This window comes from Euleptes europaea, chromosome 2 (genome assembly GCF_029931775.1).
Source record: "Euleptes europaea isolate rEulEur1 chromosome 2, rEulEur1.hap1, whole genome shotgun sequence".
NCBI classification, from domain to species: Eukaryota; Metazoa; Chordata; class Lepidosauria; order Squamata; family Sphaerodactylidae; genus Euleptes; species Euleptes europaea.
Genome location: NC_079313.1, coordinates 89,298,589 through 89,442,767, shown reverse-complemented (window position 1 = coordinate 89,442,767; position 144,179 = coordinate 89,298,589). Strand labels below are relative to the sequence as shown.

General features: G+C 43.5%; 2 protein-coding genes and 2 non-coding genes across 4 annotated transcripts; 2 read left to right on the top strand and 2 right to left on the bottom strand.

The window, feature by feature from the left end:
• Positions 1 to 9,868: 9,868 nt before the first annotated feature.
• On the top strand, positions 9,869 to 12,481 carry LRRN2 (leucine rich repeat neuronal 2). Its single transcript, XM_056844125.1, has one exon. The coding sequence runs from the start codon at positions 9,906 to 9,908 to the stop codon at positions 12,054 to 12,056; it is 2,151 nt and encodes a 716-aa protein (XP_056700103.1). The 5' UTR covers positions 9,869 to 9,905; the 3' UTR covers positions 12,057 to 12,481.
• Positions 12,482 to 84,977: 72,496 nt separating this feature from the next.
• MDM4 (MDM4 regulator of p53) lies at positions 84,978 to 116,768 on the bottom strand. The gene is made up of 11 exons (XM_056844126.1): positions 116,731 to 116,768; positions 107,979 to 108,086; positions 107,279 to 107,353; positions 102,970 to 103,103; positions 100,348 to 100,397; positions 93,994 to 94,061; positions 93,200 to 93,290; positions 92,915 to 93,057; positions 90,677 to 90,823; positions 89,535 to 89,615; positions 84,978 to 85,568 (listed from the first exon to the last, which is right to left on the bottom strand). Exons 2-11 carry the CDS (start codon positions 108,051 to 108,053, stop codon positions 85,008 to 85,010), a joined length of 1,425 nt encoding a protein of 474 aa, XP_056700104.1. The 5' UTR covers positions 108,054 to 108,086; positions 116,731 to 116,768; the 3' UTR covers positions 84,978 to 85,007.
• A 4,816-nt stretch (positions 116,769 to 121,584) lies between these two features.
• Positions 121,585 to 121,657, top strand: TRNAK-UUU (transfer RNA lysine (anticodon UUU)). Its single transcript has one exon. It is a non-coding gene; the product is annotated as a tRNA-Lys (tRNA).
• A 254-nt stretch (positions 121,658 to 121,911) lies between these two features.
• Positions 121,912 to 121,984, bottom strand: TRNAK-UUU (transfer RNA lysine (anticodon UUU)). Its single transcript has one exon. It is a non-coding gene; the product is annotated as a tRNA-Lys (tRNA).
• Between the last annotated feature and the right edge of the window lie 22,195 nt (positions 121,985 to 144,179).

The following is a 144,179-nucleotide window of genomic DNA, read 5'->3' as shown; positions in this document are numbered from 1 at the left end:
AAAAAAGTTCAACAGCAACAGCCATGTGATACTTTTCATTAGAACCTACTAAAGTACCACAATGTACTGAACAAATTTCCAAATTCCCCAAAAGTTTTAAAAAGTAAGAGTTTCAGTAAAACGAGCAAAAAGTGAGGAAGAAAGATGCAGAAATTTCAGGGGTCAATGAAAAAGCCCATCAGTTTACGGTTTACAGCTGTCTTAAGATGGAGCACAAAAGGCATTAGGAAGATTTAATTAGGTTAGACTGTGCAAGGTGCAAAACGGATTTTAGATTCTACCAAGGGATACCAGAAAGCAATGACGATTCTCCTTTTGAAAATGCAAATGCTGGTAGTAAATCTAAGCTCTCAGGCTGTCTTCTGAGGCTCTCTTTGTGAGTCATCTAGTCACACATGTAGTACAGATCACACTGTGCTCAAATAACAGGGGAACAACCCCTCCTTTGTGATGGCCCTCTTAGTGACAGGGATATGGTTCCCCCTCCATCGCCAGTTCTCTTGAAAGACCTGCCCTAAAGTCACTGCTTCTCTCTGTGGCTCTGAGCCTGTCAGAGGAAGACAGTCTAGTCCCCACTGAACTCTGTTCCGTTTGCTCCAGCTGTCCATTCAACTACACCCACATTACGTTATATCCCCAGAGAGAGGCTGTCTTTGGTAGCTGGATGTCAGACTGCTGTGATCAGACAGGCTCTGGGACAGCCATATTCTGTCATTGTAACCTACCTCACAGGATAGGTGTGAGGATTAAGAACCATGTTTCCCTGAGCTCTTTAGAGGAAGGATGGAATAAACATCTAACAGATAGAATGTATTTAAAAGTACCCCAGTGTACCACAATGGCTTTCCAGGATGATAAATCACATTCAGTTTTCAGGCTTTTCTAATCAGGGCATTTTAGAGTATGCGTGTATCAGGTTTTAGCTTTCTTTGAGTTGTGGGAGGAGTTTAACAATTTTGGTACCCACACTGGTAAGCTTCCTGCAAAGTGTAATGGACTAGCATGGGATTCGGTCTCACAGAAGTGGCTCCCGCATTGCTCGGTGTTAGGGAATTTCTGGGAAATGTGGCTATAAAACAGCCTGTATTCCTCCCTGTGAGGTTCGTGCTTGGGTGGAGTGAATGGCACTGTATCCAGATTCACCAGGACAGAGACATATAGTGCTTAAACACTTAATAACTATTTATTATACCATAAAGCAAAACACTTAATAACTATTTATTATTATACCATAAAGCAAACTAGAAAGAAACAGTCATAGTAAATAAAAACAAATAAATACATTAATGCAAAATATAATAAGGAATATATTCCATCTGCATACCAAGCATGAGCAAAGCACTTGTGACTTTGGCGTGCAGCTCTGAACAAAGGCAAGCAGTCAAGTTATTTGCCTTTTGCCATCCATAAAAGAGATGTCAATCGAAAACGTACAGCATCCAGGCATTCCGAGAGCAGGGGCAGGACACACGTCACATCAGAATTTGTAAAGCCTGTGTGTGCTTTATAACTAGGGTTGCCAACCTCCAGGTACTAGCTGGAGATCTGCTATTACAACTGATCTCCAGCCAATACAGACCAATTCACCTGGAGAAAATTGGCTGCTTTGGCAACTGGACTCTATGGCATTGAAGTCCCTTCCCAAACCCCGCTCTCCTCAGGCTCCGCCCCAAAAATCTCCAGGTATTTCCCAACCCAGAGCTGGCAACACTATCACTGGGTTGCAGCCCCTCCCCCAAGGAATGGTTTATGGGGTGCCAGCTGAACAATAGCACAGCACACGACCTGCTGACCCTTTGCTATACCTTGACGGCCCACCATGTGGCCACTCCCTGCTGCTTTCACTCTGCAGGTTTCAATATGCAGCTATCTCCACAATTTACCATGGCCTTATGCTGTGATTTTGTGTGGCGTGTTATGTGCATGCAAGATAGATCCTTGGTAGTAAATATAATTTGGAAAAGTGTGTATTCTTACAATGAACCTTCCTTAAATAGGCCTTGTTGACTTGGATCTTGCAACTCTAGCTTTTACTTGCCAGGTCCCTCTTCACCACCAGCGAGAGGTTTTGGGGCAGAGCCTGAGGAAGGCGGGGTTTGGAGAGGGGGGACTTCAATGCCATAGAGTCCAATTGCCAAAGTGGCCATTTTCTCCACGTGAACTGATCTCTATCAGCTGGAGGTCAGTTGTAATAGCAGGAGATTACCAGCTAGTACCTGGAGGTTGGCAACTCTATATTTCCAGTATACCATATTTAGGTAATGGGTTTCAAACTCTTTGCTTTCCACAGAGTTGCTCATTTTGGAGGGACAGGGTTTCCCCTGTGCTTTATCAGCTACACGATATGCAGAAATTCAGCAGGTACAGCAGCAGTGGGGAGAGCTTTATCTGTTGAATTTCTGTCTGACATGCATGCAGCAACATGAAGCAGAAATCCAGTTGAAAGGAGTTTGCCAGGGCAAGGACAAGCCTTGGGCCCTCAGCTAATTCCCTCCGCAGTTCCTCTATTAGGTAAAACTGCTAAATCCATAGGAAGAATTGACTAGTCCATGTGCTGTACGGTTGTTAACAATGAATGGCAGACAAGCAATCACTAGTAATGAGTGATAAGCACAAAATGATTAACTGGAAGTGACAGGCAACTATCATTCTGCACCCTTGATGGCTAGAAGGCAGTTCCCCCTCCCTCCCCTGCCTGGACTCCAATCTGGCTCCACCCTGTCTTTGCAACAAAACTATTAATAGAATAAAAGAGGATTCCAGATGCTCATCACCCCCAAATCACCACGCTGGGGTACAAAAGCGAGAGGAGCCATTTAACAGATTGGCAAAACAAAAGGCATTGTGGCTTAGACACGCAGCCCATTTCCAACAACGAGTGTTCACATCGTCAATGAGCAGGACCTGGCCACCCTGGAGGATTTCTTTCCCTGACAAATATTGTTTGATAGAAAGCAAAGGCAGCCTTTCGTCGCTCATTTAATGGTTAGACTCTTGTATCTCTTGTGCACCCAATTAAAGGAAGCACACAGCCCTTCTCCATCCATAGGATGATCCTCCTCTCTAGAAGAACGATTCCTGCAACGTTGTAAAGATTAACAAATTTATTGTGGCATAAGCTGCACGCATCTGACAAAGTGGACTCTGGCTTAGGAAAGCCTATGCCACAATAAATTTGTTAGCCTTTAAGATATCACAGAATTGTTTTGACTGTGGCAGACAGCTACCTCGCTGGATTCTGCCTTCAAATGAGATCTTCAATGGCTCTGCCATTTGCCTTGAGGGTCAACTATATATTTCAAGAATAATGCCTTGGGCACTTTTGTGTGTGTGAGCGTTTGTGTGCCTCATTTTACACTCCCTGCCCAAATGAAAAAGAAAACTGGCATTTTCAGATCCATTTGAATACCTCTTTCCCTGACAGCTACCCTTAATAATTTTATGTGTTGCAAGGGCAAGACCCAAACTCAGAAGCGACCTGTGATTTGCAAAGCAAAAACTACTAACGAAATCCTAAAGGTCATAAATGAAATGTAAAGTGAGCATGTGTCTCTTTCCTAGGGTTGCCAACTCCAGGTAAAGAAATTCCTGGAAATTTGGGGGTGGAGCCTGGAGTGGGCAAGGTTTGGGTAGGGGAGGGGGTCTTAGCAGAGTATAATGCCATCCAGTCCACCCTCCAAAGCATCCATTTTATCCAAGGGAACTGATCTCTGTAGTCTGGAGAAAATTTATAATTCTGGAAGATCCCGAGGTACCATCTGGAGGTTCAGATCAGATTCATTAACACGGCATATGCCAATAAAACAACAATACATAGATTTGAGATAAAAGCAATAAACACTTAGCTGTATCAAAAATAGAACCGTTCTTATCTTAATACGAAACATTAATTGTGACACTAAGGTTTGGAACTACTAACTATACTCAACCTTGCAAGGAAGACTTTGATCGCCATTGAACAGAATTTAGGTACCTGCTTTAACCTCTGAGAGTTCTCTTCCCATAATAGATTCTTAATTCTTTCTTCTTTGGATCTGATTGAAGTTTTACTAAGGAGGGGATCTGGAGGTTGGCAACTAGGGTTGCCAGGTCCCTCTTCGCCACCAGCAAGAGGTTTTTGGGGTGGAGCCCAAGGAAGGTGGGGTTTGGGGAGGGGAGGGATTTCAATGCCATAGAGTCCAATTGCCAAAATATTTTCTCCAGGTGAATTGATCTCTATCGGCTGATGATCAGTTGTAATAGCAGAAGATCTCCAGCTAGTGCCTGGAGGTTGGCAACCCTATTAGCAACCCTACAGTCTTCATCTTTCAGGCACTCCATAAAAATTGGATGCCACAGTCTTCTAAGGCCAATGTGGTTTATAGCCCCTCTGCTCACTCTAGAAAAGGAACCACTGTCTTGCGGTGGGGCTTGCACCAAAATCGATCCTTTGCATTTATGACTAAACATTAAAGGATGGGTGGTCTATACTGATTTTTATATCCTGCTGGTGGGCTTTCATCATTTTTTCTACTCTGTGCATGGCTTCCTCTGCCTTAAATCGATCAGGCTACTACAAAACAATATTTTCCTATAGCAAGGAAAACTAATAAGCATCCTTCAGTTTTGTTAAGATTGGAAAAACGACTTGGAAGCATTGGATCTGGTTTGACCCTAAACTATAGCTGGCAGCTCTACATTATACCCTGCTGAGGTCCCTCCCCTCCCCACACCTGGCCCTCCTTGGCTCCATCCCTAAATATCCAGGTTTTTGCCAACATGGAGTTGGCAACCCTGCTTGTAAAAGTGAAACCAATAGAGGCAAGAGATTGCAATAATGAGTGATATCAGAACAAAACGAAATATAATTTGTTTTGTCGAAGGGTTTCACAGTCAGAGTTCATTGGTTCTTGCAGGTTATCCGGGCTGTGTGACCGTGGTCTTGGTATTTTCTTTCCTGGCGTTTCGCCAGCAGCTGTGGCAGGCATCTTCAGAGGAGTAACACTGAAGAGAGACACTGTCCTTCAGTGTTACTCCTCTGAAGATGCCTGCCACAGCTGCTGGCGAAACGTCAGGAAAGAAAATACCAAGACCACGGTCACACAGCCCGGATAACCTACAAGAACCAATAATTTGTTTTGTTTTCATATTGATTACAATAATTACGAAACACCCCATTTTGATAATTATCTTATATTCTAATAGCAAAGTCGGCCAAACATTTGGATACTTAAATCTAGTGACAGGAGCTGTGAACAGGCAAGACAGCTCTTTCTACAAACCAGAAAAGGGCCCCAGGTTTGCAGAAAAACGTGAAATCTAAAAATGTTGGTGGATGCTAGAATCTTATGGGGGACCGGACGCAGTGGCAGCAGACCACTAAGAACATAAGAAAAGCCCTGCTGGATCAGACCAATGCCCATCAAGTCCAGTAGTCTGTTCACACAGTGGCCAACCAGATGCCTCTAGGAAGCCCAAAAACTAGACAACTGCAGCAGCATTATCCCGCCTGTGTTCCTCAGCACCTAAGATAACAGGCATGCTCCTCTGATCCTAGAGAGAATGGGTATGCATCATGACTAGTATCCATTTTGACTAGTAGCCATGGATAGCCCTCTCCTCCATGAACATGTCCACTCCCCTCTTAAAGCCTTCCAAGTTGGCAGCCATCACCACATCCTGGGGCAGGGGGTTCCACAGTTTAACTATGCTCTGGGCTTGGGGCACCTCCCAGACACCACCACTACAGCCGGGCTCTAAGGTGACTCATACCAGCCCAGCAATTGCGGGGGGGGGGGGGATAGAATTCCTCCCCGCAAGATTCATGCCCCCTTGTTATATTTAATAATGAAAAATGTAGAAGTCTAATAGAGTGTTATGTGCTGACAACCCGGCACCATTTCCAGTGTTATGTGCTGACAACCCGGCACCATTTCTAGTTTTTGTTTGACATTGTTCTGTTCTGGTTCAAATGGATCACTTTGTGAGTGAGAGAAAAAGTTTTGCTACTGTGCAAATGCATGTTCTTTTGCCCAAAAAAACAAAACAAAACATGAGGTTGGTAAATTCGAGTTGGATTGGAGAAAATCTGCCTATGAAGACACATTGAGTAGTCCTGTGATGACACAACTTCCTCTCTCGCAGCTCCCTCATGCTCCATGGCAGTTTTGCAACTCTAGCTTTTACTTGCCAGGTCCCTCTTCACCACCAGCGAGAGGTTTTGGGGGCGGAGCCTGAGGAGGGCGGGGTTTGGGGAGGGGAGGGACTTCAATGCCATAGAGTCCAATTGCCAAAGCGGCCATTTTCTCCAGGTGAACTGATCTCTATCGGCTGGAGATCAGTGGTAATAGCAGGAGATCTCCAGCTAGTAACTGGTGGTTGGCAACCCTAGCGCACACACGCCTTTGCACATCATCCTCAATAGAAGAGGCAAGTGCTGGGTATGCATATACGTTCTCTCTTCCATTTCTGCTGGGATACACTGAGTGAGGAAATCTCTTCATTAGCATCCAGTCCTTTTAATTTTGCATTACCGTCCTTAAGATTTTGTTATGATGACGGCTCAGTTCAGACATCATACCAAGCCATGGTTAAGGAACCTTTATTATGATATAATGTGATATCTGAATTGACAGAGCATATGAAAACACGATTTGAAGTAGTTTTGCAAAGGCTGGTTTTTGATAACTGTGGTTTGATGTGATATTAGAACTGGCAAACCTCTGGAGGCCATTGTGCCCAGAGACTGAACAGAACAAGATCATAGCAGGGATTTCTAGTACATTCCCAGCCCCCACTGCAAAGTGACTCCAGAGTATGGGGATGTTCACAATTGGTGAGCGCAATTTCTGTTAATTCCTCTTTCTAGTCCCCTGACTCTAAGGCTTAATCTGGGGGCAGGTGGCTATGGTGGGAAGTGGAAGGCAGCAAAAATCTTTTCCGTTAATTTGCTCCGCTTGCATTTCTTTGGGACCTAACCCAGTATTTGATTTCCTGCTGTTTTGCAAGTCTATGATCTGGTACTTAGATGCATGTTGTTACCTCTATTTTATTTATTTATTCACGCATCTAAAATATTTATATCTTACCTTTCCCCTCAAAGGGTTCTGCCCTCTCTGTTTACTTGTAATATGACATGTGGTGATTTTCCTCAGTTTTTGTGCAGCGTATACTGAGCTACCCTGGAAGGGTAAGCCGTTATTAGTTTGCATTTACAAGAGGACATAAAGTACAAAGATGTTTGCGCTGGTTTCTAACAAATGCTCCATAACACATTTTTATACACAATTCTGATATGTTTTATGGTTCTATTTCAGAGTGGCAATAATGATTTCTATTAATTTTGAATAATCTTTATGGATTGCTCCTATTTGAAACACTGGTATAGAAACTGACTGTGTATCAGCTATAGCCTGCTGTGACCCTGGTAATTCCTGTTCCGGGTGCTAGTCCCCAGTTCTTTCTATTGCACATCATCATGCCTAATGTTTTAATGCATTGTGTTATTTTTAATGTATGGCTTAGTTGCAGACTGGAGTGTAGTACAGAAATAGAAAAGAACAGAATGGAAAAGTAATTCCATCAGAGGAGCTGCTGCTACTCCAACAGAACAGCACCACAGGATCCAAGCCGATGTCCATTACAGAATGTACCAGAAGGCTAAAATCATTCCTCACTAATTTGCTAGTTTTACTCTGTTTCTACCCAATGTGTCCATTTATTCTCTTGCGTAGAGACAGACCTGTTCAGCCTGCAGCTTGTTAATGAACCACCGAAGAGCTGTTGGCATCAGCTGGCAGCATTTGGTTTATTTTGCTGTGAGGCATGCCCCACGACTCATTGGTACCCACCTGGCCAATGTCTGGTTGTTGTTGTTTTCATTTTCCCAGATAGCTGTTTTTTTTAAAAAAAAAATCATTTTGATTCATTTTATTGAGACCTACCAATAAATGAGGGGAGGTGGCATGGTACGCCCAATCTTGTCAGATCTCGGAAGCTAAGCCGGGTCAGTACTTGGAAGGGGGGACCACCAAGGAAGACTGCAGAGGAAGGCAATGGCAAACCATCTCTGCTTCTCATTGGCACTTTACACACACATACCAATAAATGAATACTTGGAACTTCTATCTACTGAGTACTAGATACCGTAGTTTTAGGAAATACTAATGCACAGTTGGTTTCCAGTGTAAGGTAGTGTTTATATACTGCTCACATAGTTTCACTGTGGTATAGTCTGAGAAAGTAGACCTGCTGCATTGAGTGTTCCAGGATTAGGTTAATCACTGCAGGGCCTGGTGCAGTTTCTCAAGTGGCCTCCTTCTATTAATCAAGCTGAGGATGGTGTCATGAGTATCTCAGGTAGAAGAGAGATACCAGAGGAATAGGAGCTGAGGAAACCAGCCAAAAATACACTGGCGTACTATGGATCTGTGTTGGTACTCAAGCTACACTAGTGATCTAAATACACAATCTGTCCTCCAGTCTGTGTGTAAGGAAAAATTGGCCATTGGTTTACCCTGTTTTCTTCATAGCATCATCTGAGATTTGGCCTATGGCCTATGCCATTTATGCTAACTGAATGCTAAAGGCCAAACTATTTGTTACATTGGGAATTAGGGTTGCCAACCTCCAGGTAGTAGCAGGAGACCTCCTGCTGTTACAACTGATCTCCAGCCGATAGAGTTCAGTTCACCTGGAGAAAATGGCCACTTTGACAATTGAACTCTATGGCACTGAAGTACCTCCCCTCCCCAAATATCACCCTCTTCAGGCTCCACCCCAAAAATCTTGCGCCGGTGGCAAATAGGAACTTGACAACCCTATTGGGAATCCATGACCAGATCTCTTGATGTGTACTCTGTCAAAAATGACCTGGTGAGGGGCGGAAGTATCCTGGTTTTGATTTGGGCCATGGGGCTGGATGTCATTATTTCTTCTGAACTATTTTTGGATAGAAACATTTGTCATCAAACTGGTATTAACCTCCATTGGGGTTGGTATTCTCTTGCTGATGCCCCCCACTGGACTGACATAAGAAACCGTGGGGGGCAGGAATAACGTTATGCTACATATTGACATCATGTCCCTGCAAAAACCCAGACATGATGTCAGCTAAAGTTCTAGAAACTCTGTGGTAATATCATAGAGTTTTTAGAGTGTCAGTTGATGCATTGACATCACATCCAGGTTTCTTGCCAGGACAAGTATTGTTGATGTCATTTCGGCTCCTTGCCCTGCCTCACCACCACAGCTCCTCAAGCCAAATCAGGATACATACAAACAGGCCTGTGCACACCCAGAAGCTATTTAAGGTTAAGGTGAATGCTGGGTGGTCTAATTTCAGATTACCACCCTAATATGTAGTTCATCACAGAACTTCCATGATTAGGGTTGCCATCTCTGGGTTGGGAAATACCTGGAGATTTTTGGGGTGAAGCCTGAGGAGGGCGGGGTTTGGGGAGGGGAGGGACTTCAATGCCATAGAGCCCAGGGGAACTGATCTATATTGGCTGGAGATCAGTTGTAAGAGCAGGAGATCTCCAGCTAGTACCTGGAGGTTGGTAACCCTATCCATGATGCTTTGCAAAAAAAAAATTACTTTAATGTGTTGCTACTTGTAAATTTCTTTTCTCACACAAAATACCTTGTTTTATCTATTTCAGGTGCAACTTTAAGAAGAAGCCTCAACAATGCAAGCAAAGGAAAAAACGAATCACTTCTGGAGGAGGAAAAAGAGAAGTTCTGATTAGACAGTCAGATGCCATTTGGCACATTATGACCTCTTCAGCCAGGGGAGCCTCCCACCCCTAGCACAGTATTCTCACTCAGGAACAACAACATCTGGGGGAACCATCCAGAAGTGGTAGAGCAGTAGCTGTTTGTTGTCTGCTCTAACTCCATTCCATTTTGTCTGTGTCGAGGCCCAAATGTGTCCTGTAAAAGCTTTCACCTTACACGGAAGTTGGACTTGCCCATTGAAAATGAGACACTTCCAACTGAACTTGCTTCTCATCTGTGTGGCAACTACCACTGCAATTCCTGTCGTGCCCTGGAAAGTCAAATGCCCACTGCAGTGTGTCTGCCAGATCAGGCCATGGTACACCCCCAGGTCTGTATACAGGGAGGCAGCCACCATTGACTGTAATGATTTGTTCATCTCCACAGTGCCTGAAAGCTTGCCAGAAGGGACACAGATCCTTCTCTTGCAAAGCAACAATATTGTCAAGGTTGAGCAGAGTGAGCTGGAGTATGTGAAAAACCTGACTGAGTTGGATCTGTCACAGAACAGCTTCTCTGACATTTTGGATTTTGGCCTGCAGAACATGCCCCAGTTGCTGAGCCTTCACCTGGAAGAAAACCAGCTGACTGAACTGCCTGATAATAGCTTCTTGGGCCTGGCCACTCTCCAGGAGCTTTATCTTAACCACAATCAAATACGCAGGATCTCTCCCAAAGCCTTTTCAGGCCTTGGAAACCTCCTTCGGCTCCACCTCAACTCCAACCACTTGAGGACAATCGACAGCCGCTGGTTTCAAGTACTGCCCAGTCTGGAGATCCTCATGATTGGAGGCAACAAAGTAGATGCCATTTTGGATATGAACTTCAGGGCCCTATCAAATCTGAGGAGTTTGGTTCTAGCAGGAATGAACCTGAGGGAGATTTCAGACTATGCACTAGAAGGCCTGAGAAGTCTAGAGAGTCTGTCTTTCTATGACAACAAGCTAGTCAATGTCCCTAAGAAGGCACTACAACAAGTCCCTGGTCTTAAATTCTTGGATCTGAACAAAAACCCTCTTCAGAGGGTTAAGCAGAGTGACTTCACAAATATGCTGCACCTCAAGGAATTGGGACTCAACAACATGGAGGAGCTGGTTTCTATCGACAAGTTTGCCTTGATCAACCTGCCTGAGCTGACCAAACTGGATGTGACCAACAACCCTAAACTGTCCTACATCCACCCCAGTGCTTTCCACCACCTCCCCCAAATGGAGACCCTCATGCTGAACAACAATGCCCTAAGTGCCTTGCATAAGCAGACACTGGAGTCCCTCCCCAATCTGCAGGAGATCAGCATCCATAGCAACCCCATCCGCTGCGACTGTGTCATCCGGTGGGTCAACAGTACTGAGAACCGCATACGTTTCATTGAGCCTCAGTCCACATTATGTGCAGAGCCTCCAGACCTAAAGAAAAAGCACATCCGAGATGTCCCTTTTAGGGAAATGACTGATAGGTGCTTGCCCCTCATCTCTGACAAAAGCTTTCCTTCCCATTTAGAAGTGGCAAATGGAGAGAGCATCTCTCTGCACTGCAGAGCTCTGGCAGAACCAGAGCCAGAGATATACTGGGTCACACCAGCAGGTCTTAAGCTGATGCCATACTCAGATGATGGGAAGTATAAAGTGTACCCTGAAGGGACAATGGAAATCCGCAAGGTCACAGCACAAGAGGCTGGGCTCTACACGTGTATGGCTCAAAACCTCATTGGTGCAGATACCAAAAGCATAAGTCTGATGGTCAACAGTTCTTTCCCCTTCAGTGAAGATGCTCTGGAACTGCTGGTGAAGGAAGTCCAGGCCTACCACATCCTGGTCGCCTGGAAACCTCAACTCAACACGGTTTCTTCTAACCTCACATGGTCCAGCTTCAGTCCCAGCTTAGATATGACCAACGTGGCCCGTATCCCAACAGGCACTCATATGTACAATATCACACGACTGCACCACAACACGGAATACTGGGCTTGTCTTCATGTCGCCTTCATAGACTTGCAGAGCAAGGTAGCTTGCGTCAATGCCAGGACTAAAGAGGCTCAATACCAATACCTCGAAAGCAGGCAGAGCCTCCTGATTGTGTTGTCCCTCTGCATGTTGTTGCTGTGTATTAGCCTTTTAGGCAACTATGGTTTGAGCTTTCTCAAACCACAGGCCGGAAGCCATGGGACCTGCATGTTGTGGAAAACAGGCACATCTTCAGTGCGTGTAGTCTATCCACCCTTCATCAAACATTGGGATCGAGGGAGAAAGAGCGAGAAGCTTCTAGCCGTGGAGGTACAAGCAACACTACTGGACTCTTGAAAGGTTTTGTTTTGGGTTTTTTCCAGGGAGGGTGGGCAAGAAGATCTGGTGGATTTTTTTAAATTACCAAATATAAATGAAAAAAAATATGGTCAGCCATGAAAACAATAAGCATGGAGGACGGAGGGGACAAAGGCCTGGTGAGCCCCGTACTACCCCTGCATCACCAGTGTTATCGAATGGATTGTCCTTCATGCCAAGACAATCTATTTTTATAAAGGAAACATGTCCAGAGAAGGTCGCATGAGCTGAAAGCACCAAGCTTGGCATCTGAACATCCCTCTACTCCTGACAGGCAGCCGGTGGATCCTCTGGCAGCCTGTTACCAATGTACTTGTTTGCCCAGCAAATTGCTGGTCCTTTGGAAATACAAAAAGGCCTTTCCCTTTGGGGCTTTCTTTGTGTGTGTGTGCGTGTGTGTGGGTGTGTATGTACTGCCATCGAGAATCCTGAACCAAATCCACCAAGCCTCTTCTCACGGCTACCTGATTTGCCTGCTGAGGAACACCTTGCAGAAAGTGATTTGGAAGGAAAGGCAGCCTTTTCAGGCTACAGAAGCCACGATGATCCTCAAAACAATGAATGCATCTTTGAATCCATTAGCAACGTCAAGGGGGGGAGAGTGGATTGGATCTCAACCCAAGAGCTTAATTTCAAGGCTATTTTGTAAACTTTTGTGAATAATGTTTAAAAAAAAGGGAGGGTAAGGAAATTTCTGCTTTTCTGTTTTGTTTGGTTTTTTTGTAAAAAGAAAAAAAAAGGAAAAAAAGCCTTTGTATACCAATCTACCATAGCTAGAAGGCTTCGTGCTAGGTCAGCATTGCTTCAGCTACCAGGGGCGGGGGAGGGGGGAGTTGGGGGAGGATATGGGGGGATAATCTTCAGTGCGAGAGAGGATTCAAAGAATAAAGATCTCTTTGTTATGAAGTGGCTGATCTCCATGCTACAGAACTCAAACATCCAGGAGGCTAAAACAAGGGAAGGAGGAAGAGAATAATATTCCATTTTCTAACTCTGTTATCACCTCTTTGTCTCTGATAAAGCCAATTAAAATTGCAAATGAAATATACCAGTGGACAGTGTGCATTTCCCCAGCCTCTTCCTTATTACAACACAATCAAAAAAGTAGTGACAGTTTTCAGGCACGGTATGGCACCGAGAGCCAATGTGATGTAGTGGTTAGATGGCTGGGCTAGGACTTGAAAGAACCAGATTCGAATCCCCACTGTGCCATAGGACTGCCAGCCCTCAGGTAGAGCCTGGTTCTGTTTTTGGAATCTCAAGTCACCATATCTTAAGCAGTGCTCCAAAGTACACATGCTTGGGCCAAGATGTTTGGTTGTAATTTTTTTTAGTATGTCTCCTGAGCTATAATCGTAGAACCATTTAAGGTGTGGAAGTGTGATTGGACTCCATCATTTCTTTATTTATTTATTAGATTTGTATCCTGCCCTCTATCCCGGCCAAGGCTGGGCTCAGGGCAGGTATCAACAGCAATATATCGTAAAATACAATAAAACATTCCATCTATAGAATATTGACTAAAACAACAATTCTCCATTCAACAGCACTTCTCAATTACGGAGTCTGCATGTCACCCAAGCTAATTATATCCAGCAAAAGTTACTCCCACCCCAAACCAACTGCAGAATGTGGAAGCTGCTAAACTGTTATAATTCTCCTCCCTGCCTGGGTACAGACTAGAATGGTGAGGCTAGTGTATTCTCCAAACTTCTCTTTATTATGTTTCAGTTCTCTAAACAAGGGTTATGGGATAGCTGTGAGCTTGTTTTCAGATTGGAAACAAAGGAGCAAAACTATGCAAGGAGTGATGCATTTAAAGAAACAGTAAAGTATGGGCAAAATGGGGGGGGAGCAATCTGGCGATGCAATTCTATAAGAATGTGCCGTTGAGTCACAACTGACTTCTTGTGACCCAGCAAGGGGCTTTCAAGGCAAATGAGAAGCTGAAGTGGTTGGCCATCGCCTTCCTCTGCAGAGCCATCCTTTGTGGCCTCCCATCCAAGTACCAACCCTGCTTAGCTTCCAGGATCTGACAAGATTGGGCTATCCTATGCGTCCTTCCTTCCCCCAGCAATGCAATGCATTTACTCCTCGAAAAATGGTAAAACTGGCACACATATAAAACATACCTATATGGATATGCTGTTCTATGTACTCTTGGCCCTTGGAGATCAGTATTACATTCTCAGCCCAGTCATTTCTTAGAAGCAACACATACAGACTCAGAAACAATTCAGATACAGCATTTACATAGCGGGTACACAGGCTGGTATCAATATGGAACGGATTATAGGACCCTACAAAAACACTTCCAAGTTGCAGCTGCTTGTTTCCCACAGAACTGTAAGAAGGTACCAGTCCCTTAGCATATCCTGGCAGCCATAATAGGAGGGAAGACTAGTCTTATCTTTGTAACTGCTGGAAGTGAACATGTTGACATGGTCATCCCTTTCCAACTTCTCTCTGCATTGTGTTGGCCTCAAGGGGCAGGGAAGTGCCTCAAGATGAGCATGGAAATTGTACAGGACCTTCCCTGAGCAGTTGCTCTAGGCTGGCCACAACTTTTCCTCCTCAGAACCATCTTCACTGTTGCTACAAGATATGGTGAGGTTGGGGCCCAAAAACAATTTAGGGTTTTTTTGAGGGGGGGTTATTCAAAGCTTGCCATCCATATAGCCTGTGGCCCAAACTCTGCTCAAGCCTTATGATCTTGCTGGTACCTAGTGGGAAGCCATAAAGTAGACAGGCTAGTCCTGCACAAGACCTTGTCAATAATGTGGATTCATAGCCCACTTAGCACAGTGGTCTTCAGCCTTTCCAGACATGGAGCTGCAAGCACATAAAAGAATACCATATGGCATCAAAGTCAAATACCAGAAAGAGGAGGAGCCAACATGAGGGCCATGGGCAGCAGACCAAGAGAGCTGGAAATAGGAAACATAAGCCATGCATCAGGAGTGGTACTGTAGTAAGGAATAAGCCATGGGTGAGAGCCATGTATGGAACCTCTCCATCACTGTGACCTTCTGTTGCCATCCTGCTACTCTCCTTCTCATGTATATGTGTGTGTATAATTGCAAACGTCCATTTAATTGCAAACCTCTAGCCACATTCTTTAGCAAGAACCATTGCTTACAGACATTCCAACCTCTTTGGGAAGAATTTGAATACAACTTATGTGTTCTACAGACATGTCCCAAGTGGCCCCTTACTTAAATTCAAGACCCAAGTGTGAATGAACCTGAATCTCCTTTATGAGATGTCTGTATAATTTATCAAAACTTCCACCTCTCTTAATGGAAGACTGTCAGGAGTTATGAAGAATAATGTACTTCAGGACAATGTGAAAATGCCATTGGAAGAGCTAACGTGTCAGGAAAATGCAAAACTGGAAGGAGCAATCCCTGTGTGTTGGGAGCCCTAATTCTGGTCCAGTATGAGGGATACAGGAGCCCCGTGGCGCAGAGTGTTAAGCTGCAGTACTGCAGTCAAAAGCTCTGCTCACGACCTGAGTTCGATCCCGACGGAAGTCGGTTTCAGGTAGCCGACTCAAGGTTGACTCAGCCTTCCATCCTTCCGAGGTCAGTGAAATGAGTACCCAGATTGCTGGGGGTAAAGAGAAGATGACTGGGGAAGGCACTGGCAAACCACCCTGCAAACAAAGTCTGCCTTGGAAACGTCGGGATGTGACGTCACCCCATGGGTCAGGAATGACCCGGTGCTTGCACAGGGGACCTTTACCTTTTATCTTTATGAGGGATACAGGACAGCATAGATAGCAGAGAGAGTTCTGCCATAGGGCTGAGGCCCCTAGCATAGCAGTGAAGAAGAAAGTTGCCCAGAGCTTTCCTGCATTGAAATCAATTTCTCCAAGGATTTTAAATCTCACTCTTTAGTTACAAAAACAAGTTGGTTTTATCAATTAAAAACTGGAGTGCCAATAGGGAAATTCCAGCCAGTTTTTAGCAGTAATCATCTAATGCAAAATGTGCAGCATTAGCAAGTTAAAACAGCACAGAGACCAATGTGTAAGGTATGCCAGAGCATTGTAAACATAAGGCTATCAACTCCCTCTAGAAGGAAGGGCCTTGGCTCCTCAAGTAGATCAGAGAGAGAGGAAAAAACCAACAAGAGTGAATTTTCCTCCTGGTTTCGAAAGCCCAATACAGGTGATACCAGCAAAACACTAAATATTGTTCAAAGGGTACGTTAGAAGCCTTATCATTAAAAATTTAAATGGCACAGGATGTACACAATTTCCCAACCCAGACAGTGCGAGCAAAAGGAGTAGATTTAGATTTTGTGTGCTGTAGTGGCAACTATAAACTCAGTATGAGGTACCTGTAATTTTACAAAGAATTAATCAACTTTACAGTTCTAAGTTTATCACCCTTTACCCACTTATTCATCAGCCAACTGAAAATAAGGGGTTATAAAGCCATGATATAATCTGCCTCAGACAAGAAGCTTGAAATGGGCAAGGAGCCAGTGTGTGCACCAGCTTAAATGTTTTTCTGGTGAGCTATGCAGTATGCACATGCACATAGATTATAGACAGATTCATGGAGGATAGAACTATTGGTGACTACTAGCTATGGGTAACTAAAGGGAACCTCCACATTCAGAAGTAGTAAACCTCTGAATACCAGTGTCAGAGACAACATCAGGGGAAGGTATGCCCTGTTTTGGACCTCCAGAGGAACTGGTTGGCCACTGTGTGAGACAGGATGCTGGACTAGATGGACCACTGGCCTGATCCAGCAGGTGTCTTGTTAAGGCTTTGAAACTTCTAGACACAGAAAAAAAAACTCCACAATTTTTCCTTTCTGTAATTTTCTGCCCATACTGGACGTCTCCTTACAGCTATTTGCAGCGCTGTTGCTAATTTGCTTTGAAAGAGGCCATATAGAACGTACAAGTTCTACTTTGATTTCTTATGTCTGGATCATAGATTCTGCTTCATGGAGTGGGAACTATCCACAGCCTATTTTGTGCCACTTCTGGGGTTTTTTTGGGGGGTTGAGTGCTAAAGCAGCTAAGGCGATGTGGAGCTACTGGGGGTAAACCCAGAAGTGATATAATCACATGCATGTGGCTGCATACACACGTGATTGCCACTCCGGAGCAGCCAGGTGGATTAAAGGGCAATTGCCTTCCAAAACCACCCACCTGGCAACCCTACCTGGAGAAAATGGCTGCTTTGTGGACTCTATGGCATTGAAGCCCCTCCCCTCTCCAAACCCCACCCTCCTCAGGCTCCACCCCCAAAATCTCCAGGTATTTCCCAACCTGGAGTTGCAACCCTAGGCCACCGGCACCACTGTAGAGGAGAATTAAGCCATTTAAAAACTACTGTGAGGGCCTGATTCTGATCGGGCCCACAGGACCGTGACAATAGTCGATCTTATTTTCCTCCTCCACTCCTTTTAAAGTGCTGAAACAGCCCCCCACAAGGACCAAACAAAAATCAGCTCAACTGCTCGTCCACTTCCCCTAATTGATACTTCCTACAAAATAAAGATAATGAAGGTAAAATTGAACAGAACAAAGACAAAGTCTAGAATTAACTTTTCAAAGCAGGAAAGGGCTTAACCTTAAAATCATGTGCTTGCTGCCAGACTGCCTCCTGTCACAGATAGCAAACCTCTTCTTCATAAGCAACCCTTCTTCCCATCCATAAATGCAGCTACATTTACCTGGGCATCTCCCAAGTGATATTGTCTCAGCACCCAAAGTATGGATACACTTTAATCCTCCTGGTTTAAGACCCTTCCTGGTGGCTTTGGCACACTTGTTCTTGGCAGCCATTGTGTCAGTGAGCAAAGCATTTAATCTTTTGTTTAAATTTAATCATGTGAGCTCCACTGAGTAAATGGGGCTTAATTCCCATGTTTAAATTAAATACATGCTTAAGTAACTTCCTAAATGAGGACTGCCGCCATGGAGTGCATTTTCTTTGATCTATGATACCCTTTCAAAAGAGTTACATGAGCATAAGTGGAGGATCAGCTTTGTATTTTCACTTTGATGCCATTTAATTCTGTATTCTTAAACCCCATAATTTTGAAATCTTGTGCCAGTTCTTTGCGAATACATGGCATTTTTTTTAGCATCAAAGCATACTGTTCTTTGCGTTGAAAGGTTTATGCAGATTTGCAGAGCTAGATTTGAGTCCAGTAGCCCCTTTGAGGTCAACAAGATTTTCAGGGTATGAGCTTTCAAGAGTCAAAGCTCACTTCATCAGATACCAGATTTCCAGAACACTATACATTTTCTAACATGTTCTGAATGGAAATCAGTGGACCGGGATCAACTAAAGGCAGGAGAGGAAAGCCTATGGTATCAACTTCCCATGAAAGAAGGAGCCAGGAGCCAGGATGTGATCTTCAGCCACTACTGCTGAAGCTCTTTCTCCTCTTCCTGGTTGTCTCAGTTTCCTGACTGGTAAATGGAAATGACAGAGACAGGATGAGGTGTGCATAACAGAGATCCTGAACAAAAATATACATGAAAATCACTGTTTTGGGTTGTTACTTTGGTTTTCTGGAATGGTATTAGGAATCCAGGATCCTTAGTGAGATGAAACTACCCTCCCTGAAAAATCATGTTGTTTCAAGTTTGAGTGCTTACCAAGCCAGCAGGAGCATGTGCATGCATTTGCCATGTTGTTCTTTTATTCTACTCATTTTCCCAGGCAACGGCATCCTTCCTTCCAAACAGGGGTGGGAGCCCAGGGGCAGACTGTGATGAGAAAGCAGTCCTTGAACATGCTGAGCCAGGTGGCTCGTGCGGTACTCTCAGCAATTCAGGGTCCTCTTGGCTTGGACTTGCATCGCAGTGATGAAGCCATTACCATAACTTCTAATATTTAATTTAATTTAATTTAATTTTACAATATGTTATTTTTTTAAAAAAAAATAGCCCCCATTAATGCCTGAAATGTGGTAGTTAGGGTTGCCAGGTCCCTCTTCACCACCGGAGGGAGATTTTTGGGGCGGAGCCTGAGGAGAGCGGGATTTGGGGAGGGAAGGGACTTCAATGAAATAGAGTTCAATTGCCAAAGCGGCCATTTTTCTCCAGGTGAACTGATCTTTATCAGCTGGAGATCAGTTGTATTAGCAGGAGATCTCCTGCCACTACCTGGCAGTTGGCAACCCTACCCATTAAGCCCAAAATGGTCCTCACAAGGGAATGAGTTGTGCTTTCCTGGATTAAGGTAGATGTGTGAAATGCTAGGAAGGATGAGCGGTGATTTTCACACTGGATTTCAGGGAATTTTGAAGCTCCTTGGAAATTTATCAGGGGCTCTCAATGAGTCAAGCCGGCCTGGATGCAACTTGCCCATGTGCAAGTTTCCCCCTGCAAAGTGTAAGTAAGGAGGACCCATCCTCAAATCATGTCAGATAATGTTGAGCTCCAAGAGACTCAGCTAGTGGCTCAACTGAACTTAGTCCTGGTCTACACATACAACAGTAATAGAATGCACTGTACAACTTCAGACTGCAAGCAGGGGGATCATTTTGGAATGCCCTCCAAATAAAAAGTACAAAGCCAGAACATTAAGGAGAAAGGTTGTGATCAGGGCTGCTCCCTACTTTTCTAGTTACCAGTTTCAGAGAGCTTTTTGCATCATAGGTCACTAGAACGAGATCTTCCAGTGGCAGTCTGTACTAGGGTTCCCAACCTCAGGTCAGACCCTGGAGTTCTCCCAGAATTGCAATTGATCACCAGAGTCCAGAGATCAGTTCCCCTGGAGAAAATAGCACATTTATAGGACAGGCTCTGTGGTATATCATAGATTCTAGGTAAAATGTCTCCCCAAATCACCTGCACAGGCACTGTCCCCAAATCTCCAGGAATTTCCTAGACTGGAGTTGGCAACCCTAGTCTGTATGGTGTCTAGTACTTCAAAAGCCTACCCTAGGGTTGCCAACTGCCAGGTACTAGCTGGAGATCTCTTGCTATTACAACTGATCTCCAGCCGATAGAGATCAGTTCACCTGGAGAAAATATCCGCTTTGGCAATTGGACTCTATGACATTGACATCCCTCCCCTCCCCAACCCCGCCCCCCTCAGGCTCCACCCCAAAAACCTCCCGCCGGTGGCAAAGAGGGACCTGGCAACCCTACTCTACCCTCACACACATACATTTTCCCCTTATTTTGTTTCATATGTAGATCAAGGCTTACTGGAATTTATTTAACATATTTATAAACTGTGTCTCCACTGACATGTGCCCAAGACAGTTCACAATAATATATAATTTAATTCATAAAGCCACATACATACACAATGAACAGTAAAATATAAAACAAAAGGCAAAACTAATCCAGTGAAATGAAATAAAAAAACCCTAAATCACAGTAACAGCTACTGAAGCAACAGAAACCAGTTCAAATCACAGTGCAATTGGCAAGCAAGAACTCAGGAGGGAAAACAAAAATTTGCATCCATCAGTTAAATGCCTGATGTAATGTTTAAAAGTCTTACCCTGGCCAGGGAATGGCATTCTGTAGCCAGGAGGCAGCAACTGAAAAGGCCTGTCCCCCATGACCACTCACCACACCTCTGAGGGCAAGAAACATAAAGGAGAGTCTGAGGTGACAACCCCAGAATCCAGGTAGGACTCTCTGGAGGTAGGCGGTCCTTTAAGTACCCACCTAGAATACTCTGTAAAGCACAGGAGGGACTAATGGCAAACACTCAGTGATTCCTTGGCAGGCAAGTTGATGGTGAAAGGTATTCCCTGAACAGAGAAGGAAGGTTTGAAACAGAAAGACAGGTTTACAATTCAAGCTATCAGGAATTGGACTTATTTTCAAGTTCACCAGGATATGCACAGCGTTATATACGTTTTTCAACATAAGTTAATATTAAGCAGCGAACAAATGCCGTTCAGTCTTCCACTTTCTCCTCAGCCTTCTGACACAAGCATGTTTCTATTCTGAGAAGTCCACCCAACCCAAGGGAGAAAAAAAATGAACACAAATATGCCTGAAAGTCCCCAACTTTTGCAAACAGTCAGAAAGTCATGTTCATCTTTTCAGTTAATGTGGACTATCCATTAGTGACTTGGTTGGTAGGTTGGTTTTAATCAAAAGCTGGTTCCTCCACAACTGGACACTGTAACATTTCCCTCCATTGCACACACAGGTGCTGTTAACCTGCTGCGAGGCTCCATGATATTTAGAGAGCTTCAGAATATCAACAGAGAATGTAGCATTCAATATTTGACAAGAATGACATTCACTTGGCATTGAGCTCCCCTTTTTCATCAATATGTTTTGAGATTTTAAATGTCCCAGCCATACCCTGGCTGTGCACATGAGTAAAGGACTGAAGAGAGCTCTGAATGCCAGTTCTGAGGAAAGTTTGCTCACCGTGGTCATGTTGGAATGCAAGGCAATGGGAACACATTGTCCACAGAACTTCCTCATGGACACCAGAAGCTGCCTTCTACCGAGCCAAGCCATTGGTCTTCCAAAGCCATGGCTCTCCAGGGTCTCAGGTCTTTCACATGATCTTCTACCTGATTCCTTTTTTTTAACTGGAGATGCTGAGGATTGAACCTGAGCCCTTGTTCAAATCAAGCAGGTGCTCTATCACTGAGCCATGGCCTGTCATGAAATTGTTGTTGTCACACCTTGTTTAAGCCAATTGGTATGAACTGAACTGAAAGAGAACAGAATCACAACTAATCACAATCCAAAGCAAATATATCCCATTCTTTGAAAGCATGATTACAACTAATCCAGGCTAAGAAATTAATGACAGCTGGTAATAGTCTGAAAAGGACCTGACTATTATTCTGTCACCGGTCAGAGACAGAAAGGGGACTAAGGAGAGAGTGACTCAGCAAGTGTATAATTGACAGAGATGTTTCCCAATCAGTACAATTCTTGCTAGCTCACTGCTTGTGGGTGGGAGGCAGGGATTGTAGGCTATTTAAGGGTAGGGTCTCCTTCGGCTTGCTGTTCTCTGTTGGGCTGTGCCTGCCATATTTTGGCTGCAATTCTAAAGACACTTTTCTGGGAGTCAGCCTCACTGGATAATATGGGATTAGACCTGATTAGGTGTTCCCATAGGGACATAAATTTTCCAGCGCAGATGCAGACATTTAGACAGGCAGTACCGCACACTGGGTGGACAGAGGCATATGCCAGCTTTCTTCCCCTCCAGTGGAAAGCCGTGCCTACCGATAGTCAGACACAGCAAACATTTTGTTTGCATATGCTGCAACACTGCAGACTTGGAGGGGGCATGTCTGGCAATTGCCACTCCCCTACCCCTCCTGGCAGTCAGCACCTGCCCTGATGTCTTGATTTGGCAACACTGCAAGGAGTGCCAGAGGGAGACTGGCTGGGGGCAAACTAGACCAGAGACACAGCAATGAAAATGGACTTGAAGTTTCATGACCTCTTTAATGTTCCATAAATTCAGGCAGGGAGAGGGCAAGGAGGGGTGGTGAACCTTTTTTCAGAGCTTTCCCAGAGATTCAGATTGTTCCTTCTAGCTATTAATGTCCCCTGGAGGGAAAAATACAGGCTCCTGTTTGTGTGTAAATAAAATAGAGGTAGTCTAGGGTCCCTAATTTTAAATGAAAGAAAGTGCTCACGTGAGAAGAAGAAGAAGAGTTGGTTTTTATATGCCGACTTTCTCTACCACTTAAGGGAGAATCAAACCGGCTTACAATCACCTTCCCTTCCCCACAACAGACACCTTGTGAGGTAGGTGGGCTGAGAGAGCTCTAAGAGCTGTGACTAGCCCAAGGTCACACAGCTGGCTTCATGTGTAGGAGTGGGGAAACAAATCCTGTTCTCCAGATTAGCCTCCGCCACTCATGTAGAGGAGTTGGGAATCAAACCCTGTTCTCCAGATCAGAGTTCACCACTCCAAACCACCACTCTTAACCACTACACCACGCTGGCTCTCTCCCATGCCTTACCAATAGGGTTACCAGGTTCCTCTTCACCACTGGTGGGAGGTTTTTGGGGTGGAGCCTGAGGAGGGAAGGGTTTGGGGAGGGGAGGAACTTCAATGCTATAGAATCCAATTACCAAAGCGGATATTTTCTCCAGGGGAACTGATCTTTATTGGCTGGAGATCAGTTGTAATAGCAGAAGATCTCCAGCTAGTACCTGGAGGTTGGTAACCCTAGTTACCAAACTGCATTCTACTTCTTTCAGTATTTTTTCCACCCTGGTTCACCTCTAGAAGGTTTCAGACCTGGAGCACAGAAAAATGAGTAATGGGAGAAGGCAGGGATTAGTTCCTCTTTCCTGCACACCCTGGCTTGGATCCTATGACTATCCCCATTGCAGCCATTATATATACTAAACGATCTGTCATTTTAATCAGAAACAAAACTAGCTACTATTAGTTGCAAACTGAATATTCATTCTAGGAGGCAAATAACAGTGGCTTTTATCTTGCCACCCCAACCAAAGTTGTTGAAGCCTAAGATGCCTTCTTCCATCGTCAGAGGACAACTTTGGACTTTGTGGAACAGAGCGGTAGGTTACAAGCCAGTTTTTTTAGTCATACATTCTCTTCTTGTGACACTGGAACCATCAGCATTCCTCATAGTTCAGCATGAGAGTCAATCACTAGAAAGCGGTGTGGGGTTTTGTTTCTGCACTTGGTTGCTGTCTCCTCTCCACATAACTTACAGTTCATGTAGCAGCAGCAGGCCAAAAATGGAATTCCTCCTTGAATTGAAATATAGTGCCTGCCCCATTGTATTTGGGGAGTGAAATTGGCTGTTGTGGCCCCTTGGATAAAGATTAGCTGTACTCTTAAGAGCAGGACTTCAAAACAGCAGACCTTCATTTACTAAGTGGATGTTCTGTGTGAGTACTGTGCTCAGTGAATAGGGTTGCCAACTTTGGGTTGGGAAATTACAGGAGATTTGGAGATGGAGTCTGTGAAGCGCTGGGTTTGGGGAGGAGACACACTTCAGCGGGTACATTGCCATAGAGTTCATCTTCTAGAGCAGCTGTTTTCCCGTGGGAAACTGATCTCTGTTGCCTGGAGATCAGTTGTAATTGTGGGAGATCTCCAGGCCCAACCAGGAAGTTAGCAACTCAAAAACTAACTCGGTAACACAGAGTGAAATTATACCAAGATGAATTCTTGTGCTAAGGTCCCTGTGACCCTGGATTATCTCAACATACCCAGCACAGGGCAAAGCACAGGCAAGTAGGTGGCTACAGCATCCATCGTGTTTTGGAGTCTTTCAGACATCTCAGTTCTCTGGTAAGAGAAAATGTTCTTCAAACTCCATCTTCTCCAGAAATGTAATTTTAGGAGCACTTAGCACATTAGGTGTGATGCTGAATGTTCAACACCAATGAAACCCTGGCAGGGAACTGTATTACTTGACATTTTGTTTTGCCCTTTCAACATGTTGCCTTTTAATCTGACAGAGCTAATTGTTGATCTTGCACTAGATTGTGAAGCAAATAGCAATGGCGCACATAGCTTGCTCTCGGGTTCTTTTCATTTTTTAATATAGTCTTTTGGCATTATCTCTTCTCCTTCCCAAGAATATGATGCTAATTTTTTTCTGAACAGCTCAGGCAAGAGAGATAGTAAAAGACAAGCATCTGGTTAAACGCAACGATAATAAGCTATTGTAGGAAAGTAAACAAAACAAATTAGAAAAGATGCCCAGCTGGGCCATCGAGCCAGAGCAAAGCACTGTAGCCTTGGAAACACTTTCAGAATAGGAGACAGGAGGAGAGTGTCTCTGGAACAAGGGTAATGAACACAGTGAACCGACCTGAGCATTACCGTTTAATACAGGGGTGTCGAACTCATTTGTTATGAGGGCCGGATATGACATAAATGTCAATAGGTTGGGCCAGGCCATGTGTACCAAATAAATAAATAAATAAATAAATATCATAAAATGTAGTGCCAGATACCAGAGACACGAACTTCATAGAAGACACAGGCAAAGTCAGTTAATGATATTATTTTTGTTATTGTTTTAAACTTGTTTGTATTTTAAGTAAAAAATAATGTCATTAATTGGCTTTGCCCTTGTCTTCTGTACAGTTTATATCTCTGATTCCTGGCACTAAATTTGATCTAGACTGGGGGGTGGCTGCCTGGGAGCAGAATTTGTCTGAGACTGGAATGACATGTTGCAGAGTGGAATGACAGCCCCTGGGAGTAGCGGAAGCATTCTGGGACTGTCATTCCAGTCCCAAAACACTTCTGCTACTCCCAGGGGCTGTCATTCCAACAGTATTTTTTATAACATTTTCAAACTCTTAATACATCGCTGGGAATACAAGTGCGGTAACCCCCTTGCTCAGGTCTTGCAAACTGAGGGCCCCCCCTGGCTTGCTTTGTAGAATCAATCCTTCTCTTGTTGGGTCTTCCTCTTTTCCTGCTGCCTTCAACTTTTCCTAGCATGATTGTCTTTTCCAGGGACTCCGGATGGGCCCTGAAGCAACCTTTGTTGGTGCACTGCTTAATAATTCTATAGTTCATCCCTTAGGCTAAAGCCAATCGGAACCTTAAAAAGACATCTTAATTCTCAATTCAGGCTGCACTCATCTCACTTGTGCATTTTAACACCAAAAATCAGATGTTCACCTCTTTATCCTAAGGAGCCCCCCTCTGACGACCTTCTACCTCTCTACTAGAAAATAAGCCAATACATCTGCCATAGAACAACCCCACTGAAGAAGATACCCAGACCTCTTTGCTGGTGGGGAGATACCCAGACCTCTTTGCTGTATGGCCCATTTTCAAGGACTCCACCCCACCACCATGTTCTCTGCCATTTGGGCAGCAAGGCCCTTTGGACCTTGTTGGATGTTGCCCTATTGTTGCTGGTTGCGAGTGGGGGCCATAACAGTTCAAGTTTCAGGGTCCCAAAAATGTAGGTCCGCCACTGCTTATCAACACAATTTTCTGAGTCATAAAGGTGCTCTCTGGCTATTCCACAAAGCCCAAGAAGGAACTTTGGTAATGCTTCAGACTATGCTCCTTTACACATGCTCTTTGACCGGGATATGCATGCCTGTGTTTAAAGGCCCCAAGTGCCAGGAATTGGGCTCACTCTCCAGCTACAGAGCAATGCAAAGAGCTTCATCAGTATTAGTACTTGGAGCCCCCTTCCCAATGCTAGCTCCCATGCATAAATAACAGCATAAATAAGGGGAAGTAGATGTGTTTGCAGCTCACCCAGAGTGGGAGGCCCAGGGAAACACACACCACAATGTGAAAAAAGTGAGCAATAAAGGGAGCCGAAAAAGTGGATCCCGAATAATGCCGAATTTTTTAGGCATTATTCAGGCTGCTTTGGCCCTGCCACCATTTTCCCCCCTCCCTCCCCTCTTCACTCTCCCTTTCATCTGAATGAATTCCACGCTGCCCCAATTCTCTGGAGCCCAGAGAATCATGGTGATGTGGATTTCTCTCAGTCCATTTTTTTCAGGACGGGTTCAGGTTTATTAGCCCAAAGATTTTCACAAAAATCCAGGTATTCCAGATTTTTTGAAAATTTCCATGTTTGATACTAAGATAATATCAGAAGTTGGGGATTGGTAAGGGAAACCCAGAACCAACATTGCTTCTTATCCTAGATAGATCCTAGAACACATGTTGCACTGCAGTGATGCTCCCATTCCATATCCAGCATTCAACCAAACCTCACTATCGACCCACACTGGTCATTGGTATATCGGAGAGTAGCTAATGTTCAGCCAGCCAGCATAAATGTCTAAGTTGTCTTCAGGTGACCTAACCTAATGTGAATTTACACTAACAAAAAGGATCTGTTGCTGGGCAAATCATCGTGTGATACAACACGCGAAACCAGCTCTGTCCCATCTTTGCAATGCAGTCTTGGCAACATCCTGTATATTACCAGTTCTGAACCATGTCAATGACTCTGCTGTAACTACAGCCCTGCTCCCCTGATCCATCCCCACTTTGTCTGCTGCAGCCAAAATACCATTCACTTGCATGATTTTCATTAGATCTTTATTGCCTTTCTCTGCAATAATTTATAAGCACTCGTTTCATTTGGTTTAGTGCTATGCTCAGAATGACACTGATCCAAAGCCTGTAGCCCAATATCCTGTTCCCTTATAGTGGGGAAAGGGTAGCCTTTCCGCAAAGGTTAGCTGCCACACTTTCTGCTTCGAAAACCAGAGACAGGAGACTTGTGGGCTCTAGAACTGGAGAGAAGGAGTGCATAGCATTCACAGAACGTTTTTTTTCTTTTAAGAAAAGGCCAACAAAATTGTACACCACTGTTGTGGGAAAGATGACGGGAGCGGCCTTGCTGGCTTTTCCCAGGTATGACCACACCTATGCCTGAGTGCTGAAGCATGAGGGTGGGTAACCCCTAAAGAACATAAAATAAAGCTTTTAAAATGCTCAGCAAGTGTCACAGACATGATGGGGAAGAGAGATGCTGCATCAGTGGTCGCCAGTAGGCTTGCTACCTCCAGGCTGGGAAATTCCTGGAGATTTAGAGGTGGAGCCTGTGATGGACAGAGCTTGGAAAGGGGAGGGAGCTCAGCTGGGATGTGTTGCAATAAAGTCCACCCTACAAAGCTGACATTTTCTTCACCGGAAATGAGTCTGGAGATATCATTGTTAATTCCAGGAGAACTCCAGAATCCACCTGGAGGTGGCCAACCCTATCAGTGATAGACTAACCACTGTCCAGTCGGTTCCTGTAACATTTGTGCAAATACATTCCACACAGTACTCAAAACACCAATGGATGTGCTAAACTAGTTGGAACAATGGAATTTTCCCACTTCCCAAGCACAAAATATTGGAATCTGAGTGCTGAGAAAATGCAGTATACTTACAAGGGAAGTAAGGATGTCTAAATTCACTTTCAACAATTGCTTAATAACTGTCCATTTATTGCACTGCAAAGCAATTTGCTTGATGGGCCCACAGACTGTTTGCCTAGCCCACCTTACTCTTGACCTGCAGGGCCCATGAGCACTATCAGTTTTTGTTTGCTTTAGATCTCACCTGTAATTTTGAATGATTTGATTAAGGCAGTCCTATTGTACCAAATCTATTACAGGTCTCTTAAGAAGTCTGATTCACAGCCAGAAAAAGCAAGTGCAGACAAGGGGGGTGGGGAGGGCCTTATGTTGGGATGAGACCAGTTTCAAAATCTATATGTTTTGAACACATAAGGCTACCTTATACTAAGTCAGACCATTGGTCTTTCAAGGTCAGTATATGCTAACTGGCATCAGTTCTCCAGGATCTCAGGAAGAGCTCTTCCGTCTCACCTACTACTTGATCCTCTTTGTCTGGAGATACCAGGAGTTGAAAGTGGGTCTTTCTGCATGCCAAGCAGATGTTCTGCCACTGAGCTACAGTCTCTTAATTCACACATCCCCATTTTAATATTGTTTCTCCCTCATGAGAGGTTGTCCTAGGGATTTTTATTTGTGCATGTTATTTTTGCAGCAAAATGGCATAAGAGAAACAATAGACTTGTCAATGGCAGAAATGAAAATGGGGCAAACCAAAACCAACAATAACATACCAAGGCAAAAATTAAAAAAAAGGCCTGTAGCAGCTCATTCGTAGGCACGTGTAAGCACAAGGGATCCCGACAAGTGTCGTTCAAGTTCATCTGTGCACCAGAAAAAAACGAAAACACACAAATCAGCAGAGCTGTGAAGCTCCCATTAAGGTCAGCCTAGCCTTTCCTCCATGAATCACTACGCTGAAAGTGGCACAGTGATAACATCACTAATCAGGAGGGAATAGTCCGACAATGGAGTGTGCTCTCTGTGAATTATAATGGCTGCAAAACTTTATAGGGCCTGCTTATTGGGACTTATGGGCTGCTGAGCCGGTTGTGGCAGAATCCCTGTGAATGAAACAGTTGTGTAGATATACAAGGGTCATATTTTTGACTGCCAGGCATAAGTCAGTTGCGGATGTCCATCTAATGAGAATGAGACAAAATGACTTTCCGTAACCTAGTTCGGTTCTTTTTCCTTTATGTTCCTTTCAGAAGAAGGCTTACCAGGTCTCTCCTTTCCTCTGGCAGGAGGTTTTCAGGGTGGAGGTGAGTTTGGGTGGTAAAAGCCCCGTTGCGATGCAGCACTTCCAGTAGGGCCATCTTAACGCATGGACCTGATGGGCACTTGCCCGGGGGGCCCACGAGCATAGGGGCCCAGTGACTTGCCATAAATAAATACTACTACACAGTAGTATAGACTATACTAAACTTTTTATTCCTGTGAGTGGTTGTCGTAGGGGCCCCAGCACGCTGGTTTGCCCAGGGGCCCATGATGCTGTTAAGACGGCCCTGACTTCCAGGTGTAAAATGCATCCCAAGGGGCCATTTTGAGTGGGAGTTTGAGTGGTAAAAGGCCCCTTGCAATGCAGTTACCCCTTGCGATGCGGCACTTCCGGGTATAAACCGGAAGTGACGTGGCACCTCATGCAGGTATGCATGCACACGTTGCCCGCCAACCCTCAGTTGGTCGGCCAGCAGCCAGGTGGATTGGCAGGGGTTTGCCTGCCACCACCTGGCACTTGGCAACCCTATCAGAAGCCCATTGCTAGCTGGGAAGAAACAGAGAATGTTGCTACTGAAAGAGATTAACATGGTTGGCACCCTGATTCATAGGGTAGCCAGGTCCCTCTTCACCACCAGTGGGAGGTTTTTGGGGTGGAGCCAGAGGAGGGCGGGGGAGGGCGGGGTTTGGGGAGGGACTTCAATGCCACAGAGTCCAATTGCCAATTCTCCTGAAAGCTCATACCCCGAAAATCTTATTGATCTCTAAGGTGCTACTGGACTCAAATATGGGCAAATGAGTTTCCTATTTGAAGCAATGGGAACGAATGCATTGATCAACAATGCTAAACACACAAGCCAGCATGGCATAGTGGTTAAGAGCAGTGGACTCTAATCTAGCGGGTTGGGTTTGATTCCCCACTCCTCCACATGAAGCCTGCTGGGTGACCTTGGGCTAGTCACAGTTCTCTCAAAACTCAGCCCCACCCAACTCACAAGGTGCCTGTTGTGTGTGTGTGGCGGGGGGGAGGAGGCAATTGTAAGCCACTTTGAGACTCCTTACAGGTAGAGAAAAGTGGGTATAAAAGCCAACTCTTCACTCTTCTTTTCTTATAATGATATGAAAGAATTAAAACAATTTACTTACTGAACAAAATCAGCTCGAACGCAAAATGGAAAAAAATTATGGGAGAAAGGCAATTAATATGGGTTATCAGGAGGGTTTTTTTATAAACACAGTGAGCATGCATGTTCCTTACTTCACTGAACTTCATGTCAGCATCTTTTGCCCAGCCTGTGACTTCCAAAACATGCTGCAAACAGCAGAGCAGAGCATTTTAACACATAAGAAGATGCAGGGTCTACTTCCCTTCACCCATATGCTCTATTTTTGTAAATAAGAGGCCCAAATCAACCCTTGCTTTACCAGGCCAATTTGTGCACACAAAGATCACCCAGTGTCACCATAAACCAAAAAGGATGTCTGTATCCCCCATCCCCTCCTGGTTACTTTAAAATAAAATAAAAGATGTCAAAAGATCCTAGAACTGTACTCAGCAGTTCTCTCTTATATAGACAGAACTGATCCTTCCTCATCACTGAACTCTCATGTTTCACCTGGTTTGGCATGTAACATGCACTGATTGCAGGGAGGTACAAAGCCTTTTCCTCACTTCCTCCCCACCTACCCCCCGGCAGTCTATGCAACAGGCACACCAAAGCCTGGGAACAGCTGTCTGTCCATGTTCCCTTCACTCCATGCACTCAGTTCAAAAGGAGGCAAATTCAGTGTACACTCTGTTTGCTTTAAAAATGCCGCTGCTGAACCGTAACCATATTACTTCATCATATTAACATGAAAGGGCATTGTTGCATAAAAGTCACTGGTCCAAATCATAAGAGGCTGCAATTCTAAGAACACTTTCCTGCGAGTAAGCCCCACTGAATACAATGGGACTTACTCCTGAGTAGATCTACCTAGGTTTGGCTGACAGGTCTGAGCACAAGGCATCCAGGGCCAGACTCAAGCCACGCTGATCTGTAGTTGTGTCAAAAAGGAGCTCCAATGACAAAAGAAAATGAGACTCGACACGCAACAATATTCAAAATGTTACCAGTCGAGGTAATGAATGACTGCTACTTTTTATTACTCCCAGAGAAAATCACACCAATTTTTTTTTCAAGATTATGGGCTTGACCGTATGATTACAATGGTCCAGCGGAGCTCTAACATGCAATCAGAGTGATCACATGGAGTTACAATCAGGGATCCATGAGTGCATTGTGGGCAGCTTCTGCCCAGGAAACGGTGAGAATGTAATACTTGACATGTCACTCGGCGGTAAAGTCCTAGAGCCTCTTATCAGGACAACCCAGAGGATGATGGCTATGGGGGGAAAGAAATTCCAGCCACATCAGCCCATGGCAAGGTATCGTGCAATCTGCAGTATTCAGTTTGGGTGAGCTTTTGACCTATCCCACAAATGTGGATACAGCATTATTTACAGTGGCGTGCTAAAAGCCAGTTCTAAATCAGATTCGGCATGGGGCAGTAGCATGCCCACCACCACCTTGCTGATACAGCTGGAGTTCATCATGATTTGAGCTATTTTTCCACAAGGACCACAAAGTAAGGTGCCCATCAAGTAAGGAGGTAGGTCTCTTGGGGTGTGCAGCCCAGAGGCATCTTGGGTATATTGCACCATATTCTAGGTCACCAGGCACAATGCTCTATTCTACCAATAAATGACATAAATCCTATCTTCTAGCAGCCACCAGGCCCAGTAATTTTCAAACCCTTTAAAAAGAGTTCAGGTTAGGGTTGCCAGCACTGCCTCAGCAAACACCCAGAGATTCTGAGAATGGTGCCTGAGGAAGGTGGACTATGGGAAGGATATGAGATCACCTGGGTGACACACAAGGAATTTCTCCATGTCTCTAGGAATTTCCCCTAATAGAGACATGGGGAAATTCCTAGAGCATTGCTATGGAGGCCATTTTTTCTCTCACTCAGTAATTTCTTGAGGGTGGAATTGGGGTCCTGAACAGGTTTAGCCATTCAGATGGCCAAATGGCAAGCCTAATTCAGCCATCTAATAGTCCCCAAAAGTATGCAGATAGTATTTTCTCCCATAAAAGAGGTCAGTCTCAATTATGCATCTCTGGCAAATGGGTATGTAGGAAGATTTGGCAAGCAGATGAAGGATGTAGATATCCATGGTGGACAGTCAAAAGAATGCTGCAAGTTGGACCAACTAGCAGGACCTCTCCCTTTAGCAGGTACTGATGAGCAAGGACTTCCCATCGAAGTAACCATGAGCATAGTTCTGTAATATTGTTGATCCAAGGGCTGGACTACATGTTACTCACAGCTACACCCCATATATTTTCTCCGTTACCTTTTGCTTAAACAAAAGCAACTTCCAGAAGCTACAGCTTTCATTGAAGTAATGTCAGAGGAAGGGGGTACATAGCCTTATCCCATTCAGCTGTTCATCTGCTCAACATAATACACACACAGCAGTTTTTATCCAATGAGAGCAAAGATGCATGTATCTATATCTGCCCCATAGGGCACAAAGTAATTTTGATTTTGAACAGGAAAAGAGATGGAGGGGAAAGGATTAAGTAGCTCCCTCCCCAGTTCCTCCATTGAAACTCAATTTTAAAAAATGGGGGAAAGATATGTGCAGTTGTATGTAATATGTACTTTGGCCCCAAGAAACAGTGAGAACATGGGTAGTGAAAGCTCCCTACATACACAACAGTAGTAAGTAATGTTGAATGGGCAATCCTGTCCTTAGCTTGCCAACAGACTGTCACTTGCAGGAGGCTTTTCAAAAATATTCTGTAGTTCAGTCAAAGGTTAAAGCCCTGATGCAAGAATTATGGGTGAATTTCTCCACCTTGTGCTACAGAGAAGATTGGAAACCTCATGTGCACAATGGTTTCTTCTGATCTTAAAATCTATTAATGTGTGATAGGGGGAAAGTTTAATGTTTCAGTTGTGCCTACCTTAGTGAATAACAGGCACGTTTTTAGGAAAAAATATAGCCTGAGGGATGACTTGTTTGAAGGAGCAAAGAATGATTGCTTAACTTACGTTTTTATTGGCAGTATGAAAGGGTGGTTGATTGTGTGTGCCTCTGTCCCACTTTGAGGTATCATTTCTATCCTGTGACTAACTGCTGTTACTGTTGAAATATGTGTGCTTGCTTTGGGAGTGATGGTCTGCCAACTCTGGCCCCTCCATTGCGCCTTCTGCTCTTTACCTCCCCTCCCCTTCTTTCTTAGCGTAAACAGTATTGCGAATTTCACACACCACTTATTAGCTTCTTGAAAATCTAGTCGAGGACATTGTGTGCCAGATTCTATTTTAAGCACCTAATAAACCCTTTTTGGAATGAACTCCCCGCTGAACCTTTCTTTTGCAAGAAAATAGTTAGCATTTGTATTAAAGGTAGCTTTCAGAAGCAGCAATCAACTGAAGGCTGGCCAGGCATTGCATGATGTTCAGACTCAGCAGTGAAAAGGAAATTACTGGCTGTGCTAAGGCCTGAAGCTGAGCTCCAGGAGCCTGATCTAGCGCAAGTCAGTCATGATTAACTTTACATGAACAAACATGAAGGTACCTGATATTAAGTCAGACCATGCATCTACAAAGGTCGTGAAGCTGCCTTAGACTGAGACCATCAGTCCATCACGGCCAATATCGTCTACTCAGACTGGCAGTGTCTCTCCAGGGTCTCAGGCAGGGGTCTTTCACATCACCAGCTATCTGGTCCTTTTAACTGGAGATGCCAGGGATTGAAACTGGGATCATGCCAAGCAGATGCTCTGCCACTGAGCCACAATCCCTCCTTAATTTTAGCTGAATTGGAGGCCAGGTATTCTGCTTACCATCACAGTGACCTCTGCTGTGGACCTTTCATAAACAGCTGGACAGAAGCAGCATATACTTTTCAATAATCACGAAGACTCAGTTTATTTAAATCTGAGTTACCCATCTTAACTAATATATGAATGCAGGCAGGAATGTCTGGCTGTGACCCTCCAAGTTCACCATGCCAATATAAGCCATGTTCACTCAAATGGGCTTTGGACCAGCAGTTCATTTAAAGAGACTGAGATGTCTGTGTCACTGAACATTCAAAAATCACATGGATTTTTTAAAGAATTGGGACATTATTCAGGGTTTCCCATTCAGGGGAAGCAGTGGCACCTGGTATAATAGACAGGTAGTCTGGAATGCAAGCTTTGTGATGCCTCGGTAAATCAGCCCAAACACGACACGCTCTGAAACTATTACACATCTTCACTATACCATGAAATGGACTCCAAGCTGGACAGGTGTGATTTCATGTTGTCTAAGGGGTCTCAACCTGGGCTGAAAACCATGGGGCCATTACGTCTCCAGTATGCAACCAACCCGGAATATCTGTGTACTACTGGGTGTGAACAGTGTATAAATTGCATGCTGGTGTGTAGCCAAACTGCAAGATTTGGGCAACAGATTGCAGCTTGTAATTTCTCCCCCCAAGTCTGCAGGGGATTCAGATAACCAGTGATGCTTTCATCCCATGACACATTTTTGCAACTTTAAGATATACATTGTACCTCAGAATCCCTCCATGCTCTGGTTCCTGCCCTGCCAGAACAGTAGGAGGCACAGTTTCCAGATGGTACAAGTCATCTCTAAATAGGTGAGGACGTTCAAGCATGATATGGAAAAGGGGAACCCCAGGACTGAAAAAGCTTCATGGATTGCCATGCCCATGGTCATATTTGAAGCAATTTTATAAGCATGCTGATATCTGGGCCTGTCTGTGTTGGTGGCCTTTGCCTTTTTGAAAATGGCTTCCTTTCTTTCTCTCAATAGCAATTTCTGTGGTTTTCCTGATGTGAACTTTTTATCATGGTTTCAGACTGTGCTTTTATTTTTTCCTTCATTAGTTTTCAGAATTTATCATTAAAATAGTCTCTTCTCCCCCTGGAACAAAAGACCATCAAGCAGCTTGTTCTACTTAAAAGGATACTAGTGCATTCAAGTGGCCACTTTCCTTTTAAACCAGGCTTCACAGGGAGGAACAGGGAATCGAACCCAGTTCTCCAGATTAGAGTCTGCTTCTGTTAACCACTATACCATGCCTGCTCCCCATTGTAACCATAGGTATAGCAAATGCTCTGAATTCCCAGCTTTCATTTTTAAAAGTCTCTAGCCTCTTCCCTTGCGAAGATAAGGACTAGAGAGACCTTTTTTATGAAAGCTAATTCAGAGAAGCTGCTACACCTACTCTTACAATGGTATGTTGATTTTTTTCTTTCTTTTTTTTAATATATTTTTTATTGCATTGGAGGTCATTTTACATCTCCATACCTTTATAATTACAATTTACACTTTCCTTTTTCCAATACAAATTTCCCCCTTTCCCCCCCCCTTTTCCTCATCCCACGGACCAATCCATAATATCATATTTTCATATTTTCAGCCATGAGCATAGCCTTTTTAGTTTTACTAAAGTCTCTTTGTTGGCTTCTCCTTTTTTCATCCAATTAATGTATGGGTTCCACTTAGTCTTCAATTCCATTTCTTCTGTTTCTCCCATCGTCTGTTGTTTTAAGTATCCCAATACAGCTGTTTGTACATTGGTATGTTGATATGACAATATGCTAGTGCTGGTTTAAATAAAACATAAACAGCTCGCAGGTGGGGGGGGAGGAATGGCTGTTGTGGGGAGAGGATCAAGGAAAATTTGTACCAGAAAATCCAAGTTTTCCCACCCACCCAGCAGCCATCCAGGCTTCATTGAGATTTCCCCCCAAAACATCAGAGCAAAACAGGTATGAGAAAGATAAGAGAAAAGCTGGAGAACCCCCATGAGTGCACAAATGCACCACGATGCAGGAAAAAAAAACCCTGCTTCCCTAAAGCATTGAACTTGGGGCAGATCACCTATGTGGGAATGGCAACGGGTATCACATGTTTCTCATCCAGACATCCTATACAAAGGCACAAAAGGCAAAGGAAAGTCAAACTGAAGCACTCAAGGCAAAAACCTAAAATCATGGTCTGAGTTTTCATTGTGAAATGCCAACACACACACACACCCCAATTTCATCAATTATTTAATCATTTTTGAGATGTTTTGTGGTTCTGGGTTATTTTTGTTCAGTGACCAAGTTTCACTGGCATAAGGAGTCCATTCTCCTGTAAGTGTATGTCATGAGCCCAATTAACAGGCCAAAAGACAAGAAGAAAGTAATAGCTGACTGTGGGCAATTGAATTTATTCATTCAATCAGCCTGTGGCATTTGTCTTTATCCATAACAAATTTAGAGACCGACATCCATGGAAATAATTCTATAGCAAAGCAGAGTCAACAATGAGAGAGGAATGCTCAAGGATGAGGAAGTGGAGCAAACAGAGAATTCCTGGATTTGCTGGTCTTACATCTCTGACTTAGTGCTAAAACAGACGTGACAGGGTTCACGGATCTTTGTCAGCCTGCAAAAGTAAATTACCTATAATGCCACAATCTGGATCAGAGACACACAAGAAGGAGAATTCAATTCTTCAGCCTCCACTTGGTTTCTGAGATCCCTGTGCTGTTACTAACATTTTAAAGGGAGGGGGTTACCCTGTCTTGCACATTTCTGTGGCAGTAGAAGCTCTCCCCCAAAAAAACATCTCCCATGCACACAACAATGGGTGCTCAGGCTTCAGCAATTTCATCTTTGCCTCCATTTGTTATGAAACATATCACCATTGTTTTCTTATGAACTTGCTTCTGAATATATTCATATAGAGTGATCTGAGTATACTGGAGATCTATCAAAAGCTGAACTTCTATGGATATATTCCTCATTTGGAAGCCATTTCATGGTGGAACTACATGTCATATCAAAAAATATGTGTTTCCTAAAGATTTTTTTTTTACTGATTAATGCTAATACAGTGTTACCACATGTGCTCCCTTTTGTGTCTATCCTTAGACATGTATGGACACTTTGGTCGTTTATGCATAGGAGTTCTACCTGATGTTTGTTCCTCGCTGGACCCACACTTTCGTGTTGGGAATCTATGCACCAGCAGTCTCCAAGCTCAAATCAAGAAGCATTTGAGTCCCCGCCCCTTGAAATGCTGCTTTGTAATTGGCTGTAGTGCTTACTGTGAGAAAAAAGTTGCCCTCTCCCCAAAACCCAGTTGCCGCATAAAAAAGCATTTTTTAAAACAGAGCTCTCTAAAAGGAATGTGGGGGTGGACCTAAGGCTCATATCTAAAATCCTTTCTTCTGATCAGAAAGAACTCCCAGGAAGCAGGAAGCATTTTAGAGCTTGCTCCTTGACATGCTGCTTTGTAATTGGCTGTAGTGCTGTCTGTGAGAGAAACATCACTCCCCCAAGCTTCCGTGTCCTGCACTTGTCTTATGCATGGGGATTTCACCCAGGCTGAGCTCAGGGGAGATGGAAGAATCGGGTTAATAGAGGAACGGGAAGTCCTGGGATCTGTGAGAGCTGTCAGTGAGGTCATCTCTAATGGACGGAAAACTCATTCATAACTCCAAGGAAAAACCAAGACAGACTGGGGGCAGTGTGTGAAAATATCCATCGACCTTTAACTTGGGTTCAGATCAGTCACCTGAAAATGCAACGAATTTGGGGGAATTTAAGCTCAGTGGGGGAGGACCCATGTTCCCGCTTCTGCAGCTTGGCTAGCTTGGAAACCTAATACACTCACCAATCAGGTGGAGCAAGATACATAGGTTAGGAATCTTTCAAGTTCAAAGTGCCTCAACTAGGCTATGGTAACCACAAAACAACCAGATCTTTTCCAGAAAAAGGTTTAGATTTTATTTAGGGAAATCTGGGGTACCAGAATTGAAATGCACGTAGGTGTAAGAACAGTGAAATGGTTATGTCCAGAAATATGTGATCATAAAGATTAGAGAGGAGAAACAAAATGGAAAGTCAGACCGTTGACTGGTGAAGACTGGTGTGTCAGGAAATGGCTACAATGAGGAGGAGAGAAACAAGGGATGTAAAGGCTGGGAAAGGAGAGTTTTGAGAGAGAGAGAAAGTGAAAATTCCAAGTACAGAGAAAGAGAAGGGGTTTTCCTATCCTCAGTCTGCTTCGCTGGGTCCATTTAACCAAAGAGCAATGATCCAGAAACTCATAGGGCAGTGTTTATGCTCAGGGAAAAAATGGTAGAATAGTAAGAGATTTAGGCAAAACTCCCCAAAGTCCTGAGAAAATAATAAAAGATAATGCAGCGGAGGGATGCTCCTTTGCGGCAAGGAAACATCCTGAAGTTCCAGAGAAAAAGAAAAACGGAGCTGGCAGCCTCTGAGCAAGCAGAAGGGATGAGACTTCCACCACACTTTGTCTGGTGGGGCAGCAACAGTTACAATTAGGGTTGCCAGGTCCCACTTCGTCACTGGTGGGAGATTTTGGGGATGGAGCTTCAGGAGGGGGGTTTAGAGAGGGAGGGACCATTGCCATAGAGTCCAATTGCCAAAGCAGCCATTTTCTCCAGGTGAACTGATCTCTGTTGGCTGAAGATCAGTTGTAATAGCAGGAAATCTCCAGCTATTACCTAGAGGTTACTGGAAATCACAAGCACTTATGGCAAAAAATATATTCCAGACAAGAATATGCTGTTAAATATATTCAAAATCAAATGCACATACATTAATTAGTACAAATAATTGATGCAATATCATGTTGTACATGTGTAGAATCCATTTGGAAATACATCAACTCGTTCGTGAGACTCTAGGTCCTTAAAGATGCATAAGACTCTGAGTCCTGTAAGCTGCGTGGTTGCCATTACCTAGAGGTTGGCAACCTTAGTTATAGGAGTGAGATCAAAGGAATACCAAAGACATTATTGTAACATACAGTTATTTGGGATGAGTCCAGGAGGGGCATCTGTGGATTTCCTGGCACGGACTGGATTAAGCAAGGGTGGGGGAGGGGGTCTTCCCAGGAGGCCAAGAAAAGATTATTGCATCCAGGCAGGGGATATCCAGTGTGGACAAAAGTGCCTGGCAGGGTGGAGGCTTCACCTATTCCTGAGGCAGGCTGATAGGAGACATTCAGGCAAGGTCAATAAAAGTTATTAAGCTCGCCTGGTGGCTTTTGCATTCAGACTTGAATTTGGTAACTAAATTACTCTGATAGACCAAGGTGGGCACTCGTCTTTGTAAGCCAATGCAGCAATGAGTAGACATGCAGATGCCCCATCAGTGGTTCAGTCTCCTCCCAAGCTGCTGACCCTGACCTCACCTTCTCCAAAGTGAGGCTCTGCTATCTAGCTCATAGAATGGCTGCCAAGGTGTGAGTTTAGAGTCAGGGCAGACAGCACACATCTAAGAAAAGGGTCTTTGGTAACAACAGGGCTCATACAGGTCTTTACATTGTAGGATCAACTGGAAATACCCCCCTGCAAATGTCTGCCACCATACGTCATATTCATGAAAATAAGGTGGAATTAGGAGCCTTTTGCTTCCCTTATACTTATAACCTACAGTTTCACCTTCCGAAGCCACATCTGTTGTCCAAACAAGGCCAGTGAGAGTCCAAGATGGACTCTGGAAACGCTCGCTTAGCCTCTGCAGATGCATCTTCAGCATCCCAGTTTTCTTCATCTGTGCCAACGTATTTGCCATGAGCAAAAGGCCTTGGCCATACTGTTGCAACATTATATGAACTCAGCAGTCAGCGAGTATACGCCATTCTAAGCATTCATTTGCTGTCACAGCAAGTCATAAGATCAGGCTGTGAATCACTGAAAAATAAAAAAGAAAGATTAATGAGAAGAGCAGAGAATTTGAAGAAAGGGATTTTAAAAATTAATCAGCGCCAATTCTTAAGTATGCCTTTCCATGAACACACAAACCCACTGTTTTCTAAGCGCAGCAGCTTTTGCCCCATTCAGGTAAGGTGCGAGGTAACTCAAACTTACCACAGTGCAGAGACGTAAACCTTCACAGGCTCCAGCACATTACAGTGGAATGGGAGGTTATTTCTGTGGCACTCACACGCTTTCCCAGAAGCTAATGTTTCATCAGTTCATGAATAATGGTGCCTGGCCCATGCTGTTATCCTTGGAAATTATAGCCAGTAGAGACATTACTGCAATGCAATGTCATCTAGAAAAGTACAAACCAGAGATTACAGCCCTCCTGGATTATAGGTCTGACTAAAGGGATGCCCAAAATAGACAGGCCCCAGCGATCTGATTCTAAAGACAGGTGCCGCTGCAACAATACAGAGTTAAAGAGAGACAATTGAGTGGAAGGCAGGAGCCTTTGCTGCAGGGCGGGTCCATTTTGCTGTGCCATGGATCAGTTCTAACGTTGCATAGAGTTACTACCACTAGGGTTGCCAACCTCCAGGTACTAGCTGGAGATCTCCTGCTATTCCAACTAATATCCAGTTGATAAAGATCAATTTGCCTGGAGAAAATGGCCACTTTGGCCATTGGACTCTATGGCATTGAAGTCCCTCCCCTCTCCAAACCCCGCCCACTTCAGGCTCCGCCCCCAAAACCTCCCACCGGTGGTGAAGAGGGACCTGGCAACCCTAACTACCACATTTCAGGCAGGCCGATTTGTACCAACATGGATGGTTCTAAAATGGCGTTGAGGATAGTCCTTTTTATGCTCATGACGTCCATTTCCACTTATCTCATTTGACTAGTCTGCTTCCAGTTTAGAGCTGCTGATGACCCATCCTGATGGACAAACAACAGGAAGTGCTTCTTAGCATAATGCACAGTGAGGTTATAGGTTTCATTGCCACAAGATGCAGCCCATAGCTTCAGTGGAAGGAATTAAAAAGAACACATTCATGGAGTTTAGGCCTTTCAGTAGCTACTGATGAAACCGGCATGTTAAGAGCAGCTTACCTTTGATTGCCAGATGCAAACGGTGGCCAGCTTTGGGTTGGGAAATACCTGGAGATTTGGGGTGGAGCCTAAGGGCGGGGTTTGGAGAGGGAAGGGACTTCAATGCCATAGAGTCCTTTTACAGAAGAAGAAGAAGAAGAAGAAGAAGAAGAAGAAGAAGAAGAAGAGGAGGAGGAGGAGGAGGAGGAGGAGGAGCTGGGTTTTAAGTGCTGACTTTCTCTACCACTTAAGGGAGATTCAAACCAGATTACAATCACCTTCCCTTCCCCCTCCCCACAACAGACACCCTGTGAGGTAGGTGAGGCTGAGAAAGGAAGACTAGCCCAAGGTCACCCAGCTGGCTCCGTGTGGAGGAGTGGGGAAACAAATCCAGTTCATAAGATTAGCATCCACCGCTCATGTGGAGGAGTAGGGAATCAAACCTGGTTCTCCAGATCAAAGTCCACCGCTCCAAACCACCACTCTTAACCACTACACCACAATGGCTCTCCAGGGAAACTGAACTCTGCCACCTGGAGATCAGTTATAATAGCGGGAGATCTCCAGCCACTACTTGGAGGTTGGCAACTCTACAGATGTGAGAGACAAGCAGTACAGGATGGTTCTTCCTTCATGTCTGTTTTGTTGCTTTCCCAGGAGGACATCTGGATAACCATTCTTAGAACCATAATGCTGGAACAGATGGACCTTTAATCTAATCCATCAAAGAAATATCCTTATGTTTTCATCCTACACATATTGGCCAATATGAGGGAGGTGTCATATGTGTGTTACAAGATCGGGCATTTAATCATTTCTGCTTGAAAGGCAGAGGTGTAACCTGATTAGTGCCACCCAAAAGCCAAAGGGAGGAATACAAATTGGCTGACAAGGGGCAGCATCCATAATCAACCGTATTCAACGAGAACATATTGTCACTCAGTCTGTCTAAGAGTTGCTTTGCACATGACATGGTGGCAAACAACTGGCCACCACTGTGTGTTCATGCTATAGGAACAGTGGCCTACCCAGCCCATATACCTGAACATGGCATGTAGCTTGCACACATTCTATTTATTGCATGCATGTATATTTTTATGTATACTCGTTTTTTAAAAAATTGAGTATGAAAAAGTTCTCATCCTGAAATTGGGTTGATAAGAATAAAAACTCTTAAATATAGAACAGGTTAAGTCCTAAAGGATTTTTCTTACATTTGCTTGAAACCATGCTGAAAGGTATGATTGGGAACACTACTTGAAAGAATTATACAGCTTTTGGAGATGGGGTATAGAAGCTTCTACTACACAATTCCTACAAATGTCTGACTTTTATATAGCACCATGGGATCTGTAATGTTTGCAATAAACAGGATGGAAAACTGAGTTTAAAAACACACACACACACACACACACACACATAAAATGGTCTCCCAGGCACTGTACCACCTTGAAAAGATGTGATTCCCCAACCAGGAGTGAGAACATGTGCAAGATGAACACCTGTGAGTATCAGCTACCACATTCTTTCTTCCATCTGTTGGCAATGACCTTCACACCTTACTGAGATGGATAATGAAACCTCTGTGGCTCTGAGCTAAGATCCTGTCAGATTACATCTAGGTGACTCCAACTCACATGTCACTGAATTTTTCTTCTGTCTGAAACTGCTCCTTTCTGGGGAGCTAAGCTTGCGTGTAGCTGGGCTAAAAACCAGACAAGTTTACTAGCTTTTTATGGGATGTTTTTCTTCCCTGCCTGTACCGACCAGTGCTGCATCGTAACCAGACTGCAGTCTCAACAAACATTGGGTGGGTAGGCAGGCAGTGGAGATTTTGCAGCTTCTGTGCATCCTGGAGCACATCCAAAGTAACACTGGATCCCTAGTGCAGACAAGAATGGGTGGAACAACCAGAAACAGAATTATGCCTGATTTTTTTTTAAACAGTGTTTCTAAACATTTAAATGATTTTGACTGCTTCTCCAGAATTCCTTTTCTTTGCTTATCTGGCCTATTGTCTACCTAGGGTTGCCAGGTCCCTCTTTGCCACTGGTGGGAGGTTTTTGGGGCGGAGCCTGAGGAGGGTGGGGTTTGTGGAAGGGAGGGACTTCAGTGCCATAGAATCCAATTGCCAAAGCGGCCATTTTATCCAGGAAAACTGATCTCTATCTGCTGGAGATCAGTTTTAATAGCAGGAGATCTCCAGCTAGTACCTGGAAGTTGGCAACCCTATGTCTACCTCAGTTTCACACTACTCCCTTGAAATAATTCCCTGGCTTGTTCTCTTTCATATGCCAGAGCTACTGTAACTGGCCAACATGCTGTCCACATTCATATTTTAAAACACACAATGACAAGAAGCCTGTCATGTTCTATGTTGGCTCTTAATTCTGGGGTAGCCTTTACCACTTGAGGCTCAAGCATGTTCAGGTAGTTGATAATGCATAGGACCACTTGGATAATACCCGGCAACATATATATGTTTACTTATGTACACCTTGTCTATACATCAATGCAACTTGCTTCTTATGAGAGCTTTCCAGGGTGCTTATGTTATGTGTTCATTATCAGTAAAAGGCTAGCGTTTGTTTAGGCAAAAGGACTGAATCCTCAATGCAAAAATACTAAATTTAAACAAAGGAAGGCTTATTAGGAAGGCAACATAAAAAATAAAATAAACTCATCCATACAAGAAAATAAATGCTGAACTTCATGCTAGCATAATTGGTATCATTGATTGATATAGTTACCAAGAGTATTTCATCAATTTTCAGTTTGATCTTTGGCAATCTAGCATATGGATATGCTAGGTCACAGAACAAACTATTCATACTGCAGAGAAAACCCCAGAGAGGAGAGTTTATTGGCTGCTACAGGCACGTAATCTTATAGCAAAGATGTTAAACTTTTTGTAATATCATTAACTATGGTTCTTCGAGCCAACTGCAGAGCCCTTGGTCACATGTCATTAGCAGAAGATCTCCTGCTATTTATTCCAACTGATCTCCAGCCGATAGAGATCAGTTTACCTGGAGAAAATGGCTGCTTTGGCAATTGGACTCTGTGGCATTGAAGACCCTCCCCTCCCCAAACCCCGCCCACCTCAGGTTCCGTCCCAAAAGCCTCCTGCCGATGGCAAGGAGGGACCTGGCAAACCTACATGTCAAATTGGATACATAATTAATTTGCCATGCAGATTAGGGCCAAGAAAGAGTGTGGGGAAATCGCAGGAGGGGCCTTGATATCAGGAAACACTGTCTGTCCCATTTATTCTTTGCGAGGGAAAAATTACCAAACAGTAAAGTAAATGAAGATATCCTTATTGAAAGCTTTCGGTGGCATCGACTTGATTGGAGCATCAGTTTTCTGTTGATGGACTGAGCTGTGGTTTAATTATTCATGTATTGTCCTTATGTCCACAAGCCTCTGCCAGCTTGTTCATCGAAACAGCCTAGTGTAATAGCATAGATTTTTCTATAATTCAGGCTCCTTTTTTGCATTCAGGCCAGCCTTAGTATTATCCAAAATACTATTCCCTACTGAACACATGAGGCTGTCTTATATTTAATCATACCATTTGTCCGTCAAGGTCAGTGTTGTCTACTCAGACTGGCAGTGGCTCTAAGACGTTTTAGGTAAAGGTCACCTACTTCCTGACCCTTTTAACTGGAGACACTGGAGACTGAAACTGGGGCCTTTCTGCATGCCAAGCAGATGCTCTGCCTCTAAGCCACAGCCCCATCTTCTTGAAAGGTGATATCCAAAAGTAGGATGCAAACTGAAATAGTGCCACTGCAGTTAAGTTGACATACCCCAGCACAGAAGCATCACTGTTATGTGAAGCAGTCTTTCTTATTGAAGGGGGCAAACAATAAGTAGGCCAGACTGAAAGGTTAGGAGTTTTTTGTCCTGCTAATGTGGTTATGAGTACCCAGCTTGCTGAGGGTAAAGGGAAGATGACTGGGGAAGGCACTGGCAAACCACCCTGTCTGCCTAGTAAATGTCATGATGTGACATCACCCCATGGGTCAGGAATGACCGGGTGCTTGCACAGGGACCTTACCTTTTTTTAAAAATGTGGTTATGAATGAAGCACATCACCATTTTAGCTCTCAGAATATCTCATGGTTAGCCACCTGGCTAAATCAATGGGTATTTCTTGTATGTTTTCAAGCACAAGGCATCATTGTATACATTATATGCACGAGATATTCAGAGCAGGCAAATATGTTTTCCTCAAGATCAGGCAGCCCTTTGGTGTTGGTTTTGTGATGTTCATATTTAAATCAGTCCCTAAAATTAAAGGGAAAAGCCAGTGGCAATGCCCAGGCGTTCAGGACTTGTAGCTAAAAAAATGTCCCACATTTCAAACTTGTTTAAAATGCTTACATGCATATATAAAGAAGGATTCCCCAGGGGGAAAAGCTTCAGAAAATAATTTTTCAGCATAAGGATGGGCAGAGAAACACTGCTTTCAAAATGTAAGCTCGCTGCCAGAAGCAAGTCCGCATCTCTTACAAAGGTACAGCCAGGTAAAATAATTCACGACCACAAGTTCAGCATTTCACCTCTCGGGCAAACAAGGAGTTGTTCTTGCAGTGCTGCCAATTCCAATCATGAGAAGCAGCGGCAGCAGTAATAGCAGCCTGCATCCCTCATTTGCCAAGGACAACCAAGAAATCGGGAGCCAGCAAAAGTTCTCTTGCTGAAATGCCTTCCAGGCACAACAGCCCAGAGTCTCGGATTTCCCCCCTCCAAGTCTCCTGCCAGTCTGTTCAGTGTTGTCTGAAGAATGCAGGACTTCTATTAATGTCACGGCTCCTGTGTCATTCCAGAGCGACATTAAATCTTAATTAGGAGGAAATCTATTCCTGATTTGCATGCAAAGGGAGTGAGGGAGGGAGAGAAGGGCACTATTTGGGTTGATGAGAAATTAATATTAATATGCACTAACAATCTTCTTCCCAGCTAGGAGGGTGATGGAAATCAACACAATGCAGCAATAAGAGATGGGTGGGGAGGCAGAGCAAGCAACCCATCTCCTTCCAAAGCCCCTCATAATCACTGGGCAAGGGGTTGAGAGAGAGCAGGATGGAAGTGCTGTGGAAAGAAAAGCATGTAGCTGGAGCTCATGATCACACACAGCCTGTGTGGAGAACCTTTCAGAGCTAATGGGTATGAGGGCAAGGGTGAATCTGATATGGAGATGATTTCCACTTAGAAGGGACAAACATTTAATTAAGGCATGTCAGCCTGTCTTTTGCTCAGTACAGGCATTCACTACCTCCTCCCTCTTGCCGCCACCCACACTTCTTTGTAAAGGTTTCTCTCCTTCCACCCACTGCTGCCTTTACAAAACCTCACAAGATCCTTTACTAACAGGGACAGATGTAATCACTCAGAATTACCAAGCACTCCAAGCATGGGGCTCATTCCAGACAGCTGTGGTGCACACTCCAGGGTCAGTGATAACAAAAAGAATGGGAACAGTGGCTGTCTTCAAAATGAAGATGTCTCAGCACCATTCCTGCCTTGTGGATTGCACCAACCATGCTGGCCTCACACTTGCTGGGGAGGGGGATGGGCAGGCATGAGACCAGTGCAGGATGGTGTCTGGGCATGCAGATTCTGAGAGATTCATCTGTATGTTTTCAGAACTACTGCCTGAATCTACTCAGTGTAGATTTTACAAAGATCTGCAGTTAGGTACTCTATTTTTAGGGTTGCCATCCTCCAGGTACTAGCTGGAGAACTGCTATTACAACTGATCTCCAGCTGATAGAGATCAGTTCACCTGGAGAAAATGGCAGCTTCGGCCATTGGACTCTATGGCATTGAAGTCCCTCCCCTCCCCAATCCCCACCCTCCTCAGGTTCCACCCCCAAAACCTCCCGTCAGTGGTGAAGAGGGCCCTGGCAACCTTATTTTTTTATTTATGTATACATTTGCAGTCAAGTCACAGCCAACTTATGGCGACCCCATAGAGTTTTTTGAGGCAACAAACGTTCAGAGGTGGTTTGCCATTACCTGCCTCTGTGTAATGACTCCAGCATTCCTTGGTGGTCTCCCATCCAAATACTAACCAGGGCCGATGCTGCTTAGCTTCCAATATCTGACGAGATCAGGCTACCCTGAGCTATCCCAGTCAGGGCAGGTACTCAGTACAAAGTTCTTTTCAGAATCTGGTTCTGACAACTTTAGCTGACAGTAAAGGCAAAGTGTGAAGGTTGTGCAAAGGGTCCCAAAACTGGAAGATAAATATTGGGGAAGTGGTCCAGAAAGTACAGAAGAGCAGTCCAGAAGCTCTGGGCATTCTATAATAGTGAATGGAGCATCAGTAGTCTCCCATGGTAATCTGATGCCCTGCCTCAAGAGGCTTCTTCTGCCTAAGATATTTTAGCTGAAGGACTAGAAGATCCTGCAGCTTCCACCTCTGGCCAGGTGTTATGGTGATGTAGTAAGTATAAAATCAGCATTGGGATGCTTGTTGAATCCCTGACATCCGTGGGTGCATGCACACATTATTGCAGTCAATTTGGCCATGCAAATGAGTGCTTGAACAACTGGTCTGTGTGCAAGACTGTGCAAGAAGCACAATCTTCCAGTTTCCTCCAATGCTCTTTCACAACCCTTCATTTGTCAACAGCATCTGGCTTTCTATCAAACAATGCAGAAGGAAAAATCCATAAAGAAACCAGAGCTTTTAAGTTTTGGGGGTCTTCTGCAATAGGAAAAGCTGGATTCCCACTATGTTAGGAAAGAACAGGCTGGAACATTTAGTACATGCTTTGTTAAGCAAAAAACCTACAATGCTGCCTCTCATTGTGCTAAGGGGAGATTTAGTTGACTTCAGTCTCTGTGACTCATGGTTAAAGCTCTTGCACTAAGTTCAGACTTCAGTTCTACATTAATTAATTATTTATCTATAAAACTAGAAGCATGCTCTAACCTGATTTTGTGCAGCAGGCACTGAAAATCCGTGTTGTGGAAATTTCATCATATTAGATACCTGGTACCCCAATTGAGGTTCTAGATGTCCTACATCTCCTGGCTGACATGCAGATGCAAGTTTAAAGTAAGTCCCTTTGAACTCAGTAAGCTGTGCTTATACCTTAGTAACTGTGCTTAAGGCTACAGCCCTAGAGGACCAAACCTAACAGCAATCTTCTCCTGAGGAATGCTCAAAACTTGAATAACATTTTAACCTTCCAGGACATTCAGTTGCTTATTGAAGAGTAGCAGTTCTCTTGCAAAGGGATTTCAAAGGGAGATTAGAAAGAGAAACTGCTGAATTATAACTAATAATGAAGCTCAAGACAATGCATTCTTCTGGATTGAATAGAGAACTGGGATTCCTGTCTCATTACCAGTGCTAATTTCTCCACACCTACTACTCCTTTACATATCACACCTAATCCAATCACACCTGCTATTGTCATTTACTTGCTTTTGACATTTACATTGCCATTGTGTGTCTAATTCACTTTTCTCTACTTAGGAATAGATGGACTCACATTCTAGTTGTTATCTGAAGTAGTGAGCTGTGGCTCACAAAAGCTCATACCCTGCCAGAAATTTTGTTAGCCTTTAAGGTGCTACTGGACTCTTGCTCTTTTCTACTGCTTTTGACAGACTAACACTGCTACCCATCTTGAATAACAAGAACACTCTGGGGATCTGAGATCTTGGAAACAGAACTTGTGGCTTATGTACAAAACTGCAATTTTCATATGCGTGGAACAAGCTAAGAAAGAAAGAGTCACAACAGAAAAATGGAGAGTAAAAGGAGTGCAACAGGGCTTGTAGACACATCTGTTACACGTTCCTGTTCAATTATGCATTATTCTTTGTCCTGCATTAATTTGTTAGGTGAATTATCCTGTGAATATTTCAGCGGATAGATTTGAAGGACAAGGCAGATGATTAATAAAACATAGTGGCACATCCCCTGAGCTCTTAGGAACAACAGATGCAGTGTGTGACCAGTCCCTCCAGTCCTTGGCCTGACCTGATGCTTAGCCCAGAACTGGTTTTTAATCATTTATGATCTGCTAACACCAGCAAGACTACGGGGCTGACCCTGTCTCCGGAGGAAGGGGCTGTGTCGCAAATGACCTTTCCGGGCATCATATATCCTCACAGAATGCTGAGTTCAGTAATGCAACAAAAGCTAGGTCAGGAGACATGAAGGCTATAGAGAGGTGTTGTCATAATAGGATGAAATGCAGCCAGCAGAGTTTCTATGGCTCCAGAACAGAGCTGGGCAGCTCTCAGAATGTGATGCTTCTTACAGAAAAAAATGAACCGATAGGGAGGAGCTTTGCAGCTTGTTTTTTGCAGGGTGTGGAGATAAGGGTTCCAGACTGTTATGGGTCCTTAATTACACCCCCCCCCCTTTAACTCACACTCACATACCATATATATGTGAACCTCTTCCTCATGGTGCTATTCCATGTGTGTGAATACTGGAATATGTGGTATCCCAACTGGGTGCAATCATGTAATATTCTGTGAAGCCAAAGTGGCATACAAAGGGTCCCCAAAAGGTCTCTCTTCCAGGCACTGACCAGGCCCAGACAAGCTCAGCTTCAGCAAGGGTCCTCTGGCTACAATCTTAGGAACACTTTCCTGGGAGCAAGCCCAATGGACTGTACTGGGACTTCTGAGTTGACCTGCTTAGGGTTAGTACCTGCACTTTATGCTTCTAGACCATACTTGGTGAGGCTGTAGTAGTCACATGCATACTGCAACATATGGGATAGCACCATGGACAAGCATTGCTTACATGGTCACATGAGAACCAGGGAACATAGCATGTATGGGTGAAGCCTAGTGGATCAAGCTGTAGTGGTTAAGAGCAGTGGTTTGGAGCAGTGGATTCTGATCCAGAGAATCGGGTTTGATTCCCCACTCCTCCACATGAGTGGCGGAGGCTAATCTGGTAAACTGGATTTGTTTCCCCACTTCTACACATGAAGCCAGCTGGTGACCTTGGGTAAGTCACGCTCTCTCAGCCCCACCTACTTTACAGGGAGGGGAAGGGAAGGTGATTGTAAGCCAGTTTGATTCTTCCTCAAGTGGTAGTGAAAGTCGGCATATAAAAACCAACTCTTCTTCTTCTGTTTGATCCTTATGTCCAGCTGTGCTTATACATGCCAGTATCAAGAGCAACTGGGATATCCATATTAGACTCAAGCAGGACCTTTACCTTACATCTCAAGATACCACCAAGAATCATTCCCAATTACGGAATGGCTCCCCATGTATTTAAAGGAACTAAGCCCAACAATTTACACAGCTTTCTGAACACGAATAGATATAGGTTGAACCAATTCTTATTTAAGCTGACTGGGCAATGAAGAAATTGATTACTCTGCTACTTTGTCCGCTCAGCCACCAGACCACAGTAGAGAGTCAGTGGAACTAGAATTGACTTCTGCCACAACAACTCTCTTGAGACATTTGGGAGGCTGCACATGCAGCACGCATCTCAGAGGACCAATGCCTTTACGTGCCAGACCCTTTTTTCTCAACCCAGGCCAATCAGACTAGATTATACTAGGCTAGATGGATCAGTGGCCTGAGTCATTATACAGTAGCGTCTTCTCCCATTCTGTTGTCACGCTCTGTTGATACTTTTTTCTCTGTAAGGGAATGGAATATGAGGGTATGAATGGAAGGGGGAAAAGGATGGCAGGATGCTGCTAAATGTGTGCCACCGCCTGAACAGGGAAATGACTGTGGCCCCACATAAACACTGGTGAATTCCAGTCTTAATGCAGAACAGCTTTGATCTTTACCAATCCTTTCTAAATCTTGAGCAGTGTCTTGTAAATCTTTAATTACAAGAAAATTGCAACCCTAACAGTGAACACACAAACCGTGTTGCTAAATATTTAAAACTTCTTCAGCGACAGATCTGAAGGGATTAGGAAAAGATATATTGGAGTGACAGTTATTAAACACTAAATCCCAGTAAATGTTACAGAGCAGATAAATAATGCAGGTCCCTGACAGCCATTCCGATGCTGACAAACCAAGAGAGACATCTGCTCTGGGGGCCACGGGAGGGGGGGGGGGCTGGAGGTTTGCTTGATGACTGACACCTCCCGAATCACAGATGTGTGTTTGCTGAAAGGGAGGGATGTGCTTCGGTGGAGTAAAAGGAAAGAGACACGACAGGCTTGGCAACAGAAACAATGCTTGGGTAAGCAGCAACATTTTGTAGGTTCAAATGAATACCCAAAGACTGGAATGATAAGACTCCAAATCCATGTGAATGCCGATCGAAAAGAAAGGAGAATTAGACATTCTAATTATGAAACCACACTTTATTCAGTATTTTGTGTTCAGAAACTAATGCAAGTTTCAATATATGCATTAAAACTATCACAAAACAATATTCTCTCTTAAGACCTCTCAATAGCTACTAACACATTTCCCACCACCATGAAAAGATTTTAAGCATTCTTAAGACACATCAAAATCTACAGGAATTCCTTTGGACCTATCTAATGTGTAACCATCATTGTCTCTCCCAGAGAATCCTTTGGTATGTTTCTTCTCTTCCATGTGGCTTTGATTGTTGGCTCTAGATGAGGACATCTGCAATACTTCTTAGGACAGATTATGCATTGTAGTCCAATGCATGTTTACTTGGAAAATATAAAAAGGAGTGCAACTTTACCTGACTTCGGTCTTCTGAATATCCAACTTGTATGTTCAGATCCTAGTAGAACTAAAAAAAAAAAGAGAGAGAGTTGCTATTCAATTAGGCAACTGCTTTATAGAGTTCATGATGAAGGAGAGACTAATCAGGGTTGCCAATTATCCCATTTCTTTTTTCCCTCTCATTGCATTGCATTATAGATTAGGAAGCAGACTTCATTCCAAATTCCCCAGAGTACTGCAGCAGCAGCTTTATTTATTTTTTTTAAGGGCAGAGACCAGTGTTGTAGCCAGAGGAACAAAATTAAATGTGAACCTGGGGTAAAACATTTTTTTCAGTGCTGAAAAGCATACTACCCAAACTATGTTTTAAGAAACGGCCGTCTCCGCCTTTCTTACATTAAACAACTTGGCACCAGAGTCTACTTCAGAACCTGGAATGCTATTGATTTTCCTATTTCCTAACTTTGAAGACAGACCTGGTAAAGGCAGAGTTTAAATCAAGAGTTTGACATTTCCATCAGGTGACAAGGCTATAGTAGTGTTACAATTGCCCCATAGAGTGCAATATTTAAATATCAACAAGAATTTGAATGTTACTTTGATGAACTCAGTTACTGCTCTCTAGGAAGAGCCCTTTCTCTGATAAGATTTAACTTTGTATCCATTGTAGTTTGGACGGCAGATTTATGCCCTTATTTACCCATTATTTATTTACCCCTTATGCTGCCCAATTTTGTTTCTGTGGGAAGGGAGAAATTGAGGATCTCTTTCACTGTTTCTTTAAAGGTCCCATTCATGTTTATTTATTTGCTTCAGTTATAAGTCCACTTTTCTCCCTGAGGCTCAAATAATCTCAGCTGGAAATAATCCCCCCCCCAGTTGTTACTGGGTGAAGATCTTATCAGTTTCCTTTAAAAGGTTGCGTTTCAAACGGCAAATAAGCATCAGAACATAGCTGGTGCCCTGTTCTTCAACACTGTCAAAATCCTGTGCTGCTTTTCTTAAATCACTGTTTTTATTATCACAATAAAAGCTAGTAATTTTTTTCCTCGGCTTTGCTTGTTGCATCTATGGTTCCTGTTTGTTCCTGGATTCTGCAATGGTCAATGGTTGGTAGAAATAAACTTAAGACTTGGATACTGTGGTAAATTTATGTCAACAGCAATTCCCTATCCCACTGTACACACACCCCATGCTGACCCTGAGGGTTCTCTGGTCTCTAGGAGCATCATTTGGATAAAAATTTATTTATTATTATTATTTATTATTTACTTCATTTATACCCCATTGGGGACCCAAAGCGACTTACATCATTCTCCTCTCCTCCATTTTATCCTCACAACAAGCCTGTGAGTTAGGGTGGGCAGAGAGTGTGTGACTGGCCCAAACTCACCCAGCAAGCTTCCATGGCATGAGTGGGGATTTGAACCTGTGGCTGAAACAGGAGAGAGGACGAGAAGTCCCATTCCAGTAATGGAAATTAGAAATGTCTTTCATTAGGGGATTTTTTTGAACCAAAGTTGAATAATATTGCACAGAAGATTAAGAAGCAGCTTTCAATCCAAATACTAATGCTAGGAAAGCCCCGCCCCCATTATGACCAGTCGCAAGAAATATCTGAAATCCAGAGCGTTGACTCCCTTCTTAGTTTTAAATCACATTCACAATTTAAAAAATGTTGCATGCTGCCTGTTGCCGGCCTTTAAACGGCAAGGTATCTGGGGAGTCCTTGTCAAGTAGCTGTGCAGCTGTTACTCTGCTTCCGTCAAGGTTAGCTTTGAAGGACAACAAAACGTGTCAAGTTTGAAAGATTTTCCTTGTTGAATCTTAAAATTAATCAAATCCTCAGGAGCCCCCACCAAGAATCTTAGCATCTTAGGGCTCGTAGAATCATAGAGTTGGAAGGGGCCATCTAGTCCAACCCCCTGCTTCATGCAGAATCAGCCTAGAGCATCCCTGACAAGTGCTTGTCCAGCCTCTGCTTGAAGACTGCCAGTGAGGGGGAGCTCACCACCTCCCTAGGTAGCTGATTCCACAGTTGAACAACTCTTACTGTAAAAAACAAAATCCTTAATATCCAGCTGGTACCTTTCTGACAACAATTTAAATCAATTTTTGCGACACCTATCCTCTGCTGCCAACAGGAACAGCTCCCTGCCCTCCTCTAAGTGACAGCCCTTCAAATACTTAGAGAGCAATCAGGCCTCTGCTCAACCTCCTCTTCTCCAGACTAAACATTCCCAACTCCCTCAGCCTTTCCTCATAGGGCTTGGTCTCCAGGCCCCTGATCATCCCTGTTGCTCTCTTCTGCACCTGCTCCATTCTGCCCACTTCCTTTTTGAAGTGACTCTTGTTTTAAACAGTATGCAGTTCAACTGAATGTTGGCAAGCACAGCAAATATATATATATATATATATATATATATATATATATATATATAATTTTAAAATTCAGATTTCATGGATTGTTAGCCTTGTAGTTAGGTATGGTTGTTGATTTAGGACAAAGCGGACAGACAGTATAATCTGAGGAGGACAACAGTATTTGGCTTTAGAAATGTTTGGGTTTCATTCACATCAAAACTCAGTCAGAAATCTTTACTTAAAGACAGAACGTACATTTATGACAAGTGATTGTTCAAGAAATATTTAAACAGTCAAAACCAAGTTTCAGAGATTGGAGACTTCCATTCTTAAGAGCTTTCCGTGGTGATGAGGTTCACAAGCAACAGTGTTGTGATATAAATGTCCGCTGCTTATAGTACTTGTTTTATTATGAATCGGTCATCCTTGCCCTAAAACTCCAACCATATTTGTCACTGGTAACAAAACCTGGTTTCAGACTGATGTCCTGCTTTTGCACTTGCACGGTCAACATTCACCAGACCAGGGGGAACCTATTGCTGGTGCATGTTCAGCAACTACTCTGGGCCAAACCAGTTGCTATGCAGGAGATCTCTGACTGGATTTCCTGATGTGTTCTTTAACATTACAGAAAAGTTGGGGCAACTTGGATCAGAGCCACACCACTGGGGGAAGAGGTGTTAATCTGTTGCTCTCCACTGATATTTCCCCAACAGAAATCACCCTTTGGATCTACTATGAGCTGTGGCAGGGGGAAGAAAGAATGAAAGGTTGTTTATGCAACAACTTAGAAGAAGAGGAGGAGGAAGAGAGGAAGAGGAAGAAGAAGAGTTGGATTTTATATGCCGACTTTCTCTACCACTTAAGGGAGACTTACACTTAAGGGCTTACAATCACCTTCCCTTCCCCTCCCCACAAAAGACACCCTGTGAGGCCAGTGGGGCTGAGAGAGCTCTAAGAGAGCTGTGACTAGCCCAAGGTCACCTAGATGGCTTTGTGTGTAGGAGTGGGGAAACAAATCCAGTTCACCAGATTAGCCTCCGCCGCTCATGTGGAGGAGCTGGGAATAAAACCCGGCTCCCCAGATCTGAGTCCACCGCTCCAAGCCACCACTTTTAACCACTACACCATGCTGGCTCTCAGATAAAACATAGAATCTTTTTGCACTGCTGCAACTCATACAAGCTCAGAAGCCAACTTCTCTTAGGAAACCGACATGGGTGGAAATATTATACCTTTAAATTCCCTTTATCTCCCCCCCCCCATCCCATGGTTGCTGTACTAAGAGAGCAATCCTAAGCAAGCCTACTCAGAAGTTCCACTTTATTCAATAGGGTTTACTCCCAGGACAGTATTCTGGGGATTGCAAACTGATTGACTTATCATTTTTTTTAGCTGTCAGTCTCACTGAGGAACTATCTTTTCCTTCCTGAGTGCTCAAATTGATCTGAGACTTTTTTTTAAAAAAGGCACTGTAGCTTACAAAACAATGCCCCAACTTTACTTGCAGTTCAGCAATCTAATCATCCTTACATGGCCGCTTCAGTGATGTGCAGCCACGGGCTCTCCCCCAACGCTACAGTTCTCAAACGGCACTGCAAAAATGCACATGCATCAAAATATTACAAGCTCATTTAGAACACTTTGAAAATAAAAACAATCTTTTACGTGACCGCTCATGGGGAAAACATGTGATTAGCAACCCAAATACCGTGTGAGCTGGCAAGGAGGCTTGGCCATGACTAAAAAATAATGAAGACCTGTGAACAAAGGCAAGTACAAAGAAACCTTATACAACCTGATGTAGGATGAGGCTACAGTTAGTGGTGGTACTGGTACACGTTGTTTTTCCAAGTTCTTTTTCTGCAACATGGAATAACTTTGGGCATGATCAAGTACTGGAAACACCACTGATTTATAATTAAAGTGTCTTTGAAGCTAAGTACCACATAATAAGGAGCCCCGTGGCGCAGAGTGGTAAGCTGCAGTACTGCAGTCAAAAGCTCTGCTCATGACCTGAGTTCGAGCCCGATGGAAGTTGGTTTCAGGTAGCTGGCTCGAGGTTGACTCAGCCTTCCATCCTTCTGAGGTCGGTAAAATGAGGACCCAGCTTGCTGGGGGTAAAGGAAAGATGACTGGGGAAGGCACTGGCAAACCACCCCGTAAACAAAGTCTGCTTCGTAAACATCGGGATGTGACGTCACCCCGTGGGTCAGGAATGACCCGGTGGCAGTGCTTGCACAGGGGACCTTTATCTTTTACTTACTACACAATAAAGTTTAAAAGGTATGCTCCTGTACACAGATGAACACATGAAGAAGCCTTATACTGTGTCATACCACTGGTCAATCAAGATCAGCACTGCTATTCTTCTAATGGGCAGCTACTCTCCAGGATCTCAGGTAGAGATCTTTCACATCACTTGGCCTGCCTCAGGCCATCAGGAAGGCCCCCACACTTGTCATTCCACAGAATGTGTAAAACAGAAATGTTCAGGAGGACATTCTTATAAAGGGATCAGAACTATAGTATAATGGATCATCTCTGTAAGGTTGCTTCTATAAAGGCAAAACTGGACATGACAGGGTCCTTGTGTCCACCACAAGGATGCCACTGCCATTTTAAAGGCTAAAATGAGCTATTTAAAAATGCTGTAAGAGTTTGATCCTGATAGGACCCGCAATGCGGTGCTCTTGTTTGCTCCCCTATGACTTTTCAAATGCAGCACTTCAAAAGGCATGGAGAGGACCAAGAGGTCCTCATCCCACTCTGCTGAGGGCTGATCAGGACTGGGTCTTCACAGCATTTCTAATTGCCAATTTTAGGCTTTAAAATGGTTGCACAGGGGACCTTTACCTTTACTAATGGCATTCCTGTGGCAAACATGAGCATGCTGTCATGTCTAGTTTGGCCCTAAGTGATAGGGTACCCAACCTCCAGGTACTAGCTGGAGATCTACTGCTATTACAACTGATCTCCACCTGATACAGATCGGTTCACCTGGAGAAAATGGCCGCTTTGGCAATTGGACTCTATGGCATTGAAGTCATTCCTCTCCCCAAACCATGCCCTCCTCAGGCTCCACTCCAAAAACCTCCCACTGGTGGTGAAGAGGTACTTGGCAACCCTACTAAGAGATAGTGTTATAGAATATTGCAATAGTATTTTATGATATTTTTTGTGTAAGCTGGTCTTTGACCGTAATAAATAAATGATGATGCAATAGTATATTGCACTGCTTATTGTAAGTATCACCCCCCTTTTTTTACTTCAGTTCAATGCCTTCTATCTTTGTAACCTTCTCTTCATACTTTAGACAGCTTTGTGGCCTTGACAGTTTTTTGCCTAAGCTGACTGATAGTTGTTTTGACACTTTTTTATTGCATTGTTTCCAGTCCTTCATTCTAGAATCACTGCATTCTTTTGTTCATTAGAAATCTTTGCTGTTTTCCTGAATTGCTTTCATCATATTTTTAATCCACCTCGAGTCTCCATGGGAAAGGTGTGCTATAATAAAGACAATTAACAACAACGTACTACCTAGCCCTTGTAGCTGGAGATGCCAGGGACTGAACCTGGGACTTTTGGCATGCAAAGCAAATGTTCTACCTCTGCCCCACAACTATAGCCCCACCCTGAGGGTAGTACTGACACTGGAACAGAAAATGGGATGGACGGGACAGTGATACAAGATTGAGTCCCGATAAAGTACCCCCATAGTATACAGCTTCTAGGGCTGATTCCAAATAAAGCAAAAAGGATGTCTTATAACACCCAGATGTAGCTTGTTTCTGATCAGATCTGGGCAACTCAGCCCATGTGAAATCGCTGTATTTGCCAGTATGTAATTGCTGCATGTACTTTCCCCCTTGGCTATCAGCAAGTTTCCTTTTCATCCCCCTTCTGCCACTTTTCTCCTTCCTAACCCCCACTTCCCACCCCCTTTTCTCAACCACCTCTCTTTTAAATTTTGAGCAAGTTAACGAGAGTTTCTTGACGGAATCCCCAGTTAACATTAAAGATTAATTCATTCACTAAAGGTAAGTAGCAAAAAAAAGAAGTTAATTATTCCTAACAGTGTGGGCTGTGGCCATGCGCATGAAGATGCCATAAGCAAAAATTACTCCATCTCCTTCCCTAATAAAATATTGATTTTCCCCACAAAAATTGCCAATTATAAATATGAGGATATAGAAAAGAACAAGCTGGAGGGTTTGCGTAAGCATTTATAACAGCCTCAAGCCTGTCTCCTTCATTAAAGGATAAGTGCTTTTTGCCACTATAACTTATGGCTGATTCACACATCACTCAAAGTTTCAGCACTGGACAAGCTGAATTCGAATGCGAGATTCACCTCCATTGTGAAGCACGGGGTTTGTGTAAATCATTGCCCAAGAGGCTCTTGTTGGTAGCTGCTTATATTTTATTCACTTAGCTATTTATACCTCGCATGAAGCCACCTTGTACTGAATCAGACCCTTGGTCCATCAAGGTCAGTACTGTTTACTCAGACTGGCAGCAGCTCTCCAGAGTTTTGGCTGAAGGTCTTTCACATCACCTACCACCTGAACCCTTTAATTGGAGGAGCCACAAGTTGAACCTGGGACCTTCTGCATACCAAGCAGATTGTGCCACAGCTCTTCCCCTCCCTCACTTTTCTTCCCAGTCAGGACCCAAAGCAGCTTACAACATCATTCTCCCCTCTTCCACTTCATCTTCACAACTGGTACCCTCTGAGGTAAGTTAGGCTGGGATGGCAGGGATGGGGCAGCACAGGTCCCTGGCTCCACCAGTATCAAGAAGCTGCTGCTTTCTCCTCCTGCTCCACGGAGCAAGAGGAGGGAGATATGTGCTATACAGGTGTATACGTGGACCACGGTCTGTGAGGGTGGCATTATGTGCCTCCTCCCTTTCCTGCGCCAGGGAGCAAAAAGGGACAAAGTCAGTACAGCAGCAACATTCCTGCTCAGCCACGAAACTCACTGAGTGACCTCAGGCCAAGCCTGCCCTAAAACTCACTGGATTTTTGTGAGAATAAAATGAAGGGGGAAATCACGCACACCACCCTGAGCAACTTAGATGGGATACAAGTGTGATAGGCAGTTACATGCTGGCTGTGGAGCCAAGCACTTGTGCTGTCTAAGCCCCCACCCTCACATTTGAATTTAATTATCTCCCACTTTTCTCCCCACAGTTGGGACTCAGTGGCTTAGGACATTGTTCTTCCCGCCTCCATTTTCTCACAACAGCCCTGTGAGGTAGGCCAGGTAGAGAGTTGGTGACACTCCCAAGGTAGGATTGCTAACCTCCAGGTGGTGGCTGGAGATCTCCTGCTATGACAACTGATCTCAGCCGATAGAGATCTGCTCACCTGGAGAAAATGGCCGCTTTGGCAATTGGATTCTATGGCATTGAAGTCCCTCCCCTCTCCAAACCCTCTCCTCAGGCTCCACCCCAAAAACCTCCCACTGGTAATTAAGAGTGACCTGGCAACCCTAGCCCAAGGTCACCCAGTGAGCTTCCATGGTAGAAGTGGGGATTTGAGCCTGGGTTTCCCTGGGGTCCTAGCCCACCATTCTATCCATGGCACCATACTGGCTTCCTGGGGAAGGAGAGCCGGCAAACAACCGAGTAGCAGGTCAGAGGTCAGCAGCAATGAATATCATTTGACCCTCAGGTCCCAGCAATGCCCCTGATGTGACCAAACCCACATTGGCCAAGTGGCTGTTTCTGAGAAGCACAAATGCAGGTCATGAAGGCAGCAATTCCCCCCTGTCCCCGCTGCCTTCCAACAGCAGGTATACTGCTTCTGCGGGTCTTAAACGGGTGATGCAAGTAACATAGGTGGGAATTCTACCTATATATCTCCTCCTAAGTCTCTGATATAGGAAAAAAAACTTGCATGGTCATAACATTGGCAAGGCTGGCTCATTTTTTTCTGCCCTGTGCAGCAGTTCTCAGGACACTCGGAGAGGCAGTAAACATGATGAAATTAAGATACTCAAAAACAAAGGCAATCTGTTCATATGAGGGATTGCTTTTCATTTTTATTTAAAATAATAGTTATACACAACATTTCCAAATGACAAATGACAAACAATTATAGTACTTTCGGTATCAGTCTTATCTTTTTTTGTAGTACGAATTGTTAAGACATCTGTTTAGCCAATTTAGGCTGCAATCTGATACCCACTAACCTGGGTGTAAACTCCATTAAACGCAATTGCATTTTCTTCCAAGTGAGCTTGCATAGGATCAAGCTGCATGTTAACTGAATTATGTTGGAAATCTTTACACATTTAATGATTAGCATTTTATGCTGGCCAATGGCCATAACAATAAATTACTACTAATGATTAGCATTTAATAATTAATTTATCATGAATTTTTAAATGTGACTACTTCATTCAAATGAGGTTTATGGCATAGTAATCTGGCTGCAGTGAAGACTGAAATCATGTACGCCTTTTAAAGCGCAGGAAGGTTGAGTTGTGACTGTAAAAAACAACCTTCTTCTTGGCCAATAATAGGTTTTTTTAAACCAAAGGTACCACCTTGTTCAAAGCTGCCACTCAGTTTTGCACACAACAGAAACCTGATACTCAAACAGTTAAATATGCACATCAACTTCAAAAGAAGGGCCAAAAACCACTAAGGGGATAATTCCTTGTGTGTGTGTGTAAAGTGCCTTCAAGTCGCAGCCAACTTATGGTGAACCCTTTTGGGGTTTTCATGGCAAGATATTAACAGAGGTGGTCTGCCAGTGCCTTCCTCTGCACAGCAACCCTGGTATTCCTGGGTGGTCTCCCATCCAAATCCTAACCAGGGCTGACCCTGCTTAGCTTCTGAGATCTGACGAGATCAGGCTAGCCTGGGCCATCCAGGTCAGGGCTTAATTCGTTACTCAGCAAGTTTCATTCAATTGGGCTTACTCCCACAAAAGCGTTCTTTGGATTGTTGTCTAAGGAGCAAACACAAATTTGGTCTAAGCTGGCATGGCTCTGATCCTTTCCTCATGGGAAACCACCTGAGATTTCTTTTATGTACCTTTAGGTTCATGGAGGACAAGTAGGATCTCTCTAGGGTTTCAAGGTTCTCCCTGGCCCCCAGCAGGGGGTTAGGGTTGCCGGATGCAGGTTGGGAAACTGTCATGGGCCCTGCATTGGGAGCTGAGGACTCGGAGGACGCTGAAGTGGAGGAACAGGTTGACTCTGGGCCCTTAGTACCTCCATTGCAGTCAGTAGCACAGGAGCCTGAAACAACGCAGCAGGAATCACAGCTAGGCAGAGAGATGGAACAAGGGCAGACAGAAGCTACTCTTCCCCCAACCCCTGCAGTGGAAGCTGAGAATGGCAGCCCTCCAAGCTCACCTGAACCTGGTAGGCGTATCAGGACTCGGCAGTGTGTGGTTCTGCAAGGTAGAAGGAGAAGTCAAGTGAAGATAAAGTGGAAGAGGGGAGAATGATGTTGTAAGCTTCTGGGTCCCTTGCTTCTGGGACTGGCACAAGAGCTTCTTGGTGCAAGTGGGTAGTTCTAGGTAAAGTCTGAGCCACAGTCCCTCTCTTTCCATTCAACAGCCACTGGCCCCTCCCCACTAATGTCCATCCTCCCAAATAGCCCTTTCCTCCAGCTACTACAAACATGTTATTTCATCAACATTCCAGGTTTTATTTTGAAAATATGGAGCTCTTTCAACCTCACTTGAGAATCAACCTTTTCAGCATTAAATGATTGCTGAAGAAATTCTGCCCAGCATGTAAGATGTTTTGGTGAACCTCATACATAGGAGTACAAGGCACCAACCCAGTGAGGAACTACGTAAGCCCATTTGGTTCATTTCCAGAGACTCTGCTGAGGTACGTAAGAGCAGGAAGTTCTTAGCACCTTTCGAGCAAACGCTCAGCTCTTTGCAGAACTGGCCCCTTGCCCCATTCATATCTGAATTATTGCTATGCCCTTTCAATTTGCTGCCTAAGGATTTCAGGGGATAATGACCCTCATTCAAGCTCTGACTACATTTTCATTTACAGTGGATGGAGGAGACTCCAGTGAGCCTAAATGGACTCTCGGCTTTGTGAAAGGAGTAGGCAGCTGCAGCAATGGAAACAAGCTGTGATTGCCCCCTGAAGCTTATCCCTGGCAACAGGGTCTCAGCTAATGATGTCAAGACATGCCTTTTGTCTGGCTTGATCATTGTCTTTCTTGGCTTATTTGGGTCAGAGGGATCTGTTGTATGAGTGACTTGATAGAAGGCAAATACTGAGCGCAAATACTGAGCGCATAAGGGAAGAGAAGTAGAGCATTTTCCATGCAATGAAAATTCTGGTATGGAATATCACTTCCTGAAAATGCAGGCTCGTTCACACATGGTCCAAGTGGTAACTTGCACATGTGAATGAGCCATCACAAATCAGACAACATGGCTAGAACATTCACCATCCCATACAAAGGGCTTTCCGAAGAAGACACCTCAGATATTCAGCTGTACACACACACACACAAGAAGGGGATCCAGAAGGACTTGAGAGCATCCCCTTGCATCCTGCTCGCCTACTATTTCCCTTCCCTTGCATCCCTCACAGCCTCTCTCCTTTTCCTGCTTCCTTCTCTCCTTCCCACTCACTGGCCAATCTACCTTTATTTGCCCATCTTCAGACCTCCTTCTTCCTTCAGGAAAAATCTGGTCCAGTTACCTTGTGGCTGCTGCTGGGCCAGTCCCAGTTGCCCAATGGCCACTACAAGGCTGAGTTTTGTGGGTACTGAGTCTCCACTGAGTCCTTCTCTATCAGGGAACTTGACAGGGGAGGGAGTCGGGACCTTTTCCAGGACTGTTTTGGCCTCCAAGTCACTCCTGCTCCTTCCAAGGTTGACCCTTACTCAGCAATATTGTTGTGGTTGCCTATCCACCTTCAAAATGGCTAGGGAGAGTTTAGCGGTATTCTTCCCTTAAAGACACAGCATTTATTATTTTGGGGAATTTTAATCCCATAAGGTTGTTGTTGTTTTTTCATTTCAGATTTTTCTGCAGACCTAGGACTCTCTCATTTCAGCAGATAATTTGCAAGTCCCCCAAAGGCATCTTATTGAATTGGCCCTTCCTACAGCAAGAACCTGGCAAACCACAAAGTCTGCCTAGTAAACGTTGGGATGTGATGTCACCCCATGGGTCAGGAATGACCCGGTGCTTGCACAGGGGACCTTTACCTTTACCACAAGAACAAATGGAGGCTGATCATCCCATGCAGAAATGTTTTCCTCTTTAGCCAAGCCAGTGCATTCAACCCTTCCTGAATCCACACCTGAGCAGCACAGTTCCCTTAAACCAGGAGAGACAAGCATGGAACACAAACCTCTCTTTCCCAACAGAGATTAATAATATTTAAATAGAGAGACAGCTCATGTTTGCTTAGAGAGGGGCTGCTCCCCTGTGAGACTGAAGCAGGACTCTCCGTGAGCATGTTGTTACAAGCAGATTGTGAGAAGCTGCAGAAAGGAAAACATCTGCAGTTTGTGTACTCTGTAAGCAAAAGCAGCAGCTCCCTCTTGCCTTAGTTTGGCAAAAGAGGAGCAACGGGATGCAGTAGAGGGCAGAGTGTAAAGGGAGGAGGCAACAAATGATTGAATTGGGGAGGAGAAGCTAGGTCCAGTCTCCATCCCTATTGAACGGGTGGGGGAAGAGAAGAAACTAGTGAGCAAATCGTTGCCACTACTCCTTCCACTCCTCCTCCTCATCACCATCACTCCAGGAAGGAAGCAATAAATGGATAGTGATGGCAAGGAAGAAGAGCAGTAGCTGCCAGCCTTGGGAGCCAGAGAGGGGCCAAGAGTGTACTACTCCCTCCTTGCTTTCCCTGAACAAGTGGGAATGAGGACCTTGGCACAATGTGGGAGAGGGGCCCCGTACAGGGCCACTTCTTGCATAAAAACCCCTCCCCACAAACCTAAAATCAGCACTGCTCAAGGGAAAGGCATACACTCAGTCCCTGTGGAGTGCAAGGCAGCCCAATATGCGGCACCAGCATTCTGTGCAAACCAAATATATGCCTGAGAACACTTCCTGGAATCCTCAGCAAAACCCAGAGGCTCCTTGGCAGATGTCAATGCAGAAAAAGTGCCCTGCAGCAAGGAGGATTGAAAAACACAGGCATAGATAAATACATCAACCAGTGTTTGTAATGCCAGAGACAATATCATTCTATTTAACCTGGAGAAGCAAGGGGCAGGATTCTCAGAAGCTGAGAGACTGGCAGAATGCTGCTTAGCACAGACTTTTGCAACCTAGGGGAACTAACATGCAGGCTCCTGAGAAACTCTGTTTTCATCTTTAAAAGGACCTGGCTTCATAGTTAAAGAAAACATCCCTCAGACAAAATGGCAGTACGGATTGAGCTTTGATGAAGTCCCCATGGCCATGACATTAATGCAAAATTTTTACGCATTTATGCAAGTATGACCCCCAGAACCTAAATGAGACTGACTTCTCAGTAAGCATGCCTCTGCTCAGGCTGTATACCTCTGAGTATGGCTGCCTATAGCCACTGTGATGGAGAATTGAACTAGTACTTATTTTCCTGCTCACCTCAGCACTGTGTGACAGAGTTTTCAGTGAATGCCACAAAATACAGAGAATCTCTGGTGGCTGGTTCAGCTGCACTTGACTATCAGCTCACTACATTTGAATTGTTAATTTGCAGTTGCTTAGAACTCATCTCTGGAGACATATCTCATGTCCCAAAAAAAAAACTAGAAAGCAGATATGTTTGCAAACATGAGAAGGACAAAGAAAATGAGGTCACAAGCACTCAGTTTCTGGGGTCTTTTATGCATGGGCACTTTGACTTACTTTCTCCGCTGGTCCAACTCGGTTTTTTGTTGGGGTTATGCATGCGTTTTCCATCCCTTAGAGATGACCTCGCGCCCAGCCTGCACAATGTCCAGGTCTTTCCAATCCTGCTGTAACGTGATTCTTCGATCTTCCCTGAGATCAGCCTGGATCAAATCATCCCCATTTCCATGCATAAGCCAAAGCACAGGAGAGGGGAGCTGGGGGGTGGGTGACATTTTTCGCACAGTAAGCACTACAGCCACTTACAAAGCAGCATTTTCAAGGGGCGGGGACTCAGACAATTCTGGATTTCTGCTGGTGATTCTGCAGTACTCCAGAAACCCCAGGACTTTCTCCAGGGCAAACAACAAAATGCATAGCATTTTTAGGATTCAGAACAGAAAAGTGTGGGTCAGGAGAGCCTCAAACCCCAGGTAAAACTCCAATGCATAAAAGACCTAGGTCCAGCTACAGAACTGGAATGCACATAGAGTGTGCAGATACAGAGTGACCTCCAGGATTCAATCCTATCCCCAGCTATCAGCTATCTCCCCCACCAGTACTACCTCCATTTTGTCAGGGTTCAGTTTCACTTTGATAGCCCTAATCCATTCCAAAATGGTCCTCAAACACCTGTTCAGTTCCCACAGCCTCCCTAGGGCCTGCTGGAGGTGCAAGATAGAGCATAGTGTCACCTTTCTATTGGTGGTAACTCAGCCCAGATCTCCAGATGCCCTTTCCCTGTAGTTTTGTGTAGATGTTAAAAAGCATGGGGGACAAGACAGAACCTTGCAGAACCCTGTAGGCCAGAGGTAGCCCTTCAGCATTCACCCAGGAACCTACCTTTGAAGTATGATTAAAACCAGCTCTGAACAGTGCCTCCCAGACACAATCCTGAAAGGCAAACCAGAAGTTTACTGTGATCAATGATAACAAAAGCCACTGAGAGGTCCAGGAGAATTAACAAGGTTGCCCTCCCTCTGTCCATCTCCCAATGCAGGTCATCCACTAGAGTGATCAAGGCTATTTCAGTCCCATAACAAAGTCTGAAATCAAGTTGGAACAGATCCAAACAATATGCCTCATTGAAGAATCCCTAAAATTGTCCTGCCACCATTCTTTCAATTGCCTTGCTCAAGAATGGTACATTTGAGACTGGACAGTAGTTCCTTAATTCTCCTTAATTCTCCTTGGTCCAGAGCAGGTTTTTTTGGGAATGGAATTACCACAGCACACTCCAAAGCATGGGCAACCACTCCCTCTCTCAGAGAGGCATTTACTGTCTCCTGGACCCAGTCCAGCGGCCCCCTCCCTGGCAGATTTAAGCAGCTAGGAGGGGCAAGCATCATACAAGCTAGTGGTAGGTCTCAGACTTCCAAGAATCCTATCCTGAGACTAGACAAGATGAAAGGTATTTCACACAACTGGACAAGTCAGCACCCTGGGACCATTAGTGGTAGAAGCCTTGTGTCTGCTATTTATAATGTTATGAGCTGGCATGGAAATCTGCAACCCAACCCAGAATTTGGAACTGCAGAAACAGAGCAACACAATGAAGCAGAGAAAGAAGCTTGGTTCTTACCGAAATTGAAGGTAAACATTTCAGGGTGAGATTGTCTCCATCCAAATCTGTTTACTCCTGCCACCATGATCAAGTGCTGCAGGGAGCCATTCGTAACAGAGCAGGAGAGACAGACAAGCAAGGGGCTGCCAAGGTAGAACACTGCAGTCCTGAAAGGTGACTGGTCCCCTCCAGCTCTGGCCAGGACAACTGTAACCACTGTATTACTCGTAAACAGACCCCCAGAGCCACGAGGGGGTACGGTGGTTTGGTGTATAGGTTCTACCACCATGTGCCATGAAGATTATCTCATTGTAGCAAAGGGCACAATAGTGAAACTAAGGTTGAGAAGCCCATGGTTCAATTTTACCACATACTTTATTTCTTAAATTTGTATCCCGTGTTCTCAGCCCAACAGGAATATGAAAACTGCTCTTAAACAAACAATTAACACTTTTAGTACTAAGTAACTAAAACAATAAAGCAACCCTGTTCATAAAAAGAACTCCTCTGTAAAATCAGTTTCTTTCTGCCTTTAACAGTCTAAAGATAAACAACATAAGCAAGTTCACCTTGTCCGATGATTAAGTATCTCACCACAGCATTCTGAACCAGCTGCAGTTCCCAAATAATCTTCAAAGGCAGCCCTACATACAGCATGCTGCTGCCATCCAATCTAGATGGGTGCATGGATAACTGTGGCCCAATGCTGCCTCTTTCAGAAGGAGCAGAGCTGACTTATCAGCTGGAACTGGTTAAAGATGCAGAGATTTGCACCTCCATCTGTGAACCTGCTTCCTTTAAGAAGCATGACCCTATCCAGAACAGGCTGACACTTCAATCCTTGATCAGCACTGTTATTGACCAACAGCATCTCCATATTATCTGGATTGAGCTTCAGTTTATTGGTTCTCATCTAGTCCTTTGCCAAGCTCCAGGCACCAGTTCAGAACATCCATTGTCTTACCTGACCAAAGTGAAAATGAGAAACAGAGTTGGTTTGCCTCCCCCATCAGTTTTATGTAGACATTGAAAAGGCATGGAAGTCAGGATCATTCCCAGAGGCATCCCACAGCATAAACACCATGCACTTGAACAACAAAGCTTCAGCACCACCTCCTAACCTCATCAGCCAGAAAGGAGTAGAACCACTAGAATGCAGCACCCCCAATCCCCGTCTCAGCCATCTGGTCCCAAAGGATACCATGTCTGATGGCATCAAAAGCTGTGAGGATCCACAGGATTACGCTTAGCCGCTCTGCTTGTATCCATCAAGGCAACCAAAGCAGACCTGAGGGTAGACTGAAATCAGTCTAGAAAAGTCACTCATCCAAAAATGTCTGGAGATGTCTGGCCACCATTTTCTTGAGCAGCTTTCTCCAAAAGGAAATATTTGCCACAAATGACACATCTACAGAGCAATGGGCACCAAGAGTATGGGATAAGCAAGAGGTCTGAAATCAGTGGTTAAAATCTTGTTTTACTGAGGTCAACTGCAAATTCAATACTCCTTCCATTGGACTCCAACTCCACACAACCAATATAGTCTAAATATTTCTCATAAAATATTAAGAGTTCAGGATGTACTTGGCTAGGAAAACTGAGGCAGGAATGCTGGTAACCTAGAATAAACCTGGTTCCAGGTCACCGATAGAGAGGGTCAATCACACACCAGTTTAGCTCACCATCTCCTTGCCTGTTACAACAAGGGAGCCAACTCTTCAGTGAGCCATTCGGATTTGTCCAAATGGATTTGTGTTCATCACACTGTCTTCTTGCATGTGTTGGAACGCATAGAGCTAGTTGTCAATCTCCATGCAAACTGCTTGTCATGGTCATAATGTGTTAAAAATCTGAAACACCCTTGAACTATTTGTAGCATTAGGCAATATTACTGGTGCCATGGTGTGATCGCACCAATTCACTCAAAACAAAACAAAAATTTTCGAGTATTCTTCTGTTGCAGTTGGGCATTATCATATTTAGAACTGCTTAAATGCCTCTAGACGGCTCTGTTAGCAACTGACCAAGGCCCCCTTGTTTGCCCTCACATATCAGTTGACTGCGCCTAGATTGAGGCATTGTTCCTGTGAACTAGTTTGAGGGGGGGAAGCCTGTCCTTGTACTGTGTTTTCACTTCAACCATTTAATTTATTTCTTCCAGCTCATACTACTTCAACAGCTAAGTGATTCATTTTCTGTGTTTGTAAGTCACTGTTAAAGTTATAAAAGCGTAAGTCTAGTTTAAAAGAAACTGTGAAACTAGATGTGAATTTAGATGTCTGAGGTCAACCATAATTACAACGCTTTTCCGCAGCAGCCCCTCTCCCACACACACACGCCTGCCAAAGGGCACATACTTTAAAAAAACAATCAATTTGAAGTGAGAGTTACTATTTGGGTGTTCCCCCCATTTCTTGAAGGTTGTGGGGGTATCTCGGTTTTGAGCAGATTAGTGCTATTAAACCTTCAACAATATTGCCTAACAGTAGAAATAATGTCATGGTAGAATAGCAACAATTTCTTCTTTAAAAATTGGCAATGGTAGCCAGCAACTGAGAGGTTAATAACTGCAAGAATTGAAGGGCAACACCTTGAGCTTGTAGATTAGGCAGTCCTGCATAAGCTCAAAGCTGCTCAAGCCAGAACTTTGGAACTGCTTGATGGCTGCTGGTCAAACAGGAGCTTGCTTTGCATTCGATTGTGGGAGTTCATTCAAATAGGTTTGCCTGGTGATCACATTCTTGTCGAAGTTCACAACCTGCCTAGTTACAAACCAGAGAATATTTCAGAGGGTAGCTATATTGATTAGAGCAAGGGAGAAATGCCTGGGGGAAGAATATTTTCTGCCACTGGGCATTTCTCCCTCGCTCTATTCAATCTGATTTAATTCTGAATTGTACCTCTGCATTTTGACTCTTTTCTCTGCAACGCCCCCTCCCACCTTTAGACGGGTATAACAAGGGACTCAGGGATCCATATTCCTACTTTTATCTGGTGAAGGAAGCTTTGACTCTCGAAAGCTTACACCCCCAAAGCCTTATTAGTCTCCAAGGTGCCACTGGACTCGAATCAAACCAGAGAAGCACCCTTTTAACAGCACAAATGCAGCAAAAGAAGTTGCCACTACTGTATATCTTGCCCTGTTCCTTTGTAGGTCCAATAACTCACTCTCCTTACCCACCTATTGAAGCAGACATCAACTGCCAAGAAAAGCAGAGGAGGGTCACTGGAGCGGCAGGGGGAAATGCTTTCACTGCAAGACGCACAACCACAGCGATCGACACAGGTAGGACTGAGCCAACGACTCAAGGATAATGTAAATGTAACATAGAATTTGGCATTTCCAGAGGAACTGTGCAAGAAAACAGGATATTGACTGGAAAGTAAGCCCACTGAAATCTATACAGAATTCCTTGAATGAGGCAGTAATACCCCTATAGTATCTCTGTGTTATGTGCCCAGAATTCAAAATGTCCTGATCGTGTTCAGCTGCATCCCTCCCAGCCTGTGCTATTGATTCAGCTGAGTGGCTCTGGGAGAAGTGTTTTCAGTTGCCATGGCAATAGCTCCAGTTCCGAATCTAGAGTGGCACTGCCATCTACTGGATATTTAATAGACAGCACTGTACTGGTACATCATAATCTATCCAAAACCGTGGATTCCCCCCCCCCCCCCGGTTTCATATTTTCCCGATTTCTGGCATTTTAAAAAAGTGTTTCACTTGTAAACATGGTTACTGATGGGTGGCGGAAGGCAGGAAACACAGTAGGATTGAGTGGTTTTCACAACGGAAGGGGGCTGATGTTTGGGTAACCCCACCAAGCATCTGCAGGAAGCAGAACTATTTCTTAAATTGAGAGTCAACAAATTTAAAATTCCTAGCAAACTTTAAGAAGTTCCAAAGGGATTTTTCCAAAACTGGGGGAGGAACAGCGATCATTCAACCTAAATATCCGAGAAGTGAAGAGTATAAGGGTAAAACACTGACTGCCTGACTGTCCTGGAAATGTGCTTGGCTATTATAGAAACAAAACAGCAAACTTTTTTTTTTTAAAGGAAAATTCAGTTTGTGAATTATTACTGAAGGGACTGAAAATGAGTGAGTTTTGTAATTCTGTTATAGACTTGGTAATCCAAACCGAGAATAGCATGCCATTCTGGTTATTAGAACTCAAGAAAGCATACTTGTGACATCTAATCCGAGGGATAGTGTGGTGTAGTGGTCAAGAGCAGTGGTTTAGAGTGGTGGACTCTAATCTTGATAACTGGGTTTGATTCCCCACTCCTCCACATGAGTGGTGGATGCTAATCTGGTGAACTGGGTTGGTTTCCCCACTCCTACATATGAAGCCAGCTGGGTGACTTTGGGCTAGTCACAGCTCTTAGAGCTCTCTTATCCTCACCTACCTCATAAGGTGTCTGTTGTGGGGAGGGGGGCTTGGGTTCTTTCAAGTCCATTAAATTCAATTACTAAACCAAATTTTTGTAAGGAAGTTTGTAGCAATGCTTCATGCTTATTCTAGGAATGCTTCCTTAGCATGATATGATTAATACATTTCTAGCCTACTCACCGGTACAGACTGATCAAGAACACATGTGTATTTATGTATATATTAGCTCTAACTTCAAGCTTGTTCTGTCAGATCTACTCTAATAATTAGGCACTTAAAGCCTAGCAAGCAGCATCACACAGACACCAGTGCCCACCTACTAAATCTTTAATTTAAAAAGGGTGAGAACACCAATTAAAGTAGTAAATATTTTATTTGGGCGCCATGATAACACTAACAAGATCAGCAGGTAGAAGGACGAGAAGTGGCACCTACAGAATACTAAATCCTGCCAAAGCCCCCAAAGAGATAATTAAAACATCCCACTAAGGCAGGGATACGAGTGTTGTCGACACCCCCAGCCATTGATTACAGGCAACTGTTCAAAGAAAGAATTAAGGCTTCTCAAGATGATCACCTCTTATGCAGAAATGCATGAAAATGCCACAATCACATGCATTAAATATACTCACTGGATTACTTGCCTCTTCTATGAACATCCCAGGTACTATCCAAGAGGTATCAGTGTCCAATACATAACTACATTCCCCACAACAAGTTTATTAGTACTGATTGAGCTAGGGTGAGAGATGAGTTAAGCAACATGTAGGAACTGGTGAAATTAAATACCTTAGCAACACAAGCATATTCTTGAAGGCAAGTGTTTGTATTGGCTGAAACAGCTGTACTTCCTGTCCCCAACCTTCCATTACCTGAGTAAGCTACTTCCAGTAAAGCAATACCATTATGTAATGCAAGAATTAATCACTAAGGTTCTTTATGGTGGTTTATGCATGGAAGTTTTACCTGGGGTTCAATGCTCGCTCGACCCACACTTTTCTGAGTCCAAAATTTGCTCTGCACCAGCAAAGTCACCAAACACAAATTCAGAAGTGCCCCCCTGCCCCTTGAAAACACTGCTTTGTAATTGGCTGTAGTGCTTACTGTGAGAAAAACATCCCGCTCCCCTCTCCCCCAGCGGAAACCCAAGTGCCGTTTTACAAAACAATTTCAAAAACTGGTGCTCTTTAAAAGGAATGGGGGAGGGGGAGAGAAACCCAAGAGTCATTTAGAAACCCTTTCTTTTAATATCTGCTCAGAAAGAATTACGGATAGACACAAAAATCAGGAAGCATTTGTGACCCCACCCCTTTAAATGCTGCTTTGTCATTGGCTGTAGTGCTTACTGTGAAAGAAACGTCACACACACCCCAGCTCCCCTGCCGCGCACTTTGGCTTATGCATGGAGATTTCACCCGGGATGATCTCAGGGGAGATTGAAGAATCAGGTTATTACAGGAACAGGTCATCTCTAATGGACGGAAAACTCATGCATAACTCCAAGAAACATCCAAGTCAGACTGGGGGCAAATTTAAGTGAAAGCACCCATGCTTAAATGATCACTGTCTTCAGGAAGCTGACCAAGTTGGTAGTCCCCTTGCTTTAAAGTTATTCAGTCATTCATGCTGTGAAGATCAAAAAAGCTACATGGTCAATGCAAAGCCTTCATAGCAGCTGGGAAGCAAATGTTGAAGAATCACTGATTCCTGATTTATTGGGGAAGCTGGGACATAAATGGGAGCTCCCCTTGACTACAGTGACTATCATCATACCTAGAGAGGAAACAAGGTCAGTTTGTAGACTGGGGTGGACTACTGGCTACGTTGCAGAGGACCTGCTAGTTGCTTGTACTCTTCTCACACATGCTGAGCTAGACAGACTCATGCAGAATTAAGTGTTCTCCATAAAATATTTTTGGCATGAGGCTAAAAAGTTTTCCAAAAAGATCAAAAAAATTCCTCGTTTGTCCCTGTTCATTGATAGTCACAGATCCAAGCTGCAGTTTTAGCAGTTAAACATACTCTTCCTCTAAATCACACTGATGCCACATTAGCCAATCATATCTGGCAGTATGAACACTTCTAAAGGCAAATGAAGCCAATTAACAAGGTCAGTTTCTTCTCAGGAAGTATTGCTCTCACTCAGAATTAGCTTTATTTCCCCACAGCAAGACTGTTACATTGACAGATCTGAATAGCTCCATGGCTGTGATTATTAGGGAGATGGGCAATTGAGCTTGAAAAAAGGAGGTCACAATGGACTTCCACCTAAATACTGGGAAGAGCAGGGACTGGCTGAATTAGCATCAAAAGGGCCCTCCAAATTATCATAGAAGGCTCTATAAACATATAGCTTAATCAATGACCGCCTGAATAAGCACCTGTACTAATTTTGTGCTGGATTTCTCTGTTCACAAAGGAATTATGAGGGTCCTCAAGGGAGGTACAACACCATTCTCCCCACTGCTGATTCTGCTTTCCCTGCTTCTCTGGCCCACTTATCTCACCACCTGCATGGTCCGCCCCCCTCCCCATCTTCCTGTTCATCTTTGTGCTTTCACCACTAGAGGCAGAGAAAGGGACAGCTTTTTTGTGCAGCATTCTGAGTTGCTCTATCAACCAAAAAAGCTGCCCAAATCTTATATGATTTTTCCTGACATCTAAACAGGTAAAGATTCCGTTTCATTATTTGGTGGGCTTTTATACCCCCTTAAAGTTTTTTCTGCAAAGTTGAAGAGCCCTACATTGTAGCTGCAGCTGGCACTATAGTGTGAATTGTATTATTTCATGGGGGGGGGGGCACACAACACACTTGGGCCCAGTGGCAGCCTCAACATAACTTTTGTGGCTTGGTTGGGCCCAGCAGTGGCCACCTCACAACTTATCAGAGCAACTTAGCACCCGATAACTTTTGTAAATTGGCTAGACTTCTCCCAGGTAGAAGCTGCTCGGGATAGGGAAGGTGGAAAAACTAAACTAGCGTGGTGTTGGTTAGTGTCTGGTGAGAAATTGAGACCCAGGTTCAAATGTCCACACTGCCTTGGAAGTCTGCTGGGTGACCTTGGACCAGTCTCTCTCTCTAAACTACCTCACAGGGTTGTTATGAAGATAAAAACAAGGAGAGGAGAATGCTGTAAGCTGCTATGGTTCCCCATCAGGGAGAAAAGTGGAATGAAGTAATAAAGGTGAAGACTGGGGGGGGGGGTGTTAGTGGGAGAGGCAGAAGAAAGCAGGGAAAGGGGAGAAATTTGAGGACTGCCAGAAGAGGTAGTAGTGTGGGGAAGGGGATACAGGATATGGAATGACCATCACAAGACCCTGCAGGTTTCCCACTTGTACTTCATAGTCTACAATATATATCAGATGCAGAGCTGTGTGAAATAAGTGTAAACCTCTACGTCCTTATTTCAAGAAAAGGCAAACATGATGCAGTAGTCCTACAAAGTTTCTAGCCATACAACATGCATCGAAATACACAAAAAGTTGGTAGATCTGAAAATGTGAGAACCCTTTGATTCCTGCTGTGTAATTCTGGAATAAAGTACTTTCAGATTATACAGGCTTCATGCAACTCTGTTTCTGCAGTGTATTATGAAGCTATAGTATACAAATCAAAGGATTTTTTAAGCAAGATCAATGATCTAGGGTTTCCTTCGTATTAAAATGTAACTGCACGTTACGGGATGATGCCAGGGCACAAGGATTGGGAGGTGTACCTTCAGGAGCAGTATCCACATGAAGGTTTTGTTCAGCTTGATCCTTTGCACACTTATGCAGAAGCAAGGCACAATTAGTTCAGCGGCATTCCTCAGAGACTCTCCTGCTTCTGGCTGCCCTCCTTCTACTCTCCAATGGGACTCAGCTCTGTGTACCAAGGTGGCCAAGAGCCATGGGTTCTGCTTTTAAAAGTTCAAAACAAAAACAAAAATCCTCAAAAAACTCTGTGCCTTTACCTAGGTATACTCTAGGGTTGCTGCCACCAGAGAAACTTATTTATGGGGTGTCCTTATCTGAATCTTTCCCCCATTCAGGCCAGTTCTGAACTATCCAATGTGCATGCATGGGAGCAAAAGGACTTCAGCTCCACGCCCCCAGTGGCCAGAACGGTCCTTATGTAGTAAAATGTGTCTGAGCAGGTTAGAAGACATGGGTAAGATTTCCCCCAAGGAACCGTTAACTGCACATATATTGGCAAGTATAATTAGGTAAGTGTAATTATGGCAAAATAAGATAGTTGCTGGTTAATCTTTACCTACAAAAGCTTACACGTTCCTTGGGAACGGGGATCCAACATTGGGGGTTGTTAGAGACCTGATCTCCCATGTTTCCTGACATGGAATTGCAGGAGCCTGTCTGGAATCTTGACACAGAGCTGATCCCCCAGGCTGCCCTATTTACAGACTTTCCCCCTAGGTCAAGAGTTCCCACCCGACTGGATTCAAAGTTGGGCTATCCAAATTCAAATCAATGTCAATTAACGTACTTAATCATTCAAGTAATTAATTCAAGTCAGTCAACTGCACTATTTTAAAGACTACTTGCCTTATAATTGCTTTAAATTTTGTTTTAAAACGTTTTACACAACTACACCAATTATAAGGTGCATAATCCTATTGTGTAATGTGGACTATTTGTAACAGACGTCTCTTGTCCATGAGAACATGCAGAAGTAGGAATCCTAGAAGTGCACGTTCACCTGGAGTGGACTGCAGTCATTATCATCTGCCCAAAGCTGCCTAGCTGTTGTTAGGAAAGAGCCTGAGAACCACAGCAACTGGACAGATGCATTCTATTCATTCTCATCCCTCCCCCTCCCCCCAAAAAATGCATGTGATTGAATCACAAATTTTTAATTAGATGTCTTGCTTTCCTTTTCTGGGCAGCTTGTTGTTTGTTCTGTCTACTTTTATAATCCTAGTCCTACTGCATTGGTTTTTCTCTTTTATTCTGCAACCTGCATTGTTTGAGTTGTATTTTTATTCTACGACGCTAGCCGGAGTGAATTATTCACTGGATGTCTTGAGTTGTATGACTGCTTTGGTTTGTTTTAAAAAAAAAAAAGTTCTGTAATCTGACTTGGCCCTGACCTGGATGGCCCAGATCTCGTCAGATCTCAGAAGCTAAGTAGATTGGCCTTTGGCCAGTATTTGGATGGGAAACTACCAAGAAATTCCAGGATCGTGATGCAGAGGCAGGCAATGGCAAACCACTTCTGAACGTCTCTTGCCTCAAAAACCCTATGGGGTTGCCATAAGTCAGATGTGACTTAACAGCAAAAACATATCTGCCTTGCGATTCAGTGAGACTTAAATTAAAATGGATGTGTAAATATTGAAATTATTATGGGGATTCAGTATATCTCTGATAAGCAGAGCTGAAACACAGCATTTTGGTCTATTAAGCCTTAGTATAGATATCTTTTCATTTCATTTCTCTGAAAATCTCTGTTTCTGACACAGGTTCTTGCAGCTTGGGACAAAAATGTAGTCATGTTTTCCCCTCTGGCCTTAACAAAAAAATTATACCATTACTAATTAAAGTGAACATGTGTTTTTTCATCAATGGCATAAAAGAAAAAAAGTAATCAGAAACAGCAGCAATAAAGGTAGGTAAAATGAAGAGGCTAACAAAGACAACATGAAAAATAACCCACAAAATCCCTTAGTTGAAGACATGGGCCAGGATTCAAACAGCTGATTTGACTGAAGCAAAGAGAGTGGAATTCCATGGAGAATGTTGACATATTCTTCTTTGAACAGCCAGTTCTGCTACCTCTCTTGTCATATTAAGTTACTTTTGAAACACGCCTCAGTTGCAAAAAGCAATGCTCCACAAGTCAAGGGAACTCCTGGGGTTGTAGAACTAATTTCACAATTCTTTGGATCTTGGCCTCAGGGCTGGTGTTACTTCAGGCCATATTCCTACCATTTATCACTTGAGGGATCTGAGATCTCTTTATAGACCTTCATGTACTGTAGAAATTCCACAATAAATCTACTGCAAGCTAACTCACAATATTAATCTACATGCATCAAATCACTTGTGTTTAGAAAGATTCTGGCGACATCTAAAGCAACAAACAGAGGGATATAGCATCAACATTAATTACAAAGCCATCAGTGTAGTTGACAACTCAAAAGCAGGAAATAAAATGGAACATGGTATAGCTTCAAGAACACACATTTGCTCAGACTCATTCTTCAAAGATTTGTATCACCAAACAAGTTCCTGCTTTCTCATTTGCAGTTTGTTCAAACGGGAGATGTCAAGGAAGCAGCAGCCCAACCTAAATGCACTGTAGCATCCTCCCTTGGCACACAATCCCCTTGAGCATCTCTAATCCCCTGGAACTGCAAGGAGAATCTTCAACACATCTCAAATACACAATTATCAGATTCACAGTGCAGGATAGTCACACTGCTTTGAACTGGAACCACTGGCAATTGCAGCAGCCACATTACAGTAGCTTCCAAGCCACTGCAGATAATGTTGCATTATCAACCTCAGCATTCATTTTGGCTGTTATGGATGACATGCAATGCCAATATGGTTTCCTTCCAGGGTAAAACTCATGGCTTTCCCACTGAATCTTTCACAAGAGTTAAACAGAGTGCAGGAGGCTGCTGTCTGAGCACATCTAGAGTGGCTTTACTGCTTACATACTACTTTTTAAAAAACTCTTAATACAGTGGGGTCTTTGCTGTATCATTAGGGCCCTTGTGCACTTTATAAATCACTGTAGAAGAGATACAAGCATGTAGCCAAACAAGAGGCACAAAAGAGGCAGCCACAAAAGCCCAGAGCCTATTCTTGCTCTCAGGCACTTGAGCGTTTTTTTAAAGCACTTCTCTTTATGCTGGATGGCAATAGCACTTTGGGACACAGACCTATGCAGAAAATGTATTGTTGGTGTTCTGCTGCCCTTAACACATATAGTAAACACACCAAAAGAATTAAGCTTTTATTTGAAAGACCTCACTGCGAAGAAACCTGATGTAGAGGTGAACATCCAGAACACATTCCCGTTTTCAAACTCACTCCAACTACAAGCCAATTCATAAACAGATGGCTTCTTTTCAAGCAACAACAGATAAACAGAAAAGCAAATTCACAGAACGTACCAGAAAAGCAAATTCACAGAAATACAGTTCTTCCCACAGAGCAGACTTACAGGCAGCAGTAGAAAAGTGAGACAGAAAAATACTAATCATCTGGATGTAGTCAAGAGAAAATAGAACAAAAAAATGAATTGGGCCTGTAGAGATAGTCCTCTTTCTTTCTAACAGTGGAAAGTAAAACATTGAAAAGAATACCAGTAAGAGAAGGTTTCAGCCAATCAAAGTCTAGCTAGAAATTCTAGTAAGGAGTTTCAGAGCCATGAATGTTCTCCACTTGAAGGGTTGAAGAACTCAGCCCTTCCCATCCTGTCTAGCTGTGGATGAGAACGATGTAAAGCCAAGCAGATGTGTTTGCACAATCACAAATATCTTATTCTATGAGCTGCACATTTAAGTTTACATTTGACAGGCTAGTATGCTGCAGTGAAATGCTGCATCAGGCAGTGTTTTCAAAACAAGGCAGGATTTTCAAAAGAACTGAACTAGGCTTCCCAAAACCTAATACCACTAAGGGTTTGGATTCAGATACACCCGAGGCAAAAATATACCCCCAAAAATGCCTTATCTGTATTTCAGGTATATTCAAGCATCCCAAATGTATCCGGGAATTTTCTGGGATACCGGAAAAATGGTCCCCCAAAATCCCAGAAATATTTGGGGTTTACCAGGAAGATCAGTAGCCAGCATTTGCTTCCCCTCTCCCACCGCTTTCCCTTTATTTCTGTGTCTTAGGGGGTTTCTTCAGGCTTGCCAGGCTCCTTGTGTCCCCTTTCCAGTTTTTATAGCATTGCACAGTGCTTGCAAACTCTCCCCCCCCCGGGGGGGTTGGATTTGTTCTGCTGTAGTTTCACTTTGGTTCTGTTGAGCTTGCACTGCCTCAGTGGCACTGGGTTCGAGATGGGCATTGTTCTGTTGGGCTTGCACCCCCTCCCCATTGCTTGGATTGGTTTTGTTTAGATTTTCTGGTTTGACATTAGTCCTGTTAAGCTTGCACAGCCACAGTGCCCTTGGGTTCTGCTGGACAATCTGTACACTGCAATTGGTTCTGCTAGGCTTGCAAAAGTGCCCCCATACACACCTTGAGTTTCCACTGCAGAGATTCTCCGGTTTGAGTTTGGTTCTGTTTGGCTTGGCACATTGGCTAGTGGTTCTACTGGGATTACTGGGTTCTGCAATGGTTTTGTTCGGCTTGTTGTTGGTTCTTCCATGGGAGACAGTTGACCAGTGATTGGTGCCTGCAGGCACGGCTTTTGCTCTAGAAGCAGCTTGGAGGGGTCCCCCCCCAAAGGAAATAAAGGAAGATGGCTGGGGGCACCCTGTTCAGGGCCCCATAGAACTGGACCCCTTGGTCTAATCTACTTGAAATCTGGAGGTTATTTAAGGGACAGTCACCATCAGCTCCACTACATTTTTGGTGCCTGTACCTTTAAATCTCTCTCTCACACATACCAGCTACCCGGAAAGTTTTCCCATAGCAAATAATGGACCCAAAAAATTCAGGTACCTGAAAAAAACAAAACCTGAATCTGAATACCATACCAGTATTTGGTATTCAGGAGTACTGATATTTTTTTGTCCAGCATACCCAAAGTTGAAAAATACAGATTTTTTTGCACACCCCTGAACACCCCTCTTTTAAAAGGCATTTGTGCAGAATGCTTACAGCAGCTATTGAAGTCAGTCTGATCCCATGGAAGTCATTTTACAAGCCTGCACCCTTCAGTTGCTGTGTCCAGTTGCTGTGGTTCTCAGGAGCTTTCCTTTCATCCCCCAGTCCTGTGCAAGAGACAAAAATGTACCCACCCACATGTGCACATAATGATCACATCTGATATTACTGTGAAGGGAGACATCTATAGCAGTACATGTAGATCAATTCACATGGAGTTCCATAAATCGCTGCAAAGTGCTTAAGATTGAACAGTCAAAGTATGTTACTCAGTTACAGGTACAATTTGTATTTAAATTTAGCCTGACTTCAAAAATATAAGGCAGCCCATTCTTGCCATTAGAATCAAAATTACCTGGACCTGTGCCACAAAGGATTTTCAGAGCTAACTGGGTGTCATTATCATCCATCATGGCCTCTTATTCAAAGCTTCCCAACAGTCAACGTTACTATGCAATCAGCATAGTTGAACACCTCAGTCATTTGGATAGTTAAGAGCACAACCACCTACAGGTCACAAAGGGAAGCTGTACACAGCCAGGTCATGCAACATGAGGGCAGGGAAAACTGATAAGTGTTGAAGTTAGCCAAGTTATGAAGTTTCTGACAGAGAAGCAGCTGCTTTGAAGTTTTCTGGTCATGATTTTAAGGCATGTTGCCAAGTTTTATGCTGTATTTAAAGTCTGTATTGCGATCACTGCCCCGGATCAAAGCTGATCCTGTAGAAGGCTGTCCTGAACTTTAACACTTGAGGAAGCATGAAACAATACATTTTTTGTTTAAGTTCTTGTGGAGCCCCAGTGCAGATTTTGGTTGTAATTTTGCTTGCATTCACATTTTGTGAAATAAAAAAAAGGTTTATTCAAAAGTCCTGTTGTGACGTAAAACCCAAGTTTAGTACAGATTACAGCCTACCTTATCACATGCCATAAAATCAGAAGTGTACAGACAAACCGTGTTTTTCAGTCTTGCTTGTGTCTTACAACAAATTACAGCAATACAATCATGAAAATGGCAAACATGAGAGGCATTTACATCATGCTTGACTGACTGACAAATAAAAGGGGATAAAAGGGGGAGTAGCATACTTCCATTGGTGGAGGAACACTGCAGACCTCCACAATTTGACCCATGCCATACCCCTGATCCCCAAGAACAGAATTTCACAAACTGCAATGGGGGGCAGGGTGGTCAGAAAGGCCAGTTCCATGAGTGTCACCCCACTCATGGTGCCTTAGGTCCAACCAAGAATTCTTAAGAAGCCGACATGTTATCCCCACAGACCTCAAGCACTAGGGCGCCTCTGCCCTTGTGACGATACATTGTGAAAGCCATTTTAGAACCGCACAAGTAAAAATCAGAAGATAGTAATAGATATTGCACTGAACCAACAAGAACACATTTACTGAGATTAGAGATGCTCTAATATGTAATTGGGGCAGCTGATCTCCAGACACATTAAGCTTTTAGAAGTCTACTACAGATTCTATCTTGAGGATAGCAGTATTTGCTGAAGTTGCCGTTTATGGTGCACTCTGCTATTAACATTTGCCTTTTCTCCCAACCAGATATGTAACAGTGCATACTAATTATTTTCTCTCATTGCTTAACCTCATTTGCTGCTCAGTATTTAAGACTTCAATGGTTAATCACCATCTGAGATGTGTCCTAGAAGGAGCTGTTCACAAGATTGATCAGAGGAGCCACATGCTTCCATTTTATTGTAACACAGAAAAATTACAAAGTAGAGGGTCAATTCAGCTTACATTGTCAATGAAGAAGCAAGATAATTTCCTACCCACCCCTCCTGTTTCTACTGAACCCATAATTTCCCACCACATAAGAAAATGAAAACCAGAAAAACAGAATTAAAATGGGCTTAATGGTTTGGTCTGGGGGGACTAGACCAAGTAGCCCAACAATGGGCTACTGCTGGAAACAATTTCGCCCCCCACTGCAATAACGTTCAGGCATGCTTACCCATGTTTCCTCAACTTCACTGGCATCATCCAATAATGCAAAACAAGGATGGGGGACAGTTGCCATGCGATCACATCACACAACAAGAGAAAAACACTACAGAACCAATACCAAAAAATGAGAGCCGCATTTTGAACATAACATCTTATCACACCCTTAGAGAATGATTTGTTAGATTTCCATCAATAATAAACATTGAAAGCAAAATGGAGGTTTAATATGCATATAGTCAGCCTGGTTCAGCAGTACTTTTAACTATTCTGACGTGAAGTTAGGCAAAAGGAAAACACATGCATCCCTTTCGTGGGGGGAAATATACTCCTTCCCACTACTTTTACATGGTACTTTGAAAACATGTTCAGAGCCACTTTTGGCCTACCATTAAATACATGCGCAAAAAAATTAAGTAGAATAATAGCACCATAAAGCAATATTAATGTATCTGCAAAAGAGACAAAAATTTGCATTCAGCCAATACTACTACTGCCCCACCTGCAGGGGAATGCTGCATTCTCTCAGCCTTCTACCATTATCAGCTGACCAACTAAAGGCAATTTCTTAAAAGTTAAGGATGAGGTGAAACAACTTGTATTTTCCACTCAATTTTTTGAGCAATAGAGTTACTAACTCTGGGTATTCGCTTCCAAGTTTTGTTTTTAGTATGACCCCTCCTGTATTGCCCATAAATTATTTTTGATATAACCATAGGTTGGTTATTTTCCATTTTTAAAAAAAAGATGATGTGCAAAAAGGTAAGCAGCTAAGAACAGGAACTATCTACCAAAATATCAATTAGATGGTAAGGGTCCCTAGTTCCAACCTCATGCTCCCTTCCAATAAATTTAGAACTATGTAACAAGTACAAAAAAGGATTTCAAACAACTAGATAGGAAAATAGCAATTCAACAGAAACAAGAGCTATTCCTTTCTTTGTAATTTTAAAGCCTATAATTAAATCCAGGGATAGTCACAGGCCAGCATGTAGTATGTACTAGTCTCTGTCATTTCCAACTTACAGCAGCAAGTTCCTTCACCAATGTAAGGAGGAGGAGTTTCCAGACCCTTGCAGTGTACCTGGTATAGAGAACTGTTGGCCAGTTTTTTTAAAAAAAAACTTTGAAGAGGAAAGCAACAGAGGAAGGCTTACAGCTCATTTTGAATAGGAAATGCCTCCTGCAACTGGAATTCAGGGCCAGTTGAACTGTACACCCTCAGGAACTTTTTTCTGGTTGCCAAACTGAGGACTTAAAAGAGAAACCATGGGTTGGCTGACATCCTAGGAAAAAGGCGATGCTATGTGAGCACCCAAACTGCATCCATAAGATGGCACTTGGGGAAAAAATGGATCCATTAATAAAGCTACTTTTAAAAGTGGTCCAGGACCAAACACAAAGCATCCTACAGTGATCTCAATGAGTAGAGCAAATGGAGCTTAAGATGCAGACCTATTGACCTGCATTAAAGGTTCTAAAGTGCAAGGTGCCTCACTTCACCTCCCTCCCTTAATATGGCCCTGAAGCAGGAAGTAAAAAGTACAAAACAAGGAGGGACAGGTGGAGATTAAACGACCTGCACATCCTGAGCAATTCCTAGGTTCCTACCTCTAATTTGCACACAGCTTTTTTCTTTCTACCATTTGCTCCTGCCAAGTCTTGACCTGCAGAAAATGTACCCCAGAATCTAAGACTCACACTGGGAAAAAGGAACACAGCGAGAGACCAATTAAGCTGAGGGAGACTCAACAGCAAGGCCTGAATTACACAGCAGGATGCCAATTAGGATGAGGAAGGATCAACAGCAAGGTCAGATACTACAGCAGTCACCCCCAAAGGCAATTAAAAAATCCACCTTATATTCTACTGTATGCACCCTTTTTCTGGGCAGCCGAAAATGCAGCATCTGCAGCAGAATGGATAGTTGAGTTACCCTGGATGGTGAGTACGTGAGTTTGAGAAGGCTGCCTGTTCTGCCTTAAATTGAAGGGTATGCGATGATTATTTCAAATGCCTAATTATATTTTCCTCTTACTACTAAAGGGGCATTTGGGCAGTGAAGCTTGAAAATTAGAATAGCCTGTAATTAACAACATTCAACAATAGCAAATTCCTTCAGATATCACACGGATAGTTACGTGATTAGTTAGGGGAGGATAACTTGTCTGATTTCACAACATATTAAGGAGTAATGAAGAAAATACTAGATGCACTCTTTTGGCCCTTCATGAAGTCATGAAAACTGGAAGAAGCTGTGAAGATTTGAAGTCTGCAACAGCTAACTCTCACCAAGCTGGACTAACGGTTGGTTAGCTGCATCTTTAAACCCTATTCAGACATTGATCTATGTAGAGCCTACACAAAGAGGGGGATTAAAAGTACTGCTACTCACAGGTTTCAGTTGCAAGAGGCACAGCTGGAGGGACTGTCATTCCTCGCGTGCTAAAAGGTAACAATTGTACAACCAGAACATACAGCCCTAATTCCACTGGAATACCTACTGTGTGGATAGGAGGAAAGTCTGGTCCCAATCACAAGTATGCTCTACAGAGAATAATATCTGAATTGGGTTTTAGGCTGCAAGGCAGCTCCACAATTTACATCAAGGTAGAGCTTATAACCTGAAGTTCAGATATAATATTTAACATGAATGAGCACAATCTATAGTGGGAAATGACTGTATATAAGCCAACGCAAGAGCAAAGGTCCTGAAAAACCTTGAACTCTTAAAGAGATGCTCTCTCCAGGAAGCTTTTCTAAAAAGCCAAAGTTAATAATTATAGCTTTTTCAATAGTACATGGAAAATGTGACCGCTTTCTAACGAGGACTGCATTAATCTTCAGACTAAAACTCTACTAATGTTCAGCAACTATGTTTGCCTTTTTGTTTTATTTTATAGGGGTAATAGGAAAAAAGCAGGATTGGCAACAAAACTTCAACTTAGTCTTTTAAAAACCTGGAACTGTGACAGATTCAAAAATCAGGAAGCCCTTTCCAAGCCTTTTGCTACTCATGGGTGTGTAAACTACGCTGTTTAAAGAAACATCCAACTTTAATCCTCTTTGAAATTAAGTTAGGTGTCTTCTAGGTTTGGTACAGTTGTGCAAATCAACCCTGGACTTCAGTGATGCTGCTATTCTATATAGTTGAGCACTCCAGCCTATTGCTATGTCAACTGAGTAGTAATAGCACAAACAGTTTGTTTCAATCAAGTAAGTCACATACAAGCCTTTACAACATAAAGCAAACTACATGGCAGTTATCACTTTGTATACATTGTTATGAACACTGGCGGTTTTGTATACATTATGAACTGGCTGGAAAAAAATGTATTTTTGAATTCACAGTTAAAGTTCGTATCTAAAAATATAACAGTACCCTCTGGCAGTTGTCCACTGACCAGCCACCATTTCTCCTGCATCAAGTGACAGGCTTATGCTATGAAAGTCCTGATCACCATCTGAATCTGTTTCTTGCACACTGGGCAAGGCAATCGCCCCTTCTTTAACATTTTTGCACAGGTAAAACAGGCCACTAGATGAGCAGTCCTTCCATGGACAATGTTCCCATTCCGTGCCCGCTTCTGGCACACTAGGCATGGCTTCAACAATTCTTTGCTACTCTCAAGGGACTGGACTTCCTCCTCTTCCTTTCGTTTGCACTTGCTAAACTGAAGCAAAGCCTGTTTGCCTTCACACCCTTGTGCCAGATGCATGGAGTCCATGGGGCTTCTAGGGCACTGGTCAGGTTTAGCTCCTGCTCTGCACGGATCTATGGGTCGTACAATTGGAGCAGAGACCGTCCTGCGGCAGTCTGGGACATCCATCCCTTCTGTGTCTTCTTTGCTTTGCATCATGGCAATATTGGATGTGGAGAGAGAGTGGGCCAGTCTGGGGCAGTCAGAGAACCAATCTTTCCGTAAGGCCCAGCAACGGAAACAGTACCGCTTGATGGGAGAGTTAAACTTCTTGCATTTGGTGCACTGCCAACAGTCCTGGTAAATGAAAAAGGCAGTTAAACCAAACCACAGGTTAGTGCATTCTCACATACTGCTTTTCTCCATCTGTAAGGAGAAGGCATTTAAGAAGCACCATCAATACTGGCACTCTGTCACTAAGGCTGACATATATGTCTTGGTTAGTTCCCCCTTCATAGTGTTCATTCCACCTGTTTCGCAGATATCTCTAGAGAAAAACCATTTCTCATTTGATTCACTATATTGTATTTCTAATGCCCCATTCTGAATCAAGTGCAGGTAGTTCTTTGAATCAGAAGAATATTTTTCAGGCTCTATAATTATATAAGTTCTGTTGAATCTACACAATCGATGGTGACTTACCTTATCACCCTATATAGCAAGGGCTCTTTTAAAAAGTTTTAAGGTACAACTCAAATTGTCCAATGCCAGGGACAGCCCAATTTGTCAAACTGGCATATACTCTAAATTATTTATTTAAAACATTTTTATGCTGCCTTTCCACCCAATCAGGGTCTCAGAAGCAGAGGACATAAAAAACATTTGAACAATTAAAAAACATTTAAAATTATGTATTTATTTGGATTAATATCTTGCTCTCTTCCTGGCCAAGGTCAAAATAATTCAATAAAGGTAACACCAGAACCAAGGAGGGCCAATAACAGTTATTGGAAGTATGCCAAATGAAACAAGAGGGAAACAGACAAATTTCCCTGGGGAAGGAGTTCTAAAATGTTGGTGTCATGAGAAGGTCCTTTCTTGGGTCGCCACCCATCTAGCCTCAGATGGAGGGGCAACCAAAGAAAGGCCTCCAGAGATTACTTGAGTGAAGAGGTAGGTAGATGATGATAGAGGAAAGAGGAGAGTTGGCTTTTATACCCCGATTTTCTCAACCTTTTTAACGAAACTTAAACTGGCTTACAATTGCCTTGCCTTCCTCTCCCCACAACAGGCACCTTCTCTCCAAACTCTGTCAGCCCCACCTCTGTGACCAGCCCAAGGTCACCCAGACGGCTTCATGTGTAGGAGTGGGGAAACCAACCCAGTTCACCAGATTAGCCTCCGCTGTTCATGTGGAGGAGTGGGGAATCAAACCCGGTTCTCCAGATTAGATTCCACCACTCTTAACTACTATACCATGCTGGCCCCAAGGTATCCTGGCCCCAAGCCATATAAGGGCTCTAAAGGTCAATACCAGCACCTTAATTTGGTCCTAGAAGCAAACTGGAAGCCAGTGTAGATGGAACAAGACTGGAGTGATATAGGTCCTATAACCCACTCCAGTCAACACTCTGACCACAGTGTTCTGCACCAAATGCAGCTTCTGGATTGTCTTCAAACTCAGCCCCATATAGAGCACATTACAGTAATCTAATCTAAATGTTACCAGGGCATGTACCCCAATGAAAAAATCTTTTCTGCCCAGGAAGAGATGTGTGTGGCTCACCAGCTGAAGCCTCAATATCATATCCAAGATCACCTCTACAGGCTCAGGCATGGAGATAGCTGGGCATGGGATGGGCAGTATACCAACAGAATCCCAATCCTGCCTTGCATTCCCAGCTCTAGATACACACTCTCAAACCTGGCGGAGTCCTAGACAAGGTACTGAGCCAGGGGGATAGAATCCTGATAGAGTACAGGGACACCACCTCCCTGCCTGCCAGGCTTATGCTGATGTATGCCGAATACCCTGGGAGGTATAGTTGAGAGAGGTTAATTCCTCTCCCTACCCCCAGCCAGGTCTCAGTGATACATGCTAGGTCAGCTATCTCACCCAGAATCAAATCCAAGGTGGCTGCTGCTTTCCCTGTAGTTAACTTGGCATTTAAAAGTAAGATATTATAGCCTAGCTGGATATTGATATAGTCACCAGGATCACCCTGGAAGAAGAATCAGAAGCTGCTGCTGACCCTTCCCCTCGCCTGGCTTGTTCTCCCACCACCGTTATCTCCCCCACCTCACACCCTACTGATCGTGGCACAGTCAGCAGGTGAAACAAAGACAAACAACCAAACTTAAAGACAACAGCCCAGAGACCAGCCCTCACCTGGATCCAGACAAGAAAACTAAAAGAGCAGTAAAGCTTGATTTTACAAAATATGAAGAACTTGTATACAATTGTTTTCAAGCAAAGCAAAAGTATAAAAGAAAAAAAATCGAGCTGCAGTGTCCACCAAGATGGACTGTATGTACGGGGAGACTGAAGGAGTGTTTTAAAAAAAATAATCATGATTCAATCCTCCACATAACTAAATTATCCAAGGAAACTGTTTTGATCCATCTAATCTTGAATTAATTATTGTTGTTTATTAATTATTAGTATTGTTTATTAAATTTATAACCCATCTTCCTCAGCAGAACCCATCTAATTCAGCTGGCACAAAACAGTTTAGCCAAATTATGAGTTTTTACTGAAACCGCCCTATGAAATTATCCCCGCTTATTTATTTAGAGCACTTATACACTGCCTCTCCTGGAACCTGCCTGATGCGAGTTACAAAATAAAAATAATCAAAACATTAAAAGATATTAATTAAAATCCAACATTAAAAAGCCCCATCCCAGCACAAAAACATAGATAGTAAGAACAGGCCACAGACAGCTTAAAAAACCACAGTCTCCAGGCTAAAAGTAGTGTTTAAAATATCAACTTCAAAACAGATAAAAAGAAGTATTTTTTCACACAACGCATAGTTAAATTGTGGAACTCCCTGCCCCAGGATGTGGTGATGGCTGCCAGCTTGGAGGGCTTTAAGAGGGGAGTGGACATATTCATGGAGAGGGGTATAGTTAGAATGGATGCTAGTCATGCTGCATACCTATTCTCTCTAGTATCAGAGGAGCATGCCTATTATTTTGGGTGCGGTGGAACACAGGCAGGATGGTGCTGCTGTACTCATCTTGCTAGTGGCTTCCTAGAGGCACCTGGTTGGCCACTGTGTGAACAGACTGCTAGACTTGATGGGCCTTGGTCTGATCCAGCAGGGCCTTTATGTTCTTATGTAACCCCTTCATCAAAAGTCTGAGTGAACAGAAACGTCTTGGCCTGGTACCTAAAAGAATGCAACAATGGTGCCAGGTGAGCCTCAAGGGGAAGGACATTTCATAAGTGAGGCGCCACTACTGAAAAAGCCACGTCTCTGGTGGGCTTAAAAAGTAAGGACCAGCGCTTTGAATTGTGCCTGGAAACAAATGGGCAGCCAGTGCAGATATTTCAGAACCGAGGTGATACCATCCCTGCATCCTGTTCCTGTCAATAGACTGATTACTGCATTTTAGATGAGCTGAAGTTTCCAGACCATTTTCAAAGGCAGCCACATAAAGTACATTACAGTAATCTACCCTGGATGTAATCAGTTATTTTCAAGCATTTAGGGATTTACCTTCAGATGCTTCTTCTAAGTGTGGAAATAACAATTAGCAGCTTCGTTATTTTCCTCGCTGGAAGTGAACTTGACACATCTAATTTAAAGGCTTGGTCCCACAATACACACGGGTTTGGACACACCAGTTTGTGATTTACTATTATTTCACTTATTCTCATTTCTCCATTGCTAAGAGCAAGCCAATGAGAGCCTGAAATCTAAAGACGTGAGACCCTGATCAATCTTGTTTTACAGGAAGTATGAACACAGACTCTCCAAGGGGGGGAGGAGGAAATTAGAAGGAAAGGATACAACTAAGCACAGAGTTTATAATTTCTGAAATATGCAGACCATTGTGTTCTTTTTCTTTAACTCAGCCTGTGCTTGGCTATTTGGATGTTTACAAAATAACCAGTTACCGTTAGTTCAGAAGATTCCACAAAACCCTACAAATTAAAGTCCCGCAATAATAAATTATCAAAAGGACGAAAAATATATTGTATTTTGTTGCTTAAAGAGAATTTAAAAGGGATATGGTAAAGAAATTCGACAAAAAATACCATTTATATTATAGACACATCCCAAATTCAGAATTCTACACCCCAAGTATACGTACCGTGGAGGGAGCATCTATGTCTGTGTCATCACTTAAAGAATGTGAATCTTCAAAGTCCTCAGAAGATGCAATTTCACTTGCCTTCAATAAGAACAAAAAAAAGTATATGAAAGCTATATTAATGTCTTTAAAATATACCAGCTCTGTGCACCTTGACAATGAACCACAGTGTACCACACAATGACATTATCAGTTTAATATCAAAGCCTAAATCAGTAGAGGATATTTTTTAAAAGTATTTACTGTATTTAATGTTGGCCTCTCACTGACACTCAATGCGAAGTGTCAAAACATTTTGTAACGATGAACCTCTCCCCATCGTCCTACAAATTATTAATCTCGCCTGACCACTACAATAAAAGAGGACACAATGAACTAGCCACATGTGAAGTCATATCATGTACACACAATTTTTATATACCCCCCGGACAGAAGCAGCTTGCATTTAGGAAATTCATAACACCCAAAGCACCATCAATGTAAAGTATGCTAGCAACAAAACCCTACCTGTACCACAGTCCATTTCAACCAAGTGATGTACACATTTGATCCTTTAAATGAGCTTGCAACTACATCATTGCACAGTACATTTATCCTCAAAATGGTCCCTAGGTCACAACGTCCATTTTACAGAGAACTAATTTCAGCGGGCCAAAAGGTCATATAAAAAGACTAGCTCTCTCAGGGCCAAAGATCAAACATTTACTGATCTATGGCAGTTCTCAGATTCTGCCCAACTCTAAAGCAGATTTTCTATAATGGTCTGCAAAGTCTGCTCTGTTCTAATCACACAATTGCATTAATATTATGCACCGTCAAGTCACTGCTATGATTTAACTTATTCTTGGGTTAAAAACTTAATGAATCACTCAGAAAGCTAGCTAAGTAACTCCTGCCAATTACTGCAACATAGAAGAATGGTTGTTTGTGACATCTGAACACTAACCATAAATCAAGTGATTTGTCAGTCACCTCATGTGTGGTAAAAGTAGGACCATGTATATAAACTTGGTTTAATTTGGATGGTGTTTTTTTAAGCAATCAACTTAAAAAACAAAAGCATTAGGTGCAAAAGTGCCATCTATATACATCAGACATATAATGCAGTCACTTAGCCATAGTTTAACTGGTCTTGGTCTTACTGGTTTGCTACCCTCTTTTCCATCTTCATTAGCTTGTTCACAGTCAACTGTTTTTGTTGGTATAGTGACTCCTATCTGATCTGAAGTAGATTCACTGAGAAACCACAAGTCATCAGTAGTATCTGAAACAACAGCAGTGTCTATATCCTGCAGAAGAGTAGAAGGAAAGACATATAGCATTTTGCAGATCTACAGTTCTTGTTAGTACAAGTACAGCTACAATATATGTGGTGTCCTTTCTCCTCAGCCACATAGGACAAGACGTAAAACTGACTTCACAATTTCCATTCTCACAGATTCTCATATCAACTAGCTACCCTAACACTTCTGACATGAATTGGTAGTTTTATTTCAATCCTACCTCTAATTAATCTAAATTTTACTTTTTATTCATTAAAGCATTTATATCCTACTTTTCTTCGTATTTCAAGGCAGCTCACAATAATAGTTAAAACACTTGGAGTTAAAAACAAAACAAAAAACCAACCCCAAATCTCTCCCTCCCTCTCCCCCTTAAAAGATGCCCACTGCTCAAACCCCCTCAAAAGCTCTAGCAAACAAGCAGGCCTTGCAATGCCTGCTGAAGATCTCCCAGGAGGGGGGCCTCAGAGAAGGGAGCACATTCCACAGAGCTAGAGACGCAATGGAGAAAGTCGGGCCTCTGGTCAATGGCCACCCTAAGTGGTGTGACAGCCAACAGATGGCTGCCTGATGACCACAGTTGACGCTCAGGAACATATGGAAGGAAACGGTCTTTCAAATATGTGGGTCTGAGGTCACGAAGGGCTTTAAAGGCCATAAACAGAACCTTAAATTGAACTTGGAAACAAACTGGCAGTCAATGTAGCTATTTCATAAGGGGTAGCATATATCCCCAGCAACTAGCCCCTGACAATAGTTGGGCTGCCACATTCTGGATCAGTTGTAGTTTCCAGGCTGTCTTCAAGAGCAACTTCACATAGAGCACACTGCAGTAATCCAACCATGAGGTTACAGAAGCATGGGTCAGTGTGGCCAGATCAGCCGAGTCTGGGTAATGAGTTAGCAAATCAGACGCAGCTGATAGAAGGTGCTCCCGGCCACCATGCCAACCTGCTTTTCAAGGAGCAAGGCAAGGTCAGTAAGGACCCCCAAGCTCTTAACCTGTTCTGAAAAAGCCAAGGTCACTCCTTCTAGGACAAGTACATTCAGTCCCTCTATAATGTCAGCTTTCCCAACCACCATGACCTCTGACTGCCTTTTCTGGATTCAGCTTGCTCTGCCTTAGTCACCTGACCACAGAACCAAGACAGATGCATGTGGAGGCTTGGATAATGAAATATAGAGCAGAGGGTCATCTTCATATTGATGACACCCAACCCCAAAGTCCAGACAATCTCATTCAGCAGCCTCAAACATAAAGAATATGGGTGGCACCCTACAAGACATATTCCACCCAGTTGATTCTGCACCTCCAGCGGAGACTGTGTCCTGTCAGACAGACAAGAGTGAAACCAAGGGCTGTGCCTTTAACATCAACTAAAAAGTAGGGGAAAATAACTAAGGGTGATGGAAATGTGTTCGTTAACGACAGTCTCTTATCACAGCAGCCAGCTTAACACTGTTAAGCTCAAGATATGGTAGGGAATGTTCCAAAGAACAGAACATTTCCTGAAACATCGATGAGCCAGTAATAACGTTAGATGCATAATTTAGTGAAAGGGCAGACAAGTTGGTGTCCTTCCTGAACGCACAGTACGATAAGGATATGTAAGCTGAAGTAAAGTGTGTTGATAGATTGAAAATTTGGTGTAGTACTGGGTTATCACCGTATAATTGGTGTAAAAGTTCTGCAAGATCCTGATGTCAATTTGCCTATATATGCTTATGCATTTGTCTGAAAAGCTGTCAGCATCTTGAACTTTTTAAAGAATAGATGCTTTTCGTGATCATGATCCATCAATGAAGAAAATAATTTCTGCTCCAGTTGCTAGTAGTGCATGGACCCCTTCTTTGAACCCAACTGAAATTTGTTATTTCTCCATCCCAACTGTTACATCCCTACTGTTACATGCACTAACAGTAATGTTACTGTTACATGCACTAACAGTAATGCAGTAATAGTGGAACAATTCCTAATTCCACCTACCCAGAGATGAAATCAAATACTGAAAGCTTCAGCAATAAAGATCCAACCTAGAAAGAGGCCTGTAAGAATAACTGGCACACACCACACACGTCCTGTTGACCAATATTTACCTGATTAGCCTGTATATCTGTTGAGCCGTTACTTCTGGACTTGTAATTGTTTCTCAGATTACCTAAAAACCACCATGGAAGACCAGCTATATCCCATTCTTCAAACACTAGATCCAACGTGGGCTGTTTTTTTGAACTGTTATCTATCAAACAAGAACATATGGCTGTTTACAACTTTAGCAAACAGCCAAGCCAAAACCAGATTAGAATATGCTAACAAATGAGAGAGCAGCAACACACAATGTGGTGGTCATGCTTTGTGTCCATTTCACACATCCTACACACCTTCATTTTCTTCGCATATGTCTTTGGAGGCTGACATGGCCGACGCGTCCTCTCTTTGTTCAACGCTGCATGCCGTCTCTGTGCTACTCTGCTTAAAGCAAAGAAAGATACTCGTTAGCCCATCAGAGCTTATAGAGACACAGGGATGTAACACTTCCTTTCTGAGTCACCAGCTGCAGAACAACACCGAAAAGTTAAACAATAAAAGTTTGAGTACACAGAAACACATTATTAACTGTCTGAGAATACTGCCAAGGATTAAAAAAGCACATGTGAGTAAAACAGCTAAAACCCAGGAAAAATCTTCAAAACTGACAGTGTTTACTAGTGATAGCAATTTCCTTACCTCCATCCCAAATCAGATGTATTTCTCTGAAGCTGAACTAATTCAATCCAAGGTAAGTAGAAGGAACAAATTAAATTATGCTAACATTTTCTAGGGTATTAGAAGGCGGATACTACTAAGCAAATCCAGACAGGGATCTTTTCTAAAGCACAATCTCTGTTCCGAAAGAGTCCAGGAAAGACAAAAGATCCTACCCGGCAAGTTAACAGAGCAAGCTGGTGTGACTGAGGGCAAGAAGTGATACACCCCGGAAACAAACACTCAGAGAATGGAACTCTGTTAGACAGAGAATGGTCACTCTGTCCCTGGTCTGTGGACTCCTAAGAACTTCTGAGGAAGGCAAAAGCCCACCAGCCAAGCAAGCCAAAAGTTCTAGCAGTCCACCATGCACAGGTACAGAGAAGGGGCACTCTGTACGACAAAAGAAACCACCCAACACTGGGTTTACCTTCTGGTGATCTTGGCTTGGATTATCCACGCTTTGATCCTTTGCGAGAGAATGAGTCTGTGCGGCATCTAGACAGCAGGTAAAATGAGAGAAAAAACCTTCCCTGGTAATAACCATTCTCACAAACATTGAGGGGTCCTTGACAAGCAACCGATAAACCAAGTCTGGCAACTGTGGGGGAAAAGTGTTAAACGAGGATATCGTGTTTTTTCATCCAGCAACACTGCCCCGTTTCTTAAAAAGCTCACATTTACAGAATGGGTTTCCTGCCTTCCCTGCCTCCTGAGTGAGCACATTCTGGCCTACTGCTTTCCATTCAGTCCTTCGGGGACAGTGACTCGAGCTGCTGTGGGTTCCATGACACACTGAAGAAAGAATTTCTAGATGTTCTCAATTTCTTAGTTTTCAAGTGGGAAACAGATGTGACATCGAGTCATCATGAAGATGCATTAGCTTGTTTATGGCACCCAGGTAGGAAGACAAAGGCACCCACCAGCAACACTGGAAACTCTCCCTTGCAATAGCAAGGCCTCCATCCTTCTAGAAGCTCAGTTATTTGGTGGAACAAATCTCCTCAGACGCTCACGGGTGTGAGGTGAGGTATTGAAGAGTGACAGATCTTCTCTTACCTAGAATCGAGCACCTAGCTTTAGAGCAGGCTCTGAAGAGAGAAGGCAGAAGGACTCTTCCAATGCAGGGTCCAATTCTGTGGTTGACTAGATTCATGAATGCAATGCCGAGTTATCAGAGCATGGAGCCCAAGGGTTAAGCCACAAATGCGTGTAAAAGGGCCCCAGAAATGTAAGAGGGTGAGCCTCATGCAAACACAGCAGCTTCTCTAAGCCACAATGCAAGTGTACACAAAACTCATCTAATGACTAACCAGATAAGCAAGAATAGGGAGAGAGATACACTGCTCACGAGCCTGATTAATGATGAGTCTCAGGACCATTTCACAAAAGTTGCTTCTTCCAACACTGAGATTAACCTCCATATAGGAAAAAGTGCATGCCCTGCAGTGGCTGAAAGGCAACATGAGTAATGTTTACCTTCACTACATGCACTGGGAAGCTTCTAGTCACAGTAACTTTGTAGTACAAGCAGCAAAAAAATAGGTGTTGTGACTTTGGTTAGGTGGTAGATGAGAAAAAGCCACCTTGCTTTAAAAAAAACCAGGATTATATATTTCCTTCTACTCTCCAAACACTTCAACCAGCATTTTACTACATAGTTTGCAGATTAGTCATGAACAATACTACAGAAAAATCAGCACTTTTTCCAAAATGGGGCTTGGCTTATTTTCAAAGCTTTAAAAATAATTTATATACCACACTGACACTGAAGCTGTTATAAATCAATATGGTAGCCCTTCTACCAAATCATATCATCAGTCCACTATTCCCACTTCAGCCTCCACTGATAATGTTCTTCTTTCTTCCTAACCTACCTATACAGAGTTTTGTTCGGTTTCTTCCTTTCTCCATCACAGTCCACTTCAGAGTTGCTGTTTTTATCAGCAGCATTTTAAGAATGATCTCTCTTTGTACCCCTCTTAGCCCCTTTGCTACGTAGACCTCAAACTCAAAAGCCCTTGAGCGGATGTCCCACAACGTGCAGCAAGACTGAGCCCCCCACCAATACCGACTAACTAAACAACTCCAGATGCTGTCTCAGACACAATGAAAAAAGATCCAATCTCTAGCAGGGATATGGGAGGGATGAAAATCTCAGGGCATTTAAGCCCTTATTGGTCTAAAACGCACGGTCACTTACTCCGGTTTCTGCCCAGTTTCCTCCCTGTTTATTCCCTGTTTCACCCAGGATCAAATCCTCGCAAACAAACGGCACCTCAGTTGCTGCTGGCTGAGCGCTGTCTCGACCCAAAACGAACCCGGTTTTGCAATTGAGGTCCCGCTCGTTTCAGATTAACACGAGCCAAGTCTTCCGGCGTCACAACGTCCTGCCCGCCTCCAAACCCCTCCCCTTGCAACCTCACCGCCTTTTTTGCATAATTTTTCCCCCGATATTTTTCCCCCGGAAGCGGGGCGTGGACACCAGAGCAGTTACTCTCCTGCCCGCCAAATTTTCCCACTCTCACCCTCCTGCCCGTTATTCGGCATTCCTGCGTGCTCCCAGTCCTAGCCAAGGAAATGTCTGTCTCAAACCACCCATTTGGGGTGAGGGGAGTCTAAGGAATGAGCTCCCATGCTCTCATTCATCTCCATAGGGGGAAGCTCCCTCCCCAACATGCACTCACCGCAATCCTATGGATTTGCCGCTCTCTAGGTGCACATTTTCCCCATCTGAATTCTCAAAGCTCTGCATGGGGGGCTTATTTTTGAGTTTTTGAGAATTCGGATGGGGAAAATGTGCATCTTCAGAGTGGCATATCCAAGGCGAAACCTCCCAGGCATCAATGGCCCATGTCAATTTCAAGGAGCTTTTAATAAGACGCGGAAGAACTCTTCATAGGATCTGGCCCTGACTGTACTGGAGGAAACTTTGCACAGGAGGTTTTGCCTTGGGTTTGTCGCTTTCTAGGTGCACATTTCCCCCATCCCAATTCTCAAAACTCAACAATAAGCTCCCCAGGCAGAGTTTTGAGAACTGGGACGGGGAAAATGTGCATCTGGAGAAAGGCACAGGCAAATCCTCCCGTGTATAAATGGCTTAGGTCCACTTCTATCCATAACCCTACCCACCACGTTACGGGTTCCCACAAGCCCTGTCTCCGGCATGGGGCTCGCGGGACGCTCCCTCCCCCTGGAGCCACCAGACCCCCTTTCCACCCCCCAAGCGAGGGGGCCTTCTTGGGCTTTCTGCCCCTGCCCGATCCTGCGCGCAAGGCTATCATTGGTCAGTTTGAGTCGACCAATCACCAGGGGGAGGGGGCGTTGCTGAACGGCCAGGAAGTACGTGTCTCCCGCATTTTCTGTTTTGACAGACGGACCAGCATGCTGTTTCGCCACAGATCAACAAAGGTAATGCGCACAGATTCTCCCCCCGCCCGGGGTTCATTTAATCCTGGCTGGAACGGGGAGGAGACTGGGCAGAAACCGGAGTTAAGTGACCATGAGTTTTAGACCATTGTATGTCATGGGATTCTTTAGATCACAGCCAAACAATCTGTGAGAAAGTCTTCCACAGATTACAGCTTCAGAGTACCTATAGAAAGGTATTCCCTTGTTTCCCCTACATTTGCTGGATTAGGGGTATTTTACACCCACACCAGAACCACTTTATAATCCCATCCGTGGCCTAGTGTCGACCCTGACATTCAAGTTTTTTGAAACAAAATATTATGAGTCTTGTTCCCATTATATGCCTACAACAACTAAGTCTGTATAGTATTGCATTAACCACATAGAATAGAGAGCATTAATAAGTAATCATCCAGCTAGTGAATATGTGGTACCACAAAAGCCATGAGGAGTTCTGAAATCGTAAATCATTGGGGAGCTGTAGGGAGTCTACCTCTTTACAGATGTAAAATAGACAGTCTAGGACTGCCAAGTTTGGTTTGTTTTGGCAACATGTGCACACTCAACCACACTCAAGGTAAATTCATGGAACCACTCACTTTCAGCCTCAGAATATCCCCATTGAGACCTCCTGGCTGTGGATCAGCATAACAACAAACGTTCAGTCAGTGTTTCTCAGGTTGAAATTAAATCTTGCCCCTATGCCTGAGGTGAATTTGCTACCCATTTGTACAGCCCTCTTAGGACATTGTTTACTACTATACCAGTGACAATGTCACCTGAGTACAGCCAGTTACCACTTCCAGTTTGCTTTTTGTAAGCAAAAATGTACCCAGGGCACAAAACAACTCAGAAATAGATTTACTTTGTAATAGGGGTATTATTTTTTTACCCCAAGTCCATTTAACATATTGGGTTAAAAACAATACCACAAGTGTAAAAAAATATTGATCCAGAAAACCATTTTTAAGTTCTTTGGAGAGATACAGACCTTCCTGATAACCTGGAGAATATTTACCTCACCATAGAGATACATTATTGGGGTAGAAAAACACCCCAAGATATTATAATATTAGAAATTATTAATTTTAAATGGTTTTTTTTAGAATTCATGGATTTGTTAGTGTTTGAATATCTTAGTTTCAAAAAAGAGTTTTTATAGCTCCCCCACCCAAAATATTTTTTAAAGCTTTGTCAAGGAACTCTACTGGTGGAAGTCATTCAATATGTTAAAGGGGAGGATTGGATCTATCAAAAGAAACATTTTGCCTCATGTCAAAGTTCATTTTCAAGTTCTGAATGTTTTAGTATTGCCAAGTACTTTTACTTCTGCCCCCACAAACACTTTTCTTTTTTGCGGAACCTTTTCTAACCCAAGATAAATAAAAATTTGGCTTGGGGTAGAAATAATATCCCAAATGCAATCTCTGTGGTTTTTTTAAAAAAGTGTTGTAAGATTAAAACTAATGAATTAGACATTCACAACCATTAGAATGGAGGTTACCACTGTAAAGAATTAATATTTAATTCTTTGGTTGGGATGGAAAAGGGGTTCGTACTTTAATTACGCTGGCTAGTTTAAGGTGGTTGTTAGGAGGTAGCAATGGTAGATTAGTTCCTCCTGGGGTAAATTAGAGTGACCTTTTGGTGCTGTTGCCAATTTGCCTGAAGGCAATTAAGCAATTGTCAGGGTAGTGGTTGCACCTGGCAGGAATAAAAGGAATAAAAGCTGTTTCCTCATGCCCTGGAGTGGCAACCCTCCCAGATGGTCTGAGAGGTTTGGCTCACTGTTGTGTGTTCTCTTATAGGAGGAAGCCTGAACTGGAGTTTTTGGTATGCAACTGGACTATGGACTTTGGTAACTAAATTTGTGTGCTAAGGAATGCCACTGTGTCCTAAGCAAAGGCAGTTTTATGTCTAGTTTTGCTGTTTTGGAACCTCTATACTATGCCAAAGTAAATGTTGGTTTTCTTGGATGTAAAAATAAACCTTGGAAATCCCTATAATTGGGTGTGTGGTGCTTTTTGCTTGTGAAGGCTCCAAGCCTAAATTCAAGTGCCTTGGTTTAGTTGCTTATTCATTGTGTACTTGGGATTTGTGGCTAACCTGGGATTCCACCTCCTGGCTGGAGGTGGTAACCAGTGCAACCACCTCACAATAATTTTCTATCATGTATGTCAGCACCTGACATTTTAGTATTTGGCCTCAAAGGTTAATAGTCAGTTGGTTCTTGTGGGTTATCCGAGCTGTGTAACCGTGGTCTTGGTATTTTCTTTCCAAGACCACGGTTACACAGCTCGGATAACCCACAAGAACCAATGAACTCTGACCGTGAAAGCCTTCGACAATGTTAATAGTCAGTATTTGACAGAATTTGAGATAAGCCAGATTCCAGGTACAAATAATGAATGGGCCATCGCTCAGTGTGATATAGCACATGATTTCAGAGGGTAGCCATGTTGGTCGGAAGTAAAACACCTAGAGTCCAGTAGCACCTTAGAGACCAACAAGATTTTCAGAGTATAAGCTTTTGAGAGTCAAAGGTCTCTTCATATATGATGAAGGAAATTTTGACTCTTGAAAGCTTATTTCCCCAAAGTCCTGTTGGTATCTAAGGTGCTAATGGACTGAAATCTAGGACATGCTTTGTACACACAAGGTCCCAGGTTCAATTCCTAGCATCTCAGGCCACAAGTGCGAAGAACAGCTGCCTGAGACACTGGCAAGCATTGGTCAGAGAAGCAGCCAGCATTAAGCTAGAGGGACCAATGGTCTTAAGCGACCTGAGACAGCTCTACAAGTTCAAGGTATCTTATGGAGAGGAGCTAAAGGGGACCATATCAATGAGGCTGCCAAAAATTAGCAGCTGTCAGAATTAACACTAAAAAAGGAACCAAATGACATGGATTGTTCCAAGTCCCACATACGAGAGGAGGGACTAAAGAAATAGTAGTCACACATGCTGAATCTCAGCAACAGGTGGGATTCTTCCTCCCCCTCCAAACCACCCATTTGGCACAATTCAGCGAATGTTAGATGCACTACAGATGCTCTGGAATAGACTGTGTCTACACAGTTAAATGCTTCACCCCACCAGAGACATTCTCTGGATTGCCTCTACTGTACTCACTGCTCCGATCATCCACAAAGTCTCAACAATTCATTTCTAGTCAAAGTTCTAATCCCAAATGTGTCAAGTAAAGCATATGTTTTCATCAACAATTTACAGCTAGTTGGAGGAGGCTACATTTCCCCTAGCCTTCCCAATGCTGTAACCAGCAGTTCATTTCAAGGCAAAGGGACAGTGTTACTTACCAGTACCAAATTTTACATAATATCGAACAAATTCAACTAATACTAAAAACAAACCTACCTGTAACAGTAGCAGATGTCACATTCCGTTTCAGCATGTCATATATGGGGCTGTGGGGGGGGGGGGAGAAAGTGACTAGTGAGAGTAGGATTCAGCAAAACATAGAGCACTAGCTTCTCTGTTCTGACCACAACGCAGTTCAAGACTTGCCCAGCTATCCAAAGTGCTGAAATACACAGTTTGTGTCAAGCAGAGGGGCTTAGCAGCAGTCACACTGCACGGTGTGACACTGCAGAGAAGCAACAGAAAGTAATACCTGCAAGCCAGTTCAGCAATTTTTAATTTACTTCATTTCAAGCTTTGCTCACAAAGAACAAGTAGTTAAGTTCTCCATCTACTAAAACCCTAAGCAAACAGGTGTTGCTAATATGGCTAGACCACAACAGGTAAATCACCACACCCGTGATTTATACAGCTGTCACAGTTTCTAGAAAGACAACAGATAATTAGGCATCCCAAGAATTATCACTGTATACACACACACTTTTTCTACAAAAACAGCAAGAATCTAGTCATCACAGAGCAGGAGAGCTTGCGATACAACTCAATAAGACAAGCAGCATAAAAGGGAAAACTGAGAAATGTGATTAAATTGCCAGGCCAATCACTTGAACAAACAAGCTGACACACTGCTTGTCTTAGGGCTGGCCCATACATACAAACACCATGGATGGCATCTCTAAACTGCAGGTAGGAGATCACAGTTAATGCTCTCCCATGTTAAAAGTTCCAGGTAACCAACAAGGCAGCAAAGCAGGCAAGGCTAGCCTCTCTCTCCTTTTATTTTCAGGGAGGTTTGTTTTGTTTTTCTAGTGCAGGAAAACATTCCAAAGTGGTGCCCCCCATGTAATCTGACCAAGTACAGTCCATTCTCCAGCATCAGCAGACCCAGCCTTAACTGAGATTAAGAAAAACAAAGGCCAGATTTATGCACTTGCCTGCAACATGGGCTCTATCCAAAGGTTTTTCCTACATGGCAAGGACTCCGGTTGCGGTTGTATCACATGCAAGTACCACCACACCGGTTTACATGGTTACTTAGCATGACACCACCAGCAGCCCCAATAGAGAACAGTGCTGGTACCAGAAACAGCCACACCCATAAGGAGATTTAAATAACCACTGCTGCAACTAGGAACCTGTCTGCGCTTGTTAGCAGCCTCACCACTGAAAGTAACTCAGAAAAGGCCAAAGGACTGGGCAATGGTAGGCTATGATAACCATTATTCATAGAGTTCCAGAACATATGACTGTTATACTCCCAGAGCACAGGAAATCAGGGCAGAAACTGGAGTTCGAAGCTTCTTCCCCACCCACCATACTATCAGTATAATATTGCAAACTATATAAGCTATTGTGCCCCCACTGTATTTAAGGCTTTCAACCTCCCAACTGCAAAGCAATCATTCAACAGAAAAATCCACATACGCAGAGGCAGAAAGAGAGAACAGGTAATATGTCAAAGTCTTCACTGCAGAACTATAGTACTACATTCATAAATATTTTGTTATATGATAGTTTGATGGTAATGTTCGTTAAATGATTAGACAAACACCATGCAGATCTATGTTATAAAGAAAGTACTTGCAACATTTATCAATCTCAACCCTCCACCCCTCCAAATGGCCTCTCATGGTGTGTGTGTGGGGGGGGGGGAGTTAGGAGCATAGACCATAGACATTCTGGTAACTGTTTTCTCTGTTTCATAAATCGGAAATTGGCTGCACTTTCCAAAAGCACATGCATTATTTTAAATTTATCATCTCAAGAAGCCACAAAGTTGCAGTGCTATCAAGGCAGCATTTATCTTGAACAGATTCAGGGAATGTTACATTTATAACTCCCAAGCACCCAAACTTTTCAGGAGTACTGAAAAGTTATTAGTGTAAGAGGATCAAAGTCAAAATACAATACAATGGGTCAAGCTGAACTGTGTCTATGCAAGAGAATAAGTGAATGCAAGTCAGACATTAAAAAAGAGAAGTGCCCAGAAAGCAACGACGTGGGATTTCATCATTCAACAGTAGACTCTGAGGTGTCCATACTTTTCCAAAAGAGTTTCAAAGAGATGCAGCAGCATAAGGCTGTGGAACTGGAACATATGTAGGGTTTTTACTTTGCCAATTCATCAGCATTACAAAGTGGTCCACACCAGTTCTGGATCTCTTCACTTGTTCTAAGATGTGCTCATTAGGTTCTATCATATCTATTCCTTAGCATGCTGGACCTTCTGGGCCTCCCTTTGTAATAACTTCCTCCCCCATCACTACTATTTCTGTGAACGTACACACATATATAGGCATATATACAGACAGAGGCAAGGACTCGCTCACAAATCCTTATGCCACTATAACTACATTAGTCTTTAAGGCACCACAAGAGATCCCTGATTTGGTTGCTAGAGACTAATGCAGCTTTGCTTGGGGAATATGTCAAATACAGTAGATTTCAATCAAACATATGCATCCCAAAGGGCACTCTACATCATTTTAATCATGGGTGGAGGGGAGTTGCTCCTCAGTTCTCACCTATGTCACCAAAACTGAAAGGGAATTGCCACTGAATCCCTTGTTTGGAAGGTTTAACACATACATTCTTATGTATATTTCAGAAGCACCCTACCTTGGATCTTTCACTGAGAAGCTTTCAAGACCAAGAAGATCCCCCAACTGGTCTCCTCCACAATACACGATATGCTGTTGCTGTTTGTCATATAACTGCTTCAGCATGATATATTCTCCAAGGTAACGTAGTATCTAGATAGAAAATATAACCTCTGTTATACCTGCAGCAAATATTAAACCAGTAAGGATTATCTTAATTGCTTCAGTGACTCCACAAAATAGGAGCCCTTTTCTTCTCTAAAAATATTGTTTCTATATGGTTACCATATATACATCACAATTTTGTGAGTTAACTGACCCCTGATCTTGTAGTGATTAAATTATAACTTTTTAAAGTGATATCTGAAAAATTTAAACTTGGCCAAGGAAGTTTACGCAAGTCAGCAGCAGCAGGCAGAAGTCCAACTGCCAAAGTGATATCACAGCAAAGTGAGTTTGCCACATGTGAAAAGGAGATGCATTTGGAAGGTTTAGCTATTGAAATGGAAGTAGAGTATGCTCAGATGTTTCTCCAACCTAAGCATTAACACTTGGATTGAATCTCAATTTGAATGAATTTCTAATATTGTTGCTGTTACTGTATGAACAGTACCAAAGCGTAGTTCGGATGCGACGTGAATGAGACTGTGGGAACTCACCTGCTCTCTCTCCTCATGCGCAGCCAGCTAGTTAATAATTGTTGTCCATTACAAAAGCAGAACTTATTCATCAGCTGGTCAACCACAGGAGGAAGAGGGAGCATGTGAGCTCCCAGATTCACTCACATAGCAGTGAGCTAAAGCTTGGCATTATGCATGAACTGAGCCTCGGAGTGCTGTAAGCCATTTTCTCATTCATTTTAATAATGGAGCAGAGGCTGAATCTGTGACTTGCTCAAGCTATCCAGAAAGAACAGGAGTCAATTTTTCCAGGTCACGACCACAGTTACTTTGATGCTCCTTACTACCATATAGGCTAGTTGAAAGGAAACTACTGTAGTTTTTAACAACTATACAAAATGCAAGTTTAGTGACTGGAATGATTTTGCAAAGACATACTTCCATTACCTCAGTCCATTAAGATGTCTGCAACTGTAACAAACGCGTGTTCTCTTCCTTCTAGCAAACCTGACATGGTTGAAATGATTGGTACGTATTTGTTCTCTACCAAACAGAATACTGCTGCCTAGACTAAAGCCCTCGAATATACTACTCAGGAATACAACAGCTGTTCCCAAAGATAAAATAACTATAAATCAGTGATCTGAGAGGAGATGGTCAACAGTGCCCATTTTGGGCTAACTCTCTGGCAAATCTGAGACTGTAGATTTCATAGGATGGTTCAGATATATGCATTCTGCGTTGAACAGTAAATACTCAGTTCTTATTGAGGTATGTAACTGGATGGGTTAACACTACACATACCTATGAAACCACAAGTAAATCAGAGACTCGTTTTTTACAAGAGGCTCATTTAAAAAAAATTATACACACAATTCCAAAATAGTTTATGCATAATTTTCAAGTGGTACCTCACCCATGACCTTGTACAGGTCCCCAATCCTTCAGCAGTTTAACCATAGCATGCTCTTTGAAGCATAGCAATGGCAATCGTTGATAGGCAAAGTTTACCTTGACTGCCATTGGGCACCCACTACCACTGTTTCCATTGCGGTTGCTTATACAAAAGTTTAATTTCAGGTACTGTTCAAACAGACCATCACTGGTTTAGATACCATCAAGATCTAATTGACTCCAAATGGTGCAGTTGTACCACAGCAAATATAAAACATAAGTGGTTCATCTTTCAAGCAATATATTATGCATAAAATCTTGTCTCCTCTCTTTATCAGCAGCAAAAAGGGTTCCCAGCCAGAGGCAAAAAGCACAAAACGAAGAGTCGCTAGCAGTTTCCACCCACTGCAAGGGGAGAGGTCCTTACCATGCAAAATGTGAGTGGCTATAGCAAATTAACATTTTAACACTGAAACCCCTTCCATTCAAAGTATTCAATTTGTTTTTTGCTAAAATATTAGAAGCTAAATAAGTTATTTAAATGCGTAAGTGTTTAAAATAAGTCACACGGCTCTGCAGGAGTATCTGACACATTCCTAATGAAAAACCACTGCATTTAATTCCCAACTGACAAACTACCCCTGTAAATCACAGCTACTGTCATTTTTCTAATCTTGTACACACTTTGCATTTTAATCTTAATATAAATGATTTCACACAGTGCCCCGGGTTTAGCTGACAAGACATTTGAAATAAAATGAGAGAAAATAAAAGTATAATTTAAAAACTCTCAAGCATCAATTGGCAACAGGAGAAAGCAAAAAGCTTCTCAAGCAATCCCAAAGGCATACAACCATGCACCAAAATAATTTCCTCACACTTCAAGCTGTTTCTGATATCCCTAAACTACACGGTATGTAACAAAGGTCTAATCAGGATTTTGTGCTCTTGTAGCAGACTGCATACAAGGCTTTCAAAAACTTTTGATAAATACATGTGCTTGTGGCATTGAGGATTCCCCTATTTTGCATGCAGGTCACAGGAGGGGTTGCAATGGAAACCCAAACCCACAGGATTTCAAGCTTCATGGCTCAAACGCCGAGAGATGACTGCTTAAGGGCACTCAGGAATAATCTTTAGCATTTTCACTCATGCTCTGTTCACTCAATCCAACATTGGCCACAAAGTGCAATGCTGAGTGTTTTAAATTCACAAAGCTATGAAATCAGCACACCATTCATCAGGAAGAGATCAAAAAGGTAGCAGCAAAGAAAAATTAGCACCCCCCCCCCATACACACACACACACACACCCAAAGCATCCAAAAATCAGAAGAGAATCTTGTATCATTTGACCGCAATGACAAAATGGAGGTAAAATGTATGAAGCACTAGGCCCACTTCAAACTCAAAGCCCAATCAATAGGGGTTACCGCACTTTGTATTCCCAGGGATGTATTAAGAGTTTGAAAACGTTATAAAAAACATCGCTTTAAAAGGGTTTTTGATACCACGGCTTATAAATGGTTGGAAGACTTCTTCACAGCTAAAGGGGCCAAACAAAGCGCGAACAGTATTTTTTATAACGTTTTCAAACTCTTAATACAGGGATGGGGAACCTCAGGCCCGGGGGCCGTATGTGGCCCCCGAGGACATTTTTGTGGCCCTCAGGAGCTCTGAGGCCCCGCCGCAGAGGAGCGGCACAGGGCGGCCCTCCCTGAGGGTGTTCCTGGGGCCACGGCTTGAAGGGGAACTGGGGCACTTTTGGACCTCCTCTCGCCAACTGACGGTTGTCGGTCAGCAAGAGGAGGGGGAGGGACGCTTCCCCCAAGGCTGTCCCCTATAGCCGCAGCGTGCAGGAACACCGGGGCACACTGTAAGCACCTCTTGCTGCCTGTCGGCTGCTGAGCAGCGAGAGGGAGGGGGGAAAAGAGGCCCGCAGCTCCCAGAGGCAGAGCATGCGCGCAGGAGCCGATCGGGCTTCGGGGGGCCTTTTGTGGACTCTGGGAGGGAGGGCATGGAGCCTGGGGCCAGGTCGCGTGGGGCCGGCAGGTGTGTGTGTGTGGGGGAAGGCTTTTCTCTCTCCCTCTCTTTCTCTTTCTTTGTCTGTCTCCCTCCATCCTTTTCTTTCTCCCCCTCTTTCCATTTCTCTCTCCCTTTTCCTCTTTCTCTGTTTTCCTTCCTTCCTCCCTTGCCGATCGACCGCGGGCTTCGCCCCCCTGGCGCCTCGGGCCCACCACTGGCTGCCCTCCCGCCTGGGAGGGGAGGGAGGACCGGGGGAGCAGGGAAGCCCTCCAGGCCGTCTCTGCGTGGCCTCCCCTGGGGTTGCCAGCCTCCAGGTGGTGGCTGGAGACCTGGCAACCCTAGCCTCTCCCCCCACACACCGGGAGATTTACACCTGGTATGGCCCCCGAATGATGTTACAATGTGCAAATGGCCCTTGGCAGGAAAAAGGTTCCCCAGCCCTGTCTTAATACATCGCTGGGAATACAAGTGCGGTAACCCCCAATATTATGTAGAAGATACTGAGACCATCTTCTAGCCCAGTATTCAAAATATGAGACAAATGAGAGAAACTTCTGCTATATATACTGCCTGGTTTCCCATGAAGAGTGATAGGGGAGGAAAACCTCTCATACTTGGAAAGGAAGGTGTACAGCTTGGGTTTGAGCTACACAGCTACTGCCCCTAAATATTTGAACAGCAAATAAAATTCTGGGCTCCAAACCCACAGTTCCTTCCTCACACTGCAAGAAGTATCATTTGGGCAGCCACATTACTTTGGGAGTTCAGAATAATTTAAAGAAAAACTTACCTCCTTTGGCGTGAAAGTTTCACCCTGAGCACCTGCAGTCCGCAAAATCTTCAGGAGTGGCAGTTTTGGCTGTACCTAATGTATAAAGTAACTGTTATTTAATCATGTCACAAAACACTTAAACATAAAACCAGGTCTTGCATGGCCCTGCAAATTACTTAGAAGTAACACAACAGATCTAGCAAGATGTTCCACTCCCGCATCCAATTAGAAAATCCGGACTAAATAGTTCTAAAGGAATTAATCTATTATAACATTTAGGGTCAGATATCTCCAGGATCTATCTAATAAAGGTGGTCTATCAACCTTAAAACTGATAGTTCAAAGAACAGAACTCACAATTATCATTTGTACTAAGACCAGCAAACCAGGCAGGAAATCTGCCAAAAAACGATTTCACATTGTTCCATTTCAAGTCAGGAAGACTATATTTATTTAAACTATCACTAGCAACCAACCACATGCAACTTCATGAAATGCAAGCCTGATGAGAAAAAAATCTAAACGAAGTATAGCACTTATAAGCCTATGCACAGAGAACACACCTTCCTGTATGTTTAAATATCTTTTTACACCAAATCAGCTGTTTCTAAGCTGTTGAATGAGTAACCATTAAAAAAGACAAAATACCAAAATCAAAAAGTTCTTCAAGCTGGTTTTACTATTCCAGCCTACACTCTAGAAGATCAAGGTATGTTACCTGTTTCATTTGCCCAAATGATATTCTGCAGGCAATCTCAGATGGCATATGTTGTGTTGAGGTGGAAGTTGTCATTGTGGCAGTGAAGCAGCTGTCTGTAGTACAAACCTAAAAAAGAAATGAGATTTAGCAACTACTGTGAAAGAAAGAGCATACAGAGTTTTGTTATAACTACGTGTACCTTTCAGAAGCTCTAGAATGCCATCTGGTACAAAACACAAGAGGCAGCATCCTGATACCTCCCAAAATGCAAAAAGTCTGATGCACTGGACCAAAACTCTGTTATTACCTTTTTAAATTTGATAACAAATATCAGAAATCCTTAAACCAGTGGTCAAGTGGACAATCTGCTAAGACCCAGGCAATCCTCACTGTTCAGATCCTCTAAGCATGGCAGTCCCCTGTGACATGTTGAGACAAGAACTTAAGGGTGAATTTGTTAAGCTGACTAACTGGAACTCAGCTGAGTCACTCAACTCTCACCGGAAATTCTTGTCAGCGATGATTAACTTAGTCCAGAAAGCATGGGGGCAGATTCTGAAAACTAATAGCAACGATTACCATTGTGGGGGAGAAAATGCTAGAAAGGAACTTTCAGACCAATAAGGGATGCATTACTCTCACGCCAAATCCCAGCAATAGAAGAAGGGTTAAAATGGCAAAATCTTTGAACTGATCAGGACTGTTTCAATGTCTATTGTGTGTCAGATTACCGCTTCCTTCAGAGAACAGCACAACACAGAATGGTCCCACATCTTAAAACAGTTGCAAGCTAACAGGGTATCAATTCTCTATGCCTTTTGTACACATCATACCATATTATTTCTCCTTTATTCCGTAAGAGCAGTTATTTCAGCTAATAATTTAGCTTTAAAGGCGTCACCATAAAAAAAAAATTAGATTTACAAGGCTTTCTGATCTGTACTATTGACTTCAATAAAAAAGGAGGGGTCCCGCAAACTGGGAAACATTCCTGATTATCAAAGCTTACCAAAGGTAAGCTTCCACACATTCTCCAGCTTTCCATGGAATAGAGATTTAAGATTTCTGGAAATACTGAAGCCATGGGGAGAAAGCTTCCCCCCCCCCCAAAAAAAAATAGAATGAGAAAAATTGAAATGTAGGCAATTCTTACTTTCCTATCAAACCTAAACTTTATACTAATTTAACTAAAAAGGTTGACTGTAGAAAATTCTGTAGTAAACAAAAGAAAGTGTATTACTGGACAGAAACACTCTCAAAACTGCTGCAATAGGCAAGACCTACCAGCATACATGGTTATCAAATTTGTATCACTGAAAATATTGCAAAATCATTCTTGAAAATAAGTTGTATATGTCTACAGTATACATAGTTATTATCTACAGCAGTGTTTCCCAAATATTTTGAGTCATGGAGCACTTTTCAGGAGAGAAATTCATCATGGAGCACTAATTTTCACCTAGCACCTATATTCTAAACCAAATGACAGTAGTATTTCCAATCTCTTCATGGAGAACTAGAAGATGTTTCGGGGAGCACAGTTTGGGAATCTCTGATCTACAGTATACATGGATATTATCTAATGCTATAGACCTATAAATATTTTTTCATACTACACATTTTGAGCAAAATCTTGCCTTAAATAGCATTTTACTCATTCCAAAAGGGAGAAAAGTAATTAACATAGGGGTTTTCCCCCAGTGTTCCCCAAAATTTCCAACAAAAAAGTCATCATATTTTCTTGCTATACATTTTAGCGAAAAAAACCTGGTATTAAAAACTTTTCACTCATTTCAAATTAGAAAATATTTAATAGATTTTTTTAGTGCTCCCCCCAAAGTCCCAATTTTTCTGCTGGAAAAAACTTTTAAAATCTTGAGGGGGAAAAATGAACGATTTTTCTACTAAGGAATATCTTTAAAATTGAGCACCATTGCTTAAAATCAGTAGACACCAAAAATACAACCATGTCACCAGAAAAAAGAGGTCTTGTGGCATCTTATAAAAATCTACCAAAGGTATTGTGGTATAAACTTTAGACTGGGAATCTGAACAATAAGGCATGACATGCATCTGTGTATCCTCAAAGACCAGGAAAAGCAGAATCTTCAGAGACTTAACAGGCAGTATACAAAAATGTTCTTTGTAACGCAACCAGGGTGGGTAAACATCAATGATTTAAAAAAAAACTTTAAATCCGATTTTTAATTAAACGCTTTGAGGAAAAATCTATCTAAATATTTCTAAAAGTTATTCATCATGAAATAAGGATTAGTTTAATTATGTAACATGAGGCAGCATATTCATGCAATGTTTAAATTTTTTGGTCAATGAATTTTATTAATCAATTCCAGAGGTTTCTGTAAGTTTATTTTGAGCAATTTTTTCTATCTAGAAGATATTATCACTGATGCTTGGTTTTGTAGTTCTCAAAACCGAATTTGTGTCTGCAGAGATAACATGTTTCTTCACACTAAAATGTTATAAAATATACATTCAGGGTTGAGAAAAAGACCTAAATCCCATTGTTCCTTTGCAAATCTATGTACACAGAATCAACCCCTTACCCTTTTTGTGCTAAGTTTCAAGAAGTTCAATGAATAGAAGATTGTTTGGGGTGGAATAGATCTGTACAAGGAGCTAAGTGTGAGGAGGGAGGGGCAAACAGTAAAAATGAAGGTGAAACATTTTGAGCAGAATTCTCCACAATTCTAGGGATCTTTTTGCGTATAGCCTGAGGTTTATATTATTCTCTCCCTGGAGGAGAAAACCTATAATGGCAGCAGGCTGTAACAGTATAGAAAATCATGAATTAAATCTAGTCTTACTGACTAGTGATTTAAATCAAAGCCACCCTGAACCAAACAAACAGGTTTATAGAAACTGGGTTCCGTTTGACCAAGCCTGTTATGGTATATGAAAGCGAAGAAAAAGTGTCAGCTTCTCTGAAGAGACCAGAAGCCTTGTCACAGACACAGAAGACCTCCATTAATTAAGTACTGTGAATCTAATAACCCTTTACTACCAAAACATTAGTAAAGGAATATGCAAAAGACCTAGGAGTTGTTTTAACCAGATTATTTTCATATGAAGCAATTATACTTGCTCCATTCCTATTCAAATGGACTTGCTCTGCACGTGAGGACTGCTGATTTACACACGCATAAGCTTCTCCAACAAGATCTGCAAAAACACTCCCCCAAAATTCTTGTTATTGTACTGCCTCACATAGTAACACATGCACAGCACTCCAACTCTAAAACCAGCTTCACAGAAAAGTCAGACCTTTACTGCCTACTCTGACCCAGATCCATATCCCCACTCAAACTCATATCCCCACCCCAAAGACTTAGGGCCATCACTCTCTCTCTGAGTAACTTACTTAAGTGTGAAATGGGAAAGCTGGAGATAAACTAGGTTTGCCAAGGGTTTACTTCTTATCTGTAAATCAACTAACTAGTTTTTGGAAAATCCAGGTTGAGATTTCTATTTACACCCAGGAATTCTTCAGCTTGAATTCTTATGGGCAGTAAAATGAAGGACACATTCTCATCTAACAATGAACATTTACAAAACATATTGATTAAAAAGTAACGTGGAAATCACAAAGCTTCAGTTATAGATATTAGAAACCATGTTTCCAGAATGAGAATGAGACTATGTAATTATAGGAATGCTGATGTTCTAAGTCTCATTATTATAAATTTATTATGAGCACATCTGAAGAATCCTAAACAAAGGAGAAATAGAGAAGATTTTGACCATGTATGTGGCAGGTCTGTCTGGTTACAAGTTATCCTTCCTGGAAACACTCCAAGGTAAATGCCAAGGCTGACCCTGCCTCGGTGTAGTAATGTAACCAAACTTTACCTGGGTTTGATCTCAGTGACTCCCTGAGTAATACTCACCATAAAACAAAGGGAGGCTTTATTGAAGACATTCAAGAAAATATATTAAAAAGAAGGCATATAGGTCAGTGGCAGCAAAATGCACAAAAAATCCACACATTGACTAGCTAACTTACCTGAGTTCTAACACAGCGCAGTTAAAGCAAAGTGTTCCAAAGCATAATACAAATATCTTCTTTGCTGCAAGGTGGGAGGTAAAACTCTAACTATACTGATAGAAAAGCGATGGCCATAACCTCCTGACCTCCTCAACCAATCACTGGGCCGTATCCATGGAACTTTCCAGGGTGAAAGTGAGCTCTCACACCCATACCAGATTCACAGCTGAACGGTGTGAGCTAATTAACAGGCCTAAGTAAATGACCTTGATAAGTAACCACCAGAGCATGGGGGTTGGTGGCTAACACTTGCAGAGAATAGAGAACTTAGCTGGAACTAGCTGGAAAATTCTTCTACAATGGCTTGTCTCTTGACAGTAAACATGGTTTCTTTGGCAAAACTGCCCAACGTGATCCTTGTTGGTAGAAGTATTTCTGCTGTTCATTCAGGAGGCCTTTTACTCCTCCGCTAAGAGTAGAAGGGGCCGCCTGGCTCATGAGTTCACAGCCAAACGAAATTTTGTCTGCTGCCACTTTTCCAGAATATGGTTTTGGGTATCAATGACCATTATTGTCGGAGGAAAGAAAGTGATGAACTGCCCTTATTATCAGTCTGTTAGCTCTCTACCCTTTAATCTACATACAGCTTGGACTAACAAGAGAGACTCACTGCAGACAATGCTCAAGTACAATTAAGGCAAGCAAAGGGAGGGAGGGAGTCAGTTGCACTGGAAAGAGAACATAGGGTCTGGACTCTGCAGTGTTCCTTATCTCTGAAGCATTGTTAAAAAGAGAGAAACCGCTTTAGGTCTGTAGAGGCTTAGTATGTTGCTGGCGAAGGGGTTACAGTCTTACAACAAATGCTAGAGACATCAGACTTCATCGCTGCAATTCTGAATGTTATTATACAGTTAGTGATTCAAACTTCAATTAATCCTGTATCTAATTCTGAACCTAGCCTCCATGTGGATCAACCGACCCATAAAATGGGTCCATGAACAGATAAGGGGCATTTTTATACGGACAAGTATTTTACTGGAATGCTCATTAAAATGTAGAGACAATAGCATATGCTTCCTTATGTTGCCTGTTTACATTTAAGGAAAAACTGAAAGCTTTGAAAACTACAACTCAACACTCTATCTTTGGACACCCAAAGAGCTGTGCCTTTGTCAATCTTATATGCGTGCATGTGTTAAGTGCCGTCAAGTCACTACCGCCCCCTAGTGACCCTATATAGGCAGAGTTAACTTTCTTTGGCCAAGGTAACTAACACTCTCAGTACTGCTTATGAGTTCCATTTCAGGTTGAGCAAAATCTGGTTCAGAATTACTTCAAAGTAACTAGTTCAAAATAAGTAGAAGCTCTAGAAAAATCTACAAATCTTATGCAGACATTTCTACCTTCCCCAGCGCATGAGAAGGAATGAGGCACTGCTCTGTGTGTTGAAGGAAAGTGAAACAAAAAGTAACCACAGATTTAGTTTCAGTTTTGCTTCAGCTGGTTACTTAATGATGGCAAAAGGCGGCAAATAAAAACGTAATTATGGACAAGTCTGGCCCAGATCAGGGAACAGGAATGGCACTCCCTTGATCTTCGCAGAGCCCTTTGCATATATATTAAAAGGACAGCAGACATCAGGAGATCGGACTTCTTGTTTATCTCTATCTCGGCTTTGAATGTCTTGGCAGGCACTGATTAACACCATCTAACTACATATATTCTATGGATAAAATATCCATAGAATTTCAATCCAATCATTATGGGGCTTAGGAATTTTGCTGCTAACCTGCTTTTTCATTAACATGTAAACAAAAGAACAAAGGCTGAATTGAAGCAAAGTATTTATTTTATTTTGCCATCAAGTCACAGCTGACTCATGGGGACCCCTGATGGGGTTTTCAAGTCAAGAGACATTCAGAGGTGGTTTGCCATTGCCTGTCTCTGCATTATGGCCCTGGTATTCCTTGGAGGTCTCCCATTCAAATACTTGTCAGGGTCAACCCTGCTTAGCTTCTGAGATCTGATGAGAGCATGCTAGCCTGGGCTATCCAGGTCAGGATGAAGCAAAGTATACAACCTTCCAAATTGCTTTGCTCCCAATAATTTAACCTTCCTACAAGAGCACCAAACATTTAGAACATACTAAGACAAACAGTGCCATCCTAAACATATTTAAACATATTTACAACCTTCTAAGTCTATTAAAATCAATGGATCTGGAAAGGTGCAACTCTGCTTAGGATTGTACTGTTAGTCACTAGAATTGTCAAACTCCATGCTTTAAGACAGCATTTCCTTAACTTGAGGAAACAAGATCAAGACACACTTTTGATAATCTTGGACTGCAACCCTATGTATATTTCCATATTCATTATGAAAGAGCATTATTCAGAAGTGCCATCAACTTCAGGGGGACATACTTTGCAGTAAGCAACCAGGTTGCTAGTTAAATCTGTCATGAGTTCTCCAAAATCCCATATATTGTGGGTTCTTTTTATAGCCAACTATTTAAATAAGTGGCAAATTCAGTACATTCCTTAGAGAGAGATAAACACAGATGAATTACCTGCTAGCCTACACTTCTAACAATGAATCACTCTATATAGGTACTTACAGCACCCCACACTGGGTTAAATGTTTTATTACATTCATAACTTATACTAAGTACATTATTCTTATTTATAAAAAAGATTCACACATAAGTATTACTCTCTTCAATTCAGGCTGCATGACAAATCCACTAAAGACATCTAATATCTGAATCAGTTTCATTTCTAACACTGCAGTTAAAAACGTAGATGCTGCCTGAACCTAATGTGGTCACAACCGCTACAATTGTCAGCCACAGTTGCTTCTTATGCAGCATGCCTACACACAAAAAGCAGCCTTTTATATTTCTTCCAGCATGGAACTGCTATGAGTGTAGGAAGCAAGCTGCATAATACACTCCCACAGGGTTCTCCGTAATAAGACTGTTATGAGGCAAAGCTTCAAGTATCATCACCCAATTCTCACAACCACCGATCAGTTACCGGTATCTGTTGAGGTTTCACATTTTTCTAGCACCGGGCTACCACACTTGCTGCTGGCATCTCTGTTCACGTAGTCTGTCAACAAGCTTACATGATCCATACTAAGCCCGAAACTGCTCATGCCAACACAAGTTTCAAGTTAGTGCAAAGGTAAAACATTCAACTGCAGCTTGGCACCAACCATTCATTTAAAATGCAGAAAGTGTCAAGGGAGTATACCACACGCTACTCAGTTTCGATGCAAGAATTTTCAAGGAAATGTACCGCACGCTATGCGGCTCGACTCATCTGATAACATGTCTAAAAAGTAACGTATTATATTGTTAATTTTGTATTAGTGTTTTTGAATATTTCTTCGTTTTAAGGTGTACTTAAAATTGTTAGACAGAGCAACAAAATGGCAAATATAGGTTGCAATTTAGCAGCTTTCACTTCAACATATTACATAAACCTTGAAGCGGAGGGAATGACGTCAGGACTTGCGCACTCGCCTCACTTTAACTTTCCCTCTAAATCTCCTCAACACATTCTGTAGCCATTCTCCCACGCTGTCAAAGCCAACTCCTGCTTTAAGAGTAACACCGAGTGTCAAACCCAATACAGCCTCAAACAAAGCTACTTCAGACTACATCCACAGCCTCCAGTGACAGCAAGCATACACAAATATATCTATATAGCCCCTGCAAAAATCACAAGGAAGAAACTGCTTGAAAGAAGGGGGTTAGCAAGAAAAATTTCAGTGTCCTTAATTTGAACCTGCTGAAGATCATGATTTTTACTTATGTAACATGAAAGGCAAACAAGTGTGTTAATGCAAGTTACTTTAAACTGAAACTTCTAAATATGCTGTGATTTCAAGGACAATTTCCTTTAAAGCTATTTTTAAGGGCTTTTTTTCACCCTTACAGAGAAAAATAGGAACTTAACTACAGGAGTCCACTTCAGCCATCAACATGAGCCCATGCAATTTATATCAGCACTGCCCTCTCCAACACAATATAGGCATTGCCTCCTACTTGCTAGAAAATTCATTTCAACCTGCTTAGAGCAGAGATACCCTCAACAAGACAACAGGTAAAGCATCAAGCAGATGCTTATAACCAGGCTAGCATCTGTACTATGTACCACAGTGAAACTTTCTAATATCTCTCTAGCTCCACACCACTTTTTGCTCCATTAGCAGTTGTCACAGCACGCTCCCTCAAAGGCCAGTTTTCCTCTCCCTTTCTTCCTTTTCCACACCATCCCAACGGCCTAGCTTTTTATTGTTTCAAAGAAGACACTCCGTTTTTTGCTTCTCCATCCAAGACACTCCTAGTGCATCTTGCAGCCTCAAAATCTACGACCTCTCCTGACCTCTATTTTAAGCTGCCGCAGATTTTGGGCTTTTCCACTAAGCCCTGAAGCACACTCTTCTCCTGCCCGACTTTTCCTTTTTGCCTGTGCACCTGATTAAGAGTTCTGGGTAAACCAAAAGCGTACACTCCCTATTTTGTCATATTTGGGGCCTAATTAAGAAAAAAGGACATTGCGTTTTTTGCTTCGAATTTATTTTCTCCGTTTCCCTTGATCTAAAACAGCGACCTGCAGTTTAAGATTCTTCGTAACCCACTTCTCACTCCTCCCGCCTTTCCCTGATTACTCCCCATATTAGACAGCTGCTACCCACACAACCACTCCAGACATCAGCAACCAGGCCCCAGCCATTCCTACCAAAACTCTCGCTCACCCTGAGGTTACTCCATGGCGCCCAGCAACTCCTCCAGGGAACCAAGACCTGGAAACCTGTCAGCGCCTTCGCCAAACCTTCCTCGCCTCCATCTTAAGAAGGGCGGGAGAAGAACAAGTCTCCACTTGCCTCTAAAGCAACATGGCTACCGAGCCACTTCCGCCCAGACCATAGAGACAAGGAACCGCGACCGTCCCACACATCACGGACTTCCGGTGTCGAATAGAAGCCGCAGGTTGCTGCATCCGGTGTCCGCTTTGGACGCGCCAAAAGCGCGTTTCCTAGGAAACGAAACGGTTTCTGCAGTAATGGGAAGCTTCGCTAGACAGTCTTTTTTTGGGGGGGAGGGGGGAGTGTTTACGCTAGTTCAAAGAAAGTTCTCCCCCAGGGAAAACAAAACAAGGAGTGACGCATAGGCCCCACTGGTTTCTTTGTTCGCATTCCTATCCCAGTACGTTTCAAAATGCCCCGTGAAGCTGAAAGACTGTAAATGGATAGGGGGAGACAAAAGGCTTCGCCTGCTGCATTTCTTTCTCTCAGCTAAGCACTGGAGTATAATTTACAGGTTCCTCCTTTGTTGTAAGTGCTTTGAAAGAGTTACGCTCTCCACTGGAAATAAATTTAAAATAGTAAAGTAAAAGATGACAAATCACAGTGGGTCGCCGTGTTAGTCTGTCTGCAGTAGTAGAAAAGGGCCAGAGTCCAGGAGCACCTTAAAGACTAACAAAAATATTTTCTGGTAGGGTAGGAGCTTTCGTATCTGAAGAAGTGAGCTGTGGCTCACGAAAGCTCCTACCCTACCAGAAAATATTTTTGTTAGTCTTTTAAGGTGCTACTGGACTCATGCCCTTTTCTACTGATGAGGACAAAGTTCTGTTTTTAATCATGAACAGGCAGAAATGCGTCAGGGGCAACCAGCCACTTATGTTGATGCCACAGCAATGAATCTTGGGATGTTACGCAACTAGGGTTGCTGGCAAGCCTGGAGAAAAACGTCATGTTCCTTTAATAAAGAAAGGAATGGAAACTGGCAGCTGAAACTTTTCATTACATTATTTACTTTAAATAACATAACATGATGCCTCTGCTTGAAAGGACAGGACATTTTTCCCCCCTCCAGGCAGTTGGCAACTCCAGCCACAAGCTTTTGCATGTCAGAAATAAATCCTACTGAGTTCAACGGGGTTTAATTCAAAATAAGCAAAGGATTACAGTGTGCATACAGCCTTCTCGGCAGTTTGTCCTCCCCAGTCTCTGTCCCTGAGATGAGTAGTTTTACACTGCTGATCTCAAAGAACCTTCCTCTGTCCCTGTTTTTTTCTTTTCAAGCCTAGAACATAAGAAGAGCCTTGCTGGATCATACCTGTGGCCCATCTAGTCTAGAATCCTATTTCACACAGTGGCCAACAGAGCATAGAGCCTGCTAATGCTGATGTTCAGAGGTTTACTTCCTCTAAATGTGGAGGCTCCCTTAGGCCAACGCGATTAATAGCCACTCCTAATAGATTTCCCACTCCCGATACACTCCAATAAATGTTTATTGTCTATCTTTGTGCAGAGGACGGCAACAGCCAACCACCTCTGTTAGTCTCTTGCCTTGAAAACCCACATAGTTGCCATAAGCGGGCTGCGGCTTGATGACACTGTACACACAAGTACAGGAATTGAAAAAAGTACTCGAGCATAAGAACAGCAAAATTGTCTTGTTCAGAAGAACAAGAGTTAGGAGAGAAAGACTGGGCCAGGAACAGCCATGAGGAGGAGTGGGAGAGAGGAACTTAAAGACGAGGAGAGTTTTTAAGAGAAAAAGAATGAACGGAGAAGGAAAGAGTTTACCTGACTGACCTCAGTCGGCTGCGCTGGTAGATTACACTGTCTGTTTTGGTGATCCACAGGCTGAGAGTAAGGGCTTTAGGCAGAACTTCCAAAGGTCCCAAGAAAAAAATAAGAAGGTAAGGCTGTAGAACACTGGTTCCCAACCGAGGGTCCGTGGACCCCCAGGGGTCCGCGAGAACTAAATTAAGGTCCGCAAAACAAAGTTATAAACCCATAATAAATTAATATTTTCAATTAAAAGTTCTCTATTATAAAAATATATATTCAAATATTATTCTAAGTTTAATTTTTAACTAACAGTTATGATTAAAGTTTATTTTCAAATTCTCGGAATTTTTATTATTAACCCTGGGGTCCCTGCACCGAACAAAAAAGTCCTAGTGGTCCCTGGTCAAAAAAAGGTTGGGAACCACTGCTGTAGAGGGATGCTTCTGTGTGGCAAGGAAATGTCCAAAGTCCCAGAGAAAGAAAGAAAAACAGAGTTACCCGCCCCCTGCACAAGCGGAGAGGATGAGACAGTAGTATTTTGGCTAGCAGAGCAACTGATGGGAGCCAGCACAAAAGAGTATCAAAGAAATAATGGTAAGGTCCAGGAATTTAGGGCGAGTCCAGGATAATCTATGGATTTCTGAGGGGGAAGGGGCTTTCCAGAAAGCTAACAAAAGGTGATTTCATCCCTGCGGGGTGGACAAAAGGATTGGCAGGGTGGGGGCCTCACCCATGCCTGGGGCAGGCTGGTAGGCTAGGAGACATTCAGGCAAGGTAAGTAAGATAATCAAGCTCACTTGGGTGCTTGACACTCAGGAAGACTTGCATTTGCTGATGAAATTACCCATAGACCAAGGTGGACTCTTGGCTTTGCCAACTCCTGTGGCAATGGGTAGGCATGCAGATGTCCCATCAATAAATCAGTCTCCCACCCAAGGTTTTGGCCACTTGTTGGAATAAGGACAGGCTTGACCTCACATGCTCCAAAATAAGGCATTGATGGCTTCTGAAATGGGTTTCTTCAAAGACAGTATTATCTACTGAAGGTCCCCTTCCCATCTTATCTTTACAAAAAACAAACAAAACCAGCTCCATGCCTTCTATGAACTTGCTAAGTTGCTACAAAGACAAACAGGACTGACTGAACTTGACAACCAGAGTAGCTCCATGATACCACTCAGGGGAGGGCATTGCCCCCACTGGGAAATACTGCAGGGCCAGGCATTCCACACATGAAGCTGCCTTATACTGAATCAGACCCTTGGTCCATCGAAGTCAGTATTGTCTACTCAGACCAGCAGTGGCTCTCCAGGATCTCAGGCAGAGGTCTTTTACATCGCCTAGTCCCTTTAACTGGAGATGCCAGGGATTGAATCTGAGACCTTCTGCATGCCAAGCAGAGGCTCTACCACTGAGCCGCAGCCCCTCCCCAAGGGGCATCACCTCCACTGGGCATAAGCCCCGCTGTCGTCATCCCCCAAAATTTATGCCCCTGCTTATAGGTTAGAAGGAACATTTGACTTATGCCCAGAAACAGATGGACAGTGGAGATCTTTAAACACCAGGGTGATACAACCCTTCTGTCTAGTCCCCTTGTTTTTATAAAATTCCCTCTTTAGAAATGAAATGTGATTGTGTGGGACCTTTGGGACAACTTTCCATTGTCATTAAAAGGGACAAAAATGCTTAATAGCACTGGTGTTACCGTTCCCAGTTGGAACACGGTTGTGATGCCATATAGTCTATCCTCTGAAAGTTGCCCTTTCCTCCAATTTGGAGATCAGTTGTAATTCTGGACAATCTTCAGCCCCCACCAGGTTGGCAGCCTGCCCTGTTTGATCAGAATTTCAAGTGGCTTTCCATGTTCCTCCACCGCTCTTACCCTGTTTGTGAGATATTCAGATTGCAGCCGGAAGTGATAGCTGTGTCTGCTTGGTAACTTTTTTGTTTTTATATGGGAAAGCTTTGCCTTTTGGGAAGAGTGAGAGGTGGGAGGAGAGTCTGGCATAGGAGCGCCACGTGGGTGCGAGAAAGGAAAGGTGTGGTGTACTAAGCAGAAAGCCGATGAACCGAGATTCCCTGGCTCACCGATGCTTTGGCCTTTGTCGCAGCGATGCCCCATCCAGGCAGCCCGTGCATGTGTTAAGTGCCGTCAAGTCGCTTCCGACTCATGGCGACCCTATGAATGAAAGTCCTCCAAAATGTCCTATCTTTGACAGTCTTGCTCAGATCTTGCAAACTGAAGGCCGTGGCTTCCTTTATTGAGTCAATCCATCTCTTGTTGGGTCTGCCTCTTTTCCTGCTGTCCTCCACTTTTCCTAGCATGACTGTCTTTTCCAGTGACTCTTGTCTTCTCATGATGTGACCAAAATACAATAACCTCAGTTTAGTTATTTTTAGCGTCTAGGGTCAGTTCAGGCTTGATTTGATCTATAACCCACTGATTTGCTTTTTTTGGCAGTCCACAATTTCCGTAACACTCTCCTCCAACACCACATTTCAAAGGAATCTACTTTCTTCCTATCAGCTTTCTTCACTGTCCAGCTTTCACACCGATACATAGTAATAGGGAATACTATGGCATGAATTAATCTAGTCTTGGTGGCCTCTGCGTAGTGATCTAGATTTGGAAATGTTTCCTACTGGGGTGGGAGAGGGGTGAGCAAATGCACTTCTTGTGAGGTATGCAAACCTTAGACCAGTACGAAGCAACATTTTCTATCAGACAGTCTGTGTATACGAAACAATTTATTTTCCCTAACCTGCGCTTGCAAATAACTTTGTCACCAGCCACGGAACTCTGAACCTTTGCAACACAAATTATGTCTTTTGCCAAGCACGAGGGCAACTACTTCTGCTTTCAGCAATGCATAATTAAACTTGTATTTCCTAAAGTGGGTCGGGCAGCAGCTCGAGCGTTCATGCTCCATTGGACGGACGGTTTAGAGCATGGAGCTAATAGTGTATACATTTACGAGGTCTTCCTGGTTTTCTTTTGTATAGCGCCACGCCGAAAGTAAGCAGCATGAAGCCCGGATAGCTCAGTCGGTAGAGCATCAGACTTTTAATCTGAGGGTCCAGGGTTCAAGTCCCTGTTCGGGCGTTGACTTTTTTTTAAAAAAAAGTTTTTGTAATTTTGTAGGTTTACATTTCTATTTCGTTTCCAGCAAATCGATTCTTTGTTCGAATTTTTTTAATCATTGTTGTGCTTTAACCCGCGGAGAGACACCGTTGATTTCACATAAATTATCTATATATACACACACTAGTCTTGTAAAAAATTGGATTTTATTTTATTTATTAAAACCTCAACTGAACAGAATTTTTGGGTAGTGATTTTTTTGAATTAAAAATCAACGCCCGAACAGGGACTTGAACCCTGGACCCTCAGATTAAAAGTCTGATGCTCTACCGACTGAGCTATCCGGGCACTCTGGAAGGCTGGGTTTCCACTCTGCTGATAGTGTATATCTGCAACTAGATTGCCACGTTATTAACCTTTTGCGATGATTATACCTACATTTGTTTTTATATGGCAGTTTTTATACGAAGATACCCCCGTATATTAACTTAATGCACAAAGTTCTTCCGATCTCGCATGCCGAATGGAGAGGAGGGAGTAAAAAAAAAAAAAAACCACTTTGGAGTAGTTGTTTTTTTACAAACCTTGTAAACGGATAAAAGAATCCACCGAGGGACAGCGCTCATGCGAGCGTCATAAAGCATATTAATCTCTCCTAGACTAAAGCCTCCCCCCACCCCACGCGCACACTTTCCATCCAAAGAGCGAGGGAATGGGTGCCACGTGGCGTCTCGCCCTTTCTGAAATATGCAACCGTCTGACTCGGGAGGATCTGCAACAAGTGTGTCGTCTTACATGCAAAAGGGTTCCCGCAGCTCAGGCTCTCTTTGTCTATCAGTGAAGAATTGCAGAACCAGCAGGGACGGAGCACAATGAGGGTTGTCTCAAGGGCTCCTTCCTGCAAACCCACTCTCGCAGAGAGGGGCTCAAGAACAGAAATGCAGAGCAACGCTTATTTCCAACCCGGTTCAAGACCCATTCTTCCAAGATCGTGGCTTTCTTTCGAAGCAGGAGAGCTCTCCTGCCATCCATCTCAAATTCTTCGGGCGTGGGGTGTGGGGGGAAAGAGCAGAGTTTGTTGCAAGAGGAAGAGAAGTCCCTTTGGATGTGAACGGGTTAGAAAACAGAATGGTGGGGAGCAGAATGGGACCCAGGAGGGATGCTGGTAGACTGCTTGGGGAGGAGAGGCTTGTAAATGGAATGGGCTCCTGCATAATAGGGCCTTTGCCAACAATGGAAACCCACTGGGTAAATTCAGAGTGGGTAGCCGTGTTAGTCTGTTTGCAGTAGTCAAAAAAGGGCAAGAGTCCAGTAGCACCTTAAAGACGAACAAAAATATTTTCTGGTAGGGTATGAGCTTTCGTGAGCCACAGCTCACTTCTTCAGATACAGCTAGAATGTGAATCCATCGGTCTTTAAGTAGAGGAACAGTATGTAAATGTGAATAGCAGGCTTAATGGGATTAGGTGTGATATGCAGAAGAGTCTGTGATGTCCAGGGGAGAGATGGGTGTGGAGAAATCAGCATTGGTAATGGGACTCATGGCGATCCAATGGGCCATGAATGCAAGGTCTTTATTCAGGTAAATTCAGGTAAACGTGCTCAGGTCCAACTTTACCATCCAGGTTGCTTGCTAGGCAGCAAAAGACTCCAGAAAAAGAGAGAGTTGGTGGGCAGGGTTTGGTTGTTAATGATTATGAACAAGATTACAATGTATAAATTTGGAAAACTTGGACATAGGATGAATTTGTAAGAACCTGGTCTCCTTTCATACCATTTTGCAATCAGGGCCCACGGCGCTTTCCCAATGCACCCTCCCACTCTCCTCTTGTTGCTTATCAACCACCACACAAAATTGTAAAGCTCCTGTTGCCCGAGAAGCACGATTTAGGATGACTCTTGCCATATGGCGGAAGTTAGGGCTGTTTGACTGTTTGAGCCAGAATTTATCCCCTTGCAGGGAATGAATGTAACTTTCCAGCTTTGGGGGGGGGGGGGGAAGAGAGATTCTTGCTGCTCCTGTGCATGCCTATGATGTGGTATATGCCTGTGCACTATTGATGTTACCTGGAGAGGGGATCGTGCTTATTTCACATGAATTTTTAAAAATGTGTATTCTGTCCCTCCAGATGTTTGTCAGTGCAACATGTGATTTATGGCAACCCCTGGTGGGGTTTTCAAGGCAAGAGACATGGGGAGGTGTTTTGCCATTGCCTGGCTCTGTGTTATGACCCTGGTATTCCTTGCAGGCCTCCCTTCCAAATACTTGCCAGGGTCAACTCTGCTTAGCGTATGAGATCTGACAAGATCAGGCTAGCCTGGGACATCCAGGTCAGTGCTTAAGTAGGTTTAGACTGGTAGAACTCTAAACAGGATTGCATGGCAGTTACTAAATCATATCAGATTAAATACATTTTCATACATCCTAACATTTAAAATGATGAATGCTGCCTCAGCCCCTATTAAACCAGTGGATGTTACAAAACAAACACAAAGCCAGTTACAAATGATTTGTTTTTAAATTAAGGGGGGGAAGTTGCTGAAATAGCAGTGCAGGGTGCAGAAGGGGGGAGAAGCCTTTCTGTGAAACCCCTTCTTTGCTCTTTTTAGGAGGCAGTGAGGAAATAATCTGCAAGTCTCAGTCAAATACAAGTGGGGGAGGGGGAGCAACCTGGGTCTAGTTCTCCCCCATTCTTTTTGTATCCACTTCTTCTGACAGTTGACCAAGAGGACATAATTCTGGCTAAACCAGTAAAATGTCCTTCCGGGCCTCCTTCACTGTGTTTGTGTGTAATGGCGCCATCACTATTATCATCAATATATCTAATTCTCAACATTGCCAATCTGTGGATACTTAAATCTGGACACTGGGGCCATGAATGGACAAGACATTAAGGCATTAAGTCCCCACAAACAACAGAAGCGGTGACTGTGGCATTACGAAACAAATGCCCTCTGTGGCCATTGCTAGGCAACCACAAAAGTATTGCCAGTTGAAGCCTTGGTTTCTGTCAATCAAAGGCCCTTTCCAGGACTGCTTTGGCCTTTGAAGAAGGACTCAAGGCCAGACCCAGCAGCAACCACCAGATGACTTGCTACCACTCAAGTTCTATGACGACTCACCCAGGTCCAGCGGCTTCCTACTGCTCAACATGAACTACCACATAAAAGCCAGTGTGGTATAGTAATTTCAAACTAGGATCTGGGAGACCCAAGTTCAGATGATCCCCACTCTACCATGGAGTCTTGCTGGGTAGCCTTGCGCCGGTCATACACTCTCAACCTAGTGTATTTCTAGAACTATCTATTGTGCCTTGGAGACCGTGCAGACTGTATAAGGACTTTAATACAGAAAATGGACAACCATTACTCGAATCTATACGACGTCTTCTCAGTTGGTACTTCTGTTCTGGTAAGAGTGCGCTGACAGTGCACCGGACGTGCTGTAGTTTTTTATTTTTTCCGCAGCTATTTTGAGAAGTTTTATTTGTTTAACATGTATATCCTCTGTTAACTGTGTTCCTACCCAACATGAGTTTTGTTTTATTTTTAACTTTGGAAGAACAGCAAGACCACTCCCTGCTTCTCCACGCTGCTTTGTTATTTCAGGAAATTCACTTTTCCAGCTAGCTTTGTGTTCACTTTGTGTTGTACACAGCCGGTGCTAAAGTTTCCAGACACATCCTATGTATTAAAGGGAGCAGAAGCAAGGAACGTTTCTTACATGGGGCTGCTATGTCATGCCACTGGTGCAGGGGTGGGGATAGCAACAATACCAGAGATGAAACAGGTTTGTTTTTTGCTTAACTGTCTGGAATGGCTCTAAATGAAAGCAAGCAATCTCTGGACGGGTTTCTTCCTGGCTCAGTCAAAAGGCATGCAACAACTTGCCTGGGAATAGGGTTGCCAAACAGATTGTTCATCATTCAGGAGACACACAGATAAATAGCTAGATATACCCCATACAACTGGCCGAGGGGGCGGTGCAGCTATTATCCTCCATGAGACCTTCAGCTCCCGCAGACTTCCAGTGAAACCTATCACTGGAATGGACGGTATGTTTCTTACGCTAGGGACAGAAGACAGATTAGGCATTCTTCTTGTCTACCGGCCACCTGGTTCCCCTGTGGGCACCCTTTATGAGTTGGCAGAGGTACTGTCGGATGTGGTACTGGAGACTTCTAGAATGATCTTTCTAGGGGATTTTATATCCATGCTGAGGATCCTTTGTCGGGATTAGAGATTCCATCTGAAGCATGGTCTGACCACTGCCTACTTAAAGCCAAGGTGAATGTAGCTCCAGCATCTCACATGAAAGGGGGCCTGGTCAAAATGGCCCTCCCACAAAGGCTCATGAATCCTACTGGATTCTAGAATGCTCTGGGGGAATTTAGGATCCCAAACACATGCTCAGCTGAGGCGTCAGTGGGGGTCTGGAATGTGATGTTCCTTGAAGCTATCAACAAGGTTGCCCCTCTATGGCCACGCCCACCCCCGGGGTGTAAACTGGCCGCCTCATTTACCACAGAACTGGGTGACCTGAAGAGAGCCGGGAGATGTCTAGAATGATGCTAGCAGTGAACCCGTACCAAATCTGATAGATTATGCTATAGAGCCCATTGGAAGACCTATGAAACAGTGGTGACAGCAGCAAAGAAATGTTACTACTCTGCTACTATACCATCAGCTAGTTCACAACCACCCCGATTGTTCAAGGTAATTCAGCAAGTGCTGACGCCAAAGTCTGAGCCTGTATCTCAGGAAGAGATAGCAAAAGTATCACATTTAATTAAGTTTTTTTGCTGATAAAGTATCGAGAATATGCCTTGATTCGGATATAACACAGGCACACCAGAAGAAAGGCTAGAAGAAAAGCCTAATGGCCTTGCTTTTTTCTTTGTCATACCTATTCTGAAACATGGCATGACTGGATAGAATAAAAAGGGGTTATCATAACCGTTAGGAAATTGTACCCGCTTGCCAATTTAATATTTATAAAGGAAATGGATATAACAAGATGCCTTGGAGTATGATGCAACTGCAGTAAGCCTCTTGATGTTTCCTCATTTTACACTAGTGAATGGGTACATGGCAATCTTCTCCTTATCTTGCGTGGTTAAGTGGAGCCTTTCTTGGAAAAGAACATTTCCCTCCCTTCAGAGATGCCTACCATAACACACTTTGAAAACTCCAGTACGAGATTCTAAAACTAAAGCTCTTTCTTTCTACTTTTTCAATCATTAGAGGAACAAACTCCACCATGAAATCACTATGGGTGGAGATACTGGGCCCTTCAGGTTCCTTAAAAGTAGGCATGTACTATCTCCCCCTCCCAATCAAACTCTTGAGGCTGATCTTGAGATGGAAAGAGAGGTGGCTAAAGTAGAAAATGTTGCAATACTGGGTGATTTCAACTACCCTCACATTAACTGGGCAAATGCATGCTTGAGTTATGCTGTAGAAATGAAGTTCCTTTTTTCTTTTTTTCTTTTGCTGTCAAGTCACAGCTGATTTATGGCAACCCCGTAGGGCTTTCAAGGCAAGAGATGTTTAGAGGTGGTTTGCTGTTGCCTTCTTCCGCATCACAACCCTGGTATTCCTTGGAGGTTTCCCATCCAAATACTTGTCAGGGTCGAGGCTGAGTGTGTGTGACTGGCCCAAGGTCACCCAGCAAGAGCGGGGATTCGAACTGGGTTTCCCAGATCCCAGTCCGACACTAAACCACGCAGGCTCTCATAGAAATCATATATGACTGTGCACTGGAACAGTTGGTCAAGGAGCCCCCAAAGATCAAAACTGTCATATGCAACTACAACCTTGTTAAGATTGCAGGCACTTTTATAATTATGACAAATAGTAATGTGCCATGGAGGGCAAGCACAGAATGTTGGGAGGTTCTAAGTACCCAGAGCTAGCGTACAAGACAGACCCAAGAAAGGCAACAACAGAACACCACCAGTTTTCACTTACAACTCACAACATAAACCACTCCAATGCCTCATCAGTGAGTGACCTACACCCTCTCCTCAATAAGGATATTTCTCTTTTGTAGACCTTGGGGGTGGGCAGGCCTTTCCTTGCTTAGAGTCAGCCCTCCCCAACTTAAAACAGCTTCTTACCAATAACAATAGACCACCCAACAAACACACAAACCCAGGAACCTCCTCCTGCATAGACTTAAATGCCAATTTTGTTCCCACATACGCTCAGGTAAGACTGTCATGGGACCTAATAACATCAGTGATACCATCTTGAGCTGATCCACATGCATGTCATCCAGTTTAATATAGGCCCTCCTGTGCCAACAGTGCCCTTCTAGTATCTACATTCTACAAAAATGTTAATCCCTACATGAGAGAATCAATAAACACCAATCTCACTAAAGAAATCACAGTACTTAGAAACCGGTGGGTGAACATTTTAATTTTCCTTGACATACTGTTGCAGATCTGAAAGTTCTGTTTCATTTTTTCTAAGCCAAACATCATCAATTGGGGAGCAACTATTTTGGCATGGGTGCTCCCTGAATTGTATTATTCATCTGGGGTCAGCTAAAGAACCTTTTGCTCCATGGAGGTGGGATAAAGCCAGGTTTGGTTCTTTGGGGAAGAAACAAATGGATGTTGGGAGACATACTGGAGGGCACCCCATTTGGGAATTCCTTTAGGAAACACTGAGGGCTGCTAATGGAAATTGGGGGGAGATTTCTCAAGCATTTTATTCTGGAGCAACTGGAAGGATGATAAGGAAGCTAAAGGAATGTTACAGCAGTGAGAGGCTGCAGTTTAAAAAACAACAACTGCAGAGCAAGCTTAGTGCCAGCCAGGTCTCCAAATGAGCAGTAGGCTTCAGAATGCCTTTTAAAAAAAAAATTTAATTTTAACATTTTTAATTTTGCCAGCAGGGGGCAGCTTTCACCAGCAGATTGGATGACAGTTATTGCAGAAGAGCCAAGCTTCCGCCTGGAAGCCTAGACTACATGTGTGTAAAGTGCTGTGAAGCTGCAGCTGATTTATGGCAACCCAGTAGGGTTTTCAAGGCAAGAGACTAACAGAGGTGGTTTGCCATTGCTGACTGCATAGAGACTGGAAACTTTCCATACAGTTATATGGTAAACACAACAGCTGTGTGATTTTTAAAAAATCATTTTAATAATTATGTAAGACCATCCAGGCTATCACAGCATAGCAAGCCTTCTAGTTCCCTCAGAACCCAGCTCAACTTCGCAGAAAATCCATTTTAGTAACCTCAACTGTTCTCATGCCAGTTAGCATTATAAGGCTTTCACTTATCAGATCTAGAGGGTTATTGTTGTCTTTCACAAGTATGATCCAATCCATGACTTCTGAGTTCACAGATTCACAGATTTAACATGATGCATCCCTCCCCCAAGTTTAACTGAGACCTTGCATTCCTAACTCTCTATTTGTGCTGCTAGTTTGCACATCCCACCCCTTTGTTCCACTAGCTCATTTCATCCTGCATTAGACTTGATACTCATCCTTCTCTGGTTAGAAGCGTCTCACACATACTTTCAGTAAACTGATTTCTCTTCTGATTGGATCCTGTTTTACAGCAGCCTTTCTTTGTAACATCTCTCCAATTTTTCTTCTGAGTATTTAACCACATCTTATGGATACTTCTTTGCACCTGAGGAAGTGAGCTCTGATTTACAAAATCTCCTGCTGAAATAAATGTTGTTAGTCTTTAAGGAGCTACTGGAGTCCTTTGTAGTTTTGCTATAGCACAGTGACAGGGCTGCCCCTTTAGGATTAAGACCTGGGAGGAGAGTTGGCTTTTAACTAGAAGATATAATTACGCTTAGGAAAATAAGATGAGCCCCCCTTTTCCTGGTGGAAATTTTGTGCCTTAACCACTGCACAATAGGCAGAAATTCAACTGGTGCAATTTTCCCCAGCAACACAGGACAAAGATTTTAGAGTTTAGCGCGTGTACTTTTCTCCTCCAACCGACATACTGTCGAGTGGTAGTTGTCTTGTTCCAGGACTGCAGTTTTCTTCATACAAAAAGACTCTGATTTAGTAGCCATTATATGTTATTAATAGGGTTGGCAGGTCCCTCTTTGCCACCAGCGGGAGGATTTTGGGGTGGAGCCTGAGGAGGGTGGGGTTTGGGGAGGGGAAGGACTTAAGTGCCATAGAGTCCAATTGCCAAAGCAGCCATTTTCTCCAGGTGAACTCATCTCTATCAGCTGGAGATCAGTTGTAATAGCAGGAAATCGCCAGCTAGTACCTGGAGGTTGGCAACCCTTGCTGTTAAACATGGGGGAATATGGGAAGAAAGAGCTAATTTCCCTACAGAAATGGCAGCAGGAAGAGGGCAGAAGATAAGGTATGAAATAAAGCGCTGTGGGGGCCCCTGAGGAAGCGAGTGAATATGGTATGACAATAGCCTGCCATTTCTTCAGATACAATTTCATAATTAAGGAGTCTTCATTTCATGATTTCAAGCTCTTAGGGTATTGCTGAGTGAGTTCTGTAAATGGAATGCTTTGGCAATTCACAAAAAAATCACATTCCCAAGCATGTTGCTGAAGCACAATGTGTTGGGTGGGCTTCGTTTTATATTTCTGCAATAAAAGAGGCTACAGACTTTCTTTAAAAAAGAAGAAGAAGAAAGCTGAGAATTCAGAGAACCTGCTAAGCAGATAGTTATAATGCTGTAGTGATATGTCAATTGTTGATTCTTTTTAAAGTCTGGCAAAGCCCTCGGTGGCAGTAGGAAAATGAAACCACAGGGTGATAAGGCAAGGACAATGTGGGGAAAACTGCTGTGTGGATGCTCCATTCTATATTTACAGTAGCCGTGAAAGCTCCCATGAAGAATCATAGCTGCATATAAGTAGCTTTTGTAGAAGCTCAGTGCATTTAACAACTGCACGATAGGCAAGAATTCAGTAGTTCTGTTTCTCCAGAATGCTGTGATGGGAAAGGCATCATTTGGTGCATTTCTGCCTGTCTTAAAGACACAGAGTCTACATCAGGGGTGTCAAACATAAGGCCCAAGGGCCGGATTCGGCCCCTTGAGAACTCTTGTGCAGCCCCCGGAGTCAGCTGAGACAGCCACCCCACCCATTCTCAATCTGGGCCAGCAAGGCATGGACTGGCCCAGCCAAGTGACATTTATGTTATATCCAGCCCTCATAACAATTGAGTTCTACACCCCTGGTCTACATAAAGAAAATAAAGGCAGCAACTGTAAAATATTGTGTGTGTTGCAGGAAGTCTGTGGTCCTAAGCACATCCCACTTTGAAGTATATCCAGTTAATTTAGGGTTGCCAGCTCTGGGTTGGGAAAAACCTCGAGACTTTGGGGGCAGAGCCTGAGGAGGACAGGGTTTGGAGAGGGGAAGAACTTCAATGCCATTGAATCCAATTGCCAAAGTGGCCCTTTTCTCCAGGTGAGCTGATCTCTGTCAGCTGGAGATCAGTTGTAATAGTGGGAGATCTCCAGCCACCACCTGGAGGTTGGCAACCCTACATTAATTGGACTTTTTAATATAAATGTGCACAAGGTCAGGATAGTAGCAAGGTTGGCAGCTTTTTCTCTGGCAGAGCTGCTGTCTCTTTAACAGTAGCACAATGAGTAGAAATTACCTGGGTGAAGCCTTCTAATATGTGGATGAAATGATAGCAAAAACTTCACCTGATGTGTGTTGAATTTCAAGGCGCTTGATACAGGCATGGGAGTTCAGCTGGGAAGGGGGTACTCTGTGGTGCTGGTGGCTGCTAATCCCACCCCTTTAGTTGCCCTTCAAGTTCAGGAAGAAAAGACAAGCTGACATGAAACCCACCAAATATAATGATGAGGAAAGATTCAGTTTGCAGCCATTCCAGTTTTAAACCCCTGTACTGGGAGCCAGAACAATTCTGAGAAATTTAATTGCAGGTTGGCATAAGTGTGTTAAGATCACATAAGCATGAGTATTTCTGTGAGCAAGAAATGCCCTGTATCTTTTAGCATCAAAGAAGCAGAAGGACTCTGAAGATCATTATGGATGTGGAATGCCATACGCTCATTTTTCAGTCGCACTAATGACAGAAACCTCAGCTGCCCCGGGAATGAGATCAGCAAAATAAATGGGCACTTAGTTACAAGCACATGGGGCCTCGTTTTCTCAGTGTGCTTTTATGTTTTCATTTTTATTAATCAGTTTCTGGAACAAGGTCTCAGACTTGACACCCACATCCTGCCCAGAAAAGGCTGTCTCCTGGTCCTAAGTATGTATGAGAACATTTCTTTGTCACCAGTGTCCCAGTATGTGTAACTTCCAACTTATGATGACCTTGTGAATTAATGATCTCCAAAATATCCTTCCATTAACAGCCTTGCCCAGGTCTTGCAAACTGAAGGCCATGGCTTCCTTTGTTGTGTCAATCCATCTCATGTTGAAACTTTCTCTTTTCTTACTGTGCTCAACTCTTCCTAGTACCCTCAGGAATTCCTTGGATTTAGTGTAGACTAGATTCATACCATACTATTCCCCATTACTGTGTATGGGTGTGAAAGTTCGACGATGGAGAAAGCTGACAGGAAGAAAGTTCATTAATTTGAAATGTGGCGTCGGAGGAGAGTTTTACGGATACAGCGGACCGCCAAAAAGACAAATAAGTAGGTTCTAAATCATATCAAGCCTGAACTCTCCATGAAAGCTAAAATTACTAACCTGAGGCTATCATACTTTGGTCACATTATGAGAAGACAAGAGTCACTGGAAAGGCAATCATGCTAGGCAAGGTTGAAGGCAACCTAAAAAGAGGAAGAACCAACATGAGATGGATTGACTCGATAAAAGAAGCCATGGCCCTCAGTTTGCAAGACCTAAGAAGGCGGTTAACAATAGGACATTCTGGAGGGCATTAATTCATAGGGTCACCATGAGTCGGAAGTGACTTGATGGCACTTAACACACATGTAGTTTATAAGGCACTGCTATAGGAATATTAATAGTGTTGTAAGTCATTGTAGGCTCAAAACCATCCTGTTTTGCAAACACGATCAATGGCAAAGCACATTTATGGAGCTAGAACAGCAGACTTCAAAGGGTATAAAAAAAGCAGGGAGACTGCGTGGAGGGGGGGGCTCCATACTCTTCCTCCTCAGACATATCTTTACTGTGATAGAGCTCAAGATATAAACACTTGTTTCGATTTCCAAGGATTTGCACCTGCACCCGAGAACTCTACCGCATCGTTTCCTAGGAGCGGACAGGCCATTCCCTTCCGCACGCCAGTTTGGCAGCGCTTGCGGCAGTGCCCCGTAACCCGCAATGCAGCATCCTAGGAAAGCTTCCTCGGCGAGGGGGTCAAAGCAGTTTAGGGAGACCGGGAAACAGGCCAGAAAGCAGCCAGAGGGACCCCCAGCTGGCTCTTTAAAGCGAGGGTTCAGAGCGGCCGCGCGCGAGGTCTCCACGAGAGGGCGCGCCCCTTCCCATCCCTTCCCCATTGTCTCGCCCCGTTGCATCGTCTCATTCGCGTTGCTGGGTTTGCAAATCGGCCGCTCGACGGCTTCATTCTCCGGCCGCCTTCCGAGGGACGCCCGGGGCCGCGGCTTGCATTGCGAGGGCCGGATGCCACAAGGCTAGCAGACCGCTCCGGAGCGCGATCCTGGCATTATCACGGGGGGGGGGGGAGAGAGAGGAGGCGTCGCTCGGAAGCTGCTGCAGCCGAGCAGGAAACTGCGGTGCAAAACAGCAGGTAAGCCAGGCAGGCTGGGTCCGGCGGGATATTGACGAGGCGAGCCTTTAGACCCGGGAGAAAGGAGCAGATCTCTCGCTTGCAGTTTCTCCGGTGGAAGGAAGGAAGGCAGGCAGGGGTGGGGTGGGAGCTTTCCCCGCTACAGCCCCAGCCTCGGGTGCAGCGCAGCCGCCGAAGCGGGCCGGAGAGCAGGTTGCAGGCATGGAGGCTGCTCCCAGTCCCGGCTTGCGGAGGAATGTTTGAGACCAGCGAGCAATGGGCGAAGATGAATTTTGCGAGTATAGTTAAGGGTTTATAGGTTGATGTGTTTTTTTTTAATACAACAGACATAATAATAGTAATTTTAAATACTGTCACAACACTTCTCCGGAAGTCCAGTGGGGTGGGAACACTGCTTAGGGGGTGGGGTGGGTATTAGAGCACTGTATATTTTGCAATTTCTATTATACATTGTAACTGTGATGGTTTTATCAGTGCTCTTTTTTTGTGTGTTTTTGCACTTTATATGTTTTCTTTTTTTGTGTTTTGATTTATGTCTATTATAATTTTTTCTTTTTTTTTCTCTTTTTAATTATTATTATAAATAAAAATTTATATTAAAAAAATACATCAGCGGGATCCCCTTCTCTTTCCCGGCTAAAGAATTATGCACGGGAGGTTTCGCCTTGGATTGGCCGCTCTCTAGATGCACCTTTTCCCCGTCTGACTTCTCAACATGCAAAAATAAGCCTCCCCCCCCCCCATGCAGAGTGTTTTTTGAGAATTCAGATGGGGAAAAGGTGCAGCTAGAGAGCGGCCAATCCAAGGCGAAACCTCCCAGGCATAAAATGGCCAAGAACCTCTCTTCCTTAGTGGTGGCGATATCGTTTCTTTTGAAAGCTAAAACTGCCTTTGCTTTAATCTTTCCCTTGGGAATGAGGGGTGTGTGTGTGTGTGTGTGAGCGAGCTGCTCACAACATGTGCTGGGAGGTAAGAGATCTCCTTGGAAACATTTGTTTTGCATTCCACCCCTTTTCAAGGCGACGGCCTCTTGGCAAAGCAAAAAAAAAATAATAAAGCAAAATGCGGAGACAGGGCCACCCCCCCAAACACCCCCCCACCCCAAAAAAAAGAAAGAAAAAGGGGTGGGGGGAGAAAAGAGGAATGAGAATCCAGAACCTGAGACCCGGACAGCACTCTCTTTCGGCTCGCCTCTCCCGAAGTGGCCGGCTTTCGGATATATTTGGTCAGCACTTTTGCCAACAGGTTTGCGGTGCAATCCCAGGCAAAGTTGCACCCTTGGGAGGTTAATCCTGCTCCCCTCCCCTGGTTGCAGATCTTTGAGGAATTGAATAGATTTTCGAGGGATGGCTGGGAATTAATTCCCTGGACTTTTACGAGAAAGGTTGGCCTCTGTTCTCGAAGGTACGTTTTCTTGTAGAGATGCTTGGATGGGCTGAGAGCAAAACAAACTTCTTATCCTTACGTGTGTCTTTTGTCAGGAATGCCAGGATTGTTACTATCATTATTTCTTGTCTCTTTTCATTCCCCTCCCCACTCCTCTTAAAAAAAAAAAAAGGAGCTTAGCTCTTGCATTTGGGAAAACATAAGGAGCTTATGGTTTCTCTGTGTAGTTTAGTTTATATGTAATTTATAGGGCTCTTACCATAATCCTAGTTAAAATGATGAGCAGGAGAGCAAAATCCCTAATTAAAGGGGGCATTCCTGTTTTTCTCTGTTGGAGGAAGTGGGGGGCGGGGTAGGTAGGCCTTGACCTACTAGGAAAGAGGAGTGATGCTTTTTTGGACCAGGCATGGGGTAGTCTGCCATTCATTTCCTTTATGCTATTCACCCTAGCCTTGATTTTTTTCCCAGCCCTGTATATGCTTTTTTTTTTTTTAAGCAATTATAAAATCAGACTTGAAGAATCACTGGGCATTTAAAGGAGCAGATGAGGGGGAGGAGCTGCAGTTTTGTGCAGCTTTAAATGCTGTTTAGCTTAGTAGCGATAAAACTGTACGCATCAAACTGCTCAGCTGTAACTAGCAAAACTAAACAGAAGTTCAATGGCATCTTAAAGACTAGCAACAAAATTAATTCCAGTATGAGCTTTTGTGATCAAAGTTCCCTTTTTCAAATTTTTCAACTTTAGCAGTCTCCTATGATGCCACTTTCTGACCTGTTCTAAACTTTTACTGAGTTGAAGTGAGCCTACAGATGCTTTTCTTAGACTCCTCTTTGTTACAGCAGTTGTAGGCTGTGATCTGATTCCCGCAGACCAAACAAACTCCTATGTGTCTGTTCATTTGATGCCAGATTTAAAACCAACTCCTTGGCATACTGTGATAAAATGCAGTGCTGATTTATTCCCTGTGCTTCGCAGTCACAAGCAAGTCTTACTCTAAGCATATACGAATAATCCCACCAAACATAATAAGTATTTCTGATAGAGATGTTGGAAAAATAGGAAGCTATTCTATTGATTTTTCCCCATGGTCTTTGGATAAGGGCAGTAGCACAAGCATCTACCCATACACACACACATTTTAAATATGATCTGGGGTAGACTGATCTGCATTGAAATCTGATTGGCAAGGGAGGGTCTTTAGCCCACCTAGCAAAGAATACAGGCTCATCACCATGAATAAAATGAAATACATGTAGGGTTGCCAGGCCCTCCTTTGCCATTGGTGGGAAGTTTTTGGGGCGGAGCCTGAGGAGGACGGGGTTTTGGAGGGGAGGGACTTCAATGCCATAGAGTCCAAAGGCCAAAATGGCCATTTTCTCCAGGTGAACTGATCTTTATCGGCTGGAGATCAATTGTAATAGCAGGAGATCTTTAGCCACTACCTGGAGGTTGGCAACCCTAAGTACATGCTAATGGCAAACCTGTGTATCACAGGAGGAAGATGATGACCAGTCAGCCCACACCTGCAAATTCCGTGCTTTGAAGACTTTTGGTCTGAAGCTGTGGTGCATTCCAAGGTCAGGAGAGCAGTCAGTAAATGCTTCTTGCCTTATTTTGAATGTAGGTGTAAATACCATGAAGGAAGGGTATACTGGCAGGTACAAATGTTTTAAATTAACTACGTTGTACATGAGGGGCTCACTCTCTCTTTGGGTATGAAGATCTTTAGGGAGCAAGTGTGTTGGTGAATGAGACTAGTGAAGGAGGACAAGAGGTGTTTACTTGAAATGAATGCCACAAAATAACTTCCTTAGACCTTGCGAGGGAATGCCTTAAGTTATGTCCCCGAGAAGAGCTTTTGGGAGTGCGTAAAGTACTTCAACTGATTTGGTGTATTTATTCAGCTGCTACCTGTGACTGGAAGTGTGGCTCAGGAAAAACAGAAGCAGAACATTAATTACCTAAAGAATGTACCTGTGGATGTTCATGAGAAAACAAACAAATGCATAGCATCAGAGGATAGCCATACTGGCTTGCAGAACAGCTTGATTCAAGTCCAGCCACACCTTAGAGACCACCAAGATTTTTGGGGTGTAAGCTTTCGAGAGTCAAAGCTCTTTTCATCAGATACGCTGACAAACAAATGCATGACCCATATAATATTTCTAGGGCAGGATATCTCTCCCTCCAAATTGCCTCCAAATAAATTTTCTGCAGCACTATTTTCCGGAGCAACTGCATCATCTTGGCCTCTTTTCTTCTATAACTCCACCCCCCCCAATTCTGTGACCTTTGCCAAATCAGGTCTGGTATAATCTTTTAGGAAATATTATGATCATAGCCCATTTGGATGGAAGGGGAGGTTCAGGTCCTAACTGCATTGGCGCCATTTTTTGTCTCAGTCACCATGGCCATCATCCCCCCCCCCCCACAACTAGAGGGATTTTTTATTTTTAAAAATTCAGAAACTTCTAGATCTCTGTAACATTATGGCAGTTCATTGCAACAACAGACCAGCTTCCAGCTTTCATATTGTAAAAAGTAAGTTTCTGGCCCTTTTTGTTGAGTTATAAAAGGAAAGGTACAGCCTGCACTTCCCCCTTATAACTCCACAACAAAAAGGATATATTAACTTTTGTAAAAAGCTGGGGACTAATATATTGTTGGAATAGATAGTTTTAGAAGACCTATGGCAGAGGGGAAGGAAATTGTTTTTGTGGAGGCTGATTAAAATAAAGTACAGGAAAAACTGCTGTGTGGCTACTTTGGTGTCAGTGTGAATGCAGAGGCATTTGCAGGAGCTCACTGAGAATCAAGAATGATCTCTGTATGGAAGCAGCCTTGGAGACACTGCCTGAGGGATGTTAGGCTTGTGAAGAATTACAAGTCATCCTCTTCTGTAATGTGGTAGAAGGAAACAAAGGCGTGCCAAAGAAAGCTCTGCCTTTATTTCTCAAGTGAGAGCACCATCTCTCTTACACTACCTTTCTGATGTGCCTTGAACATAAATATCCTCATCTGTGGTCTAGGATCAGTATGGTTATGACTGAACTAAGACTTGTGCTTGAAAGACACTAGAGTATAACACAGGCTTTAGCTCTCCAGCTTTCAGATTTCGGCAGCTTGGAGTGTTGTTTCCACCAAGATAGGTTAAGTCAAGGGAAGATGAATGTTCCAAGTTTAGATGTTCTCACCATGGAGTTGGAGCAGGCTCACATAAAGAAGAGTTTGTTTTCTCCCGTCTGTGTACAACCACCTGGAGAAGCTTTAGTGGAAACCAGCTGCTTACACACGGGCAACCACAACCATTTGCAGCTGCCTTCTTTTTAAGCAGCTAAGGTCATCTAAATGGCCCTGTGTAAATGGATAAAGGAGTACCCAGCTTGCTGGGGGTAAAGGGAAGATGACTGGGGAAGGCACTGGCAAACCACCCCGTAAACAAAGTTTGCCTAGGAAATGTCAGGATGTGACTTCACCCCATGGGTCAGGAATGACCTGGTGCTTGCACAGGGGACCTTTACCTTTTTTAAATGGATAAAACAAGGATGGAAGAAATAAACCAACTCTAACATGCTACCCTGTAGGGACTGCAAGTGGGAAGAGGGAAGTAATTTTCCCCAGAACTTCACTGCAGGCTGGAAATCAATCTGGTTGTGTGGTGGAGAGTAATTGGAAGACTGCTAGCCCTTCGTCACAAAATGAAGACCGTAAGGCATTAATAGTGCCATCCTAAGCAGAGTTACACCCTTCTCAATCCATTGAAGTCAATGGCCTTGTACGGGTGCAACTCTGCTTAGGATGGCACTTTAATACAACTGTGGATAGAAGAAGAAGCTTTGAAGACATAGAGATTTTTTTCTTCTTCCTTCCTTTTCTGCTTGAGAAGTTGCAGTGGGGGGGGGGGAAGAGTTGAAAATAAAAAATACAATTTTTTAAGGAAAGTAACGAAAGTGCACAGAAAGAATCTTATATAGTCACGACAGGACCAGCAGCATATGTGGTTAGCAAGTTAAACTTATGGTACTGAAATTGTAACCTGACCTGGGTGGCCCAGGCTGGCCTGATCTTGTCAGATCTCAGCTCAGCAGGGTTGGTCCTGTTTAGTATTTGGATGGGAGACCAAGGTCTATAGCATTAGATAAGTCCTGTGAATACAGCAGACATATATGAATATTTTCAAATACCGGTATATATTTCTTTAAAGATCTTCACCTGACACTTTCTGAGTGAGTAAAACCTTGAATCATTCCAGACTAAGAGTTTTCTCCCCAGTGTTTCCCAAATCTTCCAGTTATTCATTGAAACAACGGGAGTGGAGGTCTCCCATGGAATAGGCCAATTTTTTATCCCCAATTTTTCCATGCCTCCCTATCTCTAGATGGGAGTCATACTATGAAAGTCACCTGATTGTTGTGCAAACAGAAGCGACTCTGTGCTCTTCAGTAACTTAACACAGAAGGCCTTCGTCTTTTCAATGACCGGAGAAGTTAGGACACACTTCTGGTGACGACAGTGTACTAGTGCATTGACACCTGCCCCTTTAGATTACATTAATGCATAGTATTATCTTTACACGTTTTACATTTGTGTATATGCAAATGCACCTGCTTATTTGCCTCCTGCCAGAACCAGACTTTCAGGATTTCTCAGCTTGATGGAGTGTGCTGTGCTTAGCTTGGTGCGGGGGTGGGGGGTGGGGGGGTGGGGGGGTGGGGAGTATAATTTTCAGTGCTTCCCTCTTAGGGCAAAGTGAGGATCTGTCCTCCACACTGACCCCCAACCAATTTTGAGTTCCTTTGAGAATTCACACCCTGACCGTGGTGGAGCTGCAGGTGCCTTTGTCTGCAGTATAAATTGTCATGCACTGCTAGCCCATTCTGCAGAACTGAAACTTCTGCATCGCAAATGGAAGGATAATGCAGAGGGCTGTTCTGTTTGGTGAGGCTTGAGGGTGTGCTACATCAGTAAGCCCAGAAGCAGAGAGACGGCTACACAGGGTAGTGAAACTGGCTTATTCTGGTACCACTGACAGATGACTCCCTGTCTGTCAGGCTTATAAGGCTGAATATGATTTTTCTGGTGCACGGAGTGAGCGTGCTTCAATTCAGATAGAAGCCCAGCACATGAGAATTTTGCAGCAGATGTTGACCATGTGGAATCCTTTATGAGTAGCTGCCCCATTTTTGTTTTTTGCAAGCTGAAGGGGTGCAACGCAAGGGGATAGGAAAGGTCTCTTCTTTGTATTAACGAAGCTGCATTTGCTGCTTACCCAAGCCTTAGTCCCATAGCCTAGTGCAGTATAACCCTCATGGCTGTACACTAGGGTCGCCAGGCCCCTCTTTGCCACCAGCAGGAGGTTTTGGGGGCGGAGCCTGAGGAGGGCGGGGTTTGGGGAGGGACTTCAATGCCATATTGCCAAAGCCGCCATTTTCTCCAGGTGAACTGATCTCCGTCGGCTGGAGATCAGTTGTAATAGCAGGAGATCGCCAGCTATTACCTGGAGGTTAGGAAAACAGCACTGGAGATAAAATGCACAAAGGTAACAAAGTTCTTATATTGTGCTTAGTTAACAATCATATACAAAAGTGGATTACATAAAGAATAACACTTCATAAATACATACAATATATACAAAACATGTTTGATGCAGTCTCTGTGCAACATAATAATGCAATCTCCTCATCTGCTTCCAATAAGTGAACCTTTGGGATTGTTTAAGTGTGTACCTTATCAACTTTTCAAATTAACATTAGCAACAAGTATATACCAAGAAGATTGCATTATTCTGTTGCACAGAGACATGTTTTGTATATATTGTATATATTTGTGAAGTGTTATTGTTTATGTAATCCACTTTTGTATATGATTGTTAACTAAGCACAATACAAGAACTTTGTTACCTTTGTGCATTTTATCTCCAGTGCTGTTTTCCTAACCATATCGGTATAGGCACGGAGGTGCCCCCTATTTTGGATTGAATATAACCTGGAGGTTGGCAACCCTACTGTACACAAACAAGCTCTGTGCCATTTCTTCCTTCTTCTCCAGTCATCACTCTCTTGCCTGATTTCAATGTCCTTTACACTCACCTCTCTTAGGAATTTGCAAATGCCCATCCCTCCGCACCATACTTAGTGTGCTCCAGCTAGGGTTGCCAGGTCCCTCTTCGACACCAGCGGGAGGTTTTTGGGGCGGAGCCTGAGGAGGATGGGGTTTGGGGAGGGACTTCAATGCCCTAGAGTCCAATTGCCGATCTGTATCAGCTGGAGATCAGTTGTAATAGCAGGAGATCTCCAGCTAGTACCTGGAGATTGGCAACGCTCGCTCTGGCCAATGGTGGCGCCATGCGGCAGTGGACCGAGGCTAGCTAGTGAGTCAAGCAGAAGGAGGGCAGGTGAAGAAAATCTCTCTCTGGTGCCTCCCTAGTACATCAGACACAACTAATGCATGAGGCACCGCACTGCACTGCAAAACGTAGTGCTCAGGTGCCTGCCATCTACATGCCAGGAATTCTGAGAATTGCTTTTCCCAAGGTGCACTGAGGCAAGGGAAGAGAAGTGTTCTTTCCCCTGCCTGCTGGCACCTCTGCTGCTACCCAAGCACAGTAAAGTATAGTGGATGGGAAGGGAGGAGAATCCTTCTCTCTCTCCTTGGAACTGTCATACTCTAGGGAAGTGAAGAAATGAATTTGTTGTTTCCCCCATTTGTTTTCATTAGCCAAATGAAGAGCACTCTCTCTATATATAGATATCACACACACACACACACGGGAACCAGTGCATGTCCTCACTGCACACTGGAGGCCCTGCAAGAAGGTACAATATCAGGCATTCTGTGGAATTCCATGTCGAACAGATGGCACGGAGCTTGTGTTGGGAGTGCTGCTGCGATGTAAATCCCATTCATGTCATTAAATATGTTTTATCTACTGCTTCCATTATTTGCTGACATGACTTCAGCTTTTGTCATGATGGAGACATAAGGGTGAAGTAGTTGTATTTAAAGCTCATCCAAGCAGCCGTCGAATATGGAGATACCATCTGCTTGAGAGCCTTTCTCCTCTAATGTTGGATATTTCAGATGCAGCTCAAAGGCTGCAGTCATTTGGCTTGCATTTCTCCTCTAGGCAGCCGGCACTCAGTATTCCTGCAGCATGTGGGGTCTCCTGGAATCCAGTTACCCACTCAGCAAATACCACCGGAGTGATTATCAGTCATCTGCACATCCTGTGGCGTTTTTTCCTGGTGAATGTGAAAATAAATTTGACTTGTGCTATATAACTTCCAAAACAGCAGTTGTGTATTGTGTGGCAGCAAAGAGGCAAATGCCATCAGGAATGCTGCAGAGATTCACTGGCTTGTTGTAGCAGGAGCATTGGTGGGCCTCCCTGTCCGGCATGGTTTTTACACAGGGTTTGCAAGCAAGATTTCATAGGTGGGGTGAGCAGCAAGATCCTGTTGGCTTGTATGGCTTGTTGCAAGGCTTTCGGGTGCTGCAGAAGGTTTTCTGCCACTTGGATGGGAGAAACACATCCATTTTTGTATACCATAAAATCCAGCTCTAGATGCTTTTGTGTTCAGAACTGGGCATGCACTAGTTGAGATCATTACATGTGATGCTACAGTAAGACCTTTGGAATGCCATCCATTTCTGCAGGTTGCTGACGCCCGCGTCTCTCGTAGGGCCGAGAGAAACGCCATTTTGCACTTCCCTAATGCTCATTCCAGCTGCTCTTTTTGGACTGTCAGAAGTTCATTCTGTGAGAAAGGGTGGAGGGCGCAACATAGGACAGCCTGCAACCATATGGTGCTTTAGTTCTCTTCTTGTCTTAGAAGTGTAGTTTCCAAGAGAACAGAAGGGGGGGCAAACCATACCATAGAAGGGGAACACACCCCAAACTGGATGCAAAACCACCTCTCTGCCACCTAGTATGTTAAGCATAAGGCTATATGGCTAGTAGTCTATTCCAGTAGGTGTTTTTTAAAGTAATTATTACATATGTGAGAAGTGTGTTTAAGTGGCAATGGGCAAATCAGAATATTGGTTCTCAATTCATAACAATCTGGGACCTGTGGACTGCAGCCTGCTTGCTGTCTCCAGGTTTTAGATGAAGAATTTTGCAGGAGGAACACCCAGACTTTTGGAAGTCATCTGAATACCAACAGGGAGGGAGGCTGGCCAACAGCCTGAGTGGAAAATGCCCAGCCCCTTTAACAGAGGCTTAATGGGCTGTTGGTTACAAGGTGATATTATTTACCTCTATACCATGATACACTGCAACTTCTTTCTTAAAGAAACAGGACATTTCTCTCTCTCTCTCTCCAGGCTGTTGGCAAATCCTAATTGCTAATGAAGCAAATCAGGAACATTAATTGGGCCTTTTCTCTAAATCAGTGTTTTGTGTGCTGCTGGCACATACCACGAAAGTTGGGAAAGAGCAGTGCCAAGAAATCTGATGGTTTGCTCAGACCCAAAAGAGTGGTCTTTCTCATCTGTTCTGCCTGCCTTTGTCCTTTGGGTCTGGTAGCGCCGCAGAGCAAACTAGGAGAGAGAGGGGAGGCTGGCTGTGTTCCTCCCGTCCTTGCTTTTAAGGCTTGGGCGCTGTGTGGCTCTTGGGTAACGAACAAGTAGAAATTCTGAGGAAGTTCCTTGTTTTCCTTCCCACATTTGAATCCTTGGCAGCTTCGTTCTGAAAACAAATCGCCATCCCTTTAGCTTTGCAGCACTTAACCTGGCTTAGAAGGAAATGTGGTGGTTTTTTAATTGGCAAAGGTAGTATTTACACTGCACTCCATCCTATTTAGGAATAAATCACACAGAGTTCAATGGGGCTTCAAAAATTATTAACGAACAGTCACGTTGATATAGATTTTTCTATGAGCCATGGTTCTCTTTTTCAAAACTCATTCACTACACAGTACCTGTGATTTAGGGTTAACAGGTCCCTCTTTGCCACCGGCGGGAGGTTTTGGGGTGGAGCCTGAAGAGGTTGGGGTTTGGGGAGGGGAGGGACTTCAATGCCATAGAGTCCAATTGCCAAAGCGGCCATTTTCTCCAGGTGAACTGATCTCTATTGGCTGGAGATCAGTTGTAATAGCAGGAGATCTCCAGTTAGTACCTGGAGATGGGCAACCTTACTGTGATTGGATCTTCCAAATAAAGAACAAGCTGTAGGACTCCCTTCCCCCCCAGGTTTGAGCTACTATATTCCCAGTAGCAGCTGCCACCCTCTGGGCTGCAGCTAGCTGACCCTGGTGGTCCCTTCCAACTCTATGATTCTATAGCTCTCTTGGGCCTGACTTTTTTGTCCACTGAGACTTGTAGGTACTATGGGGTGGGATTTTCTGTTGGTAAAATAATGCAGGAAGAAAAAAGATCAACTCTTTCTTGATAGGATAAGAATTCCTATTAATCTGGCCATCATTATTCAAAGTTAGTC

Excerpts from the sequence above, each read along its gene's own strand:
- LRRN2 (XM_056844125.1), top strand. The coding sequence starts at position 9,906 with ATGTGTCCTGTAAAAGCTTTCACCTTACACGGAAGTTGGACTTGCCCA.
- MDM4 (XM_056844126.1), bottom strand. The coding sequence starts at position 108,053 with ATGACAACTTCCACCTCAACACAACATATGCCATCTGAGATTGCCTGC. Across the intron at positions 93,291-93,993 it reads CAAGCCAAGATCACCAGAAG|CAGAGTAGCACAGAGACGGC; the intron begins GTAAACCCAGTG and ends CTTTGCTTTAAG. Across the intron at positions 89,616-90,676 it reads GAAAAGAGGGTAGCAAACCA|GCAAGTGAAATTGCATCTTC; the intron begins GTAAGACCAAGA and ends TTCTTATTGAAG.